Genomic DNA, 144,179 nt, shown 5'->3' on the forward strand with positions numbered 1-144,179 from the left:
ATCTCCATGGAGAAGGTAACCAAGTGGATGAGCAAAGCTCTCACACAAACATGAGCTAATCCTTTGCTAACCCTAGAAAGTTGGACGAGGTGGAGTATATATAGTCTTAGTTAAAAAGAGGGGGCGAAGGGGTACATGGGTTGCGGCCCAACACGAAACAGCGCAGAGGCGTCGGACGTCCGGAGGCTCGCGAGGGTCCGGACGTTCGGTGCCTGTCGGACGTCCGTAGATTCGGCTCGGGTGGTCTTCGGTCGGTCGTCCGGTTGGGGTCGGACGTCCGGGCGTCGGTCGTCCGTGGGGCGTCGGATGTCCGTCTGTTTTGGCTCGGGTGTGGAAGTGTCGGTCGTCTGGAGGAGGCCGGACGTCCGGAGCCTGGAGGTCGTCGGATGTCCGGGGATCGTCAGTCGTTCGCAGCCTAGAGACTTTGAGTAGCTCTTCTTCTTTGTCTACGTCTTCACGTCCATCTTCCTCTTCTTATTCTCCTTGCTCCTTAGCTTCTCCATGATACCTAAGTATGCACAACGTGTCCATATGAGGTAGTAGCCCCGTCTCATGTGCATTGAAGTGGAAATCTGAGAGGAGTGATGTCACCTCGGTTTCGAGATCTCTTGCACGTGCTCGTGTCATGGGTCCGCTAGGCACTTGGTGATGCGATAGTAGGTCCATCGAGATGACCTTGGGGTGCTCCTCATCAATGTCTTTCAAAATATCAATGCTAAAGCAAGTTATCCCTAGCCCATTAATCTCAATCATTGATCCATTCATGAAGCACGCTCGCATATTAGCTACACCAATGCTCAAGTACGATCATAGTGGCCCTTAGTTGGTGCTTTATAAGAGAAGATGGAGACTCAAATAAAAATAAAAATTGCATAAAGTAAATGGAAAGGCCCTTTGCGGAGGGAAGTAGGGATTTGTGGAGGTGCCAGAGCTCAAAGAGAAAAAGATAGAGATAAAAACATTTTGGGTGTCATGCTATTCCTGTCAATGAAAACGATCGAGTAGTTTCCAATACTTTCCATGCTAGATATATCATAGGCGGTTCCTAAACAGAAAATAAAGTTTATTCCTTTTTCCACCATACTTTCACATTCCATGGCTAACCATATCCACGGGTGTCGTCCATACCAGCACTTTCCAAGGAATTTATTATTTGACAACATAAAGTAAATTCATTTTTCATTTCGGGAGTGGGCATCCCTAATACCTTTCCCATACTCTCGTGCAATGACAAGCAAATAAACACTCATCTTGAGAGTAACACATCTAGCATGGAAATATATCAGCCACTCCCTAAACTTTCATGAGTGGTTCGAGCACACCAAAGAGAAATTTATTTTGAAAATTAGAGATGGCACATACAAATTTGCTTAGAACGGCAAAAGAATACCGCATATAGGTAGGTATAGTGGACTCATGTGGCAAAAAAACTGGTTTAAAGGATTTTGGATGCAGAAGTAGTGATCATACTTAGTGCAAATGAAGGCTAGCAAAAGATTGAGAAGCGTCCAACCAAGAAACGAAAAATCTAATAAGCGAGCGTTAAGCATAACTAACACCGAATAATGCACACAAGTAGGATGTAATTTCATTGCATAAATATAGACTTTCGTGCTTGCATAGGGAATCACAAACCTTAACACCAATATTCTTACTAAAGCATAATTACTAATCAACATGACTCACATATCACTATCATCATTCTCAAAACTATTACGAAGAGTCAAGTTTATTTTAAAAAATGATCTTCATGAAAGTTTTTACTATATCCTCCTTGGATATCTATCACTTTGGAACTAGTTTCATATGTTGATTTTAATAAGCTCAAACAAATATAAGTGAAGAACATGAGCATCATATTTGTTTCTCTCAAATTAATCTATGTGAAGCATGAGATAATTTCTTCAAAGATAAAAAAGCACACCGTGCTCAAAAAGATATAAGCGAAGCACTAGAGCAATTCCAAGGCTCTAAAATATAAGTGAAGAATAGGAGCAAGCATAGCAAAATTTGGCTCTCCAAAATAGGTGTGTATGCTACCTCTTGAGCACTATGTTGGTTTTCCCTTGAAGAGGAAAGGGTGATGCAGCAAAGTAGCGTAAGTATTTCCCTCAATTTTTGAGAACCAAGGTATCAATCCAATAGGATACTACACGCAAGTCCCTCGTACCTACACAAACAAATAAGAACCTCACAACCAACGCGATAAAGGGGTTGTCAATCCCTTCATGGTCACTTACGAGAGTGAGATCTGATAGTGATAATAATAAGATAAATATTTTTGGTATTTTTATGATATATATTGGAAAATAAAGATTACAAAATAAAAGGTAATAGAAATAGCTTGTTGACTGAAGATTAAGATAAAGGAGAATAGACCCGGGGGCCATAGGTTTCACTAGTGGCTTCTGTCAAGATAGCATAAGTATTATGGTGGGTGAACAAATTACTATCGAGCAATCGATAGAAAAGTGCATAATTATGAGAATATCTAGGAATGATCATGTATATAGGCATCATGTCCGCGACAAGTAGACCGAAACGATTCTGCATCTACTACTATTACTCCACACATCGACCGCTATCCAACATGCATCTAGAGTATTAAGTTCATAAGAACAGAGTAACGCATTAGGCAAGATGACATTATGTAGATGGATAAACTCAAGCAATATGATATAAACACCATCTTTTTATCCTTGATGGCAACAATACAATACGTGCCTTGTTGTCCTAGCTGTCACTAGGAAAGGACACCGCAAGGTTGAACCCAAAGCTAAGCACTTCTCCCATTGCAAGAAAGATCAATCTAGTAGGCCAAACCAAACTGATAATTCGAAGAGACTTGCAAAGATAACCAATCATACATAAAAGATTTCAGAGGAGAATCAAATATTGTTCATAGATAAACTTGAACATAAACCCACAATTCATCAGATCTCGACAAACACACCGCAAAAAGAGTTACATCAAATAGATCTCCAAGAAGATCGAGGAGAACATTGTATTGAGTTCCAAAGAGAGAGAAGAAGCCATCTAGCTAATAACTATGGACCCGAAGGTCTGAAGTAAACTACTCACACATCATCGGAGGGGCCATGGAGTTTATGTAAAGGCTCTCCATGATCGATTCCCCATCCGGCGGAGCTCCGGAAAAGGCCCCAAGATGGGATCTCTTGTGTACAGAAGGTTGCGGCGGAGGAAATAGGGTTTCGTGGTGCTCCTATATGTTTTCGGGGTATATGAATATATATATAGGAGGAAGAAGTAGGTCGGTGGAGCCACGAGGGGCCCACGAGGGTGGAGGGAGCGCCCAGGGGGTAGGGGCGCCCCCTGCCTCGTGGCGTCCTCGTTGGTTTCTTGGCGTCCACTCCAAGTCCCCTCGATCACGTTTGTTCCAAAAATAACTCTCCCGAAGGTTTTATTCCGTTTGGATTCCGTTTGATATTCCTTTTTTGCGAAACAATGAAATAGGCAAAAAAACAGCAATTTGCATTGGGCCTTGGGTTAGTAGGTTAGTCCCAAAAATAATATAAAAGTGTATAAATAAGCCCATTAACATCCAAAACAGATAACATAATAGCATGGAACAATCAAAAATTGTAGATACGTTGGAGACGTATAAGTGTACAGCAAGGATGCTTACTAAAAATTAAAAAGAAAAACAAACAAAGTCTCATATCATACAAGATGCTCCAAGCAAAACTCATAATATGTGACGAATAAAAACTATAGTTTCAATTAAAATACCGATGGTTGTTAGAAGAAAGAGGGGATGCCACTCGGGGGCATCCCCAAGCTTACTTTCTTGATACTTCTTGAATATTATCTCGGGGTGCCTCGGGCATCCCCAAGCTTAGCCTTTTGCTAATCCTTATTCCTTCATCCATCGCGATCTCACCCAAAACTTGAAAACTTCAATCACACAAAACTCAAAAAAACTTTGTGAGATCCGTTAGTATAAGGAAGCAAATCACTACTATAAGTACTGTTGCAAAACCATTCATTTTTTTCCATTATATCTACTGTATTCCAACTTTTATATGTAAAAAACTCTTTAAAGGAAACCATAGAATCATCAAAACAAGCACACAACGCAAAGAAAATAGAATCTGTCAAAAACAGAATAGTCTGTAGCAATCTGGGTATTTTGAATACTTGTGTAACACCAATTTTTTTGAAAAATTAGGACAATGTGAGAAATTTGTATATTAATCTTCTGCAAAAAGAATCGGTATTTGATCATTCTTCTGTTAAAGTATTTGTATATTAGTCTTCTGCAAATTTGAAGAACATTCTTAAATATCGGTAAGACCAAGCACATCACATAAAGATTTCGGAATTGTAGAAACACTAGCACCCAAGTCACATAAAGCAAAACACTCATAATTTTTGATCTTGACTTTGATAGTAGGTTCCCATTCATCATGTAATTTTCTAGGAATTCAAACCTCTAATTCCAACTTTTATTCTAAAGCTTTCATCATAGCATCAACAATATGTTTAGTAAAAGCTTTATTTTGTTCAAAAGCATGGGGTGAATTTATCATGGATTGCAACAAAGAAATACAATCAATCAAATAGCAACTATCATAATTAAAGTATTTGTAATCCAAAAGAGTGGGCATATCACTAGTTAAAGTTTTGACCTCTTCAAACCCACTTTCATCAATTTTCTCAACAAGATTTTCACCCTCCGAATTATCGAGACGCCTTCTAGCTAAAGTTGACTCTTCTTCAATCCCTTTATTATCCATCTTAATTTTACTGAGCAAAGAATCAATAGAAGAAACACTAATCATTTTAAGATCTTCATCACTTTTATCTTCTAACGAGATTGGTTTAGCGGCCATTTGATTTACTACGGTAGCTTGTGCATCGGATATTTTACCTAGCAAACTTTCAGCAAAAGCATACTTAGATTGGAGATCGCAAACTTCTCTACTAATATCATCAAGTTGTTTAGTTATAGCTTCCAGCACAACAGAGTGTTCCTTAAGTTCTTCGATAAAATATTTATTGTGCTCAAATTGTGTAGTCATATATTCCATAGTACTTTTCTCAATTTCAAGAAAAATATTGGGATAAGGAACATCATAATATTTTCTTTGAGGCATCATGGCTATGCAAACAAGGGTGCACACAAAAACAGATCTGACGAGAAAACGGCGAAAGAAAAAGAGGGCGAATAAAACGACAAATTTTTGTGAAGTGGGGGAGAGGAAAACAAGAGGCAAATGGAAAATAATGTAAATTGCAAGGAGATGAGATTTGTGATTAGGAACCTGGTAGATGTTGATGATGTCTCCCTGACAACGGTGCCAGAAATTCCTTTTGATGCGGCTAGAACTATGTCGGTATTTCCCCAAAGAGGAAGGATGATGCAGCACAACTACGGTAGGTATTTCCCTCAGTGATAAGACTAAGGTTGTCGAACCAGTAGGAGAACCACTCAACACCACGTAAACAGCTCCTACACACAAAGAACAAATACTTGCAACCAGATGTAAGAGAGGAGTTGTCAATCCTTCACGGGTAAAAAGATAGGTAAAATTGTAATAGATTGGATAAATAGATCTCGCGGGAACGCGAGATAAAATAAATAAATAAAAATTGCAGCAAGGTATTTTTGGATTAATAGATTTGAAAATAAAAGCAAATAAAAATAGATCGCGAAGGCAAATATAATAAAGAAGAGACCCGTAGGCCGTAGATTTCACTAGTGGCTTCTCTCAAGAAAAATAGCAAACGGTAGGTAAACAAGTTACTATTGGGCAATTGACAGAACTTCAAATAATCATGATGATATCCAGGCAATGATCATTATATAGGCATCACATCCAAGATTAGTAGATCGACTCATGCCTGCATCTACTACTATTACTCCACACACTGACCACTATCCAGCATGCATTTAGTGTATTAAGTTCATGGAGAAACGGAGTAATGCAATAAGAATGATGACATGATGTAGAAAAGATCAATTTATGCAGAAATAGACCCCATCTTTTTATCCTTAATAGCAACGATACATACGTGTCGGTTCCCCTTCTGTCACTGGGATTAATGAACGAAGTTTTACGTGCTTTCATTGGACGATTTGTGGTAGCTTACTTTGATGACATATTGATTTATAGCAAATCTTTGGACGATTTGTGTTGTTTTTATTGCTCTACGTGATGCACGTTTGTTTGGTAACCTTGGAAAGTGCACCTTTTGCACCGACCGAGTATCTTTTCTTGGCTATGTTATTACTCCTCGGGGAATTGAAGTTGATAAAGCCAAGATTGAAGCTATTGAGAGTTGGCCGCAACCCAAAACGGTAACACAAGTGAGGAGTTTCCTTGGCCTCGCTGGTTTCTATAGGCGTTTTGTGAGATATTTCAGCACCATTGCTACACCTCTCAACGAGCTTACAAAGAAGGATGTGCCTTTTGTTTGGGGTACCGCACAGGAAGAAGCCTTCACGGTATTGAAAGATAAGTTGACACATGCTCCTTTACTCCAACTTCCTGATTTTAATAAGACTTTTGATCTTGAATGTGATGCTAGTGGAATTGGATTAGGAGGTGTGTTATTACAAGATGGCAAACCTATTGCATACTTTTCTGAAAAATTGAGTGGGCCTAGTCTGAACTATTCTACTTATGATAAATAATTATATGGTCTTGTTCGGACCTTAGAAACATGGCAACATTATTTATGGCCCAAGGAATTTGTTATACATTCTGATCATGAATCTTTGAAACACACTAAAAGTCAAGCAAAACTGAACCGTAGACAGGCTAAATGGGTTGAATTCATTGAGACTTTCCCTTATGTCATTAAACACAAGAAGGGTAAAGAAAATGTTATTGATGATGCATTGTCTCGTCGTTATATTATGCTTTCACAACTTGACATTAAATTTTTTGCTTTGGAGACCATCAAAGATCAATATGTGCATGATGCTGAATTTAAAGATGTATTGCAGAATTGTAAGGAAGAGAGAACTTGGAACAAGTTCGTTCTTAACAATGGATTTGTGTTTCGTGCTAACAAGCTATGCATTCCAGCTAGCTCCATTCGTCTTTTGTTGTTGCAGGAGGCGCATAGAGGAGGATTATTGGGACACTTTGGCGTCAAGAAGACGGAGGATATACTTGCTACACATTTCTTTTGGCCAAAGATGAGACGGGATGTTGAGCGTTTTGTTGCTCGCTACACTACATGTCAAAAAGCTAAGTCACGACTCAATCCTCATGGTTTATATATGCCTTTGCCTGTACCTAGTGTTCCTTGGGAGGATATATCTATGGACTTTGTTTTAGGTTTACCTCGAACAAAGAAGGGGAGGGATAGCATATTTGTTGTCGTGGATAGATTCTAGAAAATGGCACACTTTATACCATGTCATAAAAGCGATGATGATGTTAATGTTGCTGATTTGTTCTTTCATGAAATTATTCACTTGCATGGTGTGCCAAATACTATTGTTTCAGATCATGATACTAAATTTCTTAGCCACTTTTGGAGATGTTTATGGGCTATGTTGGGGACTAAACTGCTTTTTAGTACTACTTGTCACCCCCAAACTGTTTTTAAGAATAATAAGAAAATGTGGGAAGAATGATTGCCTCATATTGAATTTGCTTATAATCGTTCATTGCATTCTACTACTAAGATGTGCCCTTTTGAAATTGTGTATGGTTTCCTACCTCGTGCACCTATTGACTTGTTGCCTCGTCCATGTTCGGAGAATGTTAATTTTGATTCTAAAGAACGTGCTGAATCGATTTTAAAAATGTATGAGTTAACTAAGGAAAAAATTAAGCGTATGAATGCTAAATATAAACTTGCTTGAGATAATGGTAGTAAACATGTTGTGTTTGCACCTGGAGATCTTGTTTGGTTACATTTGCGTAAGGATAGATTTCCTAATTTGTGCAAATCAAAGCTAATGCCACGCGCTGATGGTCCTTTTAAGGTGTCAGAGAAAATAAATGATAATGCATATAAACTTGAGGTGCCTGTAGATTTTGGGGTTAGTCCCACACTTTTAACATTGCGGATTTGAAGCCTTATTTGGATGAGGAAGATGAGCTTCAGTCGAGGACGACTTCATTTCAAGAAGGGGAGGATGATGAGGACATCAATACCATTGTTACACCCATAGCCCCTGCTGCTATACATATTGGACCAATTACTAGAGCTCGCGCACGCCAATTAAATTATCAGGTACTTTCGTTTCTTGGTAATGATTCTAATGTTCATGAGAATATGATGTTGCCTAAATTGGATACATTTGTTTTGCTTACAAATGAAGGACCTCGCATGGATAGGAGGGATGAACACTGGAGCAAGACCAAGCATGGAGATGATGGCATGCGCAAGGGGATTAAGAACGGAGTTCCAAGTGATGATTTCAACACTTTGAAGCTACCATAAGGAGTGCATGAAGCCTTCGACAAAATATACAAGATGCCACTTCATAAATTTCGTCCAGAGGCTATTCTAGTTGCTGCGTCACCTTATTATTGGGCCAGGCCCATGTATTTTCGAAATACTTAAGTATAGGTTGTTTTTAGAGCCCGTATGTGTGGGGAAACAAGACTTAGGGTTGGTTTCGGACCCCTCCTCCAAGGGCCCCGAAATTCCCCCTCTTCCTCCATATATACAGCCCTTAGGGCGTCGTTTAGACTTTGGGTTTTGTTTAGATTAAAAGTTCGCCATAGCTGCAACTTTGCATACTTCATTTGTGTCCAACGACCAGACCAAGACGTCACAGAACCCCACCTTCATTAATAAAGCTTTCCTCTTTTGTTCGCAATATCCACATTGCAATCTTAGATTCTTGATTGTTCTTCATTTGCTCGCAGGAAATAGTCCCTCGTGGTCAGGTTGATCGTGCTCCGGCGTGGTCAATAACCCGTGGAAGTTGGTTTAGCGATTGCTAAGGCGCGATGTCTTCGCACGTTCGTAGTCAGATCGTGCAAGTCGACTCCCACAGAAAACGATATCTATGTCATCGAAACATCGGGACAACTTCGCCTCTATCACACGGGGTGGATTCCGGCCTAACCCCATGCCGCCAAGTCAAAAGTTGACACAAAATTAATTTCAGTGCGACTAAATAGCATGATTCATCAGTTCATCAGTTCAATCAAAAGGTCATAGGTTCATGGGCAATTTTTCAACGGTTCAGTTCAAAATTCAACAATTAATTTTTTTCAACTATTCAAACTGAGGAATGACAGCTGACCCATCATACTTCATATAATTTTCTATACAAAATGATTCACAGCCAAATTCGCAATAGTTCAACGGTTCATGGCCAAATTTGCAAGCACCATACTTCCTGTAGAAAACAAATACATTATCTTTAAGCTGCAACGCTATCTTTCTTTTTAGAGTACATCCGCTAGGGGCCAGCAGCAGCTCCTCACATGGAGTGTGAGAGAAAGATGAGCGAACACACCTATGGCCGAGCATAGATAGCAACGTCGTCCTGGTCATCACGGAGAAGTAGAACTGCCCCGTCGTCTTCAGCAGCAACGCTGACTCTTCACAAGCAATGTGTGGGGAGGCGGGGCTGGTGTGCTGACAGGAGGCGGCGCTGCCGGGAGGCAGCGATGGCATTTTCCTGATGTACTATGCTTTGTATTTTGATGCTCACACTAGCTAGGTCTGTAGAAGTTGTTCTATGAGTTGTTTTGCAAGTGGAAACACAGAATCTTTTAGAGCTCAATTTCTTATGGAGGAAGTGGAAGAAGGATTAGCTAATATTTGGTCTTGGCACAGTAAATATATTTGAACCTAGACAATTTAACTAGTTGAACTGAGACAGTCAAACTGATTAGAACATCTAGGTATAATGAGATTATTTAACTAGTTGAACTGAGACCGATGAGCACCACAAATCCACCATGTGATTTTAGGCTTACAGAATTACTGAATGTTTTGTGTTCTTCTATGAACCTTTTTGTTAACTTTTTTCTGAACTCCAGACCACAATTACAATTACAATACACACATGTACTACACAACAGTGTGTATTTGTACTATTCATAACAACGAATTAACCAAAAAATAACTAGATTATGAAGGAAACACTTTTTGAACATGGTTTGAGCTTCATCTCTTCATATTTTTTGAACTCGTGCAGCAGGTATACCTGAACTTGCGTGACATTTTATTCAGTTGAAAGAAGCTATTTTTTGAACTCCTGCGGCTAACATACCTGGACTCATGGATGGGGGTGGAGGCAACTGCTCTAGCAAGGGCTGCGGGTTGGCCAACTTCTCTACTAATCATGTTTGTGTGTTTCTTGTTACTGTGTACACCATGTTGTTGCTCAACAACAAAACACAACTTGATTTATATCAGCAAAGTAAAAGTTGGCTGGAAATTTTGTTCCTTGCATCTAGAAAAATTTATAAGTTATAACATGAGATATTCTATCAGATGCGGAGCTTTTAGTTACCCTGGTGATGAAATAGGAAGCCTGTTGAACTAAAAATCATGGAAAATGTGAACTGAAAATCATAGAAAATGTGAACATCTTCAATCAATAAACTCTACTGGATCCCTTAGCTCTATCTTTGCCACCTCCGCCTGCAATTGAAAATTATTTCCATGTTAGAGCTAAAGACCGAGATAAAATTTTGGTGAAAGTGGCACAAAGCACTTGATACGGGCAAGCACATAACTCGGCCCTGTCCTCATGTATGATCTACACTTTGGGATGGTTTTGAGAATGGCCTGAATGGCCTGCGGTGGTGGCTGTGGACGTCCAGCGTCGTCGTGTGGGTCTGGTGGGCCTCAAAGGCAAGCTGTCAAAGGAGGTCATCGACAGCGAGCTGTGCCAGCAGGGAGCCATGGCTATTCCAGAGATCAGGAGCTGTCAAAGGAGGCAGACTCCTGAGTTGCGGCGTTGAAGGACTTGGCGTTGTCTTGTTGAACAGCTCGGGATGGCAACAGTGAATGGCCAAGGTGTTGCAGCGACGAAGCCTCACCAGTGGAAGGAGGTAGCGTGGTGGAGGGATTAGAGTGAGCTCGGCCACGAGCGCAACCGCCATGGGATGAATAGGAGGAAGTGCTGAACAGCAATGGAGGTGAGGAGGTGCTTGGCTAGTGGCGGAACAAGGAGAGATAGCGGCGGCGTGTGAGGACGTCGTTCGGGTGGCCGTGGTGGCGACAGATGGTTTTGGGCGGTGTGATCTGTGGCAAGGCAACATCGACGACTCGATCTATGGTTGGAGTGCGGGGCGGCGGCCGGATCCGAGGGAGAAGGTGGGGGCGGCGGCCGGAGCCGAGGGAGAAGGTTGGGCCGGCGGCCGAAGCCAAGGGAGAAGGTGGGGGCGGTGGCCGGAGCCGAGGGAGAATGTGTGGGGCGGCGGCCAGAGCTAAGGGAGAAGGTGGGGACAGGGCTGTGCACTGGGGGACAGGGGAGGCCGTGACGGCGTGCTGGGGAAGGGGGGAGGCAGCGGCGGCACGCTAGGGTACGAAGAGGTCGCGGTGGCGCGCTGGTGAAAGGGGCGGCCGCGGCGGCGCGCTGGTGGAGTGGATCAGGCCGGGGGATGGGGGTTCTGGGTCTTTTTCATTTTTCCTTTTTCCTTTTGTCGTTTTGGGCAGGGTAGTTTAGGTGGCCTTTTTTAGCTCGTAGTTCCTCAGATCGCTCCTTATAGGGCTGAGGGGTAGCAGAATATTAGGGTTGGGCTATTCTATTACTAGTAACAAAATAATATATAGGGCTGGACTATTCTGTTACTAGTAACAGAATAATATGTATAGGAGTGTACTATTATGTTACTAGTAACAGAATAATATTCTGTTACCATCACGCCCTATATAATATAGACCGCATCCGTTTTTCAGATCAGCTAATTAACCCGAACCGTTACTGGACGAAAGAAACCCCACCCCACCCATACGACCTACCCGGCCACCCCCAATCTCACCTTCTCCATGCTCTCGGCGCGGCTCGCCCCCATCTTCTCCCCGCTCCTGGCGCCGCCCGCTCCCCTCCTCCTCCCTGTCTCCCTGCGCCGCCCGTCCTCCACGTTCTCCCTGGATCCCGGTGCCGCCCCGCCCCCACCTCCTCCCTGCTACCGGCGCCGCCCCACTTCCACCTCCTCCTTCGCTCCCGGCGCCGCCTCCCCTGCTTCCAGGCGCCACCGTCGACCCCTCTACTTCCACGCGCGGACACCGCCCCCCTGCTTCTGGCCACCGCCATCGGGAGCCACCCTAGCGCCCCCAATCGTCGCGACCAGCCATCCCTATCGCCGCCTTGGCGACCTTCCACCACCCCCCGCAGCAGGCCATCGCATCGTGTCACCGCATCCCGTGGCCACAGCGTGCCGTACAACTCAACAGTCAAACTGCTTGCTCCAAGGTCGGTCGCTCAAGTAGCTGTGTGCAGGCCAACATCTCCACGGGCGACAAGTTCTTCTTCCACAACTTGTTGCTGCTGCTGCACCTTCTCCTTCAACAAGACTAAGTGAATTGTGCAAGTACTTCAAACTAAGTGAATTGTTCATGTACCTTGTGTGTATATTCTGCACCTTAGTGTTCAGTAAAAAATTCATCGTGTTGGCGAGTTCATATACTACAATTCAATCAGTTTGAAAATGTAAACTTGGGAAGTTCGAAAAAACAAAACATTCAAGGGGAGTTCATTGGGGAGAACAAGTCGAAGTTCAGGTGTCAAAAAACTAACAATTTGAAAAGATGAAACCCAGGAAAGTTCAGAACTCATCTCAGCATGATAATGCAACCATGATTTATATAATTTTGTAAAGAAGATCTATATATGCAAGTTATCTGATAAAAAGAAAGAAGAAAATCAACTTGCAAATTTAGGAAAACATGTGTACCTTGAGAGAAGTTTATAGAATAAATGCTAGGAGGTTCATTTCGTGCCTAGAACTTGATCTTCCCACTCCACCACACCTGCACTACCACTCCCTCCTGCCGTGCTCGCCCACAAGCTCATGCCCCCGATAGAAATTGTTGGATCCGATAGGTTATACTTCTCTGGTGAGGTCACCGTACTGCACATGCGCTGCCAAACAACCTTGTCTCTCGTTTCATTTCTTAACACTCGGTAAAGACATCAAAATTCTTCAGTTCTAGTTCAATGAAAGAAACAACAGCAATTCATTAAAAATCTCAAAAATCACATTTTTTGGGGCACACCATGTATTTGCTACAATGTCTTCAGTGCACTGGGCTATTAGCTTTGCTGTGTTCATTGTTTATTTGTAGCTACCTTGTGCTTGAAAATTGCTACAAACTACAATGCTTGGAGTATTTTTCATGTGTAATTTGTACTTTAGGTCCTAATCCAAGAATTCATGTCCTCGGGGAGTTCATGTATTATTGCCATAGGAGTTCAAAAACTACACCACAATTTTTTTGCCACGTAGTACGTTTTTTAAAAGATACCCTGAATAGTTCAATTATACCTACTGAGGTGGTACACAATCTCGATGCCTTGATTTATATATATATGTGTGTGTGTGTGTGTGTGTGTGTGTGTGTATGTATCAATATGTATGTGTACTCTCTAGAGTAAGAGAAATACAATCCTCAAGGAGTCATGGGGTGTGTATTTGCTGTTTGGAATTCATGCACGTTCTTGTTCATGCTGAAGTTACATCGTGAAATAAGTCATCCCGTCTACTTCTCTAGGCCTAGAAGTTCTTGATATTTCCCTGCAACAAAAAAAGAAAACAATTGGCCGGGTCAAGGCACCATGACTGGTTGTTGTTGTATGTTTGTGTCGTACTTGTTGATGTGTTGACTAGCAGATCAATATATATATGCATGTTGTTTGCTTTTGACATGGTAAATATAAACTATTGGTACAAATTCTAGTTCCTATATCACAAAAGTTCATTGAGAAAAAAATATCCGTTCAATGGATACGTTGTATATGTTCATCACATATACTTGCGAAAGAGTTCAAAATGTTCTTTCCTTTCTGGAAATTACATGTGATTATTCATTTCTTTTTGGGCCATACAAACAACAATAACTCATTAGGCTTGCATGGCTGAATTTCTTTTCATTTGCTCGTATAACCGGAATGCATCTTCAGTTGTATTATTCTTGTAACACTAAGATAACTTTTTTTATGTTGGCATGTCTTTAGGAGCGCCCTGGCCGATCACATCCACCACCGCAGGTCGTTCAACGCCACCTCCGCAAGCGGTTCATCGCAAAAACAGCAACCTGGATCCCACTGGTTCCCACCAGGAATGCCCGTTCGAGCACGTCATCGCTCTCTTGCTACAGCGTGGCTGATAGAGGCGAAGGTGTCCCGATGTTTCGATGAGATATATATCATTTTCTATGGGAGTCGACTTTGACGATCCGACTACGAAAGTGCGAAAACGTTGCGCGTTAGCAATCGCTAAACCAACTTCTGAGGGTTATTGATCACGCCGGAGCACAATCAACCTGACCACGAGGGTCTATTTCCTGCGAGCAAATGAAGAACAAGCAGGAAACTGAGATTGCAATCTAGATATTGCGAATAAAAGAGGAAAGCTTTATTAACGAAGGTGGGGTTCTGTGACGTCTTGGTCTGGTCGTTGGACACAAACGAAGTACGCGAAGTTGCAGCTATGGCGAACTTTTAATCTAAACAAAACCCAAAGTCTAAACGACACCCTAAGGGTTGTATATATGGAGGAATAGGGGGGATTTCGTGGCCCTTGAAGAATGGGTCCGAAACAAACCCTAACTCTTGTTTTCCCACACATACGGACTCTAAAAACAGCCTATACTTAAGTATTTCGAAAATACATGGGCCTGGCCCAATAATAAGGTGACGCAGCACCAAGAATAGCCTCTGGACGAAATTTATGAAGTAGCATCTTGTATATTTCGTCCAAGGCTTCATGCACTCATTATGGTGGCTTCAAAGTCCTGAAATCATCACTTGTAACTCCGTTCTTGATGCCCTTGTGCGTGCCATCATCTCCATGCTTGAACTTGCTCCAAGGTTCATCTTTCTTGTCCAAACTAGGCCCTTCATTTGTGAGCAAAACAAATCTATCCAATTTAGGCAGGATCATATTCTCATGAACATTAGAATTGTTACCAAGAAACGAAAGTACCTAATAATTCAATTGGCGTGCGCGAGCTTTAGTAATTGGTCCAGTATGTGTAGCAGTAGAGGCTGTGGGTGTAACAATGGTATTCATGTCCTCATCATCCTCCCCTTATTGAAATGAAGCCAACCTCGATGAAAGCTCATCTTCCTCACCCAAATAAGGCTTCAAATCTGCAATGTTAAAAGTGGGACTAACCCCAAAATCTACGGGCAGCTCAAGTTTATATGCATTATCATTTATTTTCTCTAACACCTTAAAAGGACCATCAGCACGTGGCATAAGCTTTGATTTGCACAAATTAGGAAATCTATCCTTACGCAAATGTAACCAAACAAGATCTCCAGGTGCAAACACAACATGTTTTCTACCCTTATCTCCAGCAAGTTTATATTTAGCATTCATACGCTTAATGTTTTCCTTAGTTAACTCATGCATTTTTAAAATCAATTCAGCACGTTCCTTAGCATCAAAATTAACCTTCTCCGAAGATGGAGGAGGCAACAAATCAATAGTTTCACAAGGTAGGAAACCATACACAATTTCAAAAGGGCACATCTTAGTAGTAGAATGCAATGAACGATTATAAGCAAATTCAATATGAGGCAAGCATTCTTCCCACATTTTCCTATTATTCTTCAAAACAGCCCTAAGCATAGTAGACAATGTTCTATTGACTACTTCAGTTTGTCCATCAGTTTGGGGGTGACAAGTGGTACTAAAAAGTAGTTTAGTTCCCAACATAGCCAATAAAGATCTCCAAAAGTGGCTAAGAAATTTAGTATCATGATCTGAAACAATAGTATTTGGCACATCATGCAAGCGAATAATTTCACGAAAGAACAAATCAGCAACATTAACAGCATCATCGCTTTTATGACGTGGTATAAAGTGTGCCATTTTCGAGAACCTATCCACGACAACAAATATGTTATCCCTCCCCTTCTTTGTTTGAGGTAAACCTAAAACAAAGTCCATAGATATATCCTCCCAAGGAACACTAGGTACAGGCAAAGGCATATATAAACCATGAGGATTGAGTCATGACTTAGCTTTTTGACATGTAGTGCAGCGAGCAACAAAACGCTCAACATCCTGTCTCATCTTTAGCCAAAAGAAATGTGTAGCAATTATATCCTCTGTCTTCTTGACGCCAAAGTGTCCCATTAATCCTCCTCCATGCGCCTCCTGCAACAACAAAAGACGAACGGAGCTAGCTGGAATGCATAGCTTGTTAGCACGAAACACAAATCCATCGTTAAGAACATACTTGTTCCAAGTTCTCCCTTCCTTACAATTTTGCAATACATCTTTAAATTCAGCATCATGCAGATATTGATCTTTGATGGTCTCCAAAGCAAATATTTTAAAGTCAAGTTGTGAAAGCATAGTACAACGACGAGAGAATGCATCAGCAATAACATTTTATTTACCCTTCTTGTGTTTAATGACACAAGGGAAAGTCTCAATGAATTCAACCCATTTAGCATGTCTATTGTTCAGTTTTGCCTGACTTCTAATGTGTTTCAAAGATTCATGATCAAAATGTATAAAAAATTCCTTGGGCCATAAATAATGTTGCCATGTTTCTAAGGTCCGAACAAGAGCATATAATTCTTTATCATAAGTAGAATACTACAGACTAGGCCCACTCAGTTTTTCAGAAAAGTATGCAACATGTTTGCCATCTTGTAATAACACACCTCCTAATCCAATTCCACTAGCATGACATTCAAGCTCAAAAGTCTTATTAGAATCAGGAAGTTGGAGTAAAGGAGCATGTGTCAACTTATCTTTCAATACCGTGAAGGCTTCTTCCTGTGCGGTACCCCAAACAAAAGGCACATCCTTCTTTGTAAGCTCGTTGAGAGGTGCAGCAATGGTGCTGAAATATCTCACAAAACGCCTATAGAAACCAGCGAGGCTAAGGAAACTCCTCACTTGTGTGACCGTTTTGGGCTGCGGCCAACTCTCAATATTTTCAATCTTGGCTTTATCAACTTCAATTCCCTATGGAGTAACAACATAGCCAAGAAAAGATTCTCGGTCGGTGCAAAAGGTGCAATTTCCAAGGTTACCAAACAAACATGCATCACGTAGAGCAATAAAAATAGCACGTAAATGTTCCAAATGTTCCTTCAAAAAATTGCTATAAATCAATATGTCATCAAAGTAAACTACCACAAATCATCCAATGAAAGCACATAAAACTTCGTTCATTAATCTCATCAAAGTATTAGGTGCATTAGTTAACCCAAAAGGCATGACTAACCTCTCATATAATCCAAACTTAGTTTTAAATGTTGTTTTCCATTCATCTCCCAATTTCATACGAATTTGATGGTATCCACTATGCAAATCAACTTTGGAGAATATTGTAGAGCCACTCAATTCATCAAGCATATCATCTAGCCTAGGAATAGGATGACGATAACAAATAGTAATATTATTAATGCCTCTACAATCAACGCACATACGTGATGTACCATCCTTTTCCGGCACTAAAATGATAGGAACAACACAAGGACTAAGGGATTTGCGTATATAACCTTTGTCAAGCAGTTCTTGTACTTGATGCATAATATCCTTTGGATTGGTACGGTATGGTGCACGGTTGGGTAATGATGCATCGGAAATTAAGTCAATTTGATGCTCAATCCCTCGAATAGGTGGTAATCCTGGTGGCATGTCTTGTGGAAAGACGTCAGCGAACTCCTGCAAAATGATAGTGACAACATGAGGCAAAGTGGAAGGCACGTCCTCGAATGAAAATAATGCCTCTTTGCACACAAAAGCATAGCAAACAGATTTGCTAAAATCTAGATCATCAATATCAGATTTGGTGGCAAGTAACATGCACTTTTCAATTTAATTTCGAAAGCAACACTAGATGGTTTGTTATTAGGCTTCACTTGTTACTCAAATTCTTTTGCCACAATCTGATTTTCACTCTTATTTTTTCACATGTTTTGCTTTATTAGCTCTATTAATATCATATTTCAAAATGGAATTAGGAGTGATAGGAAGCAAAGTAATATTTTTATCCTTATGAACAAGAGTATACTGATTGTTTCTACCATGGTGTACAGAATTTTTATCAAATTGCCATGGTCTATCAAGTAATAAGGAACATGCTTGCATAGGTACCACATCACAATCAACCTAATCAGCATATGTAGAGATACTAAAATGCACACAAACAGTACGTGTTACCTTAACCTTGCCGTTGTTGTTGAACCATTGGATGTAGTAAGGATGTGGATGCGGTCTTGTGGTGAGAGATAGCTTCTCCACCATCTCCATGCTAGCCAAGTTGTTGCAACTCTATCCATCTATGATGACGCGAACAGAACGTTCCTTCACAACTCCCTTTGTACGGAACAAATTATGCCTCTGATTTTTCTCAGCTTGTGTGACCTGCACACTCAAAACACGTTGAGCAACTAAACATTCATACATGTCGGCATCTTCAGCAGCCATGTATTGCGTCTCATGATCAGAATCATCTCCATCATGTTCTTCATGTGTAATAAGAGCCAAAGTCTCCTCATCATTGTCACTGGCGGACTCATACCCACCATCCTCAGTAACAATCATCACACGCTTAGATGGGCATTCTCTCGCATAATGACCTCCACCCTTGCAACGTCGACAAATAATATCATGTGTTTGCCCTGTTGATGCCATGGATGAAGAAGAGCTCTTTGCAGGCCCAGAAGGTGTGCTCTTGGCAGATAGTGGTGGTTGTGCCTGCTTTCTTGTATCATGGCTGGAGGTGGCACCTCATGGAGGTGTTGGTCTAGTCGAAGTAGAGGATGCAGGTGGTGTCCATGATGAAGATCGACCTGCAAAAAAGTTTGTTCGCGCCAATGCATGTCGATCCTGCACTTCACATTCAGCTTTACAAGCAAGATGGAATAAACGAGTGATATTAGTATACTCCTTATACTCTAGAATGGTCTGAATCTCTCTATTTAATCCACCCATAAAACGTGCAAGCATAGCTTCATTCTCCTCAACAATACCACATCTAATCATGCCGGTTTGTAATTCCTGATAATATTCTTCTACATATTTTTTCCTTGTCTTAAACGCTGCAATTTTTGAAGTAATTCACATTGATAATAAGGTGGAACCCAACGAGTACACATAATAGCTTTCAAAGTAGCCCAAGTAGCTGGAATGGGATATAATCTACAATGTTCAGACCACCAAACACATGCAAAACTAGTGAAAGCACAAACAGCAGCAGGAACACGTCTCTCCTCAGGATATTGTAAACATGTAAATCGTTGTTCAATTTCTAACTCCCGAGTAAGATATATATCAGGAACATATCTACCCTAAAAAGGTGGAATATTCAATTTCAATTTAGGAAGATAGTCATGATTTCGTACCTCAAGTGGTGGTGCAGCCCTACCGTTGCGATGATATGCATGAGGACGACCTGGTGGTGGTGGTGGTGGTTGCACGTAGTTCTGATTTTGATCAAACTCATCCTTGTAATGGACCTCCACCTCTGCAGTAGCAGCATGAGCTATAGAAGCACCAACAGTAGGTACATGAGCACTAGAAGTTTGAACAGGCTCAATGGGAACGCGTTGTGCTCGTCCCACTTGATTTGGAAGACGATGTTGTTGTTGTTGTTGTTGTTGTTGTTGTTGTTGCTGTTGTTGTTGCTGTTGCTGCTGTTGCTGCTGTTGTTGCTGCTGTTGTTGCTGTTGTTGCTGTTGTTGTTGTTGTTGTTGTTGTTGTTGTTGTTGTTGTTGTTGTTGTTGTTGCTGTTGTTGTTGCTGTTGTTGTTGTTGTTGTTGTTGTTGTTGTTGTTGTTGTTGTTGTTGTTGTTGTTGTTGTTGTTGTTGTTGCTGTTGTTGCTGTTGCTATTGTTGCTGTTGTTGTTGCTGTTGTTGCTGTTGTTGTTGCTGTTGTTGTGTTGTTGTTGTTGTTGTTGTTGTTGTTGTTGTTGTTGTTGTTGTTGTTGTTGTTGTAGAGGTGCGGCAGGTGCAGCGGGCGATGGAAGACGCGCAAGCAATTCATTAAACTTGTTATCGAGCTTTGTATCGAATGCCTTCTCAATGCCATCTATCTTCTCCATGGCCTCCTCAAATCTATTTAGCACATCTTCCACCTGTCCACTCATCATTTGCTGAAACTTATCATGTAACTCTTTGTTTGTCATGTTCTCCCAGTCAGTCTCGTCGGCTTGTGATCCTGCCATGGTTAGCAGTAATAGAAACAGACAAGAATATGATCATACGGACTACTAGGAAGTGGTGGTGATGGTGTGGCGGACAGTCACAAATCCGTCAAGCGAATGTCACATTCTTACCATTTCTTACCAAGCAGCAGGTGGTGATCAGCAACCGTTGTAGTCAAAACTCTTAAAGCTTGGATAGAGCGATTACCAGGGAGAGTCAAACGCACGACGTAGATGTATGTGGAGCTGGGAAGGCTTATAATATGGTAGCAAAAAGGGTCAGCAATAATCAATTCAGAGATGCAAAGTTGAATAAATATTCAACGACGGTACTGTGCTGGTCCTAGGCTAGACCGTACTAGAGACGCGAGCCTAGAACACTAACAAAATCACGGCGTTGCACATAAACAAGGGAAAAGCACACTCTGGAACTTTTTTTCGCTCTGTTTTTTTGGCGCTATTCTTTTTTTAGCGAAAAATCACTATAATGGCGAGTGTCTCAAAACTCTTCCCTCGTCAAACTGATAGGATGGGCACGAAATTTTTTGACTTTTACGGAAATAAGGGCAGTGACAACGAAAAAGTGCGACAAAAAATCACTATGATGGCACATGGCTCAAAAGACTCAGAAAAACCTAAAAATAGGATAGGGAAAAAAATCCTGTGAAAATTTTGGCCTAAAAACTGCCCGGGGGTCTCTAGACTTTTTTTTCGGAACCTACTAAGGCAAGGAAACACGAAACAGTAATTAGATGGATCTCGAAAACAAACCTAATATGAAAGGAACTCGGATTGGTGGTGGATACATGGTGGTAGGATATGGCAGCGGTGGTTGTATATGGATACAGATTGGTGGTGGTATATGGATATGGATTGGTGGTGGTATATGGATACGGATTGATGGTTGCATATGGATACGGATTGGTGATGGTATATGGAGATGGATTGGTGGCGGATAAGCGGTGGTGGTAGATGGCAGGGGCGATGATGATGGTGCGGCGGCGGCGTGACAACTTATGACCAGAACTCGAGACTCTAAAAGACTAGACTCTAAGACCAACAACTAGACACGACGATGCAACCGCAAATTCAACAAAGCAAAATACTAAAAACACTATGCAAAGGCTCAGACTGGTTCGGATATGATGAACTAACCCTAATTTTTTTGGCTTTTTCATGGACTGTAGGTATGAAGAACAGACTCGATCTAAACTACGAAAAACTGTAAAATCTCACCGAGCAACCCGGAAATCTGATACCACTTGATAGAGGCGAAGGTGTCCCAATGTTTCGATGAGATAGATATCGTTTTCTGTGGGAGTCGACTTTGACGATCCGACTACGAACGTGTGAGGACGTCGTGCCTTAGCAATCGCTAAACCAACTCCGAGAGGTTATTGACCACGCCGGAGCATAATCAACCTGACCACGACGGTCTGTTTCCTGCAGGCAAACAAAGAACAAGCAAGAAACTAAGATTGCAATCTGGGTATTGCGAATATAAGATGAAATCTTTATTGATCAAGGTGGGGTTCTGTGACGCCTTTGTCTGGTCGTTGAACACAAACGAAGTACGCAAAGTTGCAGCTATGGCGAACTTTAATCTAAACAAAACCCAAAGTCTAAACGACGCCCTAAAGGCTGTATATATGGAGGAAGAGGGGGGAATATCGTGTCCCTTGGAGAAGGGGTCCGAAACCAACCCTAACTCTTGTTTTCCCACACATACGGACTCTAAAAACAACATATACTTAAGTATTTCAAAAATACATGGGGCTGGCCCAATAATAAGGTGACGCATCACCTAGAATAGCCTCTAGACGAAATTTATAAAGTGGCATCTTGTATATTCCGTCCAAGGCTTCATGCACTCCTTATGGTGGCTTCAATGTCCTGAAATCATCACTTGTAACTCCGTTCTTGATCCCCTTGCGCATGCCATCATCTCCATGCTTGAACTTGCTCCAAGGTTCATCTTTCTGGTCCAAACTAGGCCCTTCACTTGTAAGCAAACACAAATGTATCCAATTTAGGCAGCATCATATTCTCACGAACATTAGAATCGTTACCAAGAAACGAAAGTACCTGATAATTCAATTGGCGTGCACGAGCTCTAGTAATTGGTCCAGTATGTATAGCAGTAGGGGCTGTGGGTGTAACAATGGTATTGATGTCCTCATCAGTGGCTCAGCTACTGTACTTGGTGGAGGTCAGAGCCTTTCCTCTAGTTTCTTCTAGTTTTGAACTTCATGGATCATTAGTGCCTGAAAACATTGAACTTGTTGATCCTTCCTTCCTCTGTTCACAGTACATGAATTGTGCTGACGAGGAAGATGCATTCTGGGCATATCAAAGCCTGTTGGAGGAGTCACGGGGTCAAGGACCTCCTGCTTAACCGTACAACTTCTTGTTTTGTGACCGGTCGCTCAAGGAGCTGAGTGCAGGCCGCAGTAAGTATATGAGTACTAATCCTGTATACCTAAGAGATTAATCCCCACTATAGGTATTTATCTCAACATGCAGCCTGTCCAACTCAGCAACCTGCCACATCAGCAACTCCTAATGTTCATGCAACATCAAATGATACTATTGCCGGCATATAGAATGGACTGAAGCAAGATGTTGCCTTAATTACCAACCTTCATTAGTTTCCAGCTGTAAACCATGGGAGGAGCCTATAACGCTTCAATTACCAACCCTCATTCATTTCAGCCTTAAACCACTGACTCAGTGCTCAAATAAATAAATAAAGCGATGGCCCCTTCCTCCCTCAAAACGTCAATCCCGATCTCTGAGTCAGAGCACTCCTCTGGCAGGACAACCGGTCTTGCTGGCCTCTGCAGCTCTCCGATATTCTATCAAGCTATCACTGAGAAAGTAGCCACGATGCCCTGGTTGTCCCCTCCATCTATGTCTCTGTTCTAGCTAGGTGATCTCTAGCGTCGATGAGGAAGTTGGTTCCGCTCAGTTCCATCTGAACCGGATTGATTTGCGTTCCTCTACCTCCCCGCAGAATTAAATGATCTGTTTGGCTTTCCCTTTAAGTAGCACGTTCCCGTTGTTTCCGCAGCTTCCCCATGGCATGCTGCTATCAAGCATTTTGTTGTTTGTAGTAGTACATCAGTTGCAGATCATCTTCTCACGGAGTCACGATGGACCTGACCCTTGGATGGATATGGCTTATTTGTTCTTCTTCTTTCATGTAACTTTGCAAGTATATACTGAATTCGGTAGAACTCTCTGTATCCAAGTCACAGTAATCACATCACCATGTTGATAGCTCAAGTACACTCATCTCAAAGTATGTGTATGGATTATTCATAGAGGTTCATTGTACTGTTTTCTTCAGAGAAAAAACTTTCATCAGTTTCACAAGTGCTAGCTTTTTGTCAGTAAATTTGTATTTCATGAATCGATATATGAATCATGCCTTTCTCACCATAGTCATTCATGGAATCAGTTTACTAGCCACGTGATTTACCAATCAGATGTCTTTAACAATAGGATATTTAAGGTCACTTGCTTCTTAGAAAATAGCACATTTGCACACGATATGTCAGTTTTTATCTCCAAACATTAAAATAAAATTATCTGTAACAAAGTCTTGCTACAATGTGTAACAGGTTTTCCTGGTCCCTCCATTCCCAAACTTCCTATGATATGTTTGCTTCTATACTATATCATGCGCCTGGTATGCTCATTACTTTTGCAGTGCCTTCCTCCGGTATATTCAGAAAACGAGTCAGTGTTTGTATTATGAGACACACCTACTGTGTGTTATTGTTTTTTTTTCAAATTTAATATATCAACACATTAGCTAGATAAACTGTATGAGCCTCTTCATTACAACGATGGTAAGGTTCTTTGGCATGCAAAAGGGACAATTATTCCATTAGTTGATCACAGGTTTCTACTAAATATTTTTATCAAACGCTTCTGTTTATAAGACTGAAAAAGATAGATGTCCCAGAAACTTATCACAGGGTCACGCTGTTCGACGAGGTTGTGGATGTTTACATGGACCACGCCATCGATCATCACCATGTATTATAATGTTTACATGGACCGGCACAGTTACATATGCAACTTAGCAGAGCTTAGTTAGTATGTTCATGAGGCTATACGTAAAATCTTCAATCCCACGGTATGATATCTATCTATTTTCTACAACTGATTTGATCATCGTGTTCTTGGTATCAATCAAACAACATGCTCTTATTGCTGATTTTCACTAACTCTATTGTCAAACAAAGAATCCTCATCTAAATTTTACCTTTATCCATAACCGTCAACTTTATTCATATCCCTACTATTTTCAAACAAATGACATTTAGCGATCCATCTTTCAGGGACTATCTTTGAAGCCTTAAACTGAGGCACTCAACATTCTTAAGGACATTGTGGAGTTTATTTTGGTATGAAGAGCGTGTCCGCGGAGATACACACTTGGGATCCAAAGTTAGAATTTGTGTTGTAGAGGAGGAAGATACTGCCACCATTTAGATTCGAGGATATATCCTTGAAAGATGTTGACAGAAATTTATTATTTTACTACTACTATTTTCTTTATTACATGTATAAAACTGAGTAATAGCTTACCGGGGTTTGAAAGAAGAAATCATATTTTGTGATCCCTTTAAAAAATTTGTGTTATGTTGTTTTGCTTTATTATGCCTTCTTCTGCTAACAGCCGCCGCTTCTTTGCGCATAACTGAAACTTATGCAACACGCATATAGTCTCCGTTTCTTTGTTGCAATCATGGCACACATGTGGGCTTTTTAGAAAATTTCTACTACATTCTGACTTCAGTTTTGGTGCACTTATCTGTACAAATTTCTGCAGCAAGCAGCAAGGTTGTAGTATTGTACTGTCTTTTGTACGAAAATATTCTATGTTGATTACTACAAGTTATTCCTATACCAAGGGCTACTATAAAAAATCATTTACATCCTGATGGTATTAATTTTATATGGTTATTTGACTATTTCAGAAGCAGTCAGTGCTAGAACTGTTCCAGGGCCATATTGCTATCTTCACTCACATTCCAGATTGTATTTTCTAACATCTTGTATTTTTCAGTAATTGTAATTAAATTTTTTTGATTCATCATTGTGGTGTGTTCATGATCTGCTAATGGCGATGTAAGTGCTAGGGATACTTCAAGATTGTTTTTTTTCAACAGAAAGGCACTACAGTTCAGGATTGCTAAGAACATTGTTCATGCTAAAACTACTATATGGTTCTATAATACATTATATATTTATACCACCAATGACTACACATTTCATTGCATGCAACTCAAATCCATCATTAATTGATTCCAAGTGTTATCCTCTTTGTGGTGTGGGTGTTACCTAGAAAATTTGCTACTAAGTCCCGCGGCAATGCGTGGGGTATCGTCTAGTATTAGGATATGTGTCGTCCGAGTAAGTACATGAGTACTAATTAGCAAGTTTGATTGCTTCTAAAAAATGAAAATGTCTAGTATTAGGATATGTATGGTCCCAGTAAGTGCATGAGTACTAATTAGCAAGTTTGATTGCTTCTGAAAACTGAAAATGTCAGCTTGTACTGATGCATTCCAAAAATGTGTTGTGTGTTTTCAGGAAAAAACATTTGTCGGGTTTTTGGTGGCCAAGTATTATTGATATGGAGATGAATAACTGATGAGGATATCAATACCATTGTTACACCCACAGCCCCTGCTGCTATACATACTGGACCAATTACTAGAGCTCGCGCACGCCAATTGAATTAGCGGGTACTTTCGTTTCTTGGTAACGATCCCAATTGAATTATCTTGGTTATACACGTGAATCCCTTAGTCCTTGTGTTGTTCCTATCATTTTAGTGCCGAAAAAGGATGGTACGTCGCGTATGTGCGTTGATTGTAGAGGCATTCATTATATTACTATTCATCATCGTCATCCTATTCCTAGGCTAGATGATATGCTTGATGAATTGAGTGGCTCTACAAGAAAGTTGATTTGCGTAGTGGATACCATCAAATTCATATGAAATTGGGAGATGAATGGAAAACAACATTTAAAACTAAGTTTGGATTATATGAGTGGTTAGTCATGCCTTTTGGGTTAACTAATGCACCTAGTACTTTCATGAGATTAATGAACGAAGTTTTACGTGCTTTAATTGGACGATTTGTGGTAGTTTAATTTGATGACATATTGATTTATAGCAAATCTTTGGAGGAACATTTGAAACATTTACGTGTTGTTTTTAATGCTCTACGTGATGCACGTTTGTTTGGTAACCTTGGAAAGTGCACCTTTTGCACCGATCGAGTATCTTTTCTTGGCTATGTTATTACTCCTCGGGGAATTGAAGTTGATAAAGCCAAGATTGAAGCTATTGAGAGTTGGCCGTAGCCCAAAACGGTCACACAAGTGAGGAGTTTCCTTGGCCTCTTTGGTTTCTATAGGCGTTTTGTGAGAGATTTCAGCACCATTGTTGCACCTCTCTACGAGCTTACAAAGAAGGATGTGCCTTTTGTTTGGGGTACCGCACAGGAAGAAGCCTTCACGGTGTTGAAAGATAAGTTGACACATGCTCCTTTACTCCAACTTCCTGATTTTAATAAGACTTTTGAGCTTGAATGTGATGCTAGTGGAATTGGATTAGGAGGTGTGTTATTACAAGATGGCAAACCTGTTGCATACTTTTCTGAAAAATTCAGTGTGCCTAGTCTGAACTATTCTACTTATGATAAAGAATTATATGCTCTTGTTCGGACCTTAGAAACATGGCAACATTATTTATGACCTAAGGAATTTGTTATACATTCTGATCATGAATCTTTGAAACACATTAAAAGTCAAGCAAAACTGAACCATAGACATGCTAAATGGGTTGAATTCATTGAGACTTTCCCTTATGTAATTAAACACAAGAAGGGTAAAGAAAATGTTATTGCTGATGCATTGTCTCGTTGTTATACTATGCTTTCACAACTTGACTTTAAAATATTAGGTTTGGAGACCATCAAAGATCAATATGTGCATGATGCTGAATTTAAAGATGTATTGCAGAATTCTAAGGAAGGGAGAACTTGGAGCAAGTTCGTTCTTAACGATGGATTTGTGTTTCGTGCTAATAAGCTATGCATTCCAGCTAGCTCCGTTCGTCTTTTGTTGTTGCAGGAGGCGCATGGAGGAGGATTAATGGGACACTTTGGCGTCAAGAAGACGAAGAATATACTTGCTACACATTTCTTTTGGCCAAAGATGACACGGGATGTTGAGCGTTTTGTTGCTTGCTGCACTACATGTCAAAAAGCTAAGTCACGACTCAATCCTCATGGTTTATATATGCCTTTGCCAGTACCTAGTGTTCCTTGGGAGGATATATCTATGGACTTTGTTTTAGGTTTACCTCGAACAAAGAAGGGGAGGGAAAGCATATTTGTTGTTGTGGATAGGTTCTAGAAAATGGCACACTTTATACCATGTCATAAAAGCGATGATGCTGTTAATTTTGCTGATTTGTTCTTTCGTGAAATTATTCACTTGCATGGTGTTCCAAATACTATTGTTTCAGATCGTGATGCTATATTTCTTAGCCACTTTTGGAGATGTTTATGGGCTAAGTTGGGGACTAAACTACTTTTTAGTACTACTTGTCACCCCCAAACCGATGGACAAACTAAAGTAGTCAATAGAACATTGTCTATTATACTTAGGGCTGTTTAGAAGAATAATAAGAAAATGTGGGAAGAATGCTTGATAGAGGCGAGGGTCCCGATGTTTCGATGAGATGGTGGCTATCGTTTTCTGTGGGAGTCGACTTTGACGATCCGACTACAAACGTGCGAGACGTCGCGCCTTAGCAATCGCTAAACCAACTCCCGAGGGTTATTGACCACGCCGGAGCACGATCAACCTGACCACGAGGGTCTGTTTCCTGCGAGCAAACGAAGAACAAGCAAGAAACTGAGATTGCAATCTGGATATTGCGAATATAAGATGAAAGCTTTATTGATCAAGGTGGGGTTCTGTGACGTCTTGGTCTGGTCGTTGGACACAAACGAAGTACGCGAAGTTGCAGCTATGGAGAACTTTTAATCTAAACAAAAACCCCAAAGTCTAAACGACGCCCTAAAGGCTGTATATATGGAGGAAGAGGGGGGAATTTCGTGGCCCTTGAGGGTGGGGTCCGAAACCAACCCTAACTCTTGTTTCCCCACACATACGGACTCTAAAAATAGCCTATACTTAAGTATTTCAAAATTACATGGGCCTGGCCCATTAATAAGGTGACGCATCACCTAGAATAGCCTATGGACGAATATTATGAAGTGGCATCTTGTATATTTCGTCCAAGGCTTCATGCACTCCTTATGGCGGCTTTAAAGTCCTGAAATCATCACTTGTAACTCTGTTCTTGATCCCCTTGCGCATGCCATCAACTCCATGTGTGTTCTTGCTCCAATGTTCATCCTTCTCCAAGCTAGGCCCTTCATTTGTAAGCAAAACAAATGTATCCAATTTAGGCAGCATCATAATCTCATGAACATTAGAATCATTACCAAGAAACGAAAGTACCTGGTAATTTAATTGGCGTGCGCGAGCTCTAGTAATTGGTCCAGTATATGTAACAGTAGGGGCTGTGGGTGTAACAATGGTATTGATGTCCTCATCATGCTCCCCTTCTTGAAATGAAGTCGTCCTCGACGGAAGCGCATCTTCCTCACCCAAATAAGGCTTCAAATCTGCAATGTTAAAAGTGGGACTAACCCCAAAATCTACAGGTAGCTCAAGTTTATATGCATTATCATTTATTTTCTCTAACACCTTAAAAGGACCATCAGCACATGGCATTAGCTTTGATTTGCGCAGATTAGGAAATCTATCTTTACACAAATGTAACCAAACAAGATCTCCAGGCGCAAACACAACATGTTTTCTACCCTTATCTCCAGCAAGTTTATATTTAGCATTCGTACGCTCAATGTTTTCCTTAGTTAACTCATGCATTTTTAAAATCAATTCAGAACGTTCTTTAGCATCAAAATTAACCTTCTCTGAAGATGGAAGAGGCAACAAATCAATAGGTGCACGAGGTAGGAAACCATACACAATTTTAAGAGGGCACATCTTAGTAGTAGAATGCAATGAACGATTATAAGCAAATTCAATATGAGGCAAGCATTCTTCCCACATTTTCTTGTTATTCTTCAAAACAACCCTAAGCATAGTAGACAATGTTCTATTGACTACTTCAGTTTGTCCATCAGTTTGGTGGTGACAAGTAGTACTAAAAAGCAGCTTAGTCCCCAACTTAGCCCATAAACATCTCCAAAAGTGGCTAAGAAATTTAGTATCACGATCTGAAACAATAGTATTTGGCACACCATGTAAGCGAATAATTTCACGAAAGAACAAATCAGCAACATTAACAGCATCATCGCTTTTATGACATGGTATAAAATGTGCCATTTTCGAGAACCTATCCACGACAACAAATATGCTATCCCTCCCCTTCTTTGTTCGAGGTAAACCTAAAACAAAGTCCATAGATATATCCTCCCAAGGAACACTAGGTACAAGCAAAGGCATATATAAACCATGAGGATTGAGTCGTGACTTAGCTCTTTGACATGTAGTGCAGCGAGCAACAAAACGCTCAACATCCCGTCTCATCTTTGGCCAAAAGAAATGTGTAGCAAGTATATCCTCCGTCTTCTTGACGCCAAAGTGTCCCATTAATTCTCCTCCATGCGCCTCCTGCAACAACAAAAGACGAACGGAGCTAGCTGGAATGCATAGCTTGTTAGCACGAAACACAAATCCATCGTTAAGAACGAACTTGTTCCAAGTTCTCCCTTCCTTAGAATTCTGCAATACATCTTTAAATTCAGCATCATGAACATATTGATCTTTGATGGTCTCCAAACCAAATATTTTAAAGTCAAGTTGTGAAAGCATAGTATAACGAGGAGACAAGGCATCAGCAATAACATTTTCTTTACCCTTCTTGTGTTTAATGACATAAGGGAAAGTCTCAATGAATTCAACCCATTTAGCATGTCTACGGTTCAGTTTTGCTTGACTTTTAATGTGTTTCAAAGATTCATGATCAGAATGTATAACAAATTCCTTGGGCCATAAATAATGTTGCCATGTTCTAAGGTCCGAACAAGAGCATATAATTCTTTATCATAAGTAGAATAGTTCAGACTAGGCCCACTCAATTTTTCAGAAAAGTATGCAATAGGTTTTCCATCTTGTAATAACACACCTCCTAATCCAATTCCACTAGCATCACATTCAAGCTCAAAAGTCTTATTGAAATTAGAAAGTTGGAGTAAAGGAGCATGTGTCAACTTATCTTTCAATACCGTGAAGGCTTCTTCCTGTGCGATACCCCAAACAAAAGGCACATCCTTCTTTGTAAGCTCGTTGAGAGGTGCAACAATGGTGCTGAAATCTCTCACAAAACGCCTATAGAAACCAGCGAGGCCAAGGAAACTCCTCACTTGTGTGACCGTTTTGGGTTGCGGCCAACTCTCAATAGCTTCAATCTTGGCTTTATCAACTTCAATTCCCTGTGGAGTAACAACATAGCCAAGAAAAGATACTCGGTCGGTGCAAAAGGTGCACTTTCCAAGGTTTCCAAACAAACGTGCATCACGTAGAGCAATAAAAACAGCACGTAAATGTTCCAAATGTTCCTCCAAAGATTTGCTATAAATCAATATGTCATCAAAGTAAACTACCACAAATCGTCCAATGAAAGCACATAAACTTCGTTCATTAACCTCATGAAAGTACTAGGTGCATTAGTTAACCCAAAAGGCATGACTAACCACTCATATAATCCAAACTTAGTTTTAAATGTTGTTTTCCATTCATCTCCCAATTTCATACGAATTTGATGGTATCCACTACGCAAATCAACTTTGGAGAATATTGTAGAGCCACTCAATTCATCAAGCATATCATCTAGCCTAGGAATAGGATGATGATAACGAATAGTAATATTATTTATGCCTCTACAATCAACGCACATACGTGACGTACCATCCTTTTTCGGCACTAAAATGATAGGAATAGCACAAGGACTAAGGGATTCGCGTATATAACCTTTGTCGAGCAGTTCTTGTACTTGACGCATAATCTCCTTCGTCTCCTCTGGATTGGTACGGTATGGTGCATGGTTGGGTAGCGAAGCACCGGGAATTAAGTCAATTTGATGCTCAATCCCTCGAATAGGTGGTAATCCCGGTGGTACGTCTTGTGGAAAGACGTCAGCGAACTCCTGCAAAATGTTAGTGACAGCAGGGGGCAAAGAGGAAGGCACGTCCTCGAATGAAAATAATGCCTCTTTGCACACAAAAGCATAGCAAACAGATTTGCTAAAATCTAGCTCATCAATATCAGATTTGGTGGCAAGTAAACATGCACTTTTCAATTTAATTTCAGAAACAACAGTAGATGGTTTATTATTAGACTTCATTTGGTGCTCAAATTCTTTTGCCACAATCTGATTTTCACTCTTATTTGTCTCCTGTTTTGCTTTATTAGCTCTATTAATATCATCTTTCAAAATGGAATCATGAGTCATAGGAAGCAAAGTAATATTTTTATCGTTATGAACAAGAGTATACTGATTGTTTCTACCATGGTGTATAGAATTTTTATCAAATTGCCATGGTCTACCAAGTAATAAGGAACATGCTTGCATAGGTACCACATCACAATCAACATAATCAGCATATGTAGAGATACTAAAATGCACACGAACAGTACGTGTTACCTTAACCTTGCCGCTGTTGTTGAACCATTGGATGTAGTAAGGATGTGGATGTGGTCTTGTGGTGAGAGATAGCTTCTCCACCATCTCCATGCTAGCCAAGTTATTGCAGCTCCCTCCATCTATGATCACGCGAACAGAACGTTCCTTGACAACTCCCTTTGTATGGAACAAATTATGCCTCTGATTTTGCTCAGCTTGTGTAATCTGCACACTCAAAACACGTTGAGCAACTAAACATTCATACCTGTCAGCATCTTCAGGAGCCATGTATTGCGTCTCATGATCAGAATCGTCTCCACCGTGTTCGTCATGTGTAATAAGAGCCAAAGTCTCCTTATCATAGTCACTAGCGGACTCATACCCACCATCCTCAGTAACAATCATCACACGCTTAGATGGGCATTCTCTCGCATAATGACCTCCACCCTTGCAACGTCGACAAATAATATCATGTGTTTGCCCTGTTGATGCCATGGATGAAGAAGAGCTCTTTGCAGGCCCAGAAGGTGTGCTCTTGGCAGATAGTGGTGATTGTGCCTGCTTTATTGTATCAGGTTGGAGGTGGCAGCCGACGGAGGCACCGGTGTAGCAGAACGTGTGGAAGGAGATGATGCACGTGGTGTCCATGATGAAGGTCGACCTGCAGAAAAGCTAGTCCACGCCAATGCCTGTCGATCCTGCACTTCACGTTCAGCTTTACAAGCAAGATGGAATAAACGAGTGATATTAGTATACTCCTCATACTCTAGAATCGTCTGAATATCTCTATTTAATCCACCCATAAAACATGCAAGCATAGCTTCATTCTCCTCAACAATACCACATCTAATCATGCCAGTTTGTAATTCCTGATAATATTCTTCTACAAAAAAAATTCCCTGTCTTAAGCGCTGCAATTTTTGAAGTAATTCATGTTGATAATATGGTGGAACCCAACGAGTACGCATAGCAGTTTTCAAAGCAACCCAAGTAGCCGGAATAGGATATAATCTACAATTCTCAGACCACCAAACACATGCAAAACTAGTGAATGCACAAACAGCAACAGGAACATGTCTCTCCTCGGGATATTGTAAACATGTAAATCGTTGTTCAGTTTCTAACTCCCAAGTAAGATATATATCAGGAACATATCTACCCTCAAATGGTGGAATATTCAATTTTAGTTTAGGGAGATGGTCATGATCTCGTACCTGAGGGTGAGCCCTACCATTGCCATTATTTGCATGTGGACGACCTGGTGGTTGCTGTGCTGGTGGTGGCACGTAGTTCTGATTTTGATCAACCTCATCCTCATAATCTCCCACATAATCATCCTCCTCCACATCAGCAGTAGGAGCCACAGAAGTATCAACAGCAGCACCAGCAGTTTGGCCCTACTGAAGAGGGACACGGCTCGCTCGGCGGAGGGCTGTTTCCCGACGTGGAGGTAGTCGGTGTTGTTGCTGTTGTTGCAGAGGTGCGGCAGGAGCAGCCGGTGGTGGTGGTGGAAAACGCGAAAGCAATTCAGCAAACTTGTTATCGAGCTTTGTTTCAAACGTCTTCTCCATGCCATCTATCTTCTCCATGGCCTCTTCAAATCTGTTTATCACATCTTGCACCTGTACACTCATCATTTGCTGAAACGTATCATGAAGCTCCTTGTTCGTCAAGTTCTCCCAGTCAGTCTCGTCGGATTGTGATCCTGGCATGGTTAGCAGCAATAGAAACACACAAGAATATGATCCTACAGACTACTAACAAGTGGTGGTGGTGGCGGGTGTCACAAATCCGTCAAGCAAATCTCAAATTCTTACCAGTTCTTACCCAGCAGCAGGCGGTGATCGGCAACCGTTATAGTCAAAACTCTCAAAAGCTTGGATAGAGCGATTACCAGGGAGAGTCAAACGCACGACGTAGATGTATGTGGAGCTGGGAAGGCTTATAGTATGGTAGCAAAAAGGGTCAGCAATAATCAATTCAGAGATGCAAAGTTGAATAAACGCTCAACGACGGTACTGTGCTGGTCCTAGGCTAGACCGTGCTAGAGACGCGAGCCTAGAACACTAACAAAATCACGGCGCTGCACCTAAATAAGGGAAAAGCACACTCTGGAACTATTTTTTTTTCGCTCTTTTTTTTGCGCTCCTCTTTTTTTTGCGAAAAATCACTATAATGGCGAGTGTCTCAAAACTCTTCCCTCGTCAAACTGATAGGATGGGCACGAAATTTTTTTTTCACTTTTTTTCGGAAATCAGGGCAGCGACGACGAAAAAGTGCGACAAAAAAATCACTATGATGGCACGTGGCTCAAAAGACTCAGAAAAGCCTAAAAATAGGATAGGGAAAAAAAATTTGCCCGTGAAAATTTTGGCCTAAAAACTTCCCGGGGGTCTCCAGACTCTTTTTTTTGTCGAGACCTACGCAGGCAAGGAAACACGAATCGGAATTTAGATTGATCTCAAGAACAAACCTAATATGAGAAGAACTCGGATTGGTGGTGAATATATGGTTGTGGTATATGGCAGCGGTGGTGGTATATGGTAGCGGTGGTGGTATATGGATATAGATTGGTGGTGGTATATGGATACGGATTGGTGGTGGTATATGGATATGGATTCAGAGCGGTGGCGGATAAACAAAAGTGGTAGATGGGCGATGATGATGGTGCGGCGGCGGCGTGACAACTTATGACCAAAACTCGAAACTCTAAAAGACTAGACTCTAAGACCAGCAACTTGACACGACGATGCAACCGCAAATTCAACAAACCAAAAAACCCTAAAAAGATTATGCAAAGGCTTAGATTGGTTCGGATATGATGAACTAAGCCTAAAAAATTTTTGTGGCTTTTTTGTGGACTGTAGGTATGAAGAACAGACTCAATCTAATCTATGAAAAACTGTAAAATCTCACCGAGCAACCTGGAAATCTGATACCACTTGATAGAGGCGAGGGTCCCGATGTTTCGATGAGATGGTGGCTATCGTTTTCTGTGGGAGTCGACTTTGACGATTCGACTACGAACGTGCGAGACGTCGTGCCTTAGCAATCACTAAACCAACTTCCGAGGGTTATTGACCACGCCGGAGCACGATCAACCTGACCACGAGGGTCTGTTTCCTGCGAGCAAACGAAGAACAAGCAAGAAACTGAGATTGCAATCTGGATATTGCGAATATAAGATGAAAGCTTTATTGATCAAGGTGGGGTTCTGTGACGTCTTGGTCTGGTCGTTGGACACAAACGAAGTACGCGAAGTTGCAGCTATGGCGAACTTTTAATCTAAACAAAAACCCCAAAGTCTAAACGACGCCCTAAGGGCTGTATATATGGAGGAAGAGGGGGGGATTTCGTGGCCCTTGAGGGTGGGGTCCGAAACCAACCCTAACTCTTGTTTCCCCACACATACGGACTCTAAAAATAGCCTATACTTAAGTATTTCGAAATTACATGGGCCTGGCCCATTAATAAGGTGACGCATCACCTAGAATAGCCTATGGACGAATATTATGAAGTGGCATCTTGTATATTTCGTCCAAGGCTTCATGCACTCCTTATGGGGGCTTTAAAGTCCTGAAATCATCACTTGTAACTCCATTCTTGATCCCCTTGCGCATGCCATCAACTCCATGTGTGTTCTTGCTCCAACGTTCATCCTTCTCCAAGCTAGGCCCTTCATTTGTAAGCAAAACAAATGTATCCAATTTAGGCAGCATCATAATCTCATGAACATTAGAATCATTACCAAGAAACGAAAGTACCTGGTAATTTAATTGGCGTGCGCGAGCTCTAGTAATTGGTCCAGTATATGTAACAGTAGGGGCTGTGGGTGTAACAATGGTATTGATGTCCTCATCAATGCTTGCGTCATATTGAATTTGCTTATAATCGTTCATTGCATTCTACTACTAAGATGTGCCCTTTTGAAATTGTGTATGGTTTCCTACCTCGTGCACCTATTGATTTGTTGCCTCTTCCATCTTAGGAGAAGGTTAATTTTGATGCTAAAGAATGTGCTGAATTGATTTTAAAAATGCATGAGTTAACTAAGGAAAAACTGAGCGTATGAATGCCAAATATAAACTTGCTGGAGATAAGGGTAGAAAACATGTTGTGTTTTCACCTGGAGATCTTGTTTGGTTACATTTGCGTAAGGATAGATTTCCTAATTTGCGCAAATCAAAGCTAATGCCACGTGCTGCTGGTCCTTTTAAGGTGTTAGAGAAAATAAATTATAATGCATATAAACTTGAGCTGCCTGCAGATTTTGGGGTTAGTCCCACTTTTAACATTGAAGATTTGAAGCCTTATTTAGGTGAAGAGGATGAGCTTTCGTTGAGGATGACTTCATTTGAAGAAGGGGAGGAGACATCAATACCATTGTTACACCCACAGCCCCCGCTGCTATACATCCTGGACCAATTACTAGAGCTCGCGCACGCCAATCGAATTATCAGGTACTTTCATTTCTTGGTAACGATTCTAATGTTCATGAGAATATGATGCTGCCTAAATTGGATACATTTGTTTTGCTTACAAATGAAGGGCCTAGTTTGGACAAGAAAGATGAACCTTGGAGCAAGTTCAAGCATGGAGATGATGGCATGCGCAAGGGGCTCAAGAACGGAGTTACAAGTGATGATTTCAGGACTTTGAAGCCACCATAAGGAGTGCATGAAGCCTTGGACGAAATATACAAGATGCCACTTCATAAATTTCGTCCAGAGGCTATTCTAGGTGTTGCATCACCTTATTATTGGGCCAGGCCCATGTATTTTCGAAGTACTTAAGTGTAGGCTATTTTTAGAGTCCGTATGTGTGGGGAAACATGAGTTAGGGTTGGTTTCAGACCCCTCCTCCAAGGCCACGAAATTCCCCCCTCTTCCTCCATATATACAGCCCTTAGGGCGTCGTTTAGATTTTGGGTTTTGTATAGATTAAAGTTCGCCATAGCTGCAACTTCGCGTACTTTGTTTGTGTTCAACGACCAGACAAAGGCATCACAGAACCCCACCTTGATCAATAAAGCTTTCATCTTATATTCGCAATACCCAGATTGCAATCTTAGTTTCTTGCTTGTTCTTCATTTGCCTGCAGGAAACAGACCTTCGTGGTCAGGTTGATCGTGCTCCGACATGGTCAATAACCTATCGGAGTTGGTTTAGCGATTGCTAAGGCACGACGTCCTCGCACATTCGTAGTCGGATCGTGAAAGTCGACTTCCTCGAAAACGATAGCCACCATCTCATCGAAATACGGGACACCTTTGCCTCTATCAACAAGTTCTTTGTATCCGCCTATTGTGCAATCGTGCTAGCGTCTCTCTAGTGTTGTGCAACAAGAGCATTTTTGTGGATTCCGCATTTTGGCTCACCCTTGGTTGCACGACCCCACTTATCTTTTTGTGTGTGTTTTTCCGTGTACCTTATATGCTTGGTCTACTTGTTACATTGCATCTTGCGAATCTTTTCCAACATTATTGAAACACACTTACGATTGCATCAAATTTTGTGTCACCATCCTAACCAAGTGATACGTCTCTAGCGTATCTATAATTTATAAAGTATTCATGCTATTATTTTATCAACCTTGGATGTTTTATATGCATTTGTATGCTATTTTATATGATTTTTGGGACTAACCTATTAATCTAGTGCCCAGTGCCAGTTTCTGTTTTTTCCTTGTTTTTGAGTTTTACAGAAAAGGAATATCAAACGGAGTCCAATTGACGTGCCAATTTTTGATGATTTTTTATGGACCAAAAGAAGACCGCGGAGTAAAAAAGTTGGGACAGGAGAGTCCCGGGGCGCCCACGAGGGTGGGCGGCGCCCCCCCCAGGCACGTGGGCCTGCCTCATGGACGCCTCGGGCACCTCCTTGACGTGAGACTGACACCAAAAATTCCTATGAATATAGAAACCTCGGAAAATTAACCTAGATCGGGAGTTCCGCCACTAGAAGCCTCCGTAGCCACCGAAAACCAATCTAGGCCCTCTCCGGCACCTTGCCGGAGGGGGCCATCATCACCGGAGGGCATGGAGGAGGATGTCGGAGGGGCCATTATTGTCATGGAGGCCACGGATAGGAAGCACAAGGGGGAGAACCTCTCCTCCTCTCTCTTGGTGGCACTGGAGTGCCATCGAGAGCGGAATCATCGCCGCAGTGATCGTATTCATCATCATCACCATCCTCATTTCTTTTACGTGGTCCACTCTCCCGCACCCCACTGTAATCCCTACTTGAACATGGTGCTTTATGCCACATATTATGATCCAATGATGTGTTGCCATCCTATGATGTTTTGAGTAGATATCCTTTGTCTTTGGGTTGATTGATGATCTAGATTGGTATGAGTTGTATGTTTTACTTTGGTGCTGTCCTATGGTGCCCTCCGTGTCACGCAAGCCTTCACGGTATTGAAAGATAAGTTGACACATGCTCCTTTACTCCAACTTCCTGATTTTAATAAGACTTTTGAGCTTGAATGTGATAATAGTGGAATTGGATTAGGAGGTGTGCTATTACAAGATGGCAAACCTGTTGCATACTTTTCTGAAAAATTCAGTGTGCCTAGTCTGAACTATTCTACTTATGATAAAGAATTATATGCTCTTGTTCGGACCTTAGAAACATGGCAACATTATTTATGGCTAAGGAATTTGTTATACATTCTGATCATGAATCTTTGAAACACATTAAAAGTCAAGGAAAACTGAACCATAGACATGCTAAATGGGTTGAATTCATTGAGACTTTCCCTTATGTAATTAAACACAAGAAGGGTAAAGAAAATGTTATTGCTGATGCATTGTCTCGTCGTTATACTATGCTTTCACAACTTGACTTTAAAATATTTGGTTTGGAGACCATCAAAGATCAATATGTGCATGATGCTGAATTTAAAGATGTATTGCAGAATTCTAAGGAAGGGAGAACTTGGAGCAAGTTCGTTCTTAACGATGGATTTGTGTTTCGTGCTAATATGCTATGCATTCCAGCTAGCTCCATTCGTCTTTTGTTGTTGCAGGAGGCGCATGGAGGAGGATTAATGGGACACTTTGGTGTCAAGAAGACGAAGGATATACTTGCTACACATTTCTTTTGGCCAAAGATGACACGGGATGTTGAGCGTTTTGTTGCTCGCTGCACTACATGTCAAAAAGCTAAGTCACGACTCAATCCTCATGGTTTATATATGCCTTTGCCAGTACCTAGTGTTCCTTGGGAGGATATATCTATGGACTTTGTTTTAGGTTTACCTCGAACAAAGAAGGGGAGGGATAGCATATTTGTTGTCGTGGATAGGTTCTAGAAAATGGCACACTTTATACCATGTCATAAAAGCGATGATGCTGTTAATTTTGCTGATTTGTTCTTTCGTGAAATTATTCACTTGCATGGTGTTCCAAATACTATTGTTTCAGATCGTGATGCTATATTTCTTAGCCACTTTTGGAGATGTTTATGGGCTAAGTTGGGGACTAAACTGCTTTTTAGTACTACTTGTCACCCCAAACCGATGGACAAACTAAAGTAGTCAATAGAACATTGTCTATTATACTTAGGGCTATTTAGAAGAAGAATAAGAAAATGTGGGAAGAATGCTTGATAGAGGCGAGGGTCCCGATGTTTCGATGAGATGGTGGCTATCGTTTTCTGTGGGAGTCGACTTTGACGATCCGACTACGAACGTGCGAGATGTCGCGCCTTAGCAATCGCTAAACCAACTTCCGAGGGTTATTGACCACGCCGGAGCACGATCAACCTAACCACGAGGGTCTGTTTCCTGCGAGCAAACGAAGAACAAGCAAGAAACTGAGATTGCGATCTGGATATTGCGAATATAAGATGAAAGCTTTGTTGATCAAGGTGGGGTTCTGTGACGTCTTGGTCTGGTCGTTGGACACAAACGAAGTACGCGAAGTTGCAGCTATGGCGAACTTTTAATCTAAACAAAACCCCCAAAGTCTAAACGACGCCCTAAGGGCTGTATATATGGAGGAAGAGGGGGGAATTTCGTGGCCCTTGAGGGTGGGGTCCGAAACCAACCCTAACTCTTGTTTCCCCACACATACGGACTCTAAAAATAGCCTATACTTAAGTATTTCGAAATTACATGGGCCTGGCCCATTAATAAGGTGACGCAACACCTAGAATAGCCTATGGACGAATATTATGAAGTGGCATCTTGTATATTTCGTCCAAGGCTTCATGCACTCCTTATGGCTGCTTTAAAGTCCTGAAATCATCACTTGTAACTCCGTTCTTGATCCCCTTGCGCATGCCATCAACTCCATGTGTGTTCTTGCTCCAATGTTCATCCTTCTCCAAGCTAGGCCCTTCATTTGTAAGCAAAACAAATGTATCCAATTTAGGCAGCATCATAATCTCATGAACATTAGAATCATTACGAAGAAACAAAAGTACTTGGTAATTTAATTGGCGTGCGCGAGCTCTAGTAATTGGTCCAGTATATGTAACAGTAGGGGCTGTGGGTGTAACAATGGTATTGATGTCCTCATCATGCTCCCCTTCTTGAAATGAAGTCGTCCTCGACGGAAGCGCATCTTCCTCACCCAAATAAGGCTTCAAATCTGCAATGTTAAAAGTGGGACTAACCCCAAAATCTATAGGTAGCTCAAGTTTATATGCATTATCATTTATTTTCTCTAACACCTTAAAAGGACCATCAGCACATGGCATTAACTTTGATTTGCGCAGATTAGGAAATCTATCTTTGCGCAAATGTAACCAAACAAGATCTCCAGGCGCAAACACAACATGTTTTCTACCCTTATCTCCAGCAAGTTTATATTTAGCATTCATACGCTCAATGTTTTCCTTAGTTAACTCATGCATTTTTAAAATCAATTCAGAACGTTCTTTAGCATCAAAATTAACCTTCTCTGAAGATGGAAGAGGCAACAAATCAATAGGTGCACGAGGTAGGAAACCATACACAATTTCAAAAGGGCACATCTTAGTAGTAGAATGCAATGAACGATTATAAGCAAATTCAATATGAGGCAAGCATTCTTCCCACATTTTCTTGTTATTCTTCAAAACAGCCCTAAGCATAGTAGACAATGTTCTATTGACTACTTCAGTTTGTCCATCAGTTTGGGGGTGACAAGTAGTACTAAAAAGCAGCTTAGTCCCCAACTTAGCCCATAAACATCTCCAAAAGTGGCTAAGAAATTTAGTATCACGATCTGAAACAATAGTATTTCGCACACCATGTAAGCGAATAATTTCACGAAAGAACAAATCAGCAACATTAACAGCATCATCGCTTTTATGACATGGTATAAAGTGTGCCATTTTCGAGAACCTATCCACGACAACAAATATGCTATCCCTCCCCTTCTTTGTTCGAGGTAAACCTAAAACAAAGTCCATAGATATATCCTCCCAAGGAACACTAGGTACAGGCAAAGGCATATATAAACCATGAGGATTGAGTCGTGACTTAGCTCTTTGACATGTAGTGTAGCGAGCAACAAAACGCTCAACATCCCGTCTCATCTTTGGCCAAAAGAAATGTGTAGCAATATATCCTCCGTCTTCTTGACGCCAAAGTGTCCCATTAATCCTCCTCCATGCGCCTCCTGCAACAACAAAAGACGAACAGAGCTAGCTGGAATGCATAGCTTGTTAGCACGAAACACAAATCCATCGTTAAGAACGAACTTGTTCCAAGTTCTCCCTTCCTTACAATTCTGCAATACATCTTTAAATTCAGCATCATGAACATATTAATCTTTGATGGTCTCCAAACCAAATATTTTAAAGTCAAGTTGTGAAAGCATAGTATAACGAGGAGACTAGGCATCAGCAATAGCATTTTCTTTACCCTTCTTGTTTTTAATGACATAAGGGAAAGTCTCAATGAATTCAACCCATTTAGGATGTCTACGGTTCAGTTTTGCTTGACTTTTAATGTGTTTCAAAGATTCATGATCAGAATGTATAACAAATTCCTTGGGCCATAAATAATGTTGCCATGTTCTAAGGTCCGAACAAGAGCATATAATTCTTTATCATAAGTAGAATAGTCCAGACTAGGCCCACTCAATTTTTCAGAAAAGTATGCAATAGGTTTTCCATCTTGTAATAACACACCTCCTAATCCAATTCCACTAGCATCACATTCAAGCTCAAAAGTTTTATTGAAATTAGGAAGTTGGAGTAAAGGAGCATGTGTCAACTTATCTTTCAATACCGTGAAGGCTTCTTCCTGTGCGATACCCCAAACAAAAGGCACATCCTTCTTTCTAAGCTCGTTGAGAGGTGCAGCAATGGTGCTGAAATCTCTCACAAAACGCCTATAGAAACCAGCGAGGCCAAGGAAACTCCTCACTTGTGTGACCGTTTTGGGTTGCGGCCAACTCTCAAGAGCTTCAATCTTGGCTTTATCAACTTCAATTCCCTGTGGAGTAACAACATAGCCAAGAAAAGATACTTGGTCGGTGCAAAAGGTGCACTTTCCAAGGTTTCCAAACAAACGTGCATCACGTAGAGCAATAAAAACAGCACGTAAATGTTCCAAATGTTCCTCCAAAGATTTGCTATAAATCAATATGTCATGAAAGTAAACTACCACAAATCGTCCAATGAAAGCACATAAACTTCGTTCATTAACCTCATGAAAGTACTAGGTGCATTAGTTAACCCAAAAGGCATGACTAACCACTCATATAATCCAAACTTAGTTTTAAATGCTGTTTTCCATTCATCTCCCAATTTCATACGAATTTGATGGTATCCACTACGCAAATCAACTTTGGAGAATATTGTAGAGCCACTCAATTCATCAAGCATATCATCTAGCCTAGGAATAGGATGACGATAACGAATAGTAATATTATTTATGCCTCTACAATCAACGCACATACGTGACGTACCATCCTTTTTCGGCACTAAAATGACAGGAATAGCACAAGGACTAAGGGATTCACGTATATAACCTTTGTCGAGCAGTTCTTGTACTTGACGCATAATCTCCTTCGTCTCCTCTGGATTGGTACGGTATGGTGCATGGTTGGGTAGCGAAGCACCGGGAATTAAGTCAATTTGATGCTCAATCCCTCAAATAGGTGGTAATCCCGGTGGTACGTCTTGTGGAAAGACGTCGGCGAACTCCTGCAAAATGTTAGTGACAGCAGGGTGCAAAGAGGAAGGCACGTCCTCGAATGAAAATAATGCCTCTTTGCACACAAAAGCATAGCAAACAGATTTGCTGAAATCTAGCTCATCAATATCAGATTTGGTGGCAAGTAAACATGCACTTTTCAATTTAATTTCAGAAACAACAGTAGATGGTTTATTATTAGACTTCATTTGGTGCTCAAATTCTTTTGCCACAATCTGATTTTCACTCTTATTTGTCTCCTGTTTTGCTTTATTAGCTCTATTAATATCATCTTTCAAAATGGAATCAGGAGTCATAGGAAGCAAAGTAATATTTTTATCGTTATGAACAAGAGTATACTGATTGTTTCTACCATGGTGTATAGAATTTTTATCAAATTGCCATGGTCTACCAAGTAATAAGGAACATGCTTGCATAGGTACCACATCACAATCAACATAATCAGCATATGTAGAGATACTAAAATGCACACGAACAGTACGTGTTACCTTAACCTTGCCGCTGTTGTTGAACCATTGGATGTAGTAAGGATGTGGATGTGGTCTTGTGGTGAGAGATAGCTTCTCCACCATCTCCATGCTAGCCAAGTTATTGCAGCTCCCTCCATCTATGATCACGCGAACAGAACGTTCCTTCACAACTCCCTTTGTATGGAACAAATTATGCCTCTGATTTTGCTCAGCTTGTGTAATCTGCACACTCAAAACACGTTGAGCAACTAAACATTCATACCTGTCAGCATCTTCAGGAGCCATGTATTGCGTCTCATGATCAGAATCGTCTCCACCATGTTCGTCATGTGTAATAAGAGCCAAAGTCTCCTCATCATAGTCACTAGCGGACTCATACCCACCATCCTCAGTAACAATCATCACACGCTTAGATGGGCATTCTCTCGCATAATGACCTCCACCCTTGCAACGTCGACAAATAATATCATGTGTTTGCCCTGTTGATGCCATGGATGAAGAAGAGCTCTTTGCAGGCCCGGAAGGTGTGCTCTTGGCAGATAGTGGTGATTGTGCCTGCTTTATTGTATCAGGTTGGAGGTGGCAGCCGACGGAGGCACCGGTGTAGCAGAACGTGTGGAAGGAGATGATGCACGTGGTGTCCATGATGAAGGTCGACCTGCAGAAAAGCTAGTCCACGCCAATGCCTGTCGATCCTGCACTTCACGTTCAGCTTTACAAGCAAGATGGAATAAACGAGTGATATTAGTATACTCCTTATACTCTAGAATCGTCTGAATATCTCTATTTAATCCACCCATAAAACATGCAAGCATAGCTTCATTCTCCTCAACAATACCACATCTAATCATGACAGTTTGTAATTCCTGATAATATTCTTCTACAGAATTTTTTCCCTGTCTTAAGCGCTGCAATTTTTGAAGTAATTCATGTTGATAATATGGTGGAACCCAACGAGTACGCATAGCAGTTTTCAAAGCAGCCCAAGTAGCCGAAATAGGATATAATCTACAATTCTCAGACCACCAAACACATGCAAAACTAGTGAATGCACAAACAGCAGCAGGAACACGTCTCTCCTCGGGATATTGTAAACATGTAAATCGTTGTTCAGTTTCTAACTCCCAAGTAAGATATATATCAGGAACATGTCTACCCTCAAATGGTGGAATATTCAATTTTAGTTTAGGGAGATGGTCATGATCTCGTACCTGAGGGTGAGCCCTACCATTGCCATTATTTGCATGTGGACGACCTGGTGGTTGCTGTGCTTGTGGTGGCACGTAGTTCTGATTTTGATCAACCTCATCCTCATAATCTCCCACATAATCATCCTCCTCCACATCAGCAGTAGGAGCCACAGAAGTATCAACAGCAGCACCAGCAGTTTGGCCCGACTGAAGAGGGACACGGCTCGCTCGGCGGAGGGCTGTTTCCCGACGTGGAGGTAGTCGGTGTTGTTGCTGTTGTTGCAGAGGTGCGGCAGGAGCAGCCGGTGGTGGTGGTGGAAAACGCGAAAGCAATTCAGCAAACTTGTTATCGAGCTTTGTTTCAAACGTCTTCTCCATGCCATCTATCTTCTCCATGGCCTCTTCAAATCTGTTTATCACATCTTGCACCTGTACACTCATCATTTGCTGAAACATATCATGAAGCTCCTTGTTCGTCAAGTTCTCCCAGTCAGTCTCGTCGGATTGTGATCCTGGCATGGTTAGCAGCAATAGAAACACACAAGAATATGATCCTACAGACTACTAACAAGTGGTGGTGGTGGCGGGTGTCACAAATCCGTCAAGCAAATCTCAAATTCTTACCAGTTCTTACCCAGCAGCAGGCGGTGATCGGCAACCGTTATAGTCAAAACTCTCAAAAGCTTGGATAGAGCTATTGCCAGGGAGAGTCAAACGCACGACGTAGATGTATGTGGAGCTGGGAAGGCTTATAGTATGGTAGCAAAAAGGGTCAGCAATAATCAATTCAGAGATGCAAAGTTGAATAAACGCTCAACGACGGTACTGTGCTGGTCCTAGGCTAGACCGTGCTAGAGACGCGAGCCTAGAACACTAACAAAATCACGGCGCTGCACGTAAATAAGGGAAAAGCACACTCTGGAACTATTTTTTCGCTCTTTTTTTGCGCTCCTCTTTTTTTTGCGAAAAATCACTATAATGGCGAGTGTCTCAAAACTCTTCCCTCGTCAGACTGATAGGATGGGCACGAAATTTTTTTTTCACTTTTTTCGGAAATCAGGGTAGCGACGACGAAAAAGTACGACAAAAAAATCACTATGATGGCACGTGGCTCAAAAGACTCAAAAAAAGCCTAAAAATAGGATAGGGAAAAAAATTTGCCCGTGAAAATTTTGGCCTAAAAACTTCCCGGGGGTCTCCAGACTCTTTTTTTTTCGAGACCTACGCAGGCAAGGAAACACGAATCGGAATTTAGATTGATCTCAAGAACAAACCTAATATGAGAAGAACTCGGATTGGTGGTGGATATATGGTTGTGGTATATGGCAGTGGTGGTGGTATATGGTAGCGGTGGTGGTATATGGATACAGATTGGTGGTGGTATATGGATACGGATTGGTGGTGGTATATGGATATGGATACAGAGCGGTGGCGGATAAACAAAAGTGATAGATGGGCGATGATGATGGTGCGGCGGCGGCGTGACAACTTATGACCAGAACTCGAAACTCTAAAAGACTAGACTCTAAGACCAGCAACTTGACACGACGATGCAACCGCAAATTCAACAAAGCAAAAACCCTAAAAAGATTATGCAAAGGCTCAGATTGGTTCGGATATGATGAACTAACCCTAAAAAATTTTGTGGCTTTTTTGTGGACTGTAGGTATGAAGAACAGACTCGATTTAATCTACGAAAAACTATAAAATCTCACCGAGCAACCTGGAAATCTGATACCACTTGATAGAGGCGAGGGTCCCGATGTTTCGATGAGATGGTGGCTATCGTTTTCTGTGGGAGTCGACTTTGACGATTCGGCTACGAACGTGCGAGACGCCGCGCCTTAGCAATCACTAAACCAACTTCCGAGGGTTATTGACCACGCCGGAGCACGATCAACCTGACCACGAGGGTCTGTTTCCTGCGAGCAAACGAAGAACAAGCAAGAAACTGAGATTGCAATCTGGATATTGCGAATATAAGATGAAAGCTTTATTGATCAAGGTGGGGTTCTGTGACGTCTTGGTCTGGTCGTTGGACACAAACGAAGTATGCGAAGTTGCAGCTATGGCGAACTTTTAATCTAAACAAAACCCCCAAAGTCTAAACGACGCCCTAAGGGCTGTATATATGGAGGAAGAGGGGGGAATTTCGTTGCCCTTGAGGGTGGGGTCCGAAACCAACCCTAACTCTTGTTTCCCCACACATACGGACTCTAAAAATAGCCTATACTTAAGTATTTCGAAATTACATGGGCCTGGCCCATTAATAAGGTGACGCATCACCTAGAATAGCCTATGGACGAATATTATGAAGTGGCATCTTGTATATTTCGTCCAAGGCTTCATGCACTCCTTATGGCGGCTTTAAAGTCCTGAAATCATCACTTGTAACTCCGTTCTTGATCCCCTTGCGCATGCCATCAACTCCATGTGTGTTCTTGCTCCAACGTTCATCCTTCTCCAAGCTAGGCCCTTCATTTGTAAGCAAAACAAATGTATCCAATTTAGGCAGCATCATAATCTCATGAACATTAGAATCATTACCAAGAAACGAAAGTACCTGGTAATTTAATTGGCGTGCGCGAGCTCTAGTAATTGGTCGAGTATATGTAACAGTAGGGGCTGTGGGTGTAACAATGGTATTGATGTCCTCATCAATGCTTGCGTCATATTGAATTTGCTTATAATCGTTCATTGCATTCTACTACTAAGATGTGCCCTTTTGAAATTGTGTATGGTTTCCTACCTCGTGCACCTATTGATTTGTTGCCTCTTCCATCTTAGGAGAAGGTTAATTTTGATGCTAAAGAATGTGCTGAATTGATTTTAAAAATGCATGAGTTAACTAAGGAAAAAACTGAGCGTATGAATGCCAAATATAAACTTGCTGGAGATAAGGGTAGAAAACATGTTGTGTTTTCACCTGGAGATCTTGTTTGGTTACATTTGCGTAAGGATAGATTTCCTAATTTGCGCAAATCAAAGCTAATGCCACGTGCTGCTGGTCCTTTTAAGGTGTTAGAGAAAATAAATTATAATGCATATAAACTTGAGCTGCCTGCAGATTTTGGGGTTAGTCCCACTTTTAACATTGCAGATTTGAAGCCTTATTTAGGTGAAGAGGATGAGCTTTCGTTGAGGATGACTTCATTTGAAGAAGGGGAGGATGATGAAGACATCAATACCATTGTTACACCCACAGCCCCCGCTGCTATACATACTGGACCAATTACTAGAGCTCGCGCACGCCAATCGAATTATCAGGTACTTTCATTTCTTGGTAACGATTCTAATGTTCATGAGAATATGATGCTGCCTAAATTGGATACATTTGTTTTGCTTACAAATGAAGGGCCTAGTTTGGACAAGAAAGATGAACCTTGGAGCAAGTTCAAGCATGGAGATGATGGCATGCGCAAGGGGCTCAAGAACGGAGTTACAAGTGATGATTTCAGGACTTTGAAGCCACCATAAGGAGTGCATGAAGCCTTGGACGAAATATACAAGATGCCACTTCATAAATTTCGTCCAGAGGCTATTCTAGGTGTTGCGTCACCTTATTATTGGGCCAGGCCCATGTATTTTCGAAGTACTTAAGTGTAGGATATTTTTAGAGTCCGTATGTGTGGGGAAACATGAGTTAGGGTTGGTTTCAGACCCCTCCTCCAAGGCCACGAAATTCCCCCCTCTTCCTCCATATATACAGCCCTTAGGGCGTCGTTTAGATTTTGGGTTTTGTTTAGATTAAAGTTCGCCATAGCTGCAACTTCGCGTACTTTGTTTGTGTTCAACGACCAGACAAAGGCATCACAGAACCCCATCTTGATCAATAAAGCTTTCATCTTATATTCGCAATACCCAGATTGCAATCTTAGTTTCTTGCTTGTTCTTCGTTTGCCTGCAGGAAACAGACCTTCATGGTCAGGTTGATCGTGCTCCGACATGGTCAATAACCTCTCGGAGTTGGTTTAGCGATTGCTAAGGCACGACGTCCTCGCACATTCGTAGTCGGATCGTGAAAGTTGACTTCCTCGAAAACGATAGCCACCATCTCATCGAAATACGGGACACCTTTGCCTCTATCAACAAGTTCTTTGTATCCGCCTATTGTGCAATCGTGCTAGCGTCTCTCTAGTGTTGTGCAACAAGAGCATTTTTGTGGATTCCGCATTTTGGCTCACCCTTGGTTGCACGACCCCACTTATCTTTTTGCGTGTGTGTTTCCGTGTACCTTATATGCTTGGTCTACTTGTTACATTGCATCTTGTGAATCTTTTCCAACATTATTGAAACACACTTACGATTGCATCAAATTTTGTGTCACCATCCTAACCAAGTGATACGTCTCTAGCGTATCTATAATTTATAAAGTATTCATGCTATTATTTTATCAACCTTGGATGTTTTATATGCATTTATATGCTATTTTATATGATTTTTGGGACTAACCTATTAACCTAGTGCCCAGTGCCAGTTTCTGTTTTTTCCTTGTTTTTGAGTTTTACAGAAAAGGAATATCAAACGGAGTCCAATTGACGTGCCAATTTTTGACAATTTTTTATGGACCAAAAGAAGACCGCGGAGTAAAAAAGTTGGGACAGGAGAGTCCCGGGGCGCCCACGAGGGTGGGGGGCGCCCCCCCCCCCCAGGCACGTGGGCCTGCCTCGTGGACGCCTCGGGCACCTCCTTGACATGAGACTGACACCAAAAATTCCTATAAATACAGAAACCTCGGAAAATTAACCTAGATCGGGAGTTCCGCCACTAGAAGCCTCCGTAGCCACCGAAAACCAATCTAGGCCCTCTCCGGCACCTTGCCGGAGGGGGCCATCATCACCGGAGGGCATGGAGGAGGATGTCGGAGGGGCCATTATTGTCATGGAGGCCATGGATAGGAATCACAATGGGGAGAACCTCTCCTCCTCTCTCTTGGTGGCACTGGAGTGCCATCGAGAGCGGAATCATCGCCGCGGTGATCGTATTCATCATCATCACCATCCTCATTTCTTTTACGTGGTCCACTCTCCCGCACCCCGCTGTAATCCCTACTTGAACATGGTGCTTTATGCCACATATTATGATCCAATGATGTGTTGCCATCCTATGATGTTTTGAGTAGATATCCTTTGTCTTTGGGTTGATTGATGATCTAGATTGGTATGAGTTGTATGTTTTACTTTGGTGCTGTCCTATGGTGCCCTCCGTGTCACGCAAGCGTGAGGGATTCCCGCTGTAGGGTGTTGCAATACGTTTATGATTCGCTTATAGTGGGTTGCGTGAGTGACTGAAACACAAACCCGAGTAAGTGGTTGTTGCTTATGGGATAAAGAGGACTTCATGCTTTAATGCTATGGTTGGGTTTTACCTTAATGATCTTTAGTAGTTACGGATGCTTGCTAGAGTTCCAATCATAAGTGCATATGATCCAAGCAGAGAAAGTATGTTAGCTTATGCCTCTCCCTCATATGAAACTGCAATAGTGATTACCGGTCTTGTTAATGATTGCCTAGGACAATTCCGCACACCGATCCACCATTATTCCACACTCGCTATTTATAATATTTATTAATATATTCTAACTTTATGATAACAGCACCTACTTTTATATTTTATCTCTCCAATATCATGCAAAGTTATCCACTTCATACCCACAACATAGTTTTATTTCTTGTTGCTAGTTGGAAGCAAACGTTCGGTGTACGTAGAGTCGTATCAGTGGCAGATAGGGCTTGAGAGAATATTGATCTTACCTTTAGCTCCTTGTGGGTTTGACACTCCATACTTATCACTTCCACCTTTGGAAATTGCTACGATGATTCCCTGCACTTGGGGATTATCAAGCTCTTTTCTGGTGCCGTTGCCGGGGAGCAATAGTGTGGGGTTGATATTCTCGTGTATGCTTGTTTGCTTTATTCACTAAGTAGATTTTGTTTTTTATTTTTTGTTTCTGTTTAGTTGTCGGTGAAACATAAAAATATATTAAAAGAATGGAAATACAAAAAAAAATTACTTGCCTCTCATGCCTAAAAAGTTTTTCAAAAAGAGAAGTGATTGGAAAGTTATGCATTGAAGAAGTGAGGGTCGACCTTGAGCACTCGTGTTCATGCTCACGGAAACAATGTAGAATTTTTCATGGATGTTTATTTGTAAATAATTATCCCCTTATATATATCCTTTGTATTATAAAAATAATGTGCCAAGCTTTGGCTTTAGGATGATTAGATTGCTTGTTTACTATGTGCAGAACAAAAACAGAAACTTCGGATGTAGCGCGTGATTTTAAATTTTTTACTGGGAAGTCAAATGGGTCTGAAACTTTTTCCACATTACTTCTGTCTAAATTTTTCAAATTTTCAAATTTATTGAATAATTTTTGGAGTTACAGAAGTTTACTAAACCTTCAGATTACTAGAGACTGTCCTGTTTTAGACAGATTATGTTTTTCGTGTGTTGTTTGCTTATTTTGATGAATCTATGGGTAGTATCGGGGGGTATGAACCATGGTGAAGTTGGAATACAGTAGATATAGTTCTAATATGAAATTGGAATGAGTTTGCAATAGTAACTAAAGGTAGTAGTTTGCTTTATTATACTAACGGATCTCACAAAGTTTTTGTTAACGTTTTTGTGGATGAAGTGTTCAAAGAACGAGGAGTTACCGATGTGAGAAGAATAAAGATAGGCAATAGCTCAAGCTTGGGGATTCCCAAGGCACCCCAAGTAAATATTCTAAGTATACTCAATCATCTAAGCTTGGGGATTCCCCGGTTGGCATCCCATCTTTCTTCTTCAACAAGTATCTGTATACCTCGGTTTTTGTTTTCTTCACATGATTTGTGTCCTTTGTGTTTTTCTTTCTATTTAAGAACCATGCTAGTATGAGATGTCCCTTCATCAATTTATAGAATACTTTGTGTTCTTCACTTATATATTTTAAGTATGATCTTCTAGAATTGCTCTTTGTGCTTCACTTAAATCTTTTGAGTATGGTTTTATAGAATGCTTTGTGTTCTTCACTTATATATTTTGAGCATGGACATTGGTTAGTTTATATTAATTGTAAAATGCCCCATGAACTTCACTTATATCTTTTGGAGTATGGATAATACTATCATCTAAAGTGGGTTTGGAAGAGTGTCAACTTTAGGAATTAGTGATCCCGCTATTCTGAATGAAAAGAATTTTGCTTATGTGGACTTTCCTCTCTCTATGTGCTTAAAGTTTTGAAGTTATACTTGTTTTGCCTTCCTATGCTAGTTGATTCTTGTTCCTATAAATTATGTGCTCACGAAATCCCTAGGCACAGGAAGTGGGTTAGATTTAAATGTGCTAGTCCTTCATGATGCTCTCTTTATGTTTCAGTTCTTATCTTTTATGTGAGCATCATTGAAATCATCATGCCTAGCTAAAAGGCATTAAAGAAAAGCGCTTGTTGGGAGACAACCAAATATTTACCCTTATTGTTTTTGTGTGTTTACATGATTAGGCTACTATAGTAATCATGTTTTATAGCTTTTGTTTCAATAAAGTGCCAAGTAAGACCTTTGCGAAGACTTGGGTGAAAGTTAATGTGATCTCGCTGTAAAAAACAGAAACTTTGCTCTCACGAGATTAGCTGCTATTTTTTTTACAGAAGAGTGATTTGGTGCTGATTCTTTTTGAAGAAGATTAATAGACAAATTCCTCACGTCCACCAATTTATTTCATAATTTTTTGAGTAGCAGAAGTATGGTTAGTGTTCAGATCATTACAGACTATTCTGTTTCTGACAGATTCTGTTTTGATTGCATAGTTTGCTTGTTTTCTAGTTTCTATGACTTATATTCCTCAATATAAACTGTATAAAAGATATGGTACAGTAGGAATTGTGTGAGAACCATTATGATCTTTGTCTTTGACAGTACCAAGGTGAATGGTTTACTCTTTATCATACTAACCTATCTCACGAAGTTCCGTTAAGTTTTGTGTGATTGAAGTTTTCAAGCTTTGGGTGAGATATCGATATGAGGAGAATAATGAGTGGAAAGACCCTCAAGTTGGGGATGCCCAAGGAACCCCAAGGTAATATTCAAGGAAGACTCAAGGGCCTTAGCTTGGGGATGCCCCAGAAGGCATCCCCTCTTTCGTCTTCAAAACTATCGGTATAGCTTACTCGGAGCTATATTTTTATTCGTCCCATGATATGTGTTTTGCTTTGTCAGGACCCCGATTCCAAGTCACATCGATCTAGCCGGTAACAACTCATATCACTTTGGGGCCTCACGCACGGTATTCCCACGGGTGTCGCCTTACCATGGCCCGGGACCGTTTGCGCCTTTTGGCTCATGTATATGATGTTGTCGCTAGCATCCATATGACAGAGAACCCGGGCCGACATGACTAGTCGTGAACCCAAAGTGGCACTAAGTTACGGGGACATGCATACATGAATCAACATCGAGCATGTCGGTCAACAACGTGTGAATCCGGGCTGTAGCACCCGGCTAACAGGACTCCGGTGAACCAGGTTGTAGCAGGCTAGGAAGGACTCCGGATGTCACCATGTGATATTTCCCCGAAGGGACAGACACAGGAACGAAGTGAATCACATGCCAGCCAGTCAAGTGTTCCAGAGCAGTAGTGCTGGGCTAGCAGGACTCCGGTGAACCGGGCTGTAGCAGACTACTATGGCTCATGGAAGCACAAGACTACATTTCCCCATAAGAGAGGCTACCAAGGATAAACAACTAGGTTGTCGGATCCCAAACATACCAAGCATTTCAATCATACACACAATATGTTCGATATGTGCAAATAAAACATGGCATCACAACAAAATACTACTCAAAGTATTTATTCAATAGGCTCCGAGGAGAGAGATATTACAAACATGGGTCTCATGACCCAACATTCAGAGCATACAAGTCAAAGCACATGTGGAAGCTTAACATGTATGAGTACAGACATCTACAAATGAAAAAGGCTGAGAAGCCTGACTATCTACCAGATCCTGCCGAGGGCACAAGATCGTAGCTGAGGTATCAAGCTAAGTGTCGAAGTCCACACGGAACTACTAGCGAGACTGACGTCTCTCTGCAAAACAAAAAATAGGCAAACGTGAGTACAAATGTACCCAGCAAGACTTACATCAGTACTAGCTACATATGCATCAGTATCAACAAAGGGGGTGGTGGATTTTGACTGCAAGCCATCTTTGACTTAGTGGCTATCCTAAACTATGACTGCAAGTAACTCTTTTGAGGTGGCGCACACGAGTCCACAAATTCACCATATCAATACACCACTAGGATCCGCTCCCGTCTCCCTACGAGAAGGCCATCCATAGAACTCATGCTTATTTTGCGAGTTTTAGAGTATCCACTTTCACTTGTCTATGAACTGTTATAGGCAACCCAGAAGTCCTTTACCGTGGACGTGGCTATTCGAATATATCATTTATAACCCTGCAGGGGTGTACTTCTTCACACATGTTTCCACCACTTAGCGTCTGCACACGACATGTGCTCGGCAGACTTCAAGCGAAAGTCGACGTGGGTGTAGACCACAACCTGACTAACCACACAAGTCTCTAGTCCAGGTTTATCGTCAATTCGGGTTCCATCCGCGAGGAGATCCGGCCGGAGTTTCGCTCACAACCCCAAACGATGTGTGCAGGTTTCCTGAGACACCAAACGGGCGCCCGGTACACCGTGCCACGCTGTATCTACCGCATCATAGCCCACCCCTAGGGTCAGCGCTATGCACGACCTCCAATACATATCCTACAAACACCAGAAACTAGTTGCAACTCTTGGATAGAGGGCATGGGCGGTTAATAAGTCGAGCAGGGTCATATTTCAGGGCCCAACGTGTGGTAGTAGCTGTTCATGGATCGCAAACACAGAACTCAGTTCCTGAGGACGGTTTCAATGAGACAACCCACCATGTATTCCTACATGGCCTCTCACCGCTACCTTGAACTAATCGTGTTCACACACTTAGCTCACACACAGTAGGACATGTTCATCACCATTCCAATTCATCCCCAATGAATCAGACCTGACTCAACTCTAAGCAGTTGCAGGCATTACAACAAGCATGAATGAGTAGGCACATCAAGGCTCAAACAACTCCTACTCATGCTAGTGGGTTTCATCTATTTACTGTGGCAATGACAGGTCATGCAGAGAAAATGGGTTCAACTGCCGCTGTTAGGACCCCGATTCCAAGTCACATAGATCTAGCCGGTAACACCTCATATCACTTTGTGGACTCACGCACGGTATTCCCGCGGGTGTCGCCTAACCATGGCCCAGGACCGTTTGCACCTTTTGGCTCACGTATATGATAGTGTTGTTAGCATCCATATGACAGAGAACCCGGGCCGACATGGCTAGTTGTGGACCCAAAGCGGCACAGACCTATGGGGACAGGCATACATGAATCACATCGAGCATGTCGGTCGACAGCGTGTGAATTCGGGCTGTAGCACTGGGCTAACAGGACTCCAGGGAACCCGGGCTGTAGCAGGCTAGGCAGGACTCCGGATGTCACCGCGTGACATTTCCCCGAAGGGACACACATAGGAACGAAGTGAAAGACATGCCGCCAGTCAAGTGTCCTGAGCAGTAGTGCTGGGCTAGCAGGACTCCGGTGAACCGGGCTGTAGCGGACTACTATGGCTCAAGGAGCACTAGACTACATTTCCCCATAAGAGAGGCTACCAAGGATAAACAACTAGATTGTCGGATCCCACACATACCAAGCATTTCAATCATACACACAATATGCTCAATATGTGCAGTACAACATGGCATCACAACAAGACTCTACGACTCAAAGTATTTGTTCATTAGGCTCCGAAGAGCGAGATATTACAAACATGGGTCTCCTGACCCAACATTCAGAGCATACAAGTCAAAGCACATGCAGAAGCTTAACATGTCTGAGTACAGACATCTACAACTGAAAAAGGCTGAGAAGCCTGACTATCTACAAGACCCTCCCAAGATACAAGATCGTAGCTGAGGTAACAAGCTAAACGTCGAAGTCCACGTGGAACTACTAGCGAGACTGAAGTCTCTCTGCAAAACATAAATTAAGCAAACATGAGTACAAATGTACCTAGCAAGACTTACATCCGAACTAACTACATATGCATCATTATCAATGAAGGGATGGTGGAGTTTAACTGCAGCAAGCCAGCTTTGACTCGGTGGCTATCCTGAACTACGACTGCAAATAACTCTTTTGAGGTGGCGCACACGAGTCCACATATTCACCATATCAATACTCCACTATGGATCCGCTCCCGTCTCCCTATGAGAACGCCATCCATAGCACTCACGCTTATCTTGTGCATTTTAGAGTATCCACTTTCACTTGTCTATGAACTATGCAAGGGGTCCAAGTTTCCATATCCGAGGAATCCGGCTATTCGAATAGATAATGATAACCCTGCAGGGGTGTACTTCTTCACACACGCTCTCGCCACTTACCACCATGTACACGTCGTGTATCTCGGCAACCTTCAAGCGGAAGCCTGGCGAGGGAGTCAGCCATGACCTGACTAACCAACAAGTCTCTAGTCCAGGTTTATCGCCTATTCGGGTTCCATCTGCAAGGAGATCCGGTCGGGCTGTCGCTCACGGCCCCAAATGATGTGTACAGGGTTCCCAAGCCCACCATTCGGGTGCCACTTGGTACACCGGGCCACTGTGCCTAGTCTGTCCCAAGCCCACCAGTACCGGGTACCACTTGGTAGACTACTACCACTACCTACAAACACCAGAAACTAGTTGCAACTCCTGGACGGAGATCGAGTTGATTAATAAGTCGAGAGAGCTTGGAGCGCCCGGAGCCCAATGTGTGGTAGTAACTGTTCATGGATCACAAACACAGAACTCAGTTCCTGAGGACGGCTGCAATGAGACAACCCACCATGTACTCCTACATGGCCTCTCACCGCTACCTTTACCAAATCATGTTCACACACTTAGCTCACACACAGTAGGACATGTTCACCACATTCCAATTCATCCCCAATGAATCGGACCTGACTCAACTCTAAGCAGTTGAAGGCATGACAACAAGCATGAATGAGTAGGCACATCAGTGCTCAAACAACTCCTACTCATGCTAGTGGGTTTCATCTATCTACTGTGGCAATGATAGGTCATGCAGAGGAAAGGGATTCAGCTACCGCGGCATGTAACAGTTGAATCGTTGTTGTCCTAATGCAGTAAAAGAGAGCAGGGGCGAGAGAGTGGGATTGTATCGGAATGAACAAGGGGGTTTTGCTTGCCTGGCACTTCTGAAGATAACATTGAGTCTTCATCAGTGTCCACGATCACAGCGTCGGAGCAGCGTCTACCGAGAGGGGACAATTAGCAGCAAACAAGAAAGTGCACAATCAATGCAATGCACAATATGATGCATGATCATGACATGACAATATGTTGTGATTTGAGCTAATGCAACTAGTAACAGAAAGGTTTGGGTTGATTTGAACTCAAGGTTCAAATTCAAATTCAAACTATGAATTCAAATAGTGCATTATCATGTTTTGGGCTAAATAGTGAGGTTAAGTTTCTCAAACATGCATGAAAATGGTACAGATGGATAGATTGGATTTTTCTGATCATTTTTCATATATAAATTATTTCATTTGGAGTTACGGTTGATTTTCTATGATTTTTAGGAGTTTTGCTAATTTTCTGGAATTCCTGAATAAGAATAAATCCAGAAAAGCCTATTACTACGTCAGCATTGCGTCATGCTGACCTCAGCAGGTCAACTGACCCGGTCCAGGTCAAACCTGACCTACGGGGCCCACATGTCTTAGGCTCATAGCTAACTGGGAGTTAATCCCGTGTTGACTTGGATTTGACCCGCTGCGGGGCCCACTTTTCAGTGTCTACTTGGGGGATTAGTGGTGATTAGGGCCCAATTAAACGGCCACGTCAGCCTGCCGGAGTTTGGCCGGCGACGACCTCAAATCACGGCAGAGGGTTGCCGGAGCGGCGCTACCGGCGGTGTTGGGTCAATCCAAGGGCACCAGAGTGTTTCCCTTGCTCGCGCGCAACCAGCGGAGGCATGCGGGAGGGCGCGGGGTGGACGAAGCTCGCCGGAACAAGCTCGCGACAGCGGCCAGAGCTCGGGCTTGCGCGGGGCGAGGCTGCGGCTTGCTGGCAAGCGAGATAAGTACCACCGGAGCATCAGGGGAGCTCCAAGAGCTCACGCACAAGCTTGGTTTGGTCCGGGGAGGACTGCAGCGGCGGCACGACGGCAATGGCGGACGGTGGCGCTCGGTGGTGTGCGGATGCTGCACCAGGGCTCGCTACCGAGCTGCCTGTGCTGCGCGGCAGCGCTAGGGGTGCTCTAGGGCGCGCCCGTTGCACGACGGCAATGAACGGAGCACGCGTGCTGCGGCAATGGCGGAGCCGAGCTTCGGCTCGTGCAGCAAGGGAGCTAGAGGGCACGGGAGGACAAGGGAGAAGGGGAAGTTAACGCGGTGGCTCACAGTGGACACGCAGGGTAGATCAGTAGACTTGGGGACGCTCTGAACGAGGCGAATGGACGGAGTCAATCTCCGGGCGGCGGAGGTGAAGACGACGATGCTCCGGTCGACTGGGGCCCCTTCTGGTCGCATGCGTCGGGTGTGTTGCTCCACGGGGTCATGGCGGAGCTCGGGGACGCGGAGAGGGAGCGAGGGAGTGGCTACGGCCATGGTGGAGCTCGTCGGTGGCGGCGGCGCGGTTTGTTGAGGTGGGGGAACAGCGAGGGGGAGAGAACCAGAGGAGGGGAGAGAGAGCTAGACAGCGAGGGGAGAGGCAGGGGAGGTCGGGGACGTCTCCTGGCATCGCGAGAAGGACCAGGGGGGAGGAAGCAAGAGGTGGCGTCCGGTGCGTGTGCGGACAACAGGCCTCTGCCTACTGGCAGAGGTTAAAGATGCCGCTTCGGCCTGGTGGGCTGGGCCAGCTATAGAGACGGGCCAGGTAAGCGCGCCAGGTAAGTTTCTATCCTTTCTACTTCTTTCTGTTTTTGTTTTCTATTTTTGTTTTTCTGTTTTGAATTAGTAAAAATACTAATCCATTTTGTAAAATCCTGAAAATAATGGTGGGCAGTGTCTGGATTATTTCCAACATCCCAAAACTAGTTTCAGAATTATTAGAGCATTTAAAAATATTTATAGGATTTAAATGCTCCAATTCAAATACGATATGAATTAATTCAAAGATCCAGAATGTCCTGGAAATATATTCATCATTTTTGGCAGAGGTTTTCACCTTTATCAGAAATCATGAACATTTTCAAAGGGCATTTTGGGTTCTTTTAAAAAGATTTTGGATTGAACCTAGTTGAGTTCCATTTGGTGCTAGGGTTTGAACATCCCCATTTCAAGTTTCATGAAATTTAAACATGATGACATGATGGGAAAGCAAAGTCAAGCAAGGGCTGAACTGGGGCTGTGACAGCTCACCCCCACTAAACAAGAATCTCGTCCCGAGATCCAAGTCGTGAGGTAAGAAGATAAAGGGGTCACAACCTAACATGATCTTCATGATCCGATTTTCCCTTCTCGAAGATGTTGATTCATTTCTCCGATTGATCTTGATGTCTTTGCTTTGAAATCTTCTTGCAACTATGATGATGGAAGAGAGGAAACTCGACAGAATTCGATCTTCACAAAGATCAAGCGATACACGATCAACTCATGGAATGAGACAATAGAACGTCTCTTAAGCCGAGACACAATGCACACATCAAGACGGATGGAGAGAAACTGATACAAAGGTTCAATTTGGTAGGCAACATTCCCACGCTTAAGAAGATGGTGGATGCGTTTCACGTAGCGAGGAGTTAAGTTGCCCTTCATGTCGAACGGGGCACCTTAGAGGAGGTGGCTCGTAGATCTATTCCCTTAAGTGGCAAAAAGAATTACTTTTGATTCAGAGATCATTGAAACTCTTTATACCAGCCTAAGGCAATTCACAACAATCGTTTGGCAGAGTACAAAGGGATGGCATACCCAGACTAGAATGGATGATATGGACTACCTTGTTGAAGACAACGCAAAGGATGATTTGCTTATCATCGGAGGTGGAGGAGACCCATGGTAAGTCCACTTTTGAAGATGATATTGGACGGCAACTACCGAGAAGGGCAGCCCATGGGGGATTGGCACAATGGCGGTGCAAGCTGGGAACAAGATGCAACTATTGGGAATGTTCCAACCATCATATCTGCCTGAGATTCAGATCTGGTTGGTGTCAGGATATTCCAGACTCATCAAGTCTAGAAAGAAAAATGAAAGTTTGCAACACAAATCGACGATATGACGTTGCGAGATTCTTGGGAAATGAACTATGATAGCATGCTCCAAAACATGAGCTGGTTCCGCTACACACCTGTGAACACACTGTCCTAGACAAGCATGACCACCTGGTAGTCTTATAATAAAACACTACCGAGTTCTGGTTGGGAACCATCAACGAGGACAATGGAATCTTGTGCATGACCTAGGATAGCACAACAACTCCTTTTCCTTGAACAAGTCAATTAGTGGCTTGGTGTGCTAGGGACACATATGGACTGGAGGTAGCGAGCCTATCAAACCATAGAATACTTCGCACATGCATGACTAACTTGGGATGATTCCAAAGGAAGCGGAACAAGCTTTCTCGAATCCACGGCGGCAACTTGCATTAGATGCACATGAATTAGAGGAAGTCACATCTTTCAACCGGACATATGCTTCATGAACGGGACATGAGGGCAATGCTTATAAAGTTTCCAACACTAGTATAATGTTCAACATGAATCATGGGGGATACAAAATGCTGCTGATGGGCTCAACAACAACTCATCGGAATTTCCATATCACTGGACTTCCACCATTATGTGAACAATGTGATAGTATTGGTCAGACAAAAAGATGTAATGGTGTATGCTCGAGGAATCAACCACACGTAAGACAACATTACGAATATCGTTGATTCTAACTTGATTTGACAATAGCCCACACTCAAATCAAGGTTTGGACAAGACAATAGGTTCAACAACTGATCACGGGGATCAGTCGATGAAGATGTCATCTTTCTTCAACACACACACACACACACACAAGGATATCCCTTAGTGATGAACTAAGTCAGACAAGCTTCCATCTTCCAACTCTCCAAGTTGTTGTTTAGCTTAACCAACTAGCTCAGGGGTATCCAACACAGATTCTTGGAGAATGGATGGTTTAGAGAAAAACCAACATGATCACGAACTCAACATAGCGATCAGGGAACAACCTGGTAATACTTCCGAGAAGATATTCCGAAAATCACGAACCACCGATATGTTATTAAGCTCGAGAACAATCTTGCTTTTCAGGGCAAGATGATATGATCAAGGAGCAATGGATTTTCACAATCCTAACTCATTGGTCGATGAGTGCACCCGGAAATATGGACTAGGTAGCACTATCAATCTTAGGATGATGATTCAATAACCAGCACGCTAAGAATGAGAGTATTGTCCATTAACTACCAAGCAACGAAGTTGCTAGGAGTATTGATTTCGCACATCACAGTACACTTGTCGGCATTCCGGTTACAATAACACGGAACCGAGGAATGAACAATGATGGCAAGAAGTATTACCACGTCAAGAATTCATAAGAGGTGGTGCAATTCTCATGACACTCTTGACATAAAGATGGTAACACTCCAAGGTAGAGCAGAGCAAAAGCTGGATTGGCATTTTGATCTGCGGAATACAATTGCTTTGAACCAATCCTAGATATGGATGAGGTTCTGGAGTTTGTTTCTCCTAGTCATTCCAGAATAGAATGGCTTGACGGACCACAAGAATAATAGGCATCGATGAACACGAATGCACAACTATTCCTGACTATCAATTGATAGACTAGGGTCGGAATACAGCTGAGGGGGGTCAACTCAAGGAACATATAACTTCCTGAGTTGTGGATGCATAGATTAGCATGTCGAACGAGTTCAACATATTTCTTCCGGATAACCCATGCATAGAAGGTAGAACTGGCAGAATCACAATTATGAATGGAGAACTCCTCAAGAGTACTCTGATTGTGATCTTTTGGTTCAAATAACTTCTGCCATATTGGCTCATGGTATTGGAGGAACGATATACCACATACCTCGAGGGCTATCACAAGGTTACTAATATCTTAAGAGAACTAGCAAATACTAACAACATGAAGTAGGGTGAATCTCGGGTTCAAAACCCAGGAGTAGAATACCTACTAACTAAATAACATCACGAGATGCTTTCGAGAATGGTGGCCAGAATCATCACACTAGGAACACTAAACATGGCTAGATTACTAACTCTAAGATACCCTAGTGTCATAATAACAACTCCAACATATATGTCGAGGAAATAGAGTACCTCAACTCACCGATTAGTGTGCTTAATCTGGCCCAAAATACAACGAGAACATGGAGGAAAGATTTGCAAGTGCATCAGACTATTTAGGAACCTGGAATGACTCGGACAACATAACGGCTATAAATGCTCAAAATGATTTGAGACATCCTGCAAAAATGGTGGCATAACCACTCAACATCACAATATCAAGGTTCTGAGGCCAGCTATGAACATATGGAAGTAGTAGGAACTGAACTGAGGCTTAAATCCATCAATCCTATAAGTCTCTATCATAGTAACTCGTCATCCTGATAGAAGATGAGAAGCCTAGTTCTTAATCCCCGTAGAAGAGAAGAGGGTGACTCAGATCAGAGGGCATGAGATATAAGGAGTAAAAAGAGCCTTACGTTCCATCCCACAATCAATTCCCTTATATAACTAAAGCATTTCTAGACTCGACTTCGACCAGTATGGCTTGGTAATCCTACAGGCAGTCAGGCTCTGATACCAAAGTTGTCAGGACCCCGATTCCAAGTCACATCGATCTAGCCGGTAACACCTCATATCACTTTGCGGCCTCACGCACGGTATACCCACGGGTGTCGCCTTACCATGGCCCGGGACTGTTTGCGCCTTTTGGCTCATGTATATTTTAGTGTCGCTAGCATCCATATGACAGAGAACCCGGGCTGACATGGCTAGTCGTGGACCCAAAGCGGCACAGACCTATGGGGACAGGCATACATGAATCACATCGAGCATGTCGGTCGACAGCGTGTGAATCCGGGCTGTAGCACTGGGCTAACAGGACTCCAGGGAAACCGGGCTGTAGCAGGCTAGGCAGGACTCCAGATGTCACCGCGTGACATTTCCCCGAAGGGACACACATAGGAACGAAGTGAAAGACATGCCGCCAGTCAAGTGTCCTGAGCAGTAGTGCTGGGCTAGCAGGACTCCGGTGAACCGGGCTGTAGCGGACTACTATGGCTCAAGGAGCACTAGACTACATTTCCCCATAAGAGAGGCTGCCAAGGATAAACAACTAGATTGTCGGATCCCACACATACCAAGCATTTCAATCATACACACAATATGCTCAATATGTGCAGTACAACTTGGCATCACAACAAGACTCTACGACTCAAAGTATTTATTCATTAGGCTCTGAAGAGCGAGATATTACAAACATGGGTCTCATGACCCAACATTCAGAGCATACAAGTCAAAGCACATGCGGAAGCTTAACATGTCTGAGTACAGACATCTACAACTGAAAAAGGCTGAGAAGCCTGACTATCTACAAGACCCTCCCAAGGTACAAGATCGTAGCTGAGGTAACAAGCTAAACGTCAAAGTCCACATGGAACTACTAGCGAGACTGAAGTCTCTCTACAAAACATAAATTAAGAAAACGTGACTACAAATGTACCCAGCAAGACTTACATCAGAACTAACTACATATGCATCATTATCAATGAAGGGATGGGGGAGTTTAACTACAGCAAGCCAGCTTTGACTCGGTGGCTATCCTGAACTACGACTGCAAGTAACTCTTTTGAGGTGGCGCACACGAGTCCACATATTCACCATATCAATACTCCACTATGGATCCGCTCCCGTCTCCCTATGAGAACGCCATCCATAGCACTCACGATTATCTTGCACATTTTAGAGTATCCACTTTCACTTGTCTATGAACTATGCAAGGGGTCCAAGTTTCCATATCCGAGGAATCCGGCTATTCAAATAGATAATGATAACCCTGCAGGGGTGTACTTCTTCACACACGCTCTCGCCACTTACCACCATGTACACATCGTGTATCTCGGCAACCTTCAAGCAGAAGCCTGGCGAGGGAGTCGGCCACGACCTGACTAACCAACAAGTCTCTAGTCCAGGTTTATCGCCTATTCGGGTTCCATCTGCAAGGAGATCCGGCCGGGGTGTCGCTCACGGCCCCAAATGATGTGTACAGGGTTCCCAAGCCCACCATTCGGGTGCCACTTGGTACACCGGGCCATTGTGCCTAGTCTGTCCCAAGCCCACCTGTACCGGGTGCCACTTGGTAGACTACTAACACTACCTACAAACACCAGAAACTAGTTGCAACTCCTGGACAGAGATCGAGTTGATTAATAAGTCGAGAGAGCTTGGAGCTCCCGGAGCCCAATGTGTGGTAGTAACTGTTCATGGATCACAAACATAGAACTCAGTTCCTGAGGACGGCTGCAATGAGACAACCCACCATGTACTCCTACATGGCCTCTCACCGCTACCTTTACCAAATCGTGTTCACACACTTAGCTCACACACAGTAGGACATGTTGACCACATTCCAATTCATCCCCGATGAATCGGACCTGACTCAACTCTAAGCAGTAGCAGGCATGACAAACAAGCATGAATGAGTAGGCACATCAGGGCTCAAACAACTCCTACTCATGCTAGTGGATTTCATCTATTTACTGTGGCAATGACAGGTCATGCAGAGGAAAGGGGTTCAGCTACCGCAGCATGTAACAGTTCAATCGTTGTTGTCCTAATGCAGTAAAAGAGAGTAGGAGCGAGAGAGTGGGATTGTATCATAATGAACAGGGGGGGTTTTACTTGCCTGGCACTTCTGAAGATAACATTGAGTCTTCATCAGTGTCAACGATCACAGCGTCGGAGCAGCGTCTACCGAGAGGGGACAATTACCGGCAAACAAGAAAGTGCACAATCAATGCAATGCACAATATGATGCATGATCATGACATGACAATATGTTGTGATTTGATCTAATGCAACTTAACAGAAAGGTTTGGGTTGATTTGAACTCAAGGTTCAATTTCAAATTCAAACTATGAATTCAAATAGTGCATTATCATGTTTTGGGCTAAACAGTGAGGTTAAGTTTCCCAAACATGCATGAAAATGGTACAGATGGATAGATTAGATTTTTCTGATCATTTTTCATATATAAATTATTTCATTTGGAGTTACGGTTGATTTTCTATGATTTTTAGAAGTTTTGCTAATTTTCTGGAATTCCTGAATAAGAATAAATCCAGAAAAGCCTATTACTGCGTCAGCATTGCGTCATGCTGACCTCAGCAGGTCAACTGACCCGGTCCAGGTCAAACCTGACCTGCAGGGCCCACATGTATAACTTATTTCATTCTGAGTTACAGATTAATTTCTATAAATTTTAGAAGTTTTAGCTATTTTCTGCAATTTCCTGAATTAGAATAAATCCAAAAAAAATGTTAACTGCACCAGCATGACGTCGGGGTGATATCAGCAGGTCAAAGGCGCCAGCCCAGGTCAAACCTGACGGTTGGGACCTACATGTCGGTGTAACAACTAACTAACATAGTCAGTTAGTGTTAGGTTAGCACTAACCTAGGTTAATTAGTGCCTGGGCCCACTGGTTAGTGTATAAACAAACTGTCAGGGTTAATTAGCACTAATCTAAATCTAACTAAAGATTAACAAGGATGGGCCCGCACGTCAGTGACCCTGGGGGGGGGGGGGTTCAAACCCCAGGTCAAACGAGTCAACCTCGCCGGACTTGGTCCACGGCTCGTCGCCGGCGACGCCAGAGATGGCGGAGGTGCTCGGAATCGCAGCATAGGCGACCAAATGAGCGGCGGAGAGGCTCTACAGGGAGCCGGCGACCGCGCGCATCTAATGGGGCAAGCGGGAGCAGCTGGGGTGGACCGAGCTCGACGGAAGCGAGCTCGCGGCAGTGGCCGGAGTTCGGCCAACGGCGGTTTGCGTGTTGCGGGGCATGTCCGGAGCCGTGGATGGTCGTGATCGACTCACGGGAGTGCAGCGGTGGGCTCGGACATGTGCTTGCATGGCCGTAGTCGCGGTGGTGACATGGCCGGCGGCGAGGAGCTGTCGGCTCCGACGGCCACGGTGGTTGGAAGGTGCGGACGAGCACGGGGAGAGAGGGGAAAAGGGCAGGGCCTCACGGTGAATCCAGCAGAGGCAACGACGAGGCCGGGGAGGGGCTGTAGCTCGTGAATCCTGTGAGTTCGCCAGCGGTCAGAGGTTGAAGATGAGGTCGGGGATGACGTTGCAGGGCTTCCGGCGGGGCGTGGCTCGGTGGGGAGGAAGAGGGGGTCGAGGCGGAGCGTCTGAGTGCTTCGGCGAGGCGAGGGAGTGGCTGTGGCCATGGAAACAGCGAGCGGCGGCAACGACGACTCTCGGGTGATGCGAGGGAGGAAGCCAGAGGAGGGAGAGAGGCACGGCGAGGGCGAGAGAGCGGTTGGGGGCTGTGTGGCGTCACCCGAAGAGGCCAGGGCGAAGCGGCAAGCAGGAGGTGGCCGGGCGTGCGCCGGCGTGCGTCGGCCACGCGCTCGTCCTCCTGGCAGAGGAGGAAGACGACAGGGGAGGAGGCAGTGGTGGGCTGGGCCGGCCAGCTGCAGTGCTGGGCCGGTTGGTGGGATGCACAGGTGAGGCCAGGTAAGATTATCTCTCTCTTTTATTTTTGTTTTCTATTTGTTTGCCTCTATTTTGATTTAGTTTAAAATACCAAATCAATTTCATAAATCCTGAAAATATTCTTGAGCACTTTCTGAAATATTTTAGTGGCCCACATATAGTTCCAACATTATTTAAGCATTTAAATTATTTATAGTGTTTAAATGCTCAAAGTCAAATACAATATGATTTAATTCAAAAATCCAGGAATGACCTGGAAACATGTTCATCATTTTTGGCAGAGGTTTTCACCTTTATCATAAATGATGAACATTTTCAAAGGGCATTTTGGGTTCATGAAAATGATTTAAGTTTGAACCTAGTATTTTTAGAGAGGTGCGAGGGTTTGATCAATCCCCATTTCAATTCAAAAGAATTTAAACATGATGCAACACATGGAAGCTAGCCTATGTCAGACAAGAACTAGGGATGTGACAACTCACCCCTACTAAACAAGAATCTCGTCCCGAGATTCAAGTCGTGAGGTAAGAAGACAGAGGGACACAAGCTAACACAATCTTCACAATCCAGATGTCTTTCTCGAGGATGTTGATTCATTGCATCACCTTGATCTTGAAGTCTTGCTTTGAGAACTACATCCAACATGACAATGAGAAGGGAGAATTTTAGAAGAATCGATCTTCTTGAGGTTCGAGCAACTTAGGATCATCTTAATGATCACAAGATCAACTCACGGAATTGTTGGGGAACGTAGTAATTTCAAAATTTTCCTACGGACACGCAAGATCATGGTGATGCATAGCAACGAGAGAGGAGAGTGTTGTCTACGTACCCTCGTAGACCGAAAGCGGAAGCATTAGCACAACGCGGTTGATGTAGTCGTACGTCTTCATGATCCGACCGATCCAAGTACTGAACGCACGGCACCTCCGAGTTCAGCACACGTTCAACTCGATGACGTCCCTCGAACTCCGATCCAGCCGACTGTTGAGGGAAAGTGTTGTCAGCATGACGGCGTGGTGACGATGATGATGTTCTACCGACGCAGGGCTTCGCCTAAGCGCCTCTACGATATGATCGAGGTGGATTATGGTGGAGGGGGGCACCGCACACGGCTAAGAGATCAAGAGATCAATTGTTGTGTCTTTAGGGTGCTCCCTGCCCCCGTATATAAAGGAGTGGAGGACGGGAAGGGTCGGCCCTCTCTATGGCGCGCCCTAGGGGAGTCCTACTCCCATCGGGAGTAGCATTCCCCCTTTCCTAGTAGAATTAGGAGCCCTTCCAAGTAGTAGGAGTAGCAGGGAAGGAAAGGGAAGGGAATAGGAGAAGGAAGGAAGGGGGTGCCCCCCTCCCTAGTCCAATTCGGACCAGCCCATGGGGAGGAGTGCGGCCACCCTTTGAGGCCTTTCTCTCCTTTCCCGTATGGCCATTAAGGCCCAATACGAATTCCCGTAACTCCCCGGTACTCCCGAAAATACCCGAATCACTCGGGACCTTTCCGATGTCCGAATATAGTCGTCCAATATATCGATCTTTACGTCTCGATCATTTCGAGACTCCTCGTCATGTCCCCGATCTCATCCGGGACTCCAAACTCCTTCGTTACATCAAAACATATAAACTCATAATATAACTGTCATCATAGTGTTAAGCGTGCGGACCCTACGGGTTCGAGAACTATGTAGACATGACCGAGACACGTCTCCGGTCAATAACCAATAGCGGAACCTGGATGCTCATATTGGCTCCTACATATTCTACGAAGATCTTTATCGGTCAAACCGCATAACAACATACGTTGTTCCCTTTGTCATCGATATGTTACTTGCCCGAGATTCGATCGTCGGCATCTCAATACGTAGTTCAATCTCGTTACCGGCATGTCTCTTTACTCATTCCGTAATACATCATCTCGCAACTAACTCATTAGTTGCAATGCTTGGAAGGATTAGGTGATGTGCATTACCGAGAGGGCCCAGAGATACCTCTCCGACAATCGGAGTGACAAATCCTAATATCGAAATACGCCAACCCAACAAGTACCTTCGGAGACACCTGTAGAGAACCTTTATAATCACCCAATTATGTTGTGACGTTTGGTAGCACACAAAGTGTTCCTTCGGTAAACGGGAGTTGCATAATCTCATATTCATAGGAACATGTATAAGTCTTGAAGAAAGCAATAGAAACAAACTAAACGATCAAGTGTTAAGCTAACGGAATGGGTCAAGTCAATCACATTATTCTCCTAATGATGTGATCCCGTTAATCAAATGACAACTCATGTCTATGGTTAGGAAACATAACCATCTTTGATCAATGAGCTAGTCAAGTAGAGGCATACTAGTAACATACTGTTTGTCTATGTATTCACACATGTATTATGTTTCCGGTTAATACAATTCTAGCATGAATAATAAACATTTATCATGATATAAGGAAATAAATAATAACTTTATTATTGCCTCTAGGGCATATTTCCTTCAGGAATGAGACGTAGAAACATCTCTTGAGCTAAGAGGCAAAACATGCATCATGAGGAACGGAAGAAACAATTTGACGAGGGTTTCAAAGTAGCAAGGAAACAATTTCCATGATCCCATAGCGGGGCACCTTGGGAGAGGTGACTCGTAAAATTATTCCCTTAAGTGGCAAAAAGAATTACTTTTGATATAGAGATCATTGGAACTCTCTATACCAGCCTAAGGAAATTCACAAACGATCGTTTAAAGGAGTTCAAAAGAATGACATACTCGGACTAGAATGGATGATGTGGACTACCTTGTTGAAGACAACGCAATGGATGATTTTTGCTTATCATCGGAAATGGATGGGACCCATGGTAGAACCACATTTGTAGATGATCCTGAATAGTAATTACTGAGAAAGGGAAACCCATGGGAGATCGGCACAATGGCGATGCAAGTTGGGAACAATATGCAAATACTGGGAATGTTACAACCATCATATCTGCCTGAGATTCAGATCCGATTGGTGATATGATACTTCAGACTCGGCATGTCTGAAAAGAAAGTTTGCAACATAAATCGACGAGATGACGTTGCGAGATTCTCGGGAAATGAACTACGATAGCAAGCTCCAAAACATGACCTGGTTCTGCTACACACATGTGAACACGCTCTCCCAGTTGAGTATGACCACGTAGAAGTCTTATAATAAAAACACTATCGAGTTCAGGTGGGGAACCATCAACGAGGATATCAAAGTCCTTTTATAAGCCGGGGTTAGCTCTTAAGAAGGACCTTCTTCTCCTTGAACAATTCAATCAGTGGCTTGGTGTGCTAGGGAACCCATATGGAGTGGAGGTAATTAGTCTACCAAACCATAGAATACATTCGCACATGCATAACTGACCTGGGATGGTACCAGAGGAAACAAAACCAATCTTTCTCGAACTCACAGCGGCAACTTGCACCGAATGCACATGAATTCGAGGGAGTCACTTCTTCCATACAAGCATAAGCTTCATGAACGGAACACGAAGGCATTGCTTACAAAGTTTTCAACACTAGGTTGATGTTCAACATGAATCATGGGGGAGACAAAATGATGCTGATGGGCTCAACAACAACTCATTGGAATTTCCATATCACTGGACTTCCACCATCATGTGAACACGGTGATAGCATTGGTCAGACCAAAAGATGTAATGGTGTATGCTCGAGGGATCAACCACGAGTAAGAAAACATTACGAACATCGTTGGTTCTGATTTGACTTGACGATAGCCCATACTCAAGTCAAAGTTTTGTCAAGGCAATGGATCCAACAACTGATCATGAGGACCAATCGATGGAGATATCATCTTCCTTCAACACACACACACAACGATTTCCCTTAACATGAACTAAGTTAGACAAGCTTTTATCCTCCATCTCTCCAAGTTGTTGTTTGGCTTAACCAACTAGCTCAGGGGTATCCCACACAGATTCTTGGAGAATGGGTGGTTTGGAGGAAAACCAATATGATGACGAACTCAACATAGCGGTCAGGTGACAACCTGGTAATACTTCCGTGAAGATATTCGAAACATCACAAACCACTGATATGTTACTAAGCTCGAGAACAATCTTGCTTTTCAGAGCAAGACGATATGATCAAACAAGCAAGGGATTGAATAATCCTAACTCATTGATCGAAGGGTGCACCTGGAATAAGGACTAGGTAGCATGATCAATCTTAGGATGATGATTTAATAACCAGTACGCTAAGAATGAGAGTATTATCCATTTACTACCAAGCAACAAGTTGCTCGAAGTATTGATTTCACACATCACAATTCACTTGTCGGCATTCCGGTTACAGCAACACGGAATCGAGGGATGAATAATGATGGCGAGAAGTATCACTCCGTCAAGAATTCATAAGAGGTGGTGCAATTCTCATGACATTCTTGACATAAAAATGGTAACACTTCAAGGTAGAACAGAGCAAAGCTGGATTGGCATTTTGATCCACGGAATACAACTACTTTGACCCAATCCTAGATATGGACGAGGTACTAGAGTTCGTTTATCCTAGTCATTCCAGAATAGAATGGCTTGACGGACCACAAGAGTAATAGGCATCGATGAACACGAATGCACACATGCTCTTGAAACTGATAGATGAAGGTCAGAAGACAACTAAAGAGGGACAACTCAAAGGAGCATACATTTTTCTGAGTTGTGGATGCATGGATTAGTATGCCGAACAAATTCAACATATTTCTTCCGGATAACCCATGCGGAGAGGTAGGATTGGCAGAGTGACAATATAGAATGGGGAACTCATCGAGAGCACTCCTGTTGTGATCTTTTGATCCAACAAACTTCTGCCATAAGTGGTTCATAGTATTTGGAAGAAGGAAATACCACGGACCTCGAGGACTAATGCAAGGTTACTAATATCCTAAAGGTACAAGCAACACTATCAACACGAGGTAAGTAGGGTGAATCTTGGGCTTAAGAACCCAGAAATAGAAGGCCTACTAACTAAATGGCATCACGGGATGCTTTTGAGAATGGGGGCCAGAATCATCACACCGGGAACACAAAACATTGCTAGATTACTGAGTGGTTCTCAAAGACACCTAGGGTCATAATACTAACTCCAACATATATGTTAAGGCAACGGAGTACCTCAACAGACCGATTAGTGTGCTTAATCTGGCCCAAAGGAACATCGAAAACGGGAAGAAGGAATTTACAAATGCATCAGCTTGTTTAGAAACCTAGGATGACTCGGACAACATAATGGCTGTAAATGCTCAAAAAGATTTGAGACATCCTGCAAAATGGTGGCATAACCACTCAACATCACAACATCAAGGTTCCGAGACCAACTATGAACACACGGAAGTACTAGAAACTGAACTGAGACATGAATCCATCAATCCTATAAGTCTATGGATTAGTAACACGTCATCCTAATAGATAGATGAGAAGGCCTAGTTTCTTAACCCCATAGAAAAGAAGAGGTTGATTCAGATCAGAAGGGCATAAGGTAAAGGAGCAAAAAGAGCCTTACGTTCCCTACCACAATCAATTCCCTTATATAACTAAAGCATTTCTAGACTCAACTTCGACCAGTTTGCGGACTCACGCACGGTATTCCCACGGGTGTCGCCTTACCATGGCCCGGGACTGTTTGCGCCTTTTGGTTCACATATGTGATAGTGTCGCTAGCATCCATATGACAGAGAACCCGGGCCGACATGACTAGTCATGAACCCAAAGTGGCACCAACTTACGGGGACAGACATACATGAATCAACATCGAGCATGCGGTCAGCAGCGTGTGAATCCGGGCTGTAGCACTCAGCTAACAGGACTCCGATGAACCGGGATGTAGCAGGCTAGGCAGGACTCCGGATGTCATCACGTGACATTTCCCCGAAGGGACAGACACAGGAACGAAGTGAATCACATGCCGGCCAGTCAAGTGTTCCGGAGCAGTAATGCTGGGCTAGCAGGACTCCGGTGAACCGGGCTGTAGCGGACTACTATGGCTCATGGAAGCACAAGACTACATTTCCCCATAAGATAGGCTACCAAGGATAAACAACTAGGTTGTCAGATCCCACACATACCAAGCATTTCAATCATACACACAATATGCCCGATATGTGTAAATACAACATGGCATCACAACAAAGCACTACGACTCAAAGGATTTATTCAATAGGCTCCGAGGAGCGAGATATTACAAACATGGGTCTCATGACCCAACATTCAGAGCATACAAGTCAAAGCACATGCGGAAGCTTAACATGTCTGAGTACAGACATCTACAAATGAAAAACGCTGAGAAGCCTGACTATCTACCAGATCCTGCCGAGGGCACAAGATCGTAGCTGAGGTATCAAGCTAAACGTCGAAGTCCACACGGAACTACTAGCGAGACTGACGTCTCTCTGCAAAACATAAAATAGGCAAACGTGAGTACAAATGTACCCAGCAAGACTTACATCAGAACTTGCTACATATTCATCAGTATCAACAAAGGGGGTGGTGGAGTTTGACTGCAGCAAGCCATCTTTGACTCAGTGGCTATCCTAAACTATGACTGCAAGTAACTCTTTTGAGGTGGCGCACACGAGTCCACATATTCACCATATCAATACACCACTATGGATCCGCTCCCGTCTATCTGCGAGAAGGCCATCCATAGCACTCACGCTTATCTTGCGAGTTTTAGAGTATCCAGTTTCACTTGTCTATAAACTGTTATAGGCAACCTAGAAGTCCTTTACCGTGGACGTGACTATTCGAATAGATCATTTATAACCCTGCAGGGGTGTACTTCTTCACACATGTTTCCACCACTTAGCGTCTGCACATGACATGTGCTCGGCATACTTCAAGCGAAAGCCGACGTGGGTATAGACCACGATCTGACTAACCACACAAGTCTCTAGTCCAGGTTTATCGCCTATTCGGGTTCCATCCGTGAGGAGATCCGGCCGGAGTTTCACTCACAGCCCCAAACGATGTGTGCAGGGTTCCCGAGACACCAAACGGGCGCCCGGTACACCGTGCCATGATGTATCTACTACATCATAGCCCACCCCTAGGGTCAGCGCTACGCACGGCCTCCAACACATATCCTACAAACATCAGAAACTAGTTGCAACTCCTGGACAGAGGGCAGGGGCGGTTAATAAGTCGAGCGGGGTCATATTTCAGGGCCCAACGTGTGGTAGTAGTTGTTCATGGATCGCAAACATAGAACTCAGTTCCTGAGGACGGTTTCAATGAGACAACCCACCATGTACTCCTACATGGCCTCTCACCGCTACCTTTACCAAATCATGTTCACACACTTAGCTCACACACAGTAGGACATGTTCATCACCATTCCAATCCATCCCCGATGAATCAGACCTGACTCAACTCTAAGCAGTAGCAGGCATGACAAACAAGCATGAATGAGTAGGCACATTAAGGCTCAAACAACTCCTACTCATTCTAGTGGGCATCATCTATTTACTGTGGCAATGACATGTCATGCAGAGAAAAGGGGTTCAACTACCGCAGCATATAACAGTTGGATCGTTGTTGTCCTAATGCAATAAAAGAGAGCAGGAGCGAGAGAGTGGGATTGTATCGAAATGAACAAGGGGGTTTTGCTTGCCTGGCACTTCTGAAGATAGTATAGTTCTTCATCGGTGTCATCGAACTCATCGTCGGAACGTCGTCTATTGAGAGGGGACAAATACCGGCAACACAGAAGGAAACACAATCGATGCAATGCACAATATGATGCATGATCAAGACATGGCAAAATGAGTGTGTTGGGCTAATGCAACTACAACCAGATGGGTTTGAGCTATTTTGAACCAAAGATCCAAAGTTCAAACTCATTTGTGATCTTAAATAGGGCTTTATCATGTTTTGCACTAAACAACAAGTTAACTTGTTTAAACATGCATGAAACTAGTACATATGGATAGATTGGATTTTTCTGATCATTTTTCATGTATAACTTATTTTATTCTGAGTTACAGATTAATTTCTATGAATTTTAGAAGTTTTAGCTATTTTTTGGAATTTCCTGAATAAGAATAAATCCAGTAAATGGTTAACTACATCAGCATGACGTTGGGGTGACGTCAGCAGGTCAAAGGCACCAGCCAAGGTCAAACCTGACGGCTAGGACCCACATGTCGGTGTAACAACTAACTAATAGAGTTAGTTAGTGTTAGGTTAGCACTAACCTAGGTTAATTAGGGCCTGGGCCCACTGGTCAGTGTCTAAACTAAGTGTCAGGGTTAATTAGCATTAATCTAAATCTAACTAAAGATTAACAAGGACGGGCCTGCACATCAGTGACCCTGGGGGGTCAAACCTAGGTCAAACGAGTCAACCTCGCTGGACTTGGTCCACGGCTCGTCGCCGGCGACACCAGAGACGACGGAGGTGCTTGGAATCGTAGCTCAGGCGACGAAATGAGAGGCGGAGAGGCTCTACGGGGAGCTGGCGATCGCGCGCATCTAACGGGGCAAGCGGGAGCAGCTGGGGTGGACCGAGCTCGTCGGAAGCGAGCTCGGGGCGGCGGCCGAAGTTCGGCCAACGACGGTTTGCGTGTTGCGGGGCATGTTCGGGAGCCGTGGGTGACCGTGATCGACTTGCGGGAGTGCAGCGAGTGTAGCGGTGGGCTCGGACACGTGCTTGCACGGCCGTAGTTGCGGTGGCAACATGACCGGGGGCGAGGAGCTGTCGGCTCCGACGGCCACGGTGGTTGGAAGGTGCGAACAAGCACGGGGAGAGAGGGGAAAAGGGCACGGACTTACAGTGAATCCAGCAGAGGCAATGGCGAGGCCAGGGAGGGGCTGGAGCTTGCGAATCCCCGGTGAGTTCGGCGGCAGTCAGAGGTTGAAGATGAGGTCGGGGACGATGTTGCAGGGCTTCCGGCGGGGCGTGGCTCAGTGGGGAGGAAGAGGGGGTCGAGGCAGAGCTTCTGAGCGCTTCGGCGAGGCGAGGCAGTGCCTGTGGCCACGGCAACAGCGAGCGGCGGCGACGATAACTCTCCGGTGATGCGAGGGAGGAAGCCAGAGGAGGGAGAGAGGCATGGGGAGGGCGAGAGAGCGGTTGGGGGCTGTGTGGCGTCACCCGAAGAGGCCAGGGCGAAGTGGCAAGCAGGAGGTGGCCGGGCGTGCGTCGGCGTGCGTCGGCCACACGCTCGTCCTCCTGGTAGAGGAGGAAGATGATAGGGGAGGAGGCAGTGGTAGGCTGGACCGGCCAGCTGCAGTGCTGGGCCGGTTGGTGGGCAGCACAGGTGAGGCCAGGTAAGATTCTTTCTCTCTCTCTCTCTCTTTTATTTCTATTTTCTATTTGTTTGCCTCTGTTTTGATTTAGTTTAAAATACCAAATCAATTTCATAAATCCTGAAAATATTCCTGAGCACTTTCTGAAATATTTCAGTGGCCCACAAATAGTTCCAACATTATTTGAGCATTTAAATTATTTATAGTGTTTAAATGCTCAAAGTCAAATACAATATGATTTAATTCAAAAATCCAGGAATGACCTAGAAATATGTTCATCATTTTTGGCAGAGGTTTTCACCTTTATAAGAAATCATGAACATTTTCGAAGGGCATTTTGGGTTCATGAAAATGATTTCAGTTTGAACCTAGTATTTTTAGAGAGGTGCTAGGGTTTGATCAATCCCCATTTCAAATTCAAAAGAATTTAAACATGATGCAACACATGGAAGCTAGCCGAGGTCAGACCAGAACTAGGGATGTGACATGCTTGGAGCGTATTTTCAATTTTACTTGCTGTTTGAATAAAATCATTGGATCCGAAATATTAAATTAAAAAGAATCCTCCCAGGGCTAGTTAATTATTTGACTACTCAGTGTCCTTCACTATTATCTTTTGGAGTAGTTTGTCATCTACTCACGTGCTTCACGTATATCCTATGAGTAAATGGTTGAATAACTGAATATCATAAATCTGAATTTATATATGTTTCATATGCTTATACCATGGGGAGTAATGACTTCACATAGAATAAGTATAGCTAGTAAACTTATTAAAAGTTAGCAAACGTAGAATTGGTCACTTGAACAATTCATGAAAGAATATATTGAAGGAAGAGAGATTTCACATATAAATATACTATCTTGGACATCTTTTGTAATTGTGAGCACTCACTAAAATATGACATGCTAAAAGGTTGATGTCGGACAAGGAAGACAACGTAATGGGTTATGTTTTCTTATATCCGAAATAAAGTATATTGTCTTGGATCATGCAACATGTTGAGCTTGTTTTCCCCCCTCATGCTAGCCAAATTCTTTGCACCAAGTAGAGATACTAGTGTGCTTCCAAACATTCCTTAAACCAGTTTTGCCATGAGAGTCCACCATACCTACCTATGGATTGAGTAAGATCCTTCAAGTAAGTTGTCATCGGTGCATGCAATAAAAAATTGCCCTTTAAATATGTATGATCTATTAATGTGGAGAAAATAAGCTTTATACGATCTTGTGATATGGAAGAAATAAAAGCGACGGACTGCATAATAAAGGTCCATATCACAAGTGGCAATATAAAGTGACATTCTTTTGCATTAAGATTTTGTGCATCCAACCATAAAAGTGCATGACAACTTTTGCTTCCCTCTGCGAAGGGCCTATCTTTTACTTTTATCTTCTACCCTTATGCAAGAGTCATGGTGATCTTCACCTTTCCTTTTTACATTTTATCCTTTGGCAAGCACATTGTGTTGGAAAGATCCTGATTTATATATCCAATTGGATGTAAGTTATCATGAACTATTATTGTTGACATTACCCTTGAGGTAAAAGGTTGGGAGACGAATCTATAAGCCCCTATCTTCCTCTGTGTCCGATCAAAACTTTGAACCCATAAATATCAGGTGAGTGTTAGCAATTGTGAAAGATTAAATGATAGTTGAGTATGTGGAGTTTGCTAAATCAAAGCTCTGACATAGACCCTTCCTAAAAATAAGATGAATTGCAATTGTTTGATGACTGAGAATATAGTTTGTTAGTTTCAAGAAAGTTTATAATCTATACTTTAACATGTGAATAGCTTGTTACTTGTTCATGAAAAGCTTTATGAAGATGAGCTACTGTTATGATATATAATGATGCTATAAAAAGTGATTGAAACTATCATTGATGAATCTTATGCACTTGCTAGCATTCACACTTCATAAATTATTTCTTTTATCATTTACCTACTCGAGGACGAGCAGGAATTAGGCTTGGGGATGCTAATACGTCTCCAACGTATCTATAATTTATGAAGTATTCATGCTATTATATTATCAAAGTTGGATGTTTTATATGCATTTATATGCTATTTTATACGATTTTTGGTACTAACCTATTAACCTAGTGCCCAGTGCCAGTTCTATTTTTTCCTTGTTTTTGAGTTTTACAGAAAAGGAACATCAAACGGAGTCCAATTGACGTGCCAATTTTTGATGATTTTTTCTGGACCAAAAGAAGAACCCGGAGTAAAAGAGTTGGGCTAGGAGAGTCCCGGGGCGCCCACGAGGGTGGGGGCGCGCCCACGAGGGTGGGGGCGCGCCCACCCCCCCAGGCGCATGCGCCTGCCTCGTGGACGCCTCGGGCACCTCCTTGACGTGAGACCGACGCCAAAAATTCCTATAAATACAGAAACCTCGGAAAATTAACCTAGATCGGGAGTTCTGCCACCAGAAGCCTCCGTAGCCACCGAAAACCAATCTAGGCCCTCTCCGGCACCCTGACGGAGGGGGCCATCATCACCGGAGGGCCTGGAGGAGGATCTCGGAGGGGCCATTATTGTCATGGAGGCCATGGAGGAGGAAGCACAAGGGGGAGAACCTCTCCTCCTCTCTCTTGGTGGCACCGGAGTGCCATCGAGAGGGGAATCATCGCCGCGGTGATCGTCTTCATCAACATCATCATCACCATCCTCATCTCTTTTACGCGGTCCACTCTCCCGCACCCCGCTGTAATCCCTACTTGAACATGGTGCTTTATGCCACATATTATGATCCAATGATGTGTTGCCATCCTATGATGTTTTGAGTAGATATCCTTTGTCTTTGGGTTGATTGATGACCTATATTGGTATGAGTTGTATGTTTTACTTTGGTGTTGTCCTATGGTGCCCTCCGTGTCGCGCAAGCATGAGGGATTCCCATTGTAGGGTGTTGCAATACATTTATGATTCGCTTATAGTGGGTTGCGTGAGTGACTGAAACACAAACCCAAGTAAGTGGGTTGTTGCGTATGGGATAAAGAGGACTTGATGCTTTAATGCTATGGTTGTTTTTACCTTAATGATCTTTAGTAGTTGCGGATGCTTGCTAGAGTTCCAATCATAAGTGCATATGATCCAAGTAGAGAAAGTATGTTAGCTTATGCCTCTCCCTCATATGAAATTGCAATAGTGATTACCGGTCTTGTTAATGATTGCCTAGGACAATTCCGCACACCGATCCACCATTATTCCACACTCGCTATTTATAATATTTAGTAATCTATTCTAACTTTATGATAACAGCACCTACTTTTATATTTTAGCTCTCCAATATCATGCAAAGTTATCCACTTCATTCCCACAACATAGTTTTACTTCTCGTTGCTAGTTGGAAGCAAACGTTCAGTGTACGTAGAGTCATATCAGTGGCAGATAGGGCTTGAGAGAATTTTGATCTTACCTTTAGCTCCTTGTGGGTTTGACATTCCATACTTATCACTTCCACCTTTGGAAATTACTATGATGATTCCCTGCACTTGGGGATTATCACCAAGCTCCACCATAAGCTTTTACTTGTGTAGGTGTGAGAAACCGACAAGAGCTAGTACCAATTGTGCTATTTCCTTGTCCTACATTGGAGTGATCATCGATCCACTTTCAACTTCGGTCAAGGTACATTTGGTATTCGTTCTTCTCTTTCTACCACTCAGATTTGTCTTGGAATGATAGATAGGCCAAGTACTTCTACCAACCTACTCTTCATTGAGCACGATGACAACATGAACTCCTATGTCACCAAGAGTCACCTCTTTGGTGCACAATGTGCTTTGCATCAAGAGCAACAAGCAATGAGTGAACGCATCGACAACCTTGCCGCCGACTTGCGACTCTCCGAGCAACGTACAAGGGACTACTTCGACCACAAGCTCGACGATCACAAGCAAGAGAATGACGCAAGGATGGATGAAATTCGCGCTTTGTTGCTCAACCGCTCTTCTTCCACTTCGTCTTCATCAAGAAGGACTCGCTCAAGTCGACACTCCGACTTCACCCTCTCCAGCTCAACTACACCGACATCGAACACTCTTCGCCGTGCCGCGTGCAATGATCGTCAAGCAAGCCACAATCCTCTACGCGATACCGACTATCAAGAGCACCGACAACGTCAGACTCAAGAGGCCTTTGCGCTAGCACGAGAACGGAAACGACAACGCCAACATGAAGAGGAAGAGGGAGCGCGTCTACACCAAGTAGCACAAGATGCCGAAGCAGAACGCCAAGAACAACAACTCCGTGAAGCTCAAGCACTTGAGGCGCAAAAAGCCCTCCAAGATTCAAGTCGAGCCGTAGCCAACCAAGGCCGACAAGCACGAGAACAAGAAGCATTTCCCGAAGAACTTCATGAACGACGACACCAATCTCGCGTGCACCGTCACGTCCCTCAAGTTCCTCCTCGAGCTCGACAAGCTCCTCCACAAGCTTGCCAAGAACATCAAGTTCATCAAGAGCACGAAGAGAATGGACATCCTCCACGACAAGTCCATCATGAGGTTGACAATCCTCCTCACCAAGAGCGACACGAGTTTGACAATCATCTACAACACGGGCCTCATCATCCCCGACCCCAAAACAATGAAGAGCAATGCTATGGAAAGATCAATTTCACCATGCCCAAGTTCAACGGAAGCAACGATCCCGAAGAGTACCTTTCATGGGCATTGAAAGTTGACAAGATCTTCCGTTTGCACAACTACGACGAAGAGAAGAAGATCGCGATGGCATCCCTTGAATTCCATGACTATGTCCTCATTTGGTGAGAACAAGTTATCGAGCGCCGAGAGGCAAGAGGTGAACCACCCATCACCACGTGGGCGCAAATGAAGGATGTCATGAGAGCATGCTTTGTGCCTACCTACTACCACCACGACCTTTTCAAGAAACTCCAACTACTTAAGCAAGGAACCAAGAGCGTTGAAGAGTACTACAAGGAAATGGAGATTGCCATGATAAGAGCCAATGTCACGGAAGATGATGAGCAAATAATGGCATGTTTCTTGAATGGACTCAACCATCCTATCAAGAAGATCGCCGACTTCCAACCATACTCGAACCTCATCGAGCTAGTGCATCAAGCTACCAAAGCGGAACGTCAAGTGCAAGATGATTTGAAGTATGCCAAGTTCTCATCCAAATCCTACGGCTTCTCCAACAACTAAGGTTCAATGACTCCAACACCATCTATCAAGCCTTCTACAAGCAACATCGATAAGCCGAGTTCGAAGAAAGCTTCGTCAACTCCAAGTCATCCTCATACTACGAGCAACTCCAAGCCAAGAGCTTCATCATCTTCAACTCCAACCGATGAGACCGTCAAGAAAAGTTCCATCAAATGCTTCACATGCGGAGGCCGAGGCCACAAGTCCTATGAGTGCACCAACAAGCGAACCATGATCCTCAACGACGATGGCACCTACGATTCGATGACTGAAGGAGAAATGGATTCTCTTGAGCAAGTCGTCATGCACCGGCAAGTGAACGATTAAGAGGAACAAGTCTTTTGCGATGAAGACTCAAGTCCCGCTCTTGTTGTCTCCAAAGTCTTGACTCTCCAACATCACCAAGAAGAAGACCAAAGATGCCACATATTCCACACCAGGGCTGGCATCAATGGAAGATCCGTCAAGGTCATCATCGATGGAGGGAGTTGTCATAATCTCGCAAGTGAAGAACTTTGCTCCAAGCTCCAATCGCCCAAGACGAAGCGCCCTCATACATACAAAGTGCAATGGCTTAGCGACTCCGGCACTATCCAAGTCGAGCACCGAGTACAAGTCTCCTTCAAAATTGGCACCTACGAAGACACCTTGGAGTGCGACGTTGTTCCAATGACCGTTTGCCATCTTCTCCTTGTACGCCCATGGAAATTTGATAGAGGAGTCATCCACAACGGCCGAACGAACCGCTACATCTTCAAGATGAAGGGCAAGGAATACGTCCTTCGTCCAATGTCTCCTAGCCAAGTGATCGCCTACAAGCAAGCCACCCATCATGGAGATCATACTAAGAGAGCGAGCCACCAAAAACAGAGTGAGCGCCACAAGCCCAAATCGAACACCTCCACGATGAGCGAAAATAAGAACTTAGTCCTATTTGCCACCAAAAGTGAGATAAGAGGAGTGTGTGAGAACCCATCTAGTGTCCTACACTACGTCATTGTGTGCAAGGACAATGCCCCACAAACTAACACTTCTCACACTCTTCCTCTAGTGTTGTCTTCTCTTTTGTAGGAATTTCACGATGTTTTCCCCGATGAGCTACCTCCGGGACTACCTCCACTACGCGGCATTGAGCACCGCATCGACCTCATCCCCGGAGCACCGCTTCCAAACAAAGCTCCCTACCACGTCAACCCCGAAAAAACCAAAGAAATACAAAGGCAAGTAAAGCATCTCATAGACCATGGACATGTGCGTGAAAGTTTGAGCCCTTGTGCCGTCCCGGTCATTCTTGTGCCAAAACAAGACGGTAGCTTTCGCATGTTCTCTAATTGTAGACCTATCAATGCTACTACCGTTCGTTATAGGTATCCCATTCCATGCCTTGCTGATATGCTTGATGAACTTAGTGGTGCCACTATCTTTTCAAAAATTGATCTTAAGAGTGGTTACTATCAAATCCGCATACAAGAGGGTGATGAATGGAAAACCTCTTTCAAAACCAAGTTTGGCTTGTATGAGTGGTTAGTCATGCCTATGGGTCTATCGGAAGCACCGGGCACTTTTATGCATCTTATGAATCATGTCTTTCGCCCTTACATTGGTATATTTGTTGTGGTCTACTTTGATGATATCCTTGTTTATAGCAAATCTCTTAGAGATCATGTCACCCATGTTCGAACCGTGTTGCAAACTCTTCGAAAAGAGGATCTCTATGCTAATATGGTGCCACGCCCTCAATGCGGCTATATCTCCCACGTGTCGAAGCACGACTTAGAGGCATAACCGCATTGAAAGCAATGTCGCAAGTGAGGTAATCTTCACACAACCCATGTAATACAATAGAGGAAAAGATACATAGCTGGCTTACAATCGCCACTTCACACAATTACATGAATAAAGCATTACATCATCCAAGAACAATCAAGGTCCGACTACGGAACCAAAATAAAAGAAGAACCCCAAATGCGACACGGTCCCCGATCGACCCCAACTGGGCTCCACTACTGATCAACTAGAACAAAACAACACAAAGGACAAGATCTTCAGCGAGCTCCTCCTGAGCTTGGTTGCGTCATCTGCACGGACTCATCGGCACCTGCAAACTGGTTTTGGAAGTATCTGTGAGCCACGGGGACTCAGCAATCTCGTACCCTCGCGATCAAGACTATTTAAGCTTATGGGTAAGGTAAAGGTATGAGGTGGAGCTGTAGCAAGCGACTAGCATATATGGTGGCTAACATACGCAAATGAGAGCGAGAAGAGGAGGCAAAGCACAATCGAGAAAGTATGATAAAGAAATGATGCTAAACAACCTACGTCAAGCATAACTCCAACACCATGTTCGCTTCCCGGACTCCGCCGGAAAGAGACCATCACGGTTACACACGCGATTGATTCATTTTAATTAAGTTAAGGTTCAAGTTATCTACAACCGGACATTAACAAATTCCCATCTGCCCATAACCGCGGGCACGGCTTTCAAAAGATCAAATCCCTGCAGGGGTGTCCCAACTTAGCCCATCACAAGCTCTCACGGTCAACAAAGGAATAGACCTCCTCCCGAGACGTTCCGATCAGACTCGGTATCCCGGTACAACAAGACATTTTGACAGGGTAAAACTAAACCAGCAACACCGCCCGAATGTGCCGACAAATCCCGATAGGAGCTGCACATATCTCTTTCTCAGGGCACACTCAGATGAGACTAGCTACGAGTAAAACCAAACCTAAAGTTTCCCCGAGGTGGCCTCGCAGGAAGCTCAGTCGGACCAACACTCAGAGGAGCACTGACCCGGGGGGGGGGGTTAAAATAAAGATGACCCTTGAGTCCGCGAAACCCAAGGGAAAAAGAGGCTAGGTGGCGAATGGTAAAACCAATGTTGGGCATTGTTGGAAGAGCTTTACTTAAGATGAACTGTCAAGGGGTTCCCATAATAGCCCAACCGCGTAAGGAACGCAAAATCCGGGAACATAACACCGATATGACGGTAACTAGGGCGGCAAGAGTGGAACAAAACACCAGGCATAAGGCCGAGCCTTCCACCCTTTACCAAGTATATAGATGCATTAATTATATAAGGTATATTGTGATATCCCAACAAGTAACATGTTCCAACAAGGAACAACATCTCCATGTTCCAACAAGGAACAAACTTCAATCTTCACCTGCAACTAACAACGCTATAAAGAGGGGCTGAGCAAAGCGGTAACATAGCCAATCAACGGTTTGCTAGGACAAGGTGGGTTAGAGGCTTGGTTCAACAATATAGGAGACATGATAAGCAAGTGGTAGGTATCGCAGCATAGGCATAGCAAAAGAGCGAGCAACTAGCAAGCAAAGATAGAAGTGATTTCGAGGGTATGGTCATCTTGCCTGAAATCCCACAAGGAAGAAGAACGAGTCCATGAAGAAGACAAACGGAACGTAGACGAACGGGTCCTCACAACGCGACATTAACGGAACCAACCCGAAGAAGCAAACACCGGAAAAGAAGCACACAACATAGTAAACAATCATCACAAAAGCATGGCACAATGCGCAAACAAGTATGATGCATGTCCGGTTTAAAAAGGCATGGCAATATGCAACAAACAATTTTACAAATTAAGTGGAGCTCAATATGCAACGAGTTGCATATTGACGAAACACCTCATCAATTATTTAGTTCTCTCTCGTTTAGGTACTCAACAATATTAAATGTTGTTAAGCATGTCAAGAGATGATACATAACAAAACTACACCATCTAAACAATTTAAATGGGGCCCGGTATAACAAATAACGAATCCGGTAAATCCCCATATGCATTAGTAATATATTGCAACAACAATTTTTAAACATATTAAATGTTGTTATCATGATGCGGATGTCATGTTCAAGTTTATGCAATTTTAAGAAAATGTTAACAAGAGCATATTATGAAGCATTTTTCATCGTGGCAGAAATGAAAGGGGTGCCACGACAACTAATACGAAAATGATGCCACGGCAACATATCGGTTATCCGATAGCCCACGGGGATACCAGTGCAAAAGGAAGTAACGGGAGCGTGCAAAAGATGGTGGGGTGATCCCGGTAACCGGGTTCCCACATGTCGGTGGCAAGGCAAAAGAGGGGCAACGTGCACCGATAGTTAGGACTCGAGGCAAAACAAGGGTGCATCTCATACAACATGCATGCGTTCGTTCACGAGCGTCGTCTCAGGGTTATACCTTCGAAGCGTGCAAACGGGATGATTCCTGTTCGGTGCAAAGTAGAGGAAGTAGTTGTTCTCATTTCATAGTTGTACACACTCCGTAGGTGTTCGGGGTCACACCGAGGAACTTGTCGTCCGCGGGTTCTTCGAGGGTCGACGGTAGTGGTACTCGGTCATTTCCAAGAGGTCATCGTGGGAAGTAAAGGTACACACGAAGGTAGTTGAACTTGACGGTTCCATTGCATGGGTCTTCAGCGACAGTAGTGGTACGCGTTTCGTAGCCGTTCGGGTCATCGTTAGAGGAACTTGACGGAGTTGAATCCCTTCGAGGTTGTCGTGGTACTTGGCGATTTCGAAGGCGGCGGAAACGAACTTGGCGGTCTCCGTTGACCTGGTACTTGGCGAATCCCTGTTCGGTGGTCTTCCTTGGCGGTTCAGGGCACGGTGCATGTACTTGGCATGATGCAGGGGCGATGGCCGCAGGACACTAGGACCCGAAGCAGAGGAGCAGGGGATCGAGGCTCTGGCCATCTCCTGCAGGTGTTGCGCTGGACGGCGGTGGTAAGGCGACAACGGCAGAGCTGCCATGGATGGCAACAGTGCCATGGAAGAAGCAGGGGCGCGAGGACGGCGGAAGCGGCAAGGTGGACTTGGGCGCTGGAGGAAGCAGCAAGGTAGCACCATGGAGATCCTGGACGACGGGGCCAGATTGGCCGGCAGGGCGCCAAGGGACATCGACGTGGCGGAGGTCGCAGGTCGGGCGTCAGGCTTGAGGTGCAGGGGAACCCCGGGCGGCGGAGAGGATGGCCGGCTACGAGGAGGCAGCAGAGACGCGACGAGGTGCATCGGCGGGAGCTTCGAGCTCGGTCGGCTACGGCCATGGAGGACGGCGGCGCGAAGGCGGGGCCCTTGAGGGCGCGGCACTCGGGATCCGGTGTTCGACAGGGTCGCGGTAGCGGCCCCCTCTCTATTCAGCAACGCCAGGAGGAAAGGGGAGAGAGGCGGCGCGAGGCCAGGAGAGGGCGTCGGGGAGGATGTGATCGAGGGAGAGGGTGAGGAGGCACTGGATGATCGAGAGGGAGAAGGAGGTCGAGCGCACGGGGATGGGATCGAGGTAGAAAGAGGCTGGCGGCGTGAGGATGAGTCGAGGGAGAGAGGAGGGATGCGCTAGGGTTAGTGCGGCTGGGCTGCGAGATGGCCTTGGGCCAAATGGGCCTTAGAGGCCGGCGGGGCTGCTGGTTGGACCTCGATCTGCTGAGCCAGACCATGGAGAGGGAAAGGCCAGAGGCCTGGTCGGCTGTTGTTGCTGGCATCTACCTCTCTCTTCTTCAAATCTCTCACAAAAACAGGAAAGCAAAGAAATAAAAGGAGAGAAAAGAAATGAGTGGACAAGAATTTGGGCAAAGGGATTATTTTCCCGGACTCACAAAAATGCGCTTGTCCCAAGAAAATATAAAAGGCCAAGATAAGATGTAAATTCAAACTCATTTGAATTTAGTTCAAATGGATTTGAACTAGGACTAGGTTTTGGAAGTGTCCAAAAATGTTGAGAATTTAGGTGGAGCTCCGGAAAATGACGAAAGGATATATGGGCAAAGTTAGAGGCCAAGAGTTTGTGATAACAAAGGCATTGAGATTTATTTTGCAAGTGTGTTCCCGTTAATTCCAATAAATGAAATATTTAATATAGCTCCCTAATATCAGGAGGATATGTTATAAAGAGAATCACCATGTGAATTCCCACGATTTAAATGGATCAAAGATCCATGCCATTTATTTAGTTGAGTTGCAAAAGATTTATGAGATGATGGCATGACGACATGATGCAATGCCAAAAAAAATAAAAGGGGAGGCACAAACGAAACACACGGCGAAACCCGGAACATATGGAGGTCTTCTCGAGCATCGGTCTCGGGGCGTCACAACACCCCACCACTATGAGAGGATCTCGTCCCGAGATCTAGAATGGCACCGGAGGGAAAACGGAAGAGAAAGAGAAGAGGTAAACCTAAATTGCTTCTTTGACAAACGAGTTAAACCAAAGAACCTTGAAAAAGGTTAAGCCATTCGAGAAAATAATATAACGGAGATGACGAAGTTGAAAACACTCTGTTAGAAAAGAGGAACAAGGAAGAACAACTTGGCGAGAGCACTTTCGACTGTAAACCGGAAAGGAATTGAACAATTAATTTGACAATATGAGGGGATACTTGATGGAAAACAACAATACACTGGCCTTCGGAACTATTGAAAGAAATGGCAACAAGGGCTTAACGAAGGATTTCAGCGCGGCAGTTCCGGTTGAGAAAGGGAGGCAAAAACTTGACAGGATTGGGAAGAACTCGAAAAGTAAGGCATGACACTCCGGTTAAATGGATAAGGATGAAAATAAACACGATCCCTGACAAAACAAGAAAGATGAGGTTGCGGAGAGCAAACAGGCACAATGCCTCCAGAACGAAGGGAAAACAAAGATGTTTGAGAGAAGCATAGCGGTTTACAAACAAGATGCTAGAACGGAGTTGTTGGAAAACCAACAATGAAAACAATAAGCTTGATATGGTCTTATGGAATACATCTCAAATTATGAGGTGACAACCTGCCACTCACAGGAAAAGAATTGGATTGATAAGAACAAGGGGACGAGAAACTTATTTCACCGGGAGGATAAATGAAGAACTTGGATCATTTATAAGCACCATAAATAGCCACAATCCTTAGGGAAAGCTTTAGATGAAATATAACCCAAGATAATTCCAAAGAAGGGATTGATGGATTTAAAATATCTCATTCCTAACAACATGTGAATCATGAAACATGAACCCGAATTATCAAGAATGACATAATACCACCTCCAATGATATGGAAGAAAGAATTGCACTCCGGATTGCAAGATGAAGAAAACTTGAGTTTCTTAGCAAAGAATGTCGATGAACACTTCGAGAAGGAATTAAATCCTTGATGAATCCATCATGTAGAACCTTCATGAAGAACTCCGGTAACAAAAGGATAACGAGAAGAAAGGGAAGTAGAAAACACAAGGTGAAACCTTGTAATGCTTTAGATGGATCTCTGTGATGATATAATTGAAAGAACTTGGAACTCCGGGAAAAAGAGAGGATGAAACAATTGAAATCAGGAATTTGATGAGCCCTCCGGAAAAACAGGAATTGAACAAACTCGATGAAACAAGAATAAGAATTACATTATGATTATCCTTCACCAAATAAATTGATGACAATCAACGGATTTGACATATTACTTGTTCTCCTAGAAAAGATTAAGAGAGATATAACATAAACTTGAGAAAATCTTCAACACACCACCGATAGAATTGAAATAACGAATAAATCATGAAGAAACAACGGGAAGAAATATGAAATGAATGAGGATACTTGAGAGAATCTAGATACATGAGAACGAAGGGATCATGAACTGATTAGAGATCACTTGAACGAAGCACCGGTAAGATTTGGAGAACCATAGCTGAAAGCTGGGAATGAATAAATTCTGAGATGATGGACTCCGAATAACAAACTGAGAAGCCTCTTGAATTGCTCCGGATGGATAAAAGAATTTTGAAAATCAAAAAAACAATTATGAGAGGATGGCCTCTAACTAGAACCACAAAACTTGAAGAGAATGGAGCAAGATTGAGAGAAAAGTTCTTCTTCGGTCTTCAAAATCTGAGAATTACGACGAGAAACACCACCAAGAATTATTTAGACACCCCGGAAGAATCAAAACGAAGAGGTTGAGCCAACGATGAAAAGAATTTGAAAGATCTTGGAGAAATACATTTGACCGATGATAATTCATTCTTACATCATACTTTATAAGATTTGAGAAAAACTCCAGAAAGATTAGAAGAGTCATGTAAGATCCTGGAAAAAAACCTGTGTGTTAGGGCCCACTCAAGAGAAGCACCGTTGAAATGATTTAAAAGAGAGGATTTCACCGGTTGAATTAAATGGCTTGAATGAGATAACAACCTGGAAAGATCTTGAATGAATGCAGAGTGGAAAACACGAATCTTCGAGATATCTTGAACGGATTGATAATCGAAACGTGAACCTTCTGAGATATCTTCAGTACTCCGGAACAAATGAATAGTGAGAAGTGAATTTTTTTGGGGTGCACCGGTATGAGAAGGCATTTGAAACAAGGAAAAGAATATAATCAACACAGAAAAGCTTGATTTGAAACCACCGGAGAAGAAAACGAGTGATGAGAGACGAACTTGAAGCTCCGTTAGAATCTCCATGAGAATCACCAGATAAGAATATTGATGGAAAAGAATGGAGAGACTTCATAAACAATAAGGTGGATACTTTATTAAGAAATCTGAGTCCACGAAGAAGAAGGGTGGGTGGGCGGGAAAACAAAGGCAACTTGGAGACGGGTGAAACAAACACCGTTGAGAAGACTTGAGTTGGTCTTGCGAATGTTGAAGTGATCGGATCCGCTTGAAGAGAAACAAGCCGGTTAAAAAGGATTGACATGACAAACTCGATTATCATGAAGGACTGGTATCCACATCGGAGTATGAGAACACCACTTAGGAAAGGGATGGAATCAACATTTGACTTCGAAGCAACTCGAATACCACAACTCAAAACAGAACAAAGGATTGGCTTGTAGAATAAGCCGGAACAAACATATGATAGAGATTTCGTCCGAAGTTTTCGTGGTGGGGCCTACACGGGCTCGATCGTACAGCACCATCATGTACAAGGCAGTGCACATGACATACGAATCGTCCCCGAGTCGGCATAGCCAAGGACTCTTTAAGACACAATGAGACCACTGTAAAATCGACCGGGAATAGGCGGACCACTAGACGTCGAACCCCAATTTCATATCATACATCTGTCGGAAAGATATCCTATGAGCTACTTGATTTCCCACTTATGAAACTCCCGAAATTTTCCGGTTATGCAATCAGGTGTTGGGGATACAGGGGAAGCATAATATCTCACCCAAACTAACAAATCCTACATCCAGCTGTATCCATCCTTCAACACATAACCAAGAAACCTTCGGAAATCATCTATCTCAACCTTTGAAAAGCATCTGTTATACGAGTTATGGCAATACTCCCGAACTCCCGCCCCAGTACTGGGTGGCGTCGAGGTTATCTCACCAACGAACTGCATAAAAGAGATTTTCGATGCCGGCGTACTAAACTCAGGTATTCCAGAACTGCAACGATAAAATTATGACGACAACACCTCAGAGCTCAACTCCCCGGGACACTGCCACAAAACCCCTGACAGGAGGCACCAAGACAATGTTCTCGTCACAAAACCATCGGAACGATTCCAAGATACCTGCGTGATCCTAAAAAAAATTAGTGAAATTTGAGAAGACAAGAGTCAAAACTCTACGTCAGGATGCCTTACCAGAGCGATGAGGAGACTGGGAAGTAAAACGAATTCCTAAACTCTCCGATATATGATTCCTAAATGACTCAAAACATTTTTCTAGACACAACTCGACCGCTAAAAACGATCAAGCAATGGGGCTCCTAAGGTCGGGGAAGGCTCTGATACCAACTTGTAACGCCCTCGATGCGGCTATATCTCCCACGTGTCGAAGCACGACTTAGAGGCATAACCGCATTGAAAGCAATGTCGCAAGTGAGGTAATCTTCACACAACCCATGTAATACATAAGGGAAAGAGATACATAGCTGGCTTACAATCGCCACTTCACACAATTACATGAATAAAGCATTACATCATCCAAGATACAATCAAGGTCCGACTACGGAACCAAAATAAAAGAAGAACCCCAAATGCGACACGGTCCCCGATCGACCCCAACTGGGCTCCACTACTGATCAACTAGAACAAAACAACACAAAGGACAAGATCTTCAGCGAGCTCCTCCTGAGCTTGGTTGCGTCATCTGCACGGACTCATCGGCACCTGCAAACTGGTTTTGGAAGTATCTGTGAGCCACGGGGACTCAGCAATCTCGTACCCTCGCGATCAAGACTATTTAAGCTTATGGGTAAGGTAAAGGTATGAGGTGGAGCTGTAGCAAGCGACTAGCATATATGGTGGCTAACATACGCAAATGAGAGCGAGAAGAGGAGGCAAAGCACGATCGAGAAAGTATGATCAAGAAGTGATCCTAAACAACCTATGTCAAGCATAACTCCAACACCGTGTTCGCTTCCCGGATTCCGCAGGAAAGAGACCATCACGGTTACACACACGATTGATTCATTTTAATTAAGTTAAGGTTCAAGTTATCTACAACCGGACATTAACAAATTCCCATCTGCCCATAACCGCGGGCACGGCTTTCGAAAGTTCAAATCCCTGCAGGGGTGTCCCAACTTAGCCCATCACAAGCTCTCACGGTCAGCGAAGGAATAGACCTCCTCCCGAGACGTTCCGATCAGACTCGGTATCCCGGTACAACAAGACATTTCGACAGGGTAAAACTAAACCAGCAACACCGCCCGAATGTGCCGAGAAATCCCGATATGAGCTGCACATATCTCTTTCTCAGGGCACACTCAGATGAGACTAGCTACGAGTAAAACCAAACCTCAAGTTTCCCCGAGGTGGCCCCGCAGGCAGCTCAGTCGGACCAACACTCAGAGGAGCACTGGCCCGGGGGGGTTAAAATAAAGATGACCCTTGAGTCCACGAAACCCAAGGGAAAAAGGCTAGGTGGCGAATGGTAAAACCAAGGTTGGGCCTTGCTGGAGGAGTTTTATTCAAGGCGAACTATCAAGGGGTTCCCATTATACCCAACCGCGTAAGGAACGCAAAATCCGGGAACATAACACCGATATGACGGAAACTAGGGCGGCAAGAGTGGAACAAAACACCAGGCATAAGGCCGAGCCTTCCACCCTTTACCAAGTATATAGATGCATTAATTAAATAAGGTATATTGTGATATCCCAACAAGTAACATGTTCCAACAAGGAACAACATCTCCATGTTCCAACAAGGAACAAACTTCAATCTTCACGTGCAACTAAGAACGCTATAAGAGGGGCTGAGCAAAGCGGTAACATAGCCAATCAACGGTTTGCTAGGACAAGGTGGGTTAGAGGCTTGGTTCAACAATATGGGAGGCATGATAAGCAAGTGGTAGGTATCGCAGCATAGGCATAGCAAAAGAGCGAGCAACTAGCAAGCAAAGATAGAAGTGATTTCGAGGGTATGGTCATCTTGCCTGAAATCCCACAAGGAAGAAGAACGAGTCCATGAAGAAGACAAATGGAACGTAGACGAACGGGTCCTCACAACGCGATGTTAACGGAACCAACCCGAAGAAGCAAACACCGGAAAAGAAGCACACAACATAGTAAACAATCATCACAAAAGCATGGCACGATGCGCAAACAAGTATGATGCATGTCCGGTTTAAAAAGGCATGGCAATATGCAACAAACAATTTTACAAATTAAGTGGAGCTCAATATGCAACGAGCTGCATATTGACGAAACACCTCATCAATTATTTAGTTCTCTCTCGTTTAGGTACTCAACAATATTAAATGTTGTTAAGCATGTCAAGAGATGATACATAACAAAACTACACCATCTAAACAATTTAAATGGGGCCGGGTATAACAAATAACGAATCCGGTAAATCCCCATATGCATTAGTAATATATTGCAACAACAATTTTTAAACATATTAAATGTTGTTATCATGATGCGGATGTCATGTTTAAGTTTATGCAATTTTAAGAAAATGTTAACAAGATCATATTATGAAGCATTTGTCATCGTGGCGGAAATGAAAGGGGTGCCACGACAACGAATACGAAAATGATGCCACGACAACATATCGGTTATCCGATAGCCCACGGGGATACCAGTGCAAAAGGAAGTGACAGGAGCGTGCAAAAGATGGTGGGGTGATCCCAGTAACCGGGTTCCCACATGTCGGTGGCAAGGCAAAAGAGGGGCAACGTGCACCGATAGTTAGGACTCGAGGCAAAACAAGGGTGCATCTCATACAACATGCATGCGTTCGTTCACGAGCGTCGTCTCAGGGTTATACCTTCGAAGCGTGCAAACGGGACGATTCCCGTTCGGTGCAAAGTAGAGGAAGTAGTTGTTCTCGTTTCGTAGTTGTACACACTCCATAGGTGTTCGGGGTCACACCGAGGAACTTGTCGTCCGCGGGTTCTTCGAGGGTCGACGGTAGTGGTACTCGGTTGTTTCGAAGAGGTACTTCGCGACATGCAGGGGATGGTAGTTGTACACGGTCATCATGGGAAGTAAAGGTACACACGAAGGTAGTCGAACTTGACGGTTCCATTGCACGGGTCTTCAGCGACAGTAGTGGTACGCGTTTCGTAGCCGTTCAGGTCAATGTTAGAGGAACTTGACAGAGTTGAATCCCTTCGAGGTTGTCGTGGTACTTGGCGATTTCGAAGGCGGCGGAAACGAACTTGGCGGTCTTTGTTGACCTGGTACTTGGCGAATCCCTGTTCGGTGGTCTTCCTTGGCGGTTCAGGGCACGGTGCATGTACTTGGCATGATGCAGGGGCGATGGCCGCAGGACACTAGGACCCGAAGCAGAGGAGCAGGGGATCGAGGCTCTGGCCATCTCCTGCAGGTGTTGCGCTGGACGGCGGTGGTAAGGCGACAGCGGCAGAGCTGCCATGGATGGCAACAGCGCCATGGAAGAAGCAGGGGCGCGAGGACGGCGGAAGCGACAAGGTGGACTTGGGCGCTGGAGGAAGCAGCAAGGTAGCACCATGGAGATCCTGGACGACGGGGCCAGATTGGCCGGCAGGGCGCCAAGGGACATCGAGGTGGCGGAGGTCGCAGGTCGGGCGTCAGGCTTGAGGTGCAGGGGAACCCCGGGCGGCGGCGAGGATGGCCGGCTGCGAGGAGGCAGCAGAGACGCGACGAGGTGCATCGGCGGGAGCTTCGAGCTCGGTCGGCTACGGCCATGGAGGACGGCGGCGCGAAGGCGGGGCCCTTGAGGGCGCGGCGCTCGGGATCCGGTGTTCGACAGGGTCACGGTAGCAGCCCCCTCTCTGTGCAGCGACGCCAGGAGGAAAGGGGAGAGAGGCGGCGCGAGGCCAGGAGAGGGCATCGGGGAGGATGGGATCGAGGGAGAGGGTGAGGAGGCACTGGATGATCGAGAGGGAGAAGGAGGTCGAGCACATGGGGATGGGATCGAGGGAGAAAGAGGCTGGCGGCGTGAGGATGAGTTGAGGGAGAGAGGAGGGATGCGCTAGGGCTAGTGCGACTGGGCTGCGAGATGGCCTTGGGCCAAATGGGCCTTAGAGGCCGGCGGGGCTGCTGGTTGGACCTCGATCTGCTGAGCCAGACCATGGAGAGGGAAAGGCCAGAGGCCTGGTCGGCTGTTGTTGCTGGCATCTACCTCTCTCTTCTTCAAATCTCTCAAAAAAACAGGAAAGCAAAGAAATAAAAGGAGAGAAAAGAAATGAGTGGACAAGAATTTGGGCAAAGGGATTATTTTCCCGGACTCACAAAAATGCGCTTGTCCCAAGAAAATATAAAAGGCCAAGATTGGAAAATGTAAATTCAAACTCATTTGAATTTAGTTCAAATGGGTTTGAACTAGGACTAGGTTTTGGAAGTGTCCAAAAATGTTGAGAATTTAGGTGGAGCTCCGGAAAATGACGAAAGGATATATGGGCAAAGTTAGAGGCCAAGAGTTTGTGATAACAAAGGCATTGAGATTTATTTTGCAAGTGCGTTCCCGTTAATTCCAATAAATGAAATATTTAATATAGCTCCCTAATATCGGGAGGATATGTTATAAAGAGAATCACCATGTGAATTCCCTCGATTTAAATGGATCAAAGATCCATGCCATTTATTTAGTTGAGTTGCGAAAGATTTATGAGACGATGGCATGATGACATGATGCAATGCCAAAAAATAAAAGGGGAGGCACAAATGAAACACACGGCGAAACCCGGAATATATGGAGGTCTTCTCGAGCATCGGTCTCGGGGCGTCACAACACCCCACCACTATGAGAGGATCTCGTCCCGAGATCTAGAATGGCACCGGAGGGAAAACGGAAGAGAAAGAGAAGAGGTAAACCTAAATTGCTTCTTTGACAAACGAGTGAAACCAAAGAACCTTGAAAAAGGTTAAGCCATTCGAGAAAAGAATACAACGGAGATGACGAAGTTGAAAACACTCCGTTAGAAAAGAGGAACAAGGAAGAACAACTTCAGGAAGCACTCGATTGAAAAGAAAAAGGAATTGAATAAGAACTTGGTAAGGTGAGAAGATGCTTGATGAAATGACAACACACTGCCTCCGAAACTATTGAATGAATGGAGCAAGGGGTAAGAAAGGTCTCAGACAGCACTCCGATTGAAAAGAGATGCAAGGCTTGATAAGGTGAAAAGAACTTGAGCAAAAGGGCACAACACTCTGGTTAAAAGGTGTAGGCATGAAAAGAACATGATCTTCATAATTCGAGATGATGATTGAAAAGAGCAACATCACAATACCTCTGAAACAAAAGGATAGAAGATAGATAGTTGAAATAGGAGAATGGAGAAGAAAATGCCAACTTCTGCCACAAAAGAGCTTGAAAAGGCATCATTAGGAGAAGGGTCAAATGGAGTTGTTGGAAAAAACCACCAACGAAAAGAATAAGGTTGATATGGTCTTATGGATACATCTCAAATTATGAGGTGACAACCTGCCACTCACGGGAAAAGAATTGGATTGATATGAGCAAAATGATGAGAAAGTATATCGCACCGGAAAGGATGAAGAAAAACTTGGGTCCTTTATAAGCACCATGGATAGCAACAATCCTTAGGGAAAACATTAGGTGAAAAATAACCCAAAGTAACTCCAAAGAAGAGGTTGATGGATTTAAGATACCTCATTCTTAATAACATGTGAATCATGAAACATGAACTCAAATTATCAAGAATGACATAATACCACCTCCAAAGATACGGTAGAAAGAAATTGCACTCCGGATTGCAAGATGAAAAAATACTTGAGCTCCCTAGAAATGAATCTCGATGAAAACTTCGAGAAGGAATTAATTCCTTGATGAAACACCGTGTCGAGCCTCCATGAAGAACTCCGGTAACAAAAGAAAGAGAACATGAAAACACAAGGTGAATCCTTGCAATGATTTAGATGGATCTCTGTGATAATTAGAGCTCGGAACTCCGGGAAAGAAAGATGAGCACTTGAAACCAAGAATAAGTATGATGAACCACTCCGGAAAACAGGAATTGAACAAACTCGATGAAACAAGAATAAGAATTACATTATGCTTATCCTTCAGCAATTAAATTGATGGCAATCAACGGATTTGACATATTACTTGTTCTCATAGAAAAGATTAAGTGAGATATAACATAAATTTGAGAAAATCTTCAACACACCACCGGTAGAATTGAAATAACGAATAAATCATGAAGAAACACCGGGAAGAATTATGAAATGAACGAGGATACTTGAGAGAATCTAGATACATGAGAACAAAGGGATCATGAACTGATTAGAGATCACTTGAATGAAGCACCGGTAAATTTGGAGAACCATAGCTGAAAGCTGGGAATGAATAAATTCTGAGATGATGGACTCCGAATAACAAACTGAGAAGCCTCTTGAATTGCTCCGGATGGATAAAAGAATTTTGACAATCAAAAAAAACAATTATGAGAGGATGTCCTCTAACTAGAACCACGAATCTTGAAGAGAATGGAGCAAGATTGAGAGAAAAATTCTTCTTCGGTCTTCAAAATCTGAGAATTACGACGAGAAACACCACCAAGAATTATTTAGACACTCCGGAAGAATCAAAACAAAGAGGTTGAGCCAACGATGTAAAGAATTTGAAAGATCTTGGAGAAATACATTTGACCGATGATAATTCATTCTTACATCAAACTTTATAAGATTTGGGAAAAACTCTGGAAAGATTAGAAGAGTCAGGTAAGATCCTGGAAAAAAAACCTGTGTGTTAGGGCCCACTCAAGAGAAGCACCGTTGAAATGATTTAAAAGAGAGGATTGCACCGGTTGAATTAAATGGCTTGAATGAGATAACAACCTGGAAAGATCTTGAACGAATGCAGAGTGGAAAACACGAATCTTCGAGATATCTTGAACGGATTGATAATTGAAACGTGAACCTTCTGAGATATCTTCAGTACTCCGGAACAAATGAATAGTGAGAAGTGAATTTTTTTGGGGTGCACCGGTATGAGAAGGCATTTGAAACAAGGAAAAGAATATGATCAACACAGGAAAGCTTGATTTGAAACCACCGGAGAAGAAAACGAGTGATGAGAGACGAACTTGAAGCTCTGTTAGAATCTTCATGAGAATCACCGGATAAGAATATTGATGGAAAAGAATGGAGAGACTTCATAAACAATAAGGTGGATACTTGATTAAGAAATCTGAGTCCTCGAAGAAGAAGGGTGGGTGGGCGGGAAAACAAAGGCAACTTGGAGAAGGGTGAAACAAACACCATTGAGAAGACTTGAGTTGATCTTGCGAATGTTGAAGTGATCGGATCCGCTTGAAGAGAAACAAGCCGGTTAAAAAGGATTGACATGACAAACTCGATTATCATGAAGGATTGGTATCCACATCGGAGTATGAGAACACCACTTAGGAAAGGGATGGAATCAACATTTGACTTCGAAGCAACTCGAATACCACAACTCAAAACAGAACAAAGGATTGGCTTGTAGAATAAGCCGGAACAAACATATGATAGGGATTTCGTCCGAAGTTTTCGTGGTGGGGCCTACACGGGCTCGATCGTACAACACCATCATGTACAAGGCAGTGCACATGACATACGAAGCGTCCCCGAGTCGGCATAGCCAAGGAATCTTTTAGACACAACGAGACCACTGTAAAACCGACCATGAATAGGCGGACCACTAGATGTCGAACCCCAATTTCATATCATACATCTGTCAGAAAGATATCCTATGAGCTACTTGATTTCCCACTTATGAAACTCCCGAAATTTTCCGGTTATGCAATCAGGTGTTGGGGATACAGGGGAAGCATAATATCTCACCCAAACTAACAAATCCTACATCCAGCTGTGTCCATCCTTCAACACATAACCACGAAACCTTCGGAAATCATCTATCTCAACCTTCGAAAAGCATCTGTTATACGAGTTATGGCAATACTCCCGAACTCCCGCCCCAGTACTGGGTGGCGTCGAGGTTATCTCACCAACGAACTGCATAAAAGAGATTTTCGATGCCGGCGTACTAAACTCAGGTATTCCAGAACTGCAATGATAAAATTATGACGACAACACCTCAGAGCTCAACTCCCCGGGACACTACCACAAAACCCCTGACAGGAGGCACCAAGACAATGTTCTCGTCACAAAACCATCGGAACGATTCCAAGATACCCGTGTGATCCTAAAAAAAATTAGTGAAATTTGAGAAGAGAAGAGTCAAAACTCTACGTCAGGATGCCTTACCAGAGCGATGAGGAGACTGGGAAGTAAAACGAATTCCTAAACTCTCCGATATATAATTCCTAAATGACTCAAAACATTTTTCTAGACACAACTCGGCCGCTAAAAACGATCAAGCAATGGGGCTCCTAAGGTCGGGGAAGGCTCTGATACCAACTTGTAACGCCCTCGATGCGGCTATATCTCCCACGTGTCGAAGCACGACTTAGAGGCATAACCGTATTGAAAGCAATGTCGCAAGTGAGGTAATCTTCACACAGCCCATGTAATACAATAGAGGAAAAGATACATAGCTGGCTTACAATCGCCACTTCACACAATTACATGAATAAAGCATTACATCATCCAAGAACAATAAAGGTCCGACTACGAAACCAAAATAAAAGAAGAACCCCAAATGCGACACGGTCCCCGATCGACCCCAACTGGGCTCCACTACTGATCAACTAGAACGAAACAACACAAAGGACAAGATCTTCATCGAGCTCCTCCTGAGCTTGGTTGCGTCATCTGCACGGACTCATTGGCACCTGCAAACTGGTTTTGGAAGTATCTGTGAGCCACGGGGACTCAGCAATCTCGCACCCTCACGATCAAGACTATTTAAGCTTATGGGTAAGGTAAAGGTATGAGGTGGAGCTGCAGCAAGCGACTAGCATATATGGTGGCTAACATACGCAAATGAGAGCGAGAAGAGGAGGCAAAGCACGATCGAGAAAGTATGATCAAGAAGTGATCCTAAACAACCTACGTCAAGCATAACTCCAACACCGTGTTCGCTTCCCGGACTCTGCCGGAAAGAGACCATCACGGTTACACACGCGATTGATTCATTTTAATTAAGTTAAGGTTCAAGTTATCTACAACCGGACATTAACAAATTCCCATCTGCCCATAACCACGGGCACGGCTTTCGAAAGTTCAAATCCCTGCAGGGGTGTCCCAACTTAGCCCATCACAAGCTCTCATGGCCAACGAAGGAATAGACCTCCTCCCGAGACGTTCCGATCAGACTCGGTATCCCGGTACAACAAGACATTTCGACAGGGTAAAACAAAACCAGCAACACCGCCCGAATGTGCCGACAAATCCCGATAGGAGCTGCACATATCTCTTTCTCAGGGCATACTCACATGAGACTAGCTACGAGTAAAACCAAACCTCAAGTTTCCCCGAGGTGGGCCCGCAGGCAGCTCAGTCGGACCAACACTCAGAGGAGCACTGGCCCGGGGGGGGGGGTGTTAAAATAAAGATGACCCTTGAGTCCGCAAAACCCAAGGGAAAAAGAGGCTAGGTGGCGAATGGTAAAACCAATGTTGGGCATTGCTGGAAGAGCTTTACTTAAGACGAACTATCAAGGGGTTCCCATAATAGCCCAACCGCGTAATGAACGCAAAATCCGGGAACATAACACCGATATGACGGAAACTAGGGCGGCAAGAGTGGAACAAAACACCAAGCATAAGGCCGAGCCTTCCACCCTTTACCAAGTATATAGATGCATTAATTAAATAAGGTATATTGTGATATCCCAACAAGTAACATGTTCCAACAAGGAACAACATCTCCGAGTTCCAACAAGGAACAAACTTCAATCTTCACCTGCAACTAACAACGCTATAAGAGGGGCTGAGCAAAGCGGTAACATGGCCAATCAACGGTTTGCTAGGATAAGGTGGGTTAGAGGCTTGGTTCAACAATATAGGAGACATGATAAGCAAGTGGTAGGTATCACAGCATAGGCATAGCAAAAGAGCGAGCAACTAGCAAGCAAAGATAGAAGTGATTTTGAGGGTATGGTCGTCTTGCCTGAAATCCCGCAAGGAAGAAGAACGAGTCCATGAAGAAGACAAACGGAACGTAGATGAACGGGTCCTCACAACGCGATGTTAACGGAACCAACCCAAAGAAGCAAACACCAGAAAAGAAGCACACAACATAGTAAACAATCATCACAAAAGCATGGCACGATGCAAAAACAAGTATGATGCATGTCCGGTTTAAAAAGGCATGGCAATATGCAACAAACAATTTTACAAATTAAGTGGAGCTCAATATGCAACGAGTTGCATATTGATGAAACACCTCATCAATTATTTAGTTCTCTCTCGTTTAGGTACTCAACAATATTAAATGTTGTTAAGCATGTCAAGAGATGATACATAACAAAACTACACCATCTAAACAATTTAAATGGGGCCGGGTATAACAAATAACGAATCCGGTAAATCCCCATATGCATTAGTAATATATTGCAACAACAATTTTTAAACATATTAAATGTTCTTATCATGATGCGGATGTCATATTCAAGTTTATGCAATTTTAAGAAAATGTTAACAAGAGCATATTATGAAGCATTTGTCATTGTGGCAGAAATGAAAGGGGTGCCACGACAACGAATACGAAAATGATGCCACGGCAACATATCGGTTATCCGGTAGCCCACGGGGATACCAGTGCAAAAGGAAGTGACGGGAGCATGCAAAAGATGGTGGGGTGATCCCGGTAACCGGGTTTCCACATGTCGGTGGCAAGGCAAAAGAGGGGCAATGTGCACCGATAGTTAGGACTCGAGGCAAAACAAGGGTGCATCTCATACAACATGCACGCGTTCGTTCACGAGCGTCGTCTCAGGGTTATACCTTCGAAGCGTGCAAACGGGACGATTCCCATTCGGTGCAAAGTAGAGGAAGTAGTTGTTCTCGTTTCATAGTTGTACACACTCCGTAGGTGTTCGGGGTCACACCGAGGAACTTGTCGTCCGCGGGTTCTTCGAGGGTCGACGGTAGTGGTACTCGGTCATTTCCAAGAGGTAATTCGCGACATGCACGGGATGGTAGTTGTACACGGTCATCGTGGGAAGTAAAGGTACACATGAAGGTAGTCGAACTTGACGGTTCCATTGCACGGGTCTTCAGCAACAGTAGTGGTACGCGTTTCGTTGCCGTTCGGGTCATTGTTAGAGGAACTTGACGGAGTTGAATCCCTTCGAGGTTGTCGTGGTACTTGGCGATTTCGAAGGAGGTGGAAACGAACTTGGTGGTCTCCGTTGACCTTGTACTTGGCGAATCCCTGTTCGGTGGTCTTCCTTGGCGGTTCAGGGCATGGTGCATGTACTTGGCATGATGCAGGGGCGATGGCCGCAGGACACTAGGACCCGAAGCAGAGGAGCAGGGGATCTAGGCTCTGGCCATCTCCTGCAGGTGTTGCGCTGGACGGCGGTGGTAAGGAGACAGCGGCAGAGCTGCCATGGATGGCAACAATGCCATGGAAGAAGCAGGGGCGCGAGGACGGCGGAAGCGGCAAGGTGGACTTGGGCGCTGGAGGAAGCAGCAAGGTAGCACCATGGAGATCCTGGACGACGAGGCCAGATTGGCCGGCAGGGCGCCAAGGGACATCGAGGTGGCGGAGGTCGTAGGTCGGGCGTCAGGCTTGAGGTGCAGGGGAACCCCGGGCGGCGGAGAGGATGGCCGGCTGCGAGGAGGCAGCAGAGACGCGACAAGGTGCATCGGCGGGAGCTTCGATCTCGGTCGACTACGGCCATGGAGGACGGCGGCGCGAAGGCGGGGCCCTTGAGGGCACGGCGCTCGGGATCCGGTGTTCGACAGGGTCGCGGTAGAGGCCCCCTCTCTGTGCAGCGGCGCCAGGAGGAAAGGGGAGAGAGGCGGCGCGAGGCCAGGAGAGGGCGTCGGGGAAGATGGGATCGAGGGAGAGGGTGAGGAGGCACTGGATGATCGAGAGGGAGAAGGAGGTCGAGCGCACGGGGATGGGATCGAGGGAGAAAGAGGCTGGCAGCGTGAGGATGAGTCGAGGGAGAGAGGAGGGATGCGCTAGGGTTAGTGCGGCTGGGCTGCGAGATGGCCTTGGGCCAAATGGGCCTTAGAGGCCGGCGGGGCTGCTGGTTGGACCTCGATCTGCTGAGCCAGACCATGGAGAGGGAAAGGCCAGAGGCCTGGTCCGCTGTTGTTGCTGGCATCTAACTCTCTCTTCTTTAAATCTCTCACAAAAACAGGAAAGCAAAGAAATAAAAGGAGAGAAAAGAAATGAGTGGACAAGAATTTGGGCAAAGGGATTATTTTCCCGGACTCACAAAAATGCGCTTGTCCCAAGAAAATATAAAAGGCCAAGATTGGAAGATGTAAATTCAAACTCATTTGAATTTAGTTCAAATGGGTTTGAACTAGGACTAGGTTTTGGAAGTGTCCAAAAATGTTGAGAATTTAGGTGGAGCTCCGAAAAATGACGAAAGGATATATGGGCAAAGTTAGAGGCCAAGAGTTTGTGATAACAAAGGCATTGAGATTTATTTTGCAAGTGTGTTCCCGTTAATTCCAATAAATGAAATATTTAATATAGCTCCCTAATATCGGGAGGATATGTTATAAAGAGAATCACCATGTGAATTCCCTCGATTTAAATGGATCAAAGATCCATGCCATTTATTTAGTTGAGTTGCAAAATATTTATGAGATGATGGCATGATGACATGATGCAATGCCAAAAAAATAAAAGGGGAGGCACAAATGAAACACACGGCGAAACCCGGAATTTATGGAGGTCTTCTCGAGCATCGGTCTCGGGGCGTCACATATGGAGAAATGCCTTTTTGGCGTTGACAAGCTCGTTTTCTTAGGTTTTGTTGTTTCTTCTAAGGGTGTTCATGTTCACGATTCCAATATCAATGCTATTAAGACTTGGCCACAACCAACCAATCTGCATCAAGTGCGTAGCTTTCTTGGCATTGCGGGTTTCTATCATCGCTTTGTGAAAGATTTTAGCACCATTGCTTCTCCTTTGCATGCTTTGAGCAAGAAGAATGCGCCTTTTGATTGGGGACCATCCCAAGATACCGCTTTCAATGAGCTTAAGAATTTGCTTACTCATGCTCCTGTGCTTGCATTACCCAACTTTGACAAACCCTTTGAGATTCATTGCGATGCTAGTGGTAATGGCATAGGAGGTGTGTTAATGCAAGAGAAGCGACACATAGTTTATTTTAGTGAGAAACTCTCCGGCACGCAACTCAATTACCCCATCTATGACAAAGAGCTATATGCTTAAGTCCGCTTCTTGCATGAATGGGAACACTATCTTCGCCCTCATGAGTTTATCATTCATACCGATCATGAAACGCTCAAGTACCTTAAGGGACAAACAAAGTTGAACAAGCGTCATGCTAAATGGAGTGAATTTATTGAGTCTTTTCCTTATGTCATCAAGTACATTAAAGGTAAAGACAACATTGTGGCGGATGCCCTTTCTCGCATATGCATGGTTGTTACTCAACTTGAATTGGATGTCATTGGATTTGAGCATATCAAAGACTTGTATGAGCATGATCCTACTTTTGCTACTCCTTATGTCAAGTGTTTGTTGCACACCTCTTGGGAACGCTATTACATCAAAGATGGATATCTTATGAGAGCTAACAAACTTTGCATCCCCGAGTCTTCTCTTTGTTTGTTGCTTTTGCAGGAATCTCATGGAGGAGGCATAATGGGACATTTTGGACGAAACAATACGTTAGCCACGCTCTCGAAGAACTAATTTTGGCCCAAGATGTTTCGCGACGTCAACCGCTTCACCAACCGATGCTCTACATGTCGCAAAGCTAAGTCCAAAGCTCAATCTCATGGCCTTTATATGCCTCTACCCATTCCATATCAACCATGGGAAGACATTAGCATGGACTTTGTACTTGGTTTGCCTAGGACTAGAAATGGGAAGGATTCGGTGTTTGTCGTCGTGGACCATTTCTCAAAAATGGCACATCTCATTCCTTGCAACAAGATAGACGATGCTTCACAAGTTGCTACTCTCTTTTGTAGGGAAATATTGCATCTACACGGAGTGCCAAAGACGATCGTCTTGGACAGCGACGTCAAGTTCCTTAGCTACTTTTGGAAGACCCTATGCGCCAAGCTCGGAATCAAGCTACTTTTCTCCATGACGTATCATCCCCAAATTGATGGCCAAACGGAAGTTACCAACTGCACACTCTCCGCTCTACTTCAAGTACTCTTCAAGAAGAATATCAAGGAGTGGGAGGAGTGCCTACCTATCGTCGAGTTCGCCTACAACCGAGCAAGACACTCAACAACCGGCAAGTCCCCCTTCGAGGTCGTCTACGTTTTCAACCCTTTGTCCCTCAACCACTCCAAGAGCGCATCAATTTGGACGCAAGTGCACGTGTGACACATCTCAAGAAGGTGCATGAAGATACAAGAAACACCATCGAGCGCCAAGTTCAACGCCTTGCGACCAAGCTCAACTTCAACAAGCAACCTATGGTCTTCAACATTGATGGTCTCGTGTGGCTACACCTTCGCAAGGATCGCTTTCCACAAGAACGCAAGTCCAAGCTTCGACCACGAGTGGATGGACCCTTCAAGGTGCTCGCACGATACAATGACAATGCTTACAAGATCGACCTTCCACGCGACAAGTACAACGTGAGCGACATCTTCAACGTCAAAGATCTCTCTCCCTTCCATGGTGATGAAGAATTTGATCCGAGGACGGATCTTCCCCAAGGGAGGAGAGATGATGCGGAGCATCCCAAGGCCATCCCCATGGACCCAACTAAATCTCCTACGACACCTCTTGGACCCATGACACGAGCATGTGCAAGAGCTCTTTAAACCGAGGTGACATCTCTCCTCTCACATTTCCACTTTGATGCACATGAGACATGGCTACTACCTCATACGGATACTTTGTGCATGCTCAGGTACCATGGAGAAGCTAAGGAGCAAGGAGAAGAAGAAGAGGAAGATGGACGTGAAGACGGAGATGAAGAAGAAGGGCTGTTCCAAGTCTCCAGGCTCCGGACGACCGACGAGCCCCGAACGTCCGATGACCTCCAGACTCCGGACGTCCAGCCTCCTCTGGACAACCGACACTTCCACATCCGAGCCAAAACAGACGGACATCTGACGCCCTACGGACGACCGACGCCCAGACGTCCGACCCCGACCGAAGACAACGCGGGCTAAATTTACGGACGTCCGACAGGCACCGGACATCCGGACCCTCGCGAGCCTCCGGACGACCGGTGACCCCCGGACGTTTCGACGCCTGTGCACTGATTCCTGTTGGGCCACAGCCCATGTACCCCTTCGCCCCCCCCCCTCTTTTGCACTAAGACTATATATACTCCACCTCGTCCCGCTTTCTAGGGTTAGCATTGGTTTATCTCATTTTGAGAGATAGAGCTTCGCTCATCCACATCGGATCTACTCCTCGTGAGAGACCGTGGCCTCTTCGGAGAAGATCCCTTTGGATTCAAGACCTCCTTGCAGAGAAGACATCAAGAACCCCTCTTGGGCGGCCCCGCTCAAGACCTCCTCATGGAGAAGATCTTGCTACTTGTATCGTTGTAGCGACCCGACCTCAGATGGTCAAGTCTCTGTGCTTCAGTGTCATCCCTGGATCGGTAATGCTGACACACACAGTACTCGAAGGGTTTATAACAAAGTAGCAATCACACACTTATTACATCGAATGTCTCAAGAGAGAACTTAATACAATAATATGGCTTAAGGCCATCTAATACGATAACAACGGAAGGCTTGGAAGATAAAGTGAGTCCATCAACTCCAACGGCATAGCTGAGCTGCAGGGCAACGACCTAATGAACCTTACTCCTCGTCTGAAAAGTCTGCAACATAATACGTTGCAGCCCGCAAATGGGTCAGCACATGGAATATGCTGGCAAAGTAACACAGTAGAGCAAGAACAGAGTAATGCTATCACTACATGCATATATGGCTGGTGGAAAGCTCTATGGTTACAGTTTTGCGGAAAGCCAATTTTTCCCTACAACAAAGGAATATATTTTAATTTAACTATCATGGTAGTTGAAACATCATTGAGAAGGTTCCTCCAACTCAATCCCAATTAAAGTGATTAACAACCCAACAATATTAATTAAACATGATGAGATACATGTGATAACCCAAGTACTAGATACTCAAGAATTGTCCATAACCGGGGACACGACTAACCATGATTAGATTGTACACTCTGCAGAGGTTTGCACACTTTTCCCCACAAGACTCGATCTCCTCCGTTGGATTTCTCGCACTACAGGGTGTTTGAGAAACGGATGACCGAGACACAGTCTTTCAGAAACATTAACTCTCTACTCCGGACAGACCATACCAAACCTACATCCCACTACCTGCTGATCTGCCTCTTCAAGAGCTTCACGTAACTTACTCAACTATGCTAGAGCCCATAATAGCTTGTGGCTGCACACGGAAGTTTCTAGCATGAATCATCTCAGTTCCCTTTGAGCCTGGGTGGCGGTCCATAGGAAGATCACACGGGTACTCCGGGATTTCCAAAAAATACAAGCAACACTGGGTACTCCAGGTGCCTCAATCCACCCAGTTGTTTGATTAAGTTGCCACCTTAAGTTGAACCCTTAATTAACAACTCACATCTGTCATGGATTTCACTCAAACCCAAACCACGTCTACGAGCATAGCATAGCATAGTAATATAAGCAATAAGTAGAGTAACTCCCAAGGGTTTGAATGTAACAGGGCAATAGGTTCTACCTCAACAACTACTTCCCAACCCACAAGTTAATGACATCCTAATCATGCAATGTTTGAGGATTGGAACTAATGCATAAAAACTAGGTGATAAAAGGGGTATGATCAAAGTGTTACTTGCCTTGCTGACGATCTGTGAAACCTAGGGACTCATAGTAGCACGCTTCGCACTCCGGGTGTTCTATCGCAAGCAAACAATAGCATACATAAGTAACAACCTACGATGCACAAGCAAAACTCAAATAAAAGAGGTTGACCAGAAAGTTCAAATTAAGAACTCCAGTACGCAAAAAGAATCAACTCAAACGGAGCAACGAAACTCAAACGGCGAAAGAAAGAAGCTTCGTTTACTAATCTGAAACTAGGTCAAATTTTACAGTAGAAAAAACTTGTTTGAGTTGGTTAAACAGAAAGAGGGTTTCGAGACGAAACTCTTGGCGCTTGAATCGCCTGATTCCGACTAACGAGCGAAAAGAAAAACAGAAACTAAGATTGGATTAGAAATCGTGATCAGAAAAATCGCGGAATAAATCCGATAAAAGAAAATTGACGAACAGACTAACGAACGAGCGTTCGTTAGCTGTAACTAACGGGTGAAAACCGTTCGTTAAAACGAACGTACGGACGAACGTCCGCTAACTACAAGAACCAAGAAAAACCGGCGAATCCGAAAAAAACGGATATAGGGTTTCTAAAAAAACCGAACGTCTTTTTTAAAAAGAACCGGCGGCGGAGTCCGGCGACTACCTCCGGCGAGGCGAGGTGGCGGGGCGGCGGCAAGCGGCGGCGGCGGCTTAGCGCGGCGGCGGCGGCTAGCACGGGCGGCGGGGTTGGCGTGGGGCGGCGGGGTTGTGGGGGTGGGGGCTCGGGCAGCGCGTATAAAAAGGGGGCAGGGCGGGGCGGCTTGGAGGAGGGGCCAAGGCGGCGGCGGTGGAGTCCGGCTCGGACTCCTCGTCCGAGTCGGCGACGGCGGCGCGCGCGCGGGGAAGGCGGCGGCGGCGACCTGGCTCGGCTGAGCCTTAGGCCCAGTCAGGCGCGAAAACTTTTTTTTAAATAATTTCTCCGACCGAAATAAAATCCTAGAAAAATAAATAAAAATCTAAAAATGCCAAAACAAATTTTCACCGTCTAAATAAAATATTTAGAACAAGATGAAAATTTTCTTGGCCATAAAATGCAATTTTGAAAAACGTGCAATTTTTCTAATACAAACAAAATTGCAATAAAATCCAAATAAAACAAATATTTGATTTTAATATTTTTCCTCCAATATTTCATTTAGCTTGGAGAAGTCATATTATCTCCTCTCATATATTTTAGTATGAAATATTTTTGGAGTGATAATAATTAAAACCAAAAATCCTCGTTTCAAAATTTGATAAAAATCAAATTTGAAAACCGGGAAATCCCCAACTCTCTCCGAGGGTCCTTGAGTTGCTTTGGATTTTGAGGATCGCGAGACGAAATGCGTATAAAATATTATATGCATGAATGACTATGTATAACATTCCAAATTGAAAATTTGGGATGTTACAAACCTACCCCCCTTAAGATGAATCTCACCCTCGAGATTCAGGTTGGCTAGAAAATAGGTGCGGGTGGTCTTTGCGGAGATCATCCTCTCGTTCCCAGGTGGCTTCATCCTCGGTATGGTGGCTCCACTGAACTTTACAAAACTTGATAACCTTAATGCGGGTGACTCCGCTGGCAAACTCGAGAATCTTAACTGGTTTCTCCTCATAAGTCAAATCATTGTCCAACTGAATTGCCTCCAGGGGTACTGTATCTCTTAGCGGTATATCTGCCATCTCAGCATGACACTTCTTCAGCTGTGAAACGTGGAACACGTCATGAACTCCTGACAATCCCTCGGGTAACTCAAACTTGTAGGAAACTTCTCCCATCCGTTCCAAAATACGATACGGTCCTACAAATCTCGGGGCTAACTTTCCCTTAACTCCAAAACATTTCACTCCTCGCAAGAGTGATACTCGCAGATATGCTCAGTCTCCAATTTCATAGGTTACCTCCTTGCGTTTTGAGTTAGCATAACTCTTCTGCCTGGACTGAGCAATCTTCAGTCTGTCACGAATCAATTTAACCTTCTCCTCAGACTCTTTGATCAAGTCTGGTCCAAACAACTGTCGGTCTCCTACCTCATCCCACATTAACGGTGTTCTGCACCTTCGTCCATACAGGGCTTCAAACGGTGCCATCTTCAAACTGGCTTGATAGCTATTGTTGTATGAAAACTCTGCATATGGCAAATTGTCATCCCAACTAGATCCATAATCTAGCGCACAGGCTCTCAACATGTCCTCCAGAATTTGGTTGACTCTCTCTGTTTGTCCATCCGTCTGCGGGTGAAATGTTGTACTAAACTCCAATCTCGTTCCCAAAGTCTGGTGCAACTGGTGCCAAAACTTTGAGGTAAACTGTGTTCCTCGATCTGATACGATGGTCCTCGGAACTCCATGCAGACATACTATCCTGGACATATATATCTTGGCCAACTTTGCACTTGTATAGGTGGTTTTCACTGGGATGAAGTGAGCTACTTTGGTCAAGCGATCAACTACTACCCATATGGAATCATATCCCGCTTTGGTCCTGGGCAATCCGGTGATAAAGTCCATGCCCAGTTTATCCCACTTCCATTCGGGTATCGGCATAGGCTGTAACAGTCCTGCTGGCTTCTGATGCTCTGCCTTCACGCGCTGACATACATCACATACGGCTACATACTCGGCAATATCCTTCTTCATACCGGTCCACCAGAAACGTTCCTTCAAATCCAAATACATCTTGGTGTTTCCGGGGTGTATCGAGTATGGTGAGTCATGGGCCTCTTGAAGTATTAACTTCCTGATCTCCTGGTTATTGGGCACATAAACTCGGTCCTCAAACCACAAGGTATCATGCTCATCCTCACGAAAACCTTTGGCCTTTCCTTTGCCCATCTTCTCCTTTATCTCGGCAATCTCTTTGTCATCCTTCTGAGCTTCCCGAATTTTGTCCAGCAATGTCGACTGGACCTCCATTGTTGCAATAAATCCTCTAGGAACAATCTCCAATCGAAGTTCCATGATGTCCTCTGCTAATTCCTTCGGCAGTCCCTTGCTTTCAAGGATATTAGCATAACTCTTCCGGCTCAAAGCGTCTGCTACGACATTGGCCTTTCCTGGATGATAGTGTAGCTTCATGTCATAATCCTTTATAAGCTCCAACCATCTCCTCTGTCGAAGGTTCAGCTCCTTCTGGGTGAAAATGTACTTCAAACTCTTATGGTCCGTGTACACATCACAATGGTTTCAAATAAGGTAATGTCTCCAGGTCTTCAATGCATGCACTACGGCTGCTAACTCCAAATCATGCGTGGCATAGTTCAACTCATGAGGTTTTAGTTGTCGCGAGGCATACGAAACAACTCTCCCGTCCTGCATAAGCACACATCCAAGTCCTAAGCGTGAGGCATCGCAGTACACTTGGAACTCCTTATGTATATCTGGCAGTGTTAGCACTGGCGCTGTAGTCAAACGTTTCTTCAACTCCTGGAAACTTGCCTCGCAATCTTCTGTCCATTTAAACTTAGTATCCTTCTTTAATAGTTCAGTCATTGGCTTTGCAATCTTGGAAAAATTCTCGATGAATCTCCAATAGTATCCTGTGAGTCCAAGAAAACTGCGGATCTCGCTAACTGAAGTGGGTGCCAACCATTCAGTGACTGACTGAATTTTGCTGGGGTCTACTGCTATACCCTCTCCCGATATAACATGTCCAAGGAACCCGACTTCCTTCAACCAAAATTCGCATTTGCTAAACTTAGCATACAACTGGTGTTCCCTGAGTTTCTCGAGAACTAAGCGCAAATGCTCCTTGTGCTCCTCCTCGTTCTTCGAGTATACCATAATATCATCAATAAACACCACAACAAACTTGTCCAAATACTCCATGAACACCTTGTTCATCATGCTCATGAAATAGGCAGGGGCGTTAGTCAGTCCAAATGACATGACCGTGTACTCGTATAATCCATATCGTGTTGTGAACGCTGTCTTCGGTATATCCTTCTCTCGTATCTTCAACTGATGATACCCCGATCGCAAATCGATCTTCGAAAACACTTTAGCTCCTTGCAACTGATCAAACAGATCGTTGATCATCCGCAGTGGGTACTTGTTCTTAATCGTCACTTCATTTAATGCTCGATAATCAACAACCATCCTCAGGGATTTATCCTTCTTCTCAACCAAAAGTACTGGGGCTCCCCAAGGTGATGAACTTCTTCGGATGTATTCTTTCTCCAATAACTCCTTGATCTGTTTCTTAATTTCTTCCAGATCATTTGCGGGCATCCGATAGGGTCTCTTGGATATTGATCCTGTACTTGGCAATAGCTCTCTCAAAAAATCAATATCTCTATCCAGTGGCATGCCTGGTAACTCCTCTGGAAAAACATCCGGGTAATCCTTCACTACAGGCACTTCCTCCTGAACAACTCCCGTAAGGGCATTCACTTGCCTCCTCCTAGGAACATGCCTAGATACACACTTAATCCTTTTTCCTTCTGGGGTAGTGAGATAAATCGACTTAATAGCACAGTCAATGCTTCCTCCAAACTTTGACATCCAGTCCATACCCAATATCACATACAGTCCTTGTGACTCCAAGATAATTAGGTCGAATGGAAAAACATGTGTACCAATGGTTACGGGTATCTGGTCACACCATCGTCTGGCCATATACTCTGCTCCGGGTGAACTCACTAAAAGAGGGGTCCTAAGGGTTTGGGTTGGTAGTTTAAACTTATCCACGAATCCCCTTGATATGTATGAATGCGATGCACCAGTATCGAAAAGAACAAGAGCGGTAAATGACTTAACCAAAAACTTACCTATTACCGCGTCCGGCTGCTCTTCAACCTCCTCCACGTTAACGTGGTTCACTTGCCTTTGTTGAATGGATTTGGCTTCTTCCCAGCGCTCCCATTTCCATTTCCATTCTTTCCTTCAGGGCACTCCGTGGCGTAGTGTCCAGTCTTCCCGCACTTGAAACAAGTAACATGACTTAAGTCCCTTTTGGCGGGTGTGGCTGGGTTGGGGCGGTTATGATTATTGTTGGTTCCGTTCCCATTCCCATTCTTAGATCCATTGTGGTTATGCGATCCTCCTCCAGTGTGGTTGTGACCTCCATGGTTATGAACAAGTCCTCCCAAGTTTGGGGTTAGGCGAGGTTTCTGCTGAGCTCCTGAGTTATACTTCCCCTGTCCATACTTCCTCTTGCGGCTCTCAATCTGCTGCTGCTTCCCTTCAATCATAAGAGCCTTATCTACCAACTCCTGGTAGTTGTTGAAGGTTGCTACCATCAACTGCATACTCATCTCATCATTCTGCCCTTCCATAAACTTCTCCTGCTTCGCTGCATCTGTGGCCACATCATCAGGGGCATAGCGAGATAACTTGCTAAACTCGTCCACGTACTGAGCCATAGTGCGGTTCCCCTGGCGTAAGTTGTGGAGCTCCCACTTCTTCATTTGCATAGCTCCAGTGGAGACATCGGCTATGCGGAAAGCTTGCTGAAACTAGTCCCAAGTGACGTTGGCTATAGGAAAAGTGGATGTGTAATTCTCCCACCATGAGGCTGCTGGTCCATCCAATTGATGTGCGGCAAAGCGCACTCTCTCAGCATCTGTGCAACCTGCGGTGGTCAACTCCCTTCCAATACGGCATGGCCAATCGTCCGCATCTATGGGCTCGGTGCTACTGGAAAACACCGGTGGTTGTAACCTTAGAAAACGGGCTAGGTTGTCCACGGGCGGTGGGTTGTTGTTGTTGTTGTTGTTATTGTTGTTGCCCTAGTTCTGAACTAGCAATTGCATCAAAGTATTCTGCTGCTGGATCAACTGGGTGAGCTCCGGTGGGAAAGCAAAACCGGTGTCACGTCTCGGAGGCATCTGAGGGGTTTAGATGGAAGAGATTTAGAATAGAAAAGAGGTCTAATGAGAAAACACTACCCATATGCACATGAGACAAACACAATCATTTCACTCAATCAATCAAGCAAGGGCATACAAACGATCTAGAACTATCGCACAAGTGCTCATCTACTACTAAATACATGGGGAAATACTAGTGATATATGGTAGTCATCTAGAAATTTTGATCGGTGGAAGACTCCATGATGTCTGCTCCAGCTTCGTCTTCAAAGTCATCATCACTAGGATCGGAATCGGTGTCGTCGATGATGATGTAGTCCTCAGGGCGTATCTCCTTGGGTTCTTCTTCTTCTATTGGTGCTGGTCCTCCCATGAATACTCCGATCTTCTTGACTAAGTCGTCATTCTTCTCTAGTAGTGTCTTGATTTCCTCCTCATATCCATCGCGTGTAAACTTGAGTTCTTCCTCCAGTTCAATGATCCTAGTCTTTGCCTTCTTCAAGTCCATCATGTCCGTGCACATCTGGTTTTCCTGACGTCGGATGTGCTGGTTTAACTCCTGGATGAAAGCTGCAATGGATCTATCCTTCCTGGTGCTGATTACTTCCCATTGCTCGTCTCGGTGCCCACATATTTGGTAAATAGTGTCCTTAAGCTCCCTGTTGTAAACTTCTCCAATGCGTCCCATGGTAATGTGGGCTGCCATGCTCTTGCCTAGACTCCAGGTGGGTGCTTCGAAAGAAAATTCTATGGGTTTAGAAGTTGGCGAGAACGTCCTTCCTGGAACTTGTACTTGAATCATCCAGCGCTCCTCTTCAGGTAAAGTGGCGTTGTACGTCCCGGTGAAGCTTGGTATTCCAATGTTCAAGTACCTAGTGACTTCCTTCAAGTGGCGTCCAAAAGGTGTGTCTTCATCCGGTTGTGCAAACTTGTTCTTCATCTCCGTCATCCTAAAGAGTAGAAAATGGAGAGGAGTCAGAAATGAGAAGAGAAGGGTGACCTAGGGTTTATCTTAGTGGTCGTGTCCTACACTCAGCGTGTGCTCTGATACCATCTTGTAGCGACCCGACCTCAGATGGTCAAGTCTCTGTGGTTCAGTGTCATCCCTGGATCGGTAATGCTGACACACACAGGACTCGAAGGGTTTATAACAGAGTAGCAATCACACACTTATTACATTGAATGTCTGAAGAGAGAACTTAATACAATAATATGGCTTAAGGCCATCTAATACGATAACAGCGGAAGGCTTGGAAGATAAAGTGAGTCCATCAACTCCAACGGCATAGCTGAGCTGCACGGCAACGACCTAACGAACCTTACTCCTCGTCTGAAAAGTCTGCAACATAATACGTTGCAGCCCGCAAATGGGTCAGCACATGGAATATGCTGGCAAAGTAACATAGTAGAGCAAGAACAGAGTAATGCTATCACTACATGCATATATGGCTAGTGGAAAGCTCTATGGTTACAGTTTTGCGGAAAGCCAATTTTTCCCTACAACAAAGGAATAGATTTTAATTTAACTATCATGGTAGTTGAAACATCATTGAGAAGGTTCCTCCAACTCAATCCCAACTAAAGTGATTAACAACCTAACAATATTAATTAAAAGTGATGAGATACATGGGGTAACCCAAGTACTAGATACTCAAGAATTGTCCATAACCGGGACACGGCTAACCATGATTAGATTGTACACTCTGTAGAGGTTTGCGCACTTTTCCCCACAAGACTCGATCTCCTCCATTGGATTTCTCGCACTACAGGGTGTTTGAGAAACGGATGACCGAGACACAGTCTTTCAGAAACATTAACTCTCTACTTCGGACAGACCATACCAAACCTACATCTCACTACCTGCTGATCTGCCTCTTCAAGAGCTTCACGTAACTTACTCAACTATGCTAGAGCCCATAATAGCTTGTGGCTGCACACGGAAGTTTCTAGCATGAATCATCTCAGTTCCCTTTGAGCTTGGGTGGCGGTCCATAGGAAGATCACACGGGTACTCTGGGATTTCCAAAAAATACAGGCAACACTGGGTACTCCAGGTGCTTCAATCCACCCAGTTGTTAATTTAAGTTGCCACCTTAAGTTGAACCATTAATTAACAACTCACATCTGTCATGGATTTCACTCAAACCCAAACCACGTCTACGAGCATAGCATAGCATAGTAATATAAGCAACACATAGAGTAACTCCCAAGGGTTTGAATGTAACAGGGCAGTAGGTTCTACCTCAACAACTACTTACCAACCCACAAGTTAATGACATCCTAATCATGCAATGTTTGAGGATTGGAACTAATGCATAAAAACTGGGTGATAAAAGGGGTATGATCAAAGTGTTACTTGCCTTGCTGACGATCTGCGAAACCTAGGGACTCGTAGTAGCATGCTTCGCACTCCGGGTGTTCTATTGCAAGTAAATAATAGCATACATAAGTAACAAGCTACGATGCACAAGCAGAACTCAAGTAAAAGAGGTTGACCAGGAAGTTCAAATTAAGAACTCTGGTACGCAAAAAGAATCAAATCAAACGGAGCAACGAAACTCAAACGGCGAAAGAAAGAAGCTTCGTTTACTAATCTGAAACTAGGTCAAATTGTACAGTAGCAAAAACTTGTTTGAGTTGGTTAAACGGAAAGAGGGTTTCGAGACGAAACTCTAGGCGCTTGAATCGCCTGATTCCGACTAACGAGCGAAAAAAAAACAGAAACTAAGATCAGATCAGAAATCACGATCAGAAAAATCGCGGAATAAATCCGATAACAGAAAACTGATGAACAGACTAACGAACGAGCGTTCGTTAGCTGTAACTAACTAGCGAAAACCGTTCGTTAAAACGAACGTACGGGCGAACATCCGCTAACTACAAGAACCAAGAAAAACCGGCGAATCCGAAAAAAACGGATCTAGGGTTTCTAAAAAAACCGAACGGCTTTTATAAAAAAACAGGCGGTGGAGTCCGGTGACTACCTCCAGCGAGGGGCTCCGGCAAGGTGAGGTGGCGGGGCGGCGGTGGCGCTGGGCACGGCAAGCGGCGGCGGCGGCTTACCGCGGCGGCGACGGCTAGCGTGGGCGGCGGGGTTGGCGCGGGGCGGCAGGGTTGTAGGGGTGGGGGGCTCGGGCGGCGCGTATACAAAGGGGGCGGGGTGTCTTGGAGGAGGGGCCAAGGCGGCGGAGGTGGAGTCCGGCTCGGACTCCTTGTCCGAGTCGGCGACGGCTGCGCGCGCGCGGGGAAGGCGGCGGCGGCGGCCTGGCTCGGCTGGGCCTTAGGCCCAGTCAGGTGCGGGAACTTTTTTTTAAATAATTTCGCCGACTGAAATAAAATCCTAGAAAAATAAATAAAAATCTAAAAATGCCAAAACAAATTTTCACCGTCTCAATAAAATATTTAGAACAAGGTGAACATTTTCTTGGCCCTAAAATGCAATTTTGAAAAACATGCAATTTTTCTAATACAAACAAAATTGCAATAAAATCCAAATAAAACAAATATTTGATTTTAATATTTTTCCTCCAATATTTCATTTATCTTGGAGAAGTCATATTATCTCCTCTCATATATTTTAGTATGAAATATTTTTGGAGAGAAAATAAGTAAAACCAAAAATCCTCATTTCAAAATTTGATAAAAATCAAATTTGAAAACCGGGAAATCCCCAACTCTCTCCGAGGGTCCTTGAGTCGCTTAGGATTTAGAGGATCGCGAGAAGAAATGCGAATAAAATATGATATGCATGAATGACTATGTATAACATTCCAAATTGAAAATTTGGGATGTTACAATCGTCCTTAATTGATTGTGGATCGTGTGAACTCTTATATATCTGAGGATCTAGCACATGTGTGACTTGTTCTTGTTAGTTTGAGTGTTCCTCTCGTTCTTCCCCTCATGTTTCCCTCATTTTCCCCTTGTGTTCATCGTGTTCTTCACGGGATTCCACTCCTTTCGTGAAAGATCGGCCTATGGAGTTCCTACCCTACATCACAAGAAAGATGAATCTTGGAGCAAGTTCAAACATGGAGATAATGGCATGCACAAGGGGATCAAGAACGGAGTTACAAGTGATGATTTTAGGACTTTGAAGCCACCATAAGGAGTGCATGAAGCCTTGGATGAAATATACAAGATGCCACTTCATAAATTTCGTTCAGAGGCTATTCTAGGTGCTGCGTCACCTTATTATTAGGCCAGGCCCATGTATTTTCGAAATACTTAAGTATAGGCTGTTTTTAGAGTCCGTATGTGTGGGGGAAAAGAGTTAGGGTTGGTTTCGGACCCCTCCTCCAAGGGCCACGAACCCCCCCCCCCTCTTCCTCCATATATACAGCCCTTAGGGTGTCGTTTAGACTTTGGGTTTTGTTTAGATTAAAGTTCGCCATATGATGTAGGGTAGAACCCTAATCGGCCGATCTTTCATGAAAGGAGCGGATCCCGCGATGAACACGAAGAACTCAAGGGGGAAAAGAGGGAAAACACAAGGGAAACACAAGAGCATCACTAACACAAGAAAGTCACACATGTGCTAGATCCTCAAATACATAGGGTTCACACAGTACATGATCAACTAAGGACGATACAAGGGTAATGGTCTTCTCCGTGAGGAGGTCTTGATGTTCTCCCTAAAGAGGGGTCTTGAATCCGCTTGGGGGATCTTCTCCATAGGAGGCTCGAATCTTCGAGGAGAAGGTAACCAAGTGGATGAGCAAATCTCTCACACGAAATATGAGCTAATCCTTTGCTAATCCTAGAAAGTTGGACGAGGTGGAGTATATATAGTCTTAGTTCAAAAGAGGGGGGCGAAGGGGTACATGGGCTGCGGCCCAACACGAAATAGCGCACAGGCGTCGGATGTCCAGGAGTCACCGGTTGTCCGGAGGCTCGCGAGGGTCCGGATGTCTGGTGCCTGTCGGACGTCCGTAGATTCGGCTTGGGTGGTCTTCAGTCGGACGTCTGGTCGGGGTCGGTCATCCGAGGAGCATCGGTTGTCCGTGGAGCGTCGGAAGTCCGTCGTTTTGGCTCGGGTGTGGAGGTGTCGGACGTCCGGTCTGGGCCGGACGTCCGGAGCCTGGAGGTCGTCGGACGTCCGGTCCTGGCCGGTCGTCCGGAGCCTGTAGCTTCTTCTTCATCACTTCTTCTTCTTTGTCGTCACATCCATCTTCCTCTTCCTATTCTCCTTGCTCCTTAGCTTCTCCATGATACCTGAGCATGCACAAAGTGTCTGTATGAGGTAGTGTTCATGTCTCATGTGCATCAAAGTGGAAATGTGAGAGGAGAGATGTCTCATGTGCATCAGAGGAGAAATGTGAGAGGTAGTGTTGTCGTTGTATTGTGCGAGCACCTTGAAGGGTCCATCCGCTCGGGGTCGAAGCTTGGACTTGCGATCTTGTGGGAAATGGTCCTTGCGAAGGTGTATCCACATGAGATCACCAATGTTGAAGACCATAGGGTGCTTGTTGAAGTTGAGCTTGGACGCAAGACATTGAACTTGGCGCTTGATGGTGTTCCTTGTATCTTCATGCACCTTCTTGAGATGTGTCGCTCTTGCGCTAGCATCCAAATTGATGCGCTCTTGGAGTGGTAGAGGGAGAATGTCCAATGGTGACAAAGGGTTGAAGCCGTAGACGACCTCAAAGGGGGACTTGTCGGTTGTAGGCGAACTCGGCGATAGGTAGGCACTCCTCCCACTCCTTGATGTTCTTCTTGATGAGTACTCGAAGTAGAGTGGAGAGTGTGCGATTGGTAACTTCCATTTGGCCATCGGTTTGTGGATGATACGCCATGGAGAAAATTAGCTTGATTCCGAGCTTGGCGCATAGGGTCTTCCAAAAGTAGCTAAGGAACTTGACATCACTGTCCGAGACTATCGTCGTTGGCACTTAGTGTAGATGCAATATTTTCCTACAAAACAGAGTAGAAACATGTGAAGCATTGTCTATCTTGTTGCAAGGAATGAAATGTGCAATTTTTGAGAAACGGTCCACAACGATAAATACCGAATCCTTCCCATTTCGAGTCCTAGGCAAACCAAGTACAAAGTCCATGCTGATGTCTTCCCATGGTTGATATGGAATTGGTAGAGGCATATAAAGGCCATGGAATTGAGCTTTGGACTTAGCTTTGCGACATGTCGAGCATCGGTTGGTGAAGTGGTTGACATCGCGAAACATCTTTGGCCAAAAGTAGTTCTTCGAAAGCATGGCGAAAGTCTTGTCTTGTCCAAAATGTCCCATTAAGCCTCCTCCATGAGATTCCTGCAAAAGCAACAAACGAAGAGAAGACTCGGGGATGCAAAGTTTGTTAGCTCTCATAAGATATCCATCTTTGATGTAATAGCGTTCCCAAGAGGTATGTTTCAAACACTTGGCATAAGGAGTAGCAAAGGTAGGATCATGCTCATACAAGTCTTTGATATGCTCAAAACCAATGACATCCAATTCAAGTTGAGTAACAAGCATGCATATGCGAGAAAGGGCATCCGCCACAATGTTTTCTTTACCTTTAATGTACTTGATGACATAAGGAAAAGACTCAATAAATTCACTCCATTTAGCATGACGCTTGTTCAACTTGGTTTGGCCCAGAAGATACTTGAGCGTTTCATGATCGGTATGAATGATAAACTCATGAGGGCGAAGATAGTGTTCCCATTCATGCAAAATGTGGACTAAAGCATATAGCTCTTTGTCATAGATGGGGTAATTGAGTTTCATGCCGGAGAGTTTCTCACTAAAGTAAGCTATGGGGCGCTTCTCTTGCGTTAACACACCTCCTATGCCATTACCACTAAAATCGAAATGAATCTCGAAGGGTTTGTCAAAGTTGGGTAAAGCAAGCACGGGAGCATGAGTAAGAAAATTCTTATGCTCATTGAAAGCGGTATCTTGGGATGGTCCCCAAACAAAAGGCGCATTCTTCTTGCTCAAAGCATGCAAAGGCGAAGCAATGGTGCTAAAATCTTTCACAAAGCGATGATAGAAACCCGCAAGGCCAAGAAAGCTATGCACTTGATGCAAATTGGTTGGTTGTGGCCAAGTCTTAATAGCATTAATCTTGGACTCATCAACATGAAAACCCTTAGAGGAAACAACAAAACCAAGAAAATGAGTTTATCAACGCCAAAAAGGCATTTCTCCATATTAGCATAGAGTTGCTCTTTTCGAAGAGTTTGCAAAACAGTTCGAACATGGGTGACATGATCTCTAAGAGATTTGCTATAAACAAGGATATCATCAAAGTAGACCACAACAAATATACCAATGTAAGGGCGAAAGACGTGATTCATAAGACGCATAAAAGTACCATGTGATTCCGAAAGACCCATAGGCATGATTAACCACTCATATAACGCAAACTTGGTTTTGAAAGCGGTCTTCCATTCATCACCCTGTTGTTTGCGGATTTGATAGTAACCACTCTTAAGATCAATTTTGGAAAAGATAGTGGCACCACTAAGTTCATCAAGCATATCGTCAAGGCGTGGAATGTGATACCTATAGCAAATGGTAACAGCATTGATAGGTCTACAATCGGAGCACATGCGAAAGCTACCATCTCGTTTTGGCACAAGAATGACCGGGACAGCACAAGGGCTCAAACTTTCACGCACATGGCCATGGTCTATGTGATGCTTTACTTGCCTTTGTATTTCTTTGGTTTCTTCGGGGTTGACGCGGTAAGGAGCTTTGTTCGTAAGCGGTGCTCCGGGGATGAGGTCGATGCGGTGCTCAAAGCCTCATAGTGGAGGTAGTCCCGGAGGTAGTTCGTCGGGGAAAACATCGTGAAATTCCTGCAAAAGAGAAGACAACACTAGAGGAAGAGTGTGAGAAGTGTTTGTTTGTGGTGCATTGTCCTTGCACACAATGACGTAGTGTAGGACACTAGATGGGTTCTCACACACTCCTCTTATCTCACTTTTGGTGGAAAATAGGACTAAGTTCTTATTTTCGCTCATCGTGGAGCTGTTCGATTTGGGCTTGTGGCTCCCACTCTCTTTTTGGTGGCTTGCTCTCTCACTATGATCTCCACGATGGGTGGCTTGCTTTTCGGCGATCACTTGGCTTGGCGACATTGGACGAAGGACGCACTCCTTGCCCTTCATCTTGAAGATGTAGTGGTTCGTTCGGCCGCTGTGGATGACTCCTCTATCAAATTGCCATGGGCGTCCAAGGAGAATGTGGAAAACGGTCATTGGAACGACGTCACACTCCAAGGTGTCTTCATAGGCGCCAATTTTGAAGGAGACTTGTACTCGATGCTCGACTTGGATAGTGCCGGGGTCGCTAAGCCATTGCACTTTGTATGGATGTGGGTGCTTCGTCTTGGGCAATTGGAGCTTGGAGCAAAGTTCTTCACTTGCGAGGTTATGACAACTCCCTCTGTCGATGATGACCTTGACGGATCGTCCATTGATGCCGGCCTTGGTGTGGAATATGTGGCATCTTTGGTCTTCTTCTTGGTGATGTTGGAGAGTCAAGACTTTGGAGACGACAAGAGCGGGACTTGAGTCTTCATCGCAAAAGACTTGTTCCTCTTCATCGTTCACTTACCGGTGCATGGCGACTTGCTCAAGAGTGTCCATTTCTCCTTCACTCATTGAATCATAGGTGCCGTCGTCATTGAGGATCATTGTCCGCTTGTTGGTGCACTCATAGGACTTGTGGCCTCGGCCACCACATGTGAAGAATTTGAAGGAACTTGTCTTGACGGTCTCATTGGTTGGAGTGGACGATGATGAAGCTCTCGGCTTGAAGTTTCTTGTAGTAGGAGGATGACTTGGAGTTGACGAAGCTTTCTTGGAACTCGACTTGTCAATGTTGCTTGTAGAAGGCTTAATATACGGTGTTGGAGTCGTTGAAGCTTGGTTGTTGGAGAAGCCGTAGGACTTGTATGAGAACTTGGCATACTTGAAATCGTCTTGCACCTGATGTTCCGCCTTTGTAGCTTGATGCACTAGCTGGATGAGGTTCGAGTATGGTTGGAAGTCGGCGATCTTCTTGATAGGATGGTTGAGTCCATTCAGGAAATGTGCCATAGTTTGCTCATCGTCTTCCGTGACAATGGCTCTTATCATGGCAATCTTCATCTCCTTGTAGTACTCTTCAACGCTCTTGGTTCCTTGCTTGAGAAGTTGGAGTTTCTTGAAGAGGTCGCGGTTGTAGTAGGTAGGCACAAAGCGTGCTCTCATGACATCCTTCATTTGCGCCCAAGTAGTGATGGGTGGTTCACCTCTTGCCTCTCGGCGCTCTATGACTTGTTCCCACCAAATGAAGACATAGTCTTGGAACTCAAGGGATGCTATCGCGATCTTCTTCTCTTCGTCGTAGTTGTCCAAACGGAAGATCTTGTCAACTTTCAATGCCCATGAAAGTTACTCTTCGGGATCGTTGCTTCCGTTGAACTTGGGCATGGTGAACTTGAGCTTGCCATAGTGTTGCTCTTCATTGTGTTGGGGTCGAGGATGATGACGCCCGTGTTGTAGATGATTGTCAAGCTCATGTCGCTCTTGGTCAGGAGGATTGTCAACCTCATGTTGCTCTTGATGAACTTGATGTTCTTGGCGAGCTTGTGGAGGAACTTGTCGAGCTTGAGGAGGAACTTGACGATGCATGCGAGCTTGAAATCTTCGTTCATGAATTTCTTCGCGGAATGGTTCTTCTTGTTCTCGAGCTTGTCAGCCTCGGTTGGCTACGGCTCGACTTGAATCTCATAGGGCTTGTTGCGCCGCAAGTGATTGAGCTTCACGGAGTTGTTGTTCTTGGTGTTGTGCTTCAGCATCTTGTCCTTCTTGGTGTAGATGCGCGCGCTCTTCCTCTTCATGTTGGCATTGTCGTTGCCGTTCTCATGCTAGTGCAAAAGCCTGTTGAGTTTGACGTTGTCGGCACTCTTGAGAGTCGGTATCACGTAGAGGATTGAGGCTTGCTTGACGATCATTCCATGCGGCACGGAGAAGAGTGTTCGATGTCGGTGTACTTGAGCCGGAGAGGGTGGAGTCGGAGTGTCGACTTGAGCGGGTCCTTCTTGATGAAGACGAAGTGGAAGAAGAGCGGTTGAGAACCAAAGCACGAATCTCGTCCATCCTTGCGTCATTCTCTTGCTTGTGATCGTCGAGCTTGTGGTCGAAGTAGTCCCTTGTACATTGCTCGAAGAGTCACAAGTCGGCGGCGAGGTTGTCGATGCGTTCACTCATTGCTTGTTGCTTTGATGCAAAGCACGTTGTGCACCAAAGAGGTGGCTCTTGGTGATGTAGGAGTTCGTGTCGTCATCGTGCTCAATGAAGAGTGGGTTGGTATAAGTACTTGGCCTATCCATCATTCCAAGACAAATGTGAGTGGTAGAAAGAGAAGAACGAATACCAAATGTACCTTGACCGAAGTTGAAAGTGGATCGATGATCACTCCAATGTAGGACAAGGAAATAACACAATTGGTACGAGCTCTTGTCGGTTTCTCACACCTACACAAGTAAAAGCTTATGCTGGAGCTTGGTTAGGATGGTGGCACAAAATTTGATGCAATTGTAAGTGTGCTTCAATAATGTTGGAAAAGATTCGCAAGATGCAATGTAACAAGTAGACCAAGCATATAAGGTACACGGAAACACACATGCAAAAATATAAGTGGGGTCGTGCAACCAAGGGTGAGCCAAAATGTGGAATCCACAAAAATGCTCTTGTTGCACAACACTAAAGAGACGCTAGCACGATTGCACAATAGGCGGATACAAAGAACTTGTGCACAACCTACTTAGCAAAAATGCAACGACTTCTATCCGAAGTATGCTCTATGCAAGGTGTTTCTATGGTATGATCCAAGATGATCTAGTATGACAATCTTAATGTTGTATGATGCTATGGTTCTTGCTTAAAAGCTCTTTGCTTATCTTTCCACTTTGCTTAAAAGCTTGTTTGGCTCTTTGTTGTTTGAGATCTTTTCTCATGCAATGCTTGACGAACCAAGATAGCAATTGTGTATGCGATGACAACTTTGTGACACAAGAGATGATACCAATATATGCAACAATGATGTATGTATGCTATAGGAAGTATGATCACTAATGTGCACAAGTCTCGTTGCCGGCAATACTCAATGGCTAGTCTCGATGGCTATGCAACGCAAAGGAGTAAGGCTATGATGGCTATCAATGTAATGGCAAAAGTGATATGTCCAATACCAAGATGAGGTTACCCTTCTTGCTTACGGTATGGTGTCAATATGGTGGACCGAATACCAAGATGTAGTCGAGGTGGTCGTTGTTGATGACGCGTCCGTGGCGAAGATGAGCGGCGCTGATGTTGATGTCGAACCGTACCTAGATAGCCGAAACACAAAAGGATACGGAACCGCAACTCAAATTCTCAAAGCTCAAAGTGGCAACACGTGTCGTAGTGCGAGACGGGTAAGCAATGGTGGTGGTATGGGGAAGTGGTGATGGTGTATAGGTGGTAGGAGTGCGTATGCTAAAATGTGAGGCGGTGGTGGTGACTACACTGAAAATTTTTGGTTTCGTCAGGGTTCGTCGGACGTCCGGGCTGGGTCGGTCGTCCGGTGCCTGGGCGAATTCGGGCAAGGGATGAACTGCTAGGTTTCGAGGTGGAGATGGCGAAAATGGTCAAATCCGGAGGATTTTGTGGATGGGAAGGGTGGGGAAAGGGTGTAAAAGCTAGATCCACTCAAAACAAGGCAAATCCACGGATCCAAACCAACAAAATCTCAACACACTAACAAATCACAAAAAAATTGGGGCTATTTTTGTGGGGAGTTTTCGAATTAGGACGAAAAACAACAAAAACTAGGCTAGAAACACAATGGGGGGAGGCTCCGAAATCATGATCAACGTGGCTCTAGATACCAAGATGATGTAGGGTATAACCCTAATCGGCCGATATTTCACGAAAGGAGCGGATCCCATGATGAACACGAAGAACACGAGGCGGAAAAGAGGGAAAACACAAGGGAAACACAAGAGAATCACTAAACCAACACAAGAAAGTCATACATGTGCTAGATCCTCGAATACATAGGGTTCACATGGTACATGATCAACTAAGGTCGATACAAGGGTAACGGTCTTCTCTGTGAGGAGGTCTTGATGTTCTTCCCTAAAGAGGGGTCCTGAATCCGCTTGGGGGATCTTCTCCGTAGGAGGCTCGAATCTCCGAGGAGAAGGTAACCAAGTGGATGAGCAAAGCTCTCACATGAAATATGAGCTAATCCTTTGCTAACCCTAGAAAGTTGGACGAGGTGGACTATATATAGTCTTAGTGCAAAAGAGGGGGCGAAGGGGTACATGGGCTGCGGACCAACACGAAACAACGCACAGGCGTTGGACGTCCGGGAGTCACCGGTCGTCCGGAGGCTTGCGAGGGTCCGGACGTCCAGTGCCTGTCGGACGTCCGTAGATTTGGCTCGGGTGGTCTTCGGTCGGACGTCCGGTCGGGGTCGGTCGTCCTTGGAGCATCAGAAGTCCATCGTTTTGGCTCGGGTGTGGAAGTGTCGGACGTCCGGTCTGGGTCGGACGTCCGGAGCCTGGAGGTCGTCGGACGTTCGGTCCTCTCCGGTCGTCCGGAGCCTGTAGCTTCTTCTTTATCACTTCTTCTTCTCCGTCGCCACATTCATCTTCCTCCTCCTCTTCTCCTTGCTCCTTAGCTTCTACATGATACCTGAGCATGCACAAAGTGTTCGTATGAGGTAGTAGCCATGTCTCATGTACATCAAAGTGGAAATGTGAGAGGAGAGATGTCACCTCGGTTTCAAGAGCTCTTGCACGTGCTCGTGTCATGGGTCCAAGAGGTGTCGTAGGAGATGCAGTTGGGTCCATGGGGATGGCCTTGGGATGCTCCGCATCACCATAGCAGCTACTTCGCGTACTTCATTTGTGTTCAACGACTAGACAAAGGTGTCACAGAACCCCACCTTGATCAATAAAGCTTTCATCTTATATTCACAATATCCAGATTGCAATCTTAGTTTCTTGCTTGTTCTTCGTTTGCTCGCAGGAAACAGACCCTCGTGGTTAGGTTGATCATGCTCCGGCGTGGTCAATAACCCCTCAAAAGTTGGTTTAGTGATTGCTAAGGCGCGACGTCTCGCACGTTCGTAGTCGGATCGTCAAGGTCGACTCCCACAGAAAATGATAGCCACCATCTCATCGAAACATCGCGACACCCTCGCCTCTATCAAGTGGTATCAGATTTTCAGGTTGCTCGGTGAGATTTTATAGTTTTTTGTAGTTTAGATCGAGTCTGTTCTTCATACCTATAGTGCACGAAAAAAGCCAAAAAAATTAGGGTTAGTTCATCATATCCGAACCAATCTGAGCCTTTTCATAGTCTTTTTAGAGTTTTGCTTTGTTGAATTTGCGGTTGCATCGCCGTGTCGAGTTGTTGGTCTTAGCTTCTAGTCCCTTAGAGTTTCGAGTTCTGTTCATAGGTTGTCACGCCGCCACCGCACCATCGTCATCATCATTTCCATATACCACCACCCCACCATATACATCGCCGCTGCCATATACAACCACCAATTCGAGTCCACATATACCAACGCCATATACAACCATCAATCCGAGTCCGCATATAGCATCGCCATATACCACCACCAATCCGAGTCCGATGCATGTTGTTTGAGCTTTGCACGTGGTTGATTGTGTCCTTTTTGCTTGTTTTTCTTGTTTGGGTAGAGCCGGGAGATGAGTTTGCTAATGAGGAGCCTGTTGAGTTTGCTTTCGAGGATCCAGTCAACTCTGACAACTTTGTAGGCAAGATGATCATACCCTCGAAATCACTTCTATCTTTGCTTTGCTAGATGCTCGCTCTTTTGCTATGCCTATGCTACGATGCCTACCACTTGCTTATCATGCCTTCCAAATTTCCATGTCAAATCTCTAACCCACCATGTCCTAGCAAACCGTTGGTTGGCTATGTTACCGCTTTGCTCAGCCCCTCTTATAGCGTTGCTAGTTGCAGGTGAAGATTGGAGACCGTTCCTTGTTGGAACATTGTTTACTTGTTGGGATATCATTATATTATCTTGTTATCTTAATGCATCTATATACTTGGTAAAGGGTGGAAGGCTCGGCCTCTCGCCTAGTGTTTTGTTCCACTCTTGCCGCCCTAGTTTTCCGTCATATCGGTGTTATGTTCCCGGATTTTGCGTTTCTTACGCGGTTGGGTGATAATGGGAACCCCTTGACAGTTCGCCTTGAATAAAACTCTTCCAGCAATGCCCAACATTGGTTTTACCATTTGCTACCTAGCCTTTTTCCCTTGGGTTTCGTGGACTCAAGGGTCATCTTTATTTTAACCCCCCCCCCCCCGGGCCAGTGCTCCTTTGAGTGTTGGTCCAACCGAGGGATGTCCGGGGCTACCAGGGGCAACTCTGGGCTGGCCTACCCGACGTCTTGATCATCCGGTGTGCCTTGAGAACGAGATATGTGCAGCTCCTATCAGGATTTGTTGGCACATCTGGGTGGTGTTGCTGGATTTGTTTTAACTTGTCAAAGTGTCTTGTAGAACCAGGATACCGAGCCTGATCGGAATGTCTCGGGAGAAGGTATATCCTTCGTTGACCGTGAGAGCTTGTCATGGGCTAAGTTGGGACTCCCCTGCAGGGATTTGAACTTTCGAAAGCCGTGCCCGCGGTTATGGGCAGATGGGAATTTGTTAATGTCCGGTTGTAGATAACTTGAACCTTAACTTAATTAAAATGAATCAACTGTGTGAGTAACCGTGATGGTCTCTTCTCGGCAGAGTCCGAGAAGTGAACACGGTGTTGGAGTAATGTTTGACGTAGGGGGTTCTCTAGTTTTTCGTTCGTGCTTTGCCTTCTCTTCTCGCTCTCTTTTGCGAACAGGTTAGCCACCATACATGCTAGTCGCTTGCTGCAGCTCCACATATTACCTTGCCTTACCTATAAGCTTAAATAGTCTTGATCGCGAGGGTGCGAGATTGCTGAGTCCCTGTGGCCCACAGTTTACTTCCAAACCAGATGCAGGGCCAGACGACTCTGTTCCAGATGATGCGCTTGAGCTCAAGTGGGAGTTCGATGAAGCTTCCCGTTGTTACTATGTGTCTTTCCCTGATGATCAGTAGTGGTGCCCAGTTGGGACGATCGGGACCGTGTCGCATGTTGGGTTGATCTTTTATTTTGGCACCGTAGTCGGGCCATGAGTGATTGGATGATGTAATGCTATTTATGTACTTTGTTTGACGTGGCGAGTGTAAGCCAACTATGTACCTTCCCCCTTTTATTATCTATATTACATGGGATGTTGTGAAGATTGCCTTACTTGCGACATTGCTTTCAATGCGGTTATGCCTCTAAGTCGTGCTTCGACACATAGGAGATATAGCCGCATCGAGGGCGTTACACCACCACCACTGCATCGAAGGGTTTTTCCCCACGGCCACCGGGCTTCGCGCCGTCGATCTACGCCGCATCGTCCTCCGCGGACCTCCCCGAGCATGCCATCCGCTCCCTTGGTGATCCCCTTTATAGGTTCCCTCATTTTCCCCTTTCGATTTGTAACATTTGCCGCCGGTCCTGAGCTCGTCCGTGCTCGCCGTGGCTGCAGCTTTACCCGGCTGTGCTCGCGTCGTGCACCCACCGCGCCTTGGCCGAACCACAGCGCATGCTCGTCCCTCCCTTGTGCGCCTGGCCGCGGGTGCCCACGCCCAGCCGCCCGCGCCCCTGCGCCTGCCGCCACTGCCTTCGCCCTGCTATGGCTACGCTGTTGTCGCTCCTGCTGCTGGCTACTGCTGCTAGCTGCACTGCTATTCTTGCATACTGCTGCTGCTCTTTCCTACTACTACTACTACTACTCTTGTGTACTGCTGCTTATTTTCCCGGATGTTTCCCCCCTTCACCGGTATCACCTCGTACGGCGTTAGGCCACCTCTAGCACCGCATAATGCCATGTTATGCGTTGTGATGCTTTGATTGCTCTGTTATTTATTGTGTTCCCCTCCGTTACTTCTTTCCGGTAGACCCTGAGACCGTTGTCGGTACCCGTGTGATCGACTACATCAATGACGAACCCTTCTTGCCAGAACAACCAGGCAAGCCCCCCCTTTGATCACCAGATATCGCCTACTCTCTCTCTACTTCTTGCATTAGAGTAGTGTAGCATGTTACTGCTTTCCGTTAATCCTATCCCGATGCATAGCCTGTCCTTGCTACTACTGTTGTTACCTTTACCTGCAATCCTAATGCTTAGTATAGGATGCTAGTTTATCATCAGTGGCCCTACATTCTTGTCCGTCTGCCATGCTATACTATTGGGCCGTGATCACTTGGGAGGTGATCACGGGTATATACTATATACTTTATATATGATACATGTGATGACTAAAGTCGGGTTGGCTCGAGGAGTACCCACAGTTGATTCACGAATTGGGGGCTGGAAGGACATACTTTCCCGACGGCCCTCTGTGTGGATCTTTGTGGCGAAGCGATAGGGCAGGTAGAGACCACCTAGGAGAGAGGTGGGCCTGCCCTTAGTCGGCATTCGTGGTTATTTCAAAATAACACGCTTAACGAGATCTTGGTATTTGATCTGAGTCTGGCTACTGGCCTATACGCACTAACCATCTACGCGGGGATAGTTATGGGCACTCGACGTCGTGGTATCAGCCGAAGCCTTCATGACGTCAGCGACTGAGCGGCGCACGCCGGGTTGGACTGGAACGCCTACTCTTGTATAAGGGAGGCTAGGTCTGCTCACCGGCCGCGTACGCAACGTGGAGGTGTGCAATGGGCGATGGGCCCAGACCTCTATGCCATAGGATTTAGACCGGCGTGCTGACCTCTCTGTTGTCCCTAGGTAGGGCTGCGACGTGTTGATCTTCCGAGGCCGGGCATGACCCAGGAAAGTGTGTCCTAACAAAGGGGATCGGGCGTGTTGGGAAATGTGGTGCACCCCTGCAGGGAAGTTAATCTATTCGAATAGGCATGATCCTCGGTAACAGGACGACTTGGAGTTGTACCTTGACCTTATGACAACTAGAACCGGATACTTAATAAAACACACCCTTCCAAGTGATAGATACAACAGGTGATCGCTCTCTCACAGGGCGACGAGGGGAGGATCATCGGTTAGGATTATGCTATGCGATGATACTTGGTGAACTTACCATCTACTCTCTTCTTCTGCTGCAAGATGGAGGTTACCAGAAGCATAGTCTTCGACAGTACTAGTTATCCCCTTCTTATTCCGGCTTTCTGCAGTTTAGTCCACATATGATACCCTTATTCCATTTGATACCAATGCATACATATGTAGTGTAGCTCCTTGCTTGCGAGTACTTTGGATGAGTACTCACGGTTGCTTTGCTCCCTCTTTTCCCCCTTTTCTATACTCGATTGTTGCGACCAGACGTTGGAGCCCAGGAGCCAGACGCCACCGTTGATGACGACTAATACTACTCGGGAGGTGCCTACTACTACGTGCAGCCCGCTGACGACGACCAGGAGTAGTTTAGGAGGACCCCAGGCAGGAGGCCTGCGCCTCTTTCGATATGTATCCCAATTTGTGCTAGCCTTCTTAAGGAAAACTTGTTTACTTATGTCTGTACTCAAATATTGTTGCTTCCGCTGACTCGTCTATGATCGAGCTCTTGTATTCGAGCCCGGCTTGTAATATGATGCTTGTATGACTTATTTTTATTTGTAGAGTTGTGATGTGATATCTTCCCGTGAGTCCCTGATCTTGATCGTACACGTTTGTGTGTATGATTAGTGTACGATTGAATTGGTGGCGTCACAAGTTGGTATCAGAGCCAACTGCCTGTAGGAATCCCCCTTCCACACTCCTTGGCCGAAGTCGAGTCTAGACATTGCAAAACTTTTACTAACATGGTTGTGTGCCTTACGGGCCCACGTTGCCATTTGGGTCGTATTAGGATCTTTTACTCCTCGATCTATACTCTGGGACTCTGATCTCTCTTCTATTCGGGTTAAATGATTTTACTAAATCTGACACTAGGTTCTCGTAACTACTTCTCCCGGAGAGCCCCATATCACAGACGATCGTCTACTGCATCAGAAGATTTTGAAAATGCTCTTCGATCATTCCCGAGACCCTTGTTCCCTCTGCTTTTCAATTCCCTACTGCCGATAATCCATATGGGTAACGACATACACTTGTTGTTCATACAATTACTCTTAGTTTCACTTGTTGTTACAAGATGCATCGAATTGCTCTCCGACTTTTAAGAATCCCTTGTACCACTGCCTTGTAGCTCCTTGCCGTAGAAATACCCCTACAGATAATTCCTCGTACTTATCGAGTATCCACTCATTCCCAGTTGTTCTTGTGTTCCGCAAAAGACTTCAAAATAATATTTGATCTTTCAAAAATCCTCAACAGCCTGTTGTACCTGGAATTCTTGCATACTTGCATTCCGGTTAATTCCATTGGTCTAGCAAATTAATTTAAAAACCTTTGTGATTGTCATTCTGATCCTTTTGATTCAACATGTGTGTGAATGCACACAATCATCCGTTGTTCCTTGGAATTTATCCTTTTGATACAGACGTCATTCCGGACATGAGCTGAATCTCGACCACTCAAATTGCCATTGATTGTACCCCTAAGGCTATTCAACTTATCCATCCCTAATCAGAGCATTGCTTCTAACCCCTTGTCTTGGGATTCATAATTCCTTTGCATTTGAGCTTTGAGTTAGTCAGTTGTTTCTATAATCCGATGCACATGCATTCCTTCTTCCTTTGATAGAGTACCGATACTCACATCAGCTCCTTTGTAGACCACTAGACCTCCTGTTTGATTATTATCCGACAGTGTCCTTCATATTCAAGTAACCTTGTGAGCCTTTCCTCGGATACTTAATGCCTTTGGTAAATCGTATCCTCTGCTTTGTCTAGCATGCTCTACTATCGAGCTTGTGTTATTTATTCCTGAAATTGTGGTATATGCTCGTAAGATGCCTCGATGGGTTGAACCTATGCCTTCCCCAAACCGGACGAACCCGAAAGTTTTCGTGGGTCATACTCTTCTGTTGTTTCGCCAGATAAAATTTCTACACTACAACCTCATCAAAAGCGCGAAGTAAAATGAAAGGTTATACGTTGGAACAAGTGGGAGTCGACCTTGAACCCTGTGTTCATGCCCCTGGACCCGATGTATACCTTATCATGGAAGCTTCTCTTAAAATAAGTATCCCCTTGTTATAAGTTCATCTTGTATCTGTGGACGTGGTTCCGACCATGTTTCTCCTTGAGTTCATTTGTCGTGCAAGTTTGAGCATTTGTCTTCTACAAAGCATTTCCCTAGTCCAACCACTGCTTTGATCTGTCATCGAGTATTACCCCCGTGGTATCTCGAGATTATCAAGGAACCGCATAACTTCTTATGAGTTCTTCATCAAGTGCCACCTTCTCATTGATTCCAATTTTTTCACGAGCTCTGAGTTTTTTTAACACTCAAAGACACCAATAACTGACTCAAGTCCTCACCGTGATTAATCAGCTCTTGGTAACCTTCATTACTTACGAGTTTGAACTCAATCACGTCATTCCTAGCCTGCTTGGCTATATCCTTGTCATGCCGATTTTAAACTGTGCTACCTGGTCCTTCTTCCCGGAGCACAAATTTCGATGGTGAGCTAATCTTACGTCGACCTTCCTCGTCTTATCATTTCTCCTTGAACAGCAAACTTGATTTCGAGTTTGTATTGTACCCTTGGTTCCAATTACCTTTCGCTTCATCATTCCTTTGACTTGATGTCATCGCCGATCGATTACAACTTCATGAAATCTCTCGACAAATGTGTCGTGATCATCATCAACATTCTGAGCTTTTCCAGGATATCAATCTAATTCATGGTGAGAAATACCATCCTTGCCCCTCCTTGTCTTCCCTCAACACAAATGTGTTCATGTTTTGGATTGAATCTTGAGTCCCTTGCTATCCAGCATATGTTCTTCTTTACCTTGGAGTATTACCATCTTTTATGTCAAGAATGTTGTGAGGATTGCCCCACCTCCTAAGAATTCTTGGTATAGTGATACTTCCCACCATCGCCATTCTTTCTCGTGTTGTTTCTAACCAGAATACCAACAAATGGTCTGTGATGTGTAAAATTCAAAAAATTCTATCAATCCTATTGCTTTGACCTTAATGGTCGATAGCCTCATTCTAAGTCGATTGCTTATTGAATCATCATTCGCACATTGATCGTGCTACCTAGTCCAGATTTCCGGGTGCACTTTTCAGCCAATGTTTAATTGTGTATGTTTTCTTCGAGCATACATCATTATATCATTTGATCCGACAAATGTTATCCCCTTGTTCACATAAGTGTGGAAATCCACCTTTTGAAAATCTCAATGAATTGTCGCTGAGTCAATCAATCACCTCCTCACCTCTCCTTGATTTAGTGATGAACCCTTGTTCGGAACTCGCTTTCATAGTTCATTTCCCGAGAATCTTACGATGTCTTCTCATCAATTTGTGTCACACCTTTTTCTTCTCAGGCATCCTGAGTCTGAGGTATCCTAACCTCAGTCAGATCTGAATCTCGGTCGGATATGATGGTTGGCACATAATTCCAAGAGTTATAACATTGGTCTTTTGTATGACCCGGTAAGATGATGTCATGCATAGCACACCTGGCCGGAGGACCTATTGTTATAGTTTCCTTTTTAGCAAGGTTATCCATTCTTCCATGAGGAAATTGTAAAACTTATTCTATAAGTTGTTTATGATGGATCCTTTGTATCCAAAGTCTGACCTTTGCTCGAAGACCATGTCAATGCTATCTCGAAGCATGTCGGTGGTACTCCAATTTTCAACAAGAACGTTTGAAGCCCAATGCTTAATTTTCTTTGTCAATTATCCAAACACCGCTGTATGGGTAACGTCATGAAATTCCTCTCCCCTTACCTAAATGGTTTTCTACTTTCTATCATGTCATGGATATCAAGCTCTGTTTGTCCTTGGGAAGGATATACCCCTGAAATATGTGTTTAAACACATTTTCCTTTCCATTGTTCGGTTTAATCTGATAATCACATTTTTATTTCCATTGTTTTGTTTAACCTTTCTTGCAGTCTATATGATCTGAGAAGTAATATTCCCTGCTTAGGTAAACACCTTGTTGTACCACTTTGTCAGTAAGACCCTGTTACTATTGTTGATGACATTCCAGTAACCACCGATGGACAAGAACTTTGCCTATTGGTCCGCCTCGTTCAACGAGCAGGAAAATGGTTCTCTTCGTCCCTCACCCTTGGTACCAACGATGCTGCCAACATAACTGACCGGTTATTCTCTGACATACCCTGCTATCATGACCGTGCAAGATTTCAACGCCCTTCCTTCTTTTAACCCACATGGTGGGCCCATAACCCACAGTTCCACATGATCGAAACCTGACTCTCTTGTACACCTCAATCGCCGAAGTTATTCCTCGTGCTTGACTTCATATGAATTCATGAGCCACCTTCCTTGAGATGATCCATTTTGGTACCACACACAATAATTATTCATGTTGCTTTGAACCCCTTTCACGCCCTGCTTCAGGCATCGAATGATTGCATGCCTGCTCAAAACTTCCCATGATACCTCCTTACTTTTCTCTTGATATTTTCTTAACTTTCAATTTGAGAGTTACTTTTCGCCATCTTCCTTGTTGTTATCTAGCAGATAAGCAACCCTGTGGAGGACTGTTCTTCCGATGTTACCCCTTATCCTTTTCGTAAGTATGATGAAGACTCCGAAGAAAGGATGACGACTTCATCATGAGGACTTGAAGTAGAGAAATTAAGACATCAATGAAAGGGGTCAACCTCTTCAAGAAGAGCCACCAAGATCGAGAAGGATCATTAGAATTTAGTAACCAATCCTTCCCCTAACCTCTACCTCTTAAATCTCGGGACGAGATTTCTTGTAGTGGAGGAGATTTGTAACACCCCGAGGCTCATGCTACAGTAACCTCGCCCTAATGATGCCATGTCATGACAATTTTACTAATCCAATTGTCACTTGATCAAAATTCAAGTCAAACTCAATTTTAAAATAAAGTAAAAATAATATTTATTCAAACAGCAAAATAAGACTGTCCGTTGTGTTGCAAATATCCAGTAACTAATTTTCATGAAGAAACCAACACAATTTGAATTACCCAAGTGCCCATAGAAATATTTAAAGTGGCCCAAGAGTAGTAAATTTGGCCATTTTGAAATAAACAAATAATTATGCTTTTCAAAAATATGTGAAACTCTATGGACAACTCCAAAGTATTGCATAGTAATTGTGAGACAATTTTCATGTTTTACAAAATATCAATTTTTGTGGAAGAAGAATGCAAAATAGTGATCAAAATAGAAAACAAAAGGTAATAGACAGAAATATGTAAAAGAAAAATAGAAAGGGGCACTATGCACTTTGGCCCATCTAACAACAGTGCAGCCCGACCCAACCAGGGCCTTCTTCCACCTCGCTACAGGAGGCAGAGAGGTGCGTGGCGCACATCCCGTGCGCCATGGCCGTGGATGCCCTCCACGTCGCTTCCCCCAGCCTATAAACTCGTCTTTGAGAAACCCTAGTTCGCCCTCGTCGAGTTCCCCCTCGATTCCCCATCGCCTCCCTCCCCATACACTCAAAAACGAGCTCGCAAGATCGCGCGGTGACCGCGCATTTCATCGCCGTTGCCGCGGCCTGCGTGCTCCCCGGCGCTTGAGGAATTGTCTAGGAGGACCGCCGTCGACCATCGCTTCTCCTCCAAGTCCCTGTTCGTCGAGGGTTGCACCACCACCACCACTGCATCGACGGGTTTTTCCCCACGGCCACCGGGCTTCGCGCCGTCGATCTACGCCGCTTCGTCCTCCCCGGACCTCCCCGAGCATGCCATCCGCTCCCTTGGTAAGCCCCTTTATCGATTCCCTCGTTTTCCCCTTTCAATTTGTACCGTTTGCCGCCGGTCCCGAGCTCGTCCGTGCTCGCCGTGGCTGCAGCTTCGCCTGGTTGTGCTCGCATCATGCACCCACCGGCCCTGGCCAAGTCACAGCGCGTGCTCGGCCACCCCCTGCGCGCGCCTGGCCGCGGGTGCCCATGCCCAGCCGCCCGCGCCCCTGCGCCTACCGCCACTGCCTTCGCCCTGCTGCGGCTACGTTGTTGTCACTCCTGCTGCTGGCTACTGCTGCTAGCTGCACTGTTATTCTTGCATATTGCTGCTGCTCTTTCCTACTACTACTACTACTACTACTACTACTACTACTACTACTACTACTACTACTACTACTACTACTACTACTCTTGTGTACTGCTGCTTTGGCCGCTATTTCCCTACTACGCATCTAGTCGCTAGCTGCCGGCCGCCAGCCTCGCTGGACAACACGTCCATGCACCCCAGCGATGGTCTTGGGCCACTTCACGTCAGGGTCAGCCCTCTGTTTAACTTAGGAACTAATCCCCAATTAAAACAAGCCACTTTGTTAATTATATATATATATATATATTAGGTTTAGTTTTACTTGTACCCTTTGACATGTGGGACCACCCCTGTTAAATATTTCACAATGACATGTGGACACCCCACAGGCACTATAGCGGTCAACCCAGTCAACCCAGGAAATGTTGAATGTTCACCCTGTTGACTCAGCACACCCCTGGCCCCACTATCAGCCTCTAATGCACTGCTGGGTTCACTGGACCGGGTGCATCTAGTATTTTAGGTGTATTTTCGAATTAATATTAAATCCAGAAATTTCAGAAAATGTTTAGAACTTTGAAAATTAATATAAAATAAACCGTAACTCGGAGGAAAAAACTTTGTACATGAAAGTTGCTCAGAACGACGAGACGAATCCGGATACACAACCCGTTCATCCGCCACGCATCCCTAACATAGCGAACACGCAACTTTCCCCTCCGGTTCATCGGTCCGAAAACGCGAAACATAGGGGATATTTTCCCGGATGTTTCCCCCCTTCACCGGTATCACCTCGTATGGCGTTAGGCCACCTCTAGCACTGCATAATGCCATGTTATGCTTTGTGATGCTTTGATTGCTCTGTTATTTATTGTGTTCCCCTCCGTTACTTCTTTCCGGTAGACCCTGAGACCGCTGTCGGTACCCGTGTGATCGACTACATCGACGACGAACCCTTCTTGCCAGAACAACCAGGCAAGCCCCCCCTTTGATCACCAGATATCACCTACTCTCTCTCTACTTCTTGCATTAGAGTAGTGTAGCATGTTACTGCTTTCCGTTAATCCTATCCCGATGCATAGCCTGTCCTTGCTACTACTATTGTTACCTTTACCTGCAATCCTAATGCTTAGTATAGGATGCTAGTTTATCATCAGTGGCCCTACATTCTTGTCCGTCTGCCATGCTATACTATCGGGTCGTGATCACTCGGGAGGTGATCATGGGTATATACTATATACTTTATATATGATACATGTGATGACTAAAGTCGGGTTGGCTCGAGGAGTACCCGCGGTTGATTAACGAATTGGGGGCTGGAAGGACATACTTTCCTGACGGCCCTCTGTGTGGATCTTTGTGGCGAAGCGATAGGGCAGGTAGAGACCACCTAGGAGAGAGGTGGGCCTTCCCCTGGTCGGCGTTCGTGGTTATTTCAAAATAACATGCTTAACGAGATCTTGGTATTTGATCTAAGTCTGGCTACTGGCCTATACGCACTAACCATCTACGCGGGGACAGTTATGGGCACTCGACGGCGTGCTATCAGCCGAAGCCTTCGTGACGTCAGCGACTGAGCGGCGCGCGCCGGGTTGGACTGGAACGCCTACTCTTGTATAAGGGAGGCTAGGTCTGCTCACCGGCCGCGTACGCAACATGCAGGTGTGCAATGAGCGATGGGCCCAGACCCCTGCGCCATAAGATTTAGACCGGCGTGCTGACCTCTCTGTTAACCCTAGGTAGGGCTGCGATGTGTTGATCTTCCGAGGCCGTGCATGACCCAGGAAAGTGTGTCCGGACAAAGGGGATCGAGCGTGTTGGGAAATGTGGTGCACCCCTCGAGCTTGTTTCTATTCGAATGGCCGTGATCCTCGGTAACAGGACGACTTGGAGTTGTACCTTGACCTTATCACAACTAGAACCGTATACTTAATAAAACACACCCTTCCAAGTGACAGATACAACAGGTGATCGCTCTCTCACAGGGCGACGAGGGGAGGATCATCGGTTAGGATTATGCTATGCGATGATACTTGGTGAACTTACCATCTACTCTCTTCTTCTGCTGCAAGATGGAGGTTACCAGAAGCATAGTCTTCGATAGTACTAGTTATCCCCTTCTTATTCCGGCTTTCTGCAATTTAGTCCACATATGATACCCTTATTCCATTTGATACCAATGCATACATATGTAGTGTAGCTCCTTGCTTGCGAGTACTTTGGATGAGTACTCGCGGTTGCTTTGCTCCCTCTTTTCCCCCTTTTCTATACTCGATTGCTGCGACCAGACGTTGGAGCCCAGGAGCCAGACGCCACCGTTGATGACGACTACTACTACTCGGGAGGTGCCTACTACTACGTGCAGCCCGCTGACGACGACCAGGAGTAGTTTAGGAGGATCCCAGGCAGGAGGCCTGCGCCTCTTTTGATATGTATCCCAATTTGTGCTAGCCTTCTTAAGGCAAACTTGTTTACTTATGTCTGTACTCAGATATTGTTGCTTCCGCTGACTCATCTATGATCGAGCTCTTGTATTCGAGCCCTCGAGGCCCCTGGCTTGTAATATGATGCTTGTATGACTTATTTTATTTGTAGAGTTGTGATGTGATATCTTCCTATGAGTCCCTGATCTTGATCGTACACGTTTGCGTGTATGATTAGTGTACGATTGAATCGGGTGCGTCACATCCGATAAGTGGTTTGCGAAAAACACAAAAATATGCTCGCTGCCACTTGTTGGGCGCCCACCGTTTTCAAAACTGCTCTTAAACCGTGAGAAATCTCGAAAAGTGTTCAACATGGTGAAGTTGCGCCTAATCCATAGCTTTCCAATGGTACGTTAGACACCTCGTTCCGACAAACGTTTAAAAAATTGGAGCAAAAATAGTATCGAGAAAACACCGCGTGCAGTTTTTTGCAACGGAAGTTCACTAGTCTCTATATTGCAGTAGCTTTGCTACTGAAAGTGCAGTGCCCTCGCGTTGAGCCTGCAGTGCGGAAGTGTTATCAGAATAGTTATTCTGCTAATATTAGCAGAATAGACCGGCTATATATATTTGTCGATGGAGGTGGATTGTAAGTCTACTGGAAGATCAACCTCAGAGCCCCAAGGTATATATCTTGAGCCTATTGGGGAGCGTTGGATATACTAAGATGTTGTAAAAACAAGTAAGAAAGCATCGTATGTGATTTAATTGACTGAGATGTTGTAGTAGACTTTGTTGCTAGCTATCTAAGATCACTTAAGATAGTATATAAACTTTCCTGCTGATGTGCTTCATTCATGTTGTGATAGTAGTTCGCTGGGTTGAAATCAGATATGCAAGCATTGGCTAAGATTGTAGAGTGTGGTTTCTTTTTTGATGAGGACATCAATACCACTGTTACACCCACAACCCCCTGCTGCTATACATATTGGACCAGTTACTACAGCTCACGCACGCCAATTAAATTATCAAGTACTTTCGTAAATTTGTTTTGCTTAGGGCCTGGCATGGATAAGAGGGATGAACACTTGAGCAAGACCATGCATGGAGATGATGGTGTGCGCAAGGGGATCAAGAACGGAGTTACAAGTGATGATTTCAGCACTTTGAAGCCACCATAAGAAGTGCATGAAGCCTTGGACGAAATATACAAGATGACACTTCATAAATTTCGTCTAGAGGCTATTCTAGGTGTTGCCTTATTATTGGGCCAGACCCATGTATTTTCGAAATACTTAAGTGTAGGCTGTTTTTAGAGTCTGTATGTGTGGGGAAACAAGAGTTAGGGTTGGTTTGGGACCCCTCCTCCAAGTGCAACGAAATTACCCCCCCCCCTCTTCCTCCATATATACAACCCTTCGGGCGCCTCTTTAGACTTCGGGTTTTGTTTAGATTAAAGTTCGCCATAGCTGCAACTTCGCGTACTTCGTTTGTGTTCAACGACCAGACAAAGGCGTTACAGAACCCCACTTTGATCAATAAAGCTTTCCTCTTATATTCGCAATATCCAGATTGCAATCTTAGTTTCTTGCTTGTTCTTCGTTTGCCTGCAGGAAACAGACCTTCGTTGTCATGATGATCGTGCTCCGGCGTGGTCAATAACCTCTCGGAGTTGATTTAGCGATTGCTAAGGCGCGACATCCTCGCACGTTCGTAGTCGGATCGTCAAAGTCGTCTTCCACCAAAATGATAGCCACCATCTCATAGAAAGACGGACACCTTTGCCTCTATCAAGTGGTATCAGATTTCTAGGTTGCTCGGTGAGATTTTACTGTTTTTCGTAGTTCAGATCGAGTCTGTTCTTCATACCTACAGTCCACGAAAAAGCCAAAAAAATTGGGTTAGTTCATCATATCCGAACCAGTCTGAGCCTTTGCATAGTCTTTTCAGTATTTTGCTTTGTTGAATTTGCGGTTGCATCGTCGTGTCTAGTTGATGGTCTCAGAGTCTAGTCTTTTAAAGTTTCGAGTTCTGGTCATAAGTTGTCACGCCGCCGCCACACCATTGTCATCGTTCCTACCATATACCACCACCACCAACATATTCCTTACCGCTGACATATACATCCGCCTGTCCACCACCAATCGAAGTCCACATATACATCTGTCTGTCCACCACTAATCCGAGTCCACATATACATCCGGCTGTCCACCACTAATCCGAGTCCACATCTACATCTGCCTGTCCACCCGCAATCTGAGTTCTTGTCATATTAGGTTTGTTTTCGAGATCCATCTAGTTTTCGTTTTGTGTTTCCTTGCCTGAGTAGGTCTCGAGAAAAAAATTCGGCCAGTTTTTAGGCCAAAATTTCGGCGACCAAAAATATTTTTTCCTATCCTATTTTTAGGTCCCATGGAGCGTTTTGAGACACTCGCCATCATAGTGATTTTTTGTCGCTCTTTTTTGTCGTCGCTGCCCTGATTTCCGAAAAAAAAAGTCAAAAAAAATTACGTGCCCATCCTATCAGTTTGACGAGGGAAGAGTTATGAGACACTCGCCATTATAGTGATTTTTCGCAAAAAATGAGGACCGCCAAAAAAACAGAGCGAAAAAAATTCCAGAGTGTGCTTTTCCCTTGTTTACGTGCAGTGTCGTGATTTTGTTAGTGTTCTAGGCTCAGGTCTCTAGCACGGTCTAGCCTAGGACCATCATAGTACCATCGTTGAGCGTTTATTCAACTTTGCATCTCTGAATTGATTATTGCTGACCCTTTTTGCTACCATATTATAAGCTTTCCTTGCTCCACATACATCTACGTCGTGCATTTGACTCTCCCTGGTAATCGCTCTATCCAAGCTTTGAGAGTTTTGACTATGACGGTCGCCGATCACCGCCTGCTGCTGGGTAAGAACTGGTAAGAATTTGAGATTTGCTTGACGGATTTGTGACACCCACCACCACCTCTGGATAGTAGTCTGTAGGATCATATTCTTGTGTGTTTCTATTGCTGCTAACAATGGCAGGATCACAAGCCGACGAGACTGACTGGGAGAACATGACTAATAAGGAGTTGCATGATAAATTTCAGCAAATGATGAGTGGACAGGTGCAAGATGTGTTAAACAGATTTGAAGAGGCCATGGAGAAGATAGATGGCACGGAGAAGACGTTCGAAACAAAGCATGATAACAAGTTTAATGAATTGCTCGCACGTCTTCCATCACCACTACTGGTTGCGCCTAACGCACCTCTACAACAACAACAACAACAACAACAACAACAACAACAATAACATCGCCTTCCAAATCAAGTGGGACGAGCACAGCGCATTCCCATTGACCCTGGGCAAAATTCGGGTGCCGCTGTTGATGCTTTTGTAGCTCCTGCTGCTACTGCAGATGTGGAGGACCATTATGAGGATGAGGTTGATCAAAATCAGAACTACGTGCAACCACTAGCACCACCAGCACCATGTCGTCCTCAGGTATATCATCGCAACGGTAGGGCTGCACCACCACCTGAGGTACGAGATCATGACCTTTTTCCTAAACTGAAGTTGTATATTCCACCATTTGAGGGTAGATATGTTCCTGATATATATCTTACTTGGGAGTTAGAAACTGAACAACGTTTTACATGTTTACAATATCCAGAGGAGAGACATGTTCCTGCTACTATTTGTGCTTTCACTAGTTTTGCATGTGTTTGGTGGTCTGAACATTGTAGATTATATCCTATTCCAACTACTTGGGATGCTTTGAAAACTGCTATGCGTACTCGTTGGGTTCCACCATATTATCAACGTAAATTACTTCAAAAATTGCAGCGCTTAAGACAAGGACAAAATTCTGTAGAAGAATATTATCAGGAATTACAAACTGGCATGATTAGATGTGGTATTGTTGAGGAGAATGAAGCTATGCTTGCACGTTTTATGGGTGGATTAAATAGAGAGATTCGGACCATTCTAGAGTATAAGGAGTAAACTAATATCACTCGTTTATTCCATCTTGCTTGTAAAGCTGAACGTGAAGTGCAGGATCGATAGGCATTGGCGCGAACTAACTTTTCTGCAGGTCGATCTTCATCATGGACACCACATGCATCATCTATTTCCACTGCACCAGCACCTCCATCAGGTGCCACCTCCAGCCATGATACAAGAAAGCAAGCACAACCACCACTATCTGCCAAGAGCACACCTGTCGGGCCTGCGCAGAGCTCTTCTTCTTTCATCGCATCAACAGGGCACACTAGTGATATTATTTCTCATCGTTGTAAGGGAAGAGGACATTTTGCGAGAAAATGCAAATCTCAGCGTGTGATGATTGCTACTGAGGATGGTGGGTATGAGTCAGCTAGTGACTATGCTGAGGAGACTTTGGCTCTTACTACACATGAAGAACATGGTGGAGATGATTGTGATCATGAAACGCAATACATGGCTGCTGATGATGCTGACATGTATGAATGTTTAGTTGCTCAACGTGTTTTGAGTGTGCAGGTTACACAAGTTGAGCACAAACTCAGACTAGTGGCGGATATATGTTGCAGGTGGACTCGGATTAGCATGATGGCATAATTTGTTCCATACAAAGGGAGTTGTGAAGGAACGTTCTGTTCCCGTCATCATAGATGGAGGGAGCTATAACAACTTGGGTAGCATGGAGATGGTGGAGAAGCTATCTCTCACCACAAGACCACACCCACATCCTTACTACATCCAAAGGTTCAACAACAGCGGCAAGGTTAAGGTAACACGTACTGTTCATGTGCATTTTAGTATCTCTACATATGTTGATTATGTTGACTGTGATGTGGTACCCATGCAAGCATGTTCCTTATTACTTGGTAGACCATGGCAATCTGATAAAAATTCTATACACCATGGTAGAACTAATCAGTATACTCTTGTTCATAAGGATGCCATATTACTTTGCTTCCTATGACTCCTGAATCCATTTTGAAAGATGATATTAATAGACCTAATAAGGCAAAATAGGAGAAAAATAAGAGTGAAAATCAGATTGTGGCAAAAGAATTTGAGCAACAAATGAAACCTAATAATAAACCATCTAGTGTTGCTTCTGAAATTAAATTGAAAAGTGCATGTTTACTTGCCACAAAATCTGATATTGATGAGCTAGATTTCAGCAAATCTGTTTGCTATGCTTTTGTGTGCAAAGAGGAATTATTTTCATTCGAGGATGTGCCTTCCTCTTTGCCCCCTGCTGTCACTAACATTTTGTGGGAGTTCGCTGACGTCTTGCCACAATATGTGCCACCTGGATTACCACCTAC

This window comes from Triticum aestivum, chromosome 5A (genome assembly GCF_018294505.1).
Source record: "Triticum aestivum cultivar Chinese Spring chromosome 5A, IWGSC CS RefSeq v2.1, whole genome shotgun sequence".
In the NCBI taxonomy this organism is placed as follows: Eukaryota; Viridiplantae; Streptophyta; class Magnoliopsida; order Poales; family Poaceae; genus Triticum; species Triticum aestivum.